Source organism: Sebastes fasciatus, chromosome 6, assembly GCF_043250625.1.
Source record: "Sebastes fasciatus isolate fSebFas1 chromosome 6, fSebFas1.pri, whole genome shotgun sequence".
Classification (NCBI taxonomy): Eukaryota; Metazoa; Chordata; class Actinopteri; order Perciformes; family Sebastidae; genus Sebastes; species Sebastes fasciatus.
In genome coordinates this window covers 29,227,070-29,344,730 of record NC_133800.1, presented here as the reverse complement: position 1 = coordinate 29,344,730, position 117,661 = coordinate 29,227,070, and the positions used below count along the sequence as shown (strand labels likewise).

The 117,661-nt window shown below is 39.5% G+C and overlaps 6 protein-coding genes across 13 annotated transcripts; 4 read left to right on the top strand and 2 right to left on the bottom strand.

The window, feature by feature from the left end:
• The first annotated feature begins 16,841 nt into the window (after window positions 1–16,841).
• On the top strand, window positions 16,842–27,848 carry LOC141769710 (prostaglandin G/H synthase 1-like). The gene is made up of 11 exons (XM_074639070.1): window positions 16,842–16,979; window positions 17,083–17,160; window positions 19,242–19,358; window positions 19,906–20,046; window positions 21,265–21,408; window positions 21,481–21,662; window positions 21,789–21,872; window positions 22,735–22,981; window positions 23,687–23,973; window positions 25,000–25,147; window positions 26,802–27,848. Exons 1-11 carry the CDS (start codon window positions 16,973–16,975, stop codon window positions 27,149–27,151), a joined length of 1,785 nt encoding a protein of 594 aa, XP_074495171.1. The 5' UTR covers window positions 16,842–16,972; the 3' UTR covers window positions 27,152–27,848.
• A 2,632-nt stretch (window positions 27,849–30,480) lies between these two features.
• Window positions 30,481–41,060, top strand: LOC141769706 (prostaglandin G/H synthase 1-like). 3 transcript variants are annotated; one of them, XM_074639060.1, is made up of 12 exons: window positions 30,481–30,559; window positions 32,503–32,598; window positions 33,069–33,149; window positions 34,515–34,631; window positions 35,513–35,653; window positions 36,159–36,302; window positions 36,740–36,921; window positions 37,915–37,998; window positions 38,463–38,709; window positions 38,798–39,084; window positions 40,083–40,230; window positions 40,353–41,060. In XM_074639060.1, exons 2-12 carry the CDS (start codon window positions 32,592–32,594, stop codon window positions 40,700–40,702), a joined length of 1,788 nt encoding a protein of 595 aa, XP_074495161.1. In that variant the 5' UTR covers window positions 30,481–30,559; window positions 32,503–32,591; the 3' UTR covers window positions 40,703–41,060. The 3 variants fall into 3 exon arrangements, with proteins under 3 accessions (XP_074495161.1, XP_074495163.1, XP_074495162.1); XM_074639061.1 differs by having other exon boundaries at window positions 30,501–30,559; window positions 32,500–32,598; XM_074639062.1 differs by lacking the exon at window positions 32,503–32,598 and having other exon boundaries at window positions 30,490–30,559.
• A 2,191-nt stretch (window positions 41,061–43,251) lies between these two features.
• LOC141769707 (uncharacterized) lies at window positions 43,252–55,526 on the bottom strand. Of its 5 annotated transcripts, none has more exons than XM_074639063.1 (19): window positions 55,205–55,526; window positions 52,359–52,515; window positions 52,074–52,225; window positions 51,806–51,959; window positions 51,203–51,395; window positions 50,892–51,001; window positions 49,613–49,802; window positions 49,338–49,435; window positions 49,104–49,257; window positions 48,593–48,711; window positions 47,828–47,995; window positions 47,580–47,693; window positions 47,301–47,353; window positions 46,927–47,041; window positions 45,596–46,841; window positions 45,295–45,506; window positions 45,016–45,085; window positions 44,731–44,929; window positions 43,252–43,887 (listed from the first exon to the last, which is right to left on the bottom strand). In XM_074639063.1, the coding sequence occupies exons 1-19, from the start codon at window positions 55,400–55,402 to the stop codon at window positions 43,393–43,395; spliced, it is 4,197 nt and encodes a 1,398-aa protein (XP_074495164.1). In that variant the 5' UTR covers window positions 55,403–55,526; the 3' UTR covers window positions 43,252–43,392. The 5 variants fall into 5 exon arrangements, with proteins under 5 accessions (XP_074495164.1, XP_074495166.1, XP_074495165.1 ...); XM_074639065.1 differs by having other exon boundaries at window positions 45,352–45,506; XM_074639064.1 differs by having other exon boundaries at window positions 43,253–43,887; window positions 50,907–51,001.
• Window positions 55,527–59,134: 3,608 nt separating this feature from the next.
• Window positions 59,135–67,581, top strand: pmpca (peptidase, mitochondrial processing subunit alpha). The gene is made up of 13 exons (XM_074639071.1): window positions 59,135–59,489; window positions 62,243–62,445; window positions 62,547–62,626; window positions 62,710–62,792; window positions 62,934–63,028; window positions 63,120–63,220; window positions 63,925–64,188; window positions 64,640–64,732; window positions 64,815–64,933; window positions 65,372–65,462; window positions 65,707–65,769; window positions 65,885–66,029; window positions 66,628–67,581. Exons 1-13 carry the CDS (start codon window positions 59,434–59,436, stop codon window positions 66,795–66,797), a joined length of 1,563 nt encoding a protein of 520 aa, XP_074495172.1. The 5' UTR covers window positions 59,135–59,433; the 3' UTR covers window positions 66,798–67,581.
• A 1,055-nt stretch (window positions 67,582–68,636) lies between these two features.
• inpp5e (inositol polyphosphate-5-phosphatase E) lies at window positions 68,637–76,366 on the bottom strand. Of its 2 annotated transcripts, none has more exons than XM_074639068.1 (11): window positions 76,236–76,366; window positions 74,151–75,007; window positions 73,024–73,147; window positions 72,828–72,925; window positions 72,616–72,740; window positions 72,338–72,457; window positions 71,980–72,087; window positions 70,960–71,121; window positions 70,725–70,840; window positions 70,507–70,643; window positions 68,637–69,819 (listed from the first exon to the last, which is right to left on the bottom strand). In XM_074639068.1, exons 2-11 carry the CDS (start codon window positions 74,936–74,938, stop codon window positions 69,684–69,686), a joined length of 1,914 nt encoding a protein of 637 aa, XP_074495169.1. In that variant the 5' UTR covers window positions 74,939–75,007; window positions 76,236–76,366; the 3' UTR covers window positions 68,637–69,683. The 2 variants fall into 2 exon arrangements, with proteins under 2 accessions (XP_074495169.1, XP_074495170.1); XM_074639069.1 differs by lacking the exon at window positions 76,236–76,366 and adding an exon at window positions 76,004–76,120.
• Window positions 76,367–78,974: 2,608 nt separating this feature from the next.
• Window positions 78,975–80,484, top strand: LOC141770215 (gamma-crystallin M2-like). Its single transcript, XM_074639851.1, has 3 exons — window positions 78,975–79,089; window positions 79,814–80,056; window positions 80,169–80,484. Exons 1-3 carry the CDS (start codon window positions 79,057–79,059, stop codon window positions 80,445–80,447), a joined length of 555 nt encoding a protein of 184 aa, XP_074495952.1. The 5' UTR covers window positions 78,975–79,056; the 3' UTR covers window positions 80,448–80,484.
• The last annotated feature ends 37,177 nt before the right edge of the window (window positions 80,485–117,661 follow it).

The window sequence follows — 117,661 nt, the reverse complement described above, 5'->3', positions numbered from 1 at the left end:
TTGTCAAGAACTCTTAAAATGATATGCATTTATTCTACCGTATTACCAGGATCTATGAATATGCAAATATTCTTCACACAAGACGTCTACGCCTACTTTGTGTAGTTATTTATGTCCTGAAGTTTTGTGTTTATGCCAAAATGGCAATAAAGCATTTCATCTTGAACCTTAAAGGGCGATTGAAGGGGGAAAAAAGGATGCGTTTTTGGATGAAATAACTTGAAATTTAATCTTAAATTTCATTTCAACACCCCTTTAATAACTTGTCCATACTGCACATACACAAAGAGAGACAGCATTGTTTATTGTGTGATTGCTATATTGAAGATGAAGTCCCTTTCATGTTTTATTGGTCATTATATGGTGATTTAAGGGCCGTATATTAGTAAAAATCATTCTTCTTCAGGTTGAGCTTTTCTGGTTGTGACAGATTTTTTTATAGAGCCTGATAGAGGATAAAGTTCTTTGCTTGCATATTAAGTTATGTTCTTAACTAACAAATGTTTCACCACTGGAATTGTATTTTTGGTGTCCATCTAACTAAATAACTAACTCACATATACAGGATAACTATCAGACAAGCTGTGAATTCTTTGTGTGTTAAAGTGAACTGAAAGAGAACAAGGCAATCTGTCTTCTTGATAAGTTGACATTTTAGAGATTTCACTCTTTTCCTTTGTGTTGAAGGTCTGATACACTGAAGCCACAAGCTTTACGTTTATGTCATGATAATCATTAAACTCCCCATCTACAGAGAGAGAATAAAAATACTTAAAGTAAAGGTTTCCATGAAATCAATGACACTTTAATTCTTATTGATCACTTAAAAAGCATCACATTGTCTCAGACTGGTTGTATTGTCAGTGTAACGCAGCTCTGTGCATTAACTGCAATTACCAGATGGAGCAGGTCAACTGGAAGTGGGCTGGTCAAGATGAAGGAGGACTTAAAGTGTTATTTCACCTCCATTATCATCACTCTTTAGTGATGATGTGCAAGAGTGAAGGTTTTTGACCAGTTTGGTGAGTTGTTTTGGACCAGCGTAGAGTTACATTAACACCTACAAGGTGGAGATTTCTGAGGTTTGATCATGATTGAGGTAGATATAAATTAAGAAAGATGTTTTGGACCAAAAAAGACAAGTAGCAAATACATTTTCACCTTCTGAAGCATTTTACCTGAAATTGTATTGTTGTTAAAGCGCAAAAAAGTGCAATATTTAGTAGCATAAAATGGAAATATAGTACTAAAGTACAGTATAAATGTACTTGGTTACGTTCATTGTGATCAAAAGCTCCAGAACAAGCAAGTAAGGTGGACTTTGAGTGGAGATAATGATAGTCAACTTATTAATTTAATGAATAAAACATTGATGAGATGCTGCATGGAAACTGAACAGCACCTTTTGTAAAGGTTATCTAGAAGAACTGTGCATCATGTGACAGGCGTTTTAACTGTTTCCTGTACCTCACCCTTACAGAGTTTCCTCTTTGAAGATCTGGCAACGTGAAATGCGCAACGACCTCCTGACAATGGTAATATGTGATGATGGGTCACCTGTTGCATCCTGTATCCTACAGCTCTGTGGATGTGTGGATATCACATGTACTGTACGTGTTTATGTGTGTGTGTGGGTGTGTGACTGCTCTGCCCTGCAGCCCCTGCCCTTTCCACACAAACAATAAGCAACCAGCACAATAAAAACAAACTGTGCCGCATGCTAAAGCTATTAGACTCATCCAATGAGCCCCAGTGGACAGCTTGATGGCTGGTATGTCAACAAAGTATGACGTGTGTCGTCGTCCGCTCGCTGTGGCGGTGCAGAGGGGTTCAGATGAGGGCAAAATCTTTATTTACTGAACGTTGGGAAACAACCAGCATTAAAGGTGGGGCCCTTTTGGTCATAACTGAATAACAATGCTTGTATAACACACTGGCCTTCACTCAGAGCTAAAAGCCTAAAATCATACAATTCTTGGAGGTAATACAGTGTAATATAAGCTACTGCTGTAAGTAATTTTCAGTGCGTTGACTTGGAATATCCTGTGAAGTTGAGCAGCCAAAAGACGTCATCTGACAGCTAAATAATCTGAGGATTTTGTTTTTTGCCAGAAGCAACAATCTCCTCCTCTTGTCACTGGGGTTTGACTCCTATTTCTGAAGCAGTTTCAACAGTTTATAGTTATTACTTCTCATGGGTAATAGCCAATAATCTGTGCAAGATTGACATCTTAATAAAAATACAGAAATTAATCAATAAAAAAACAGGTAACCTCACTCAAAAAATGAGTCTTAATGCACTTATAGCTATTGGTCTTTGAGCATCAGGTTGCAGAGATGGGGACTTAAATCACACACAGTGACTTCAGACTTGACTTGGACTTGCAAAAAATGACTTGTTAGCATCTCTGGGTTTGAGAGGCTACGAGAGGACGTGTACAGTAGATCATAAAATGCCATTAGTTGGTGACCCTGTGTAATTATATAATACAGTTGTACTCTTAACTGTTAAAATAGGTCAAATATGTTACGGTTATTATTGCATGCCTAATAATGTTACCTGTTACCCTGAAAAATGTTAGTCTATATCCATTTTTATACAGTTATTTACTCTAAAGGAAAGCTTTCATGGTGTTTTTTTTCATATTGCATTACAATAGCCTGTTTAAAATGATCATGTACCAAACAACTAATCAATGCTGATGGATAAAGGGGTGATGTTACAGTACATGCTTTGAATTCCTTAGATATAGCTATTGTTCTAAGCAGACCGGATAGCATGCAGCAGATGACAGAACGCTCGTTACAACCAGAAGAGACTTCATACTTGACTTGGACTTGCAAAAAATGACTTGTGAGCATGTCTGTCAGGTTGTGCACAAAGACTCTATTAATCAAAATATGCTCTCAACTGGGTTTGTTGATAAATCATCACTACTATGCTGCAGCATTTTCAGTACAACAGCCAAGAGCTGCTGTGGTGGCAATTACCCCTTTGTCTTGAAATCCCACAATAATTAAGCTTTTATGTTGAAATATCTGACTCTGAGTAAAGGCCATGCAAACCTGATGACCGTGAGATTAGCTGAGTTTTTTAGTGTTAAACTCTTAATAAACAATACACAGTAATGTTTTTTAACCCGAAACTTTAACATTGCTTGATGCTTATTGAGATGTGTACGATTTGGAACTAAGTTTTCAGGGATTTTAAGACTTTGTTGATGACTTTGTTATCGTGATATGATTCATGATTCTTCTCAAGACCATTCATTATGTCTGTACAGTAACTGACTATTAGCCCAATTTATGCTTTTTTTATCCTCCATATATTTCATGCAGTAAAATTGGATGCATTCAGTGAATCAAACATAATTTTTCTTTCTGTCAATAATGCAATGTCCAAAATGGCGAGCAGTCACAGCTAAACACAAACAAAATGAAACAATAACTTAAACAACAACAAAGACGTGAACATTGAATGATCCACTGGTCTCATACATGCACAGTATGTCTAAATACTCACATAATCTCTTAAATGTCAATGCATGCATACACATATACACATGCATATACACACAGTCCGTTTTATTCTGTTGCTTTTATCCATTTGTTTAGTTGTTTAACCCCAATTTAAAAGCCTAAACAGGCTGCAAATTAGCTTCAGCTCGATGCCCTACATTACATTACATCCATATCTGTATTGTCCTTGTGTATAGATAAAAAAAATAGATACATTTCATGAATTTAAACATGAACAACAATGTCTTTTCTTCAGGTTGATTCCCTGTCGTTAATAATTTTCTCCACCCAATTCTTTTGGATGAGCTGCAGACAAAATACAATGCGCATGATTCATAGCTCTTTCTTTCTGTGGTTGCATGTTACGCAAAGCTGGCACAAAACCACATAACAAGGAAGGCTGGTCTCATGCACAGGGATGACTGATGCCCTGCTTTGCATGTTGGCTGAAAGAAAATGTTTAGAGAAGGGTGGAGCGAGCCCCAAACGCAACACCAAGGGCTTATCTTGTTTCTGTAGAACTTCTGCCACTGAAGTCCGTGTGAATATTGTTAGATGTTGGAGATAAGAGTCGGATCTGAGGCCAGTCTGTGTGAGAACACGGCTTGAAAATATTCATTGCTGCAACTGTGGTTTACCTCATTTGTAAACCTGCATTCCCAAATGATTCCCTGCCAGGAATAACCCCAGAGGGTAGCTACTTCTGCAGTTGCCAGGCAGTATGTGGAAATCCCAACTAAAGTTCTATATTACCAAATTTACGAATAGCTGCTCGTCAACCAGAGTCAACTGTAACACATGAACCCTCTGTGTCCCCCTCAGGTTAACAATGTTAGCTCTGTCAGCACCATAGACTGTATATACAGTATAGATGGACGACGCGTCTCCACTTCCTCCCACTGTACAAAAGTGAAGCCAAAATATCCCGGATACGGGAGCTGCCATCTAGAGATTTTGACGTCATTTGGAGCCAGAGTTTGCACAGTAGTGATCAGGGGCTGGAGCTGCAGGAATCGAGGTCCCGCCCACACACCCGCGTGAGCCAATCATGAGCTGAGTACGGCTGCAGCTTGGTAGCGCGAGCCACCTACCTGCTACATTAGCACCACTGTAGCTGTTTGGCTAGAAAGACACAACAATTAAACATAAATGTTTCTAGAAATACATGATGATCAAATTAAAACATGTTCTATTAGTGGCAGTTATGGAGAGTTAAAGTTACATCTCCTCTCTCGTACAATTCCTGAGCCTCCGGCTGCGACTACTTTACTCAGAGCAGCTGTCAATCATGACATCACGTCTCACCCCCTTTTTATAACATCAAATAACTAATTAAAACCAAACATCAGAAAAATGAACACTTGAACATACATCAGCATGTTAAGAACTACCTAAAATGACGGAAACAAAAATGTATTTTACATGTACTTTGTCTTTTTAGTTTGGCACATGTCCCATCTGCTAACATGGTGGAGGCAGGATTTATGACCTATACTGCAGCCAGCCACCAGGGGGCGATAAAGATGTTTTGGCTTCACTTTTAGAGGCTATCATGTCGACCATCTTTATATACAGTATATGGTTAGCACTGTTGCTGTTGTTTGCACTGTTCAGCCGTCGCCATGTTGAGAGCCGTGTGGAGGCGATCCCTCAATCATAGATATGCTCTGAATTTTAAATTTAGCAAAATTAAAGTGATAAATGTTGAAACAAAAGTGGTAGTAGTCGTACGCATGAAAACATGACAGAGGCAACAAACAATTACAATTTAGTTGTATGAAAAAAATATTGTGAAAACACTTTTGCATAATAAATAGTGTTAAATAGCATCTGGTTTATAATCTATTATAAGAACACATTTGTAAGATGATGGATGGTACAGATGAATGGGGTATTTGAGCTCATCTGACAGGGCTGTAGGGGTATGTCAGACAAAAAAAAGGTTGGGAAACACTGCGGAAAGGCACTTTGGATAGATGTGTCCACCAAATGTTTATGTTAAACCTTCTTTGTGATGTGTGCTTGAAAAATAAAGATTTTTCAGAGGGAGTAACTGCTGAGCATGTGAAGACGCACATGAATAATACAAGAACACTGAGACAGCCAGTGGATGTTTGCCTATGGGAGCTTGTTGCAGAATCAGTTTGACGTTTGAAGACTCCCCATCCAGCAGCGTCCAACATTCAACAGGCTGCATCTACTCTGAGATCAAACCCATCTAGATTACAGTCCTGCAGCCAAGCTTTCAACAAACAAAGGAAATGGCACATTACACCATCCCACTCCTCTGAGAAGTTGCATTGGAGAGAAAAAAAAACCCCACTCTCCAGTTATTTAACAAATACAAGTTTATTTGAAGTACAGACAAGGAAAAATGAAGGGCTTTTTTCAGGGCTTGCACTCCATATGACAGCAATTTGGGGGTATTGTGTATTTTGGCCCGAGCGTGTGGTCTATGATAGATGACAGGAGAGAAAATCACGAGCCGCTGGCTTGAGCACAGACACGCAAATTGCTTTCAGCTGATTGCCGTATTCTGCTTGATATTTATCAATTACAGTATGCCTCTTTATTTACAGCCAGGAAGCAGCTGATCAATTCCACTAACGGAGGGGAAGAAAGAGAGCTGATGTTTTTCCTCTGCTGGGTGAAAGTACAAACCCCTCAAGTGGTCAGTGAGCACTGTGAAATTAAGTGTATCCTCTATATTGCATCTTGTTTTACCACACCAAAAAGACACAACATCCAGAAATACAGATGTCTCACGATAATCCCCAAAACCCACACTGATATTGGTTTGTGCTGAAACTGAATTTGCAAATAAAGTAAGGTGTTAAAACAAGTTATTTCCTAATAAAGTTGGATGAAAATAATTCAGTAAGGCAATTAAACTGAAAGTAATTTCAGGATTCAAGATGTTTATTGTCACAGCGGTTAAACAAGTACAATCGTGTGAAATGCTTTTTGCTGGGAAGCTCCATTAAAAATAATACGTTATATTACAATTATAAAATGAAATACTTTTTACAAGGCATATTAATAACATATACAGGCATATTAAGAACATTTACATTAAGAACATATACAGTATAAGATATATTTTTGTGAGAGAAGGTGTCGTATGAATTATCTAATGAAAAGTGATTGCCTGGGGGAAAAAACTGAGAGACTAAGATAATTTTGTCATAAACAAGATAGGATGTAAATAGTTGAATAAGTGGTTTAAATAAACAGTTCTAAACAATATTGAAGGCAAACAGTGGTAAAGGAAATAATAAAAACACAGATTGTGCCTTTAGTTTCAGCTATTATGTTTGATTGGCTACTGTAGGTATCAGTTAGTGCCATCTGTGGTGATTTCCTGCTACAATGTAGCACATATGAAGAAATTAGGAAAAAAATTCTTTACAAAAATTAAATGTAAACTCCAAGATTTTGATTCCCTCTCTGACCAAAATAAAACAAAATATTCTTGGAGAAAATAGTGTCATTGCCATAGAAGCTGCAGGATATGTACTCCTCTACTTCATGTTTTTTTTTTTTTTTTTTTACATTTATCCTTTGATATTGCAATATATTGTTATTAATTGTTTTTTATTTGTTTGTTTGGTTTATTGACACAACAAACATTAATTACTTCTTTATTGTTTTCTTCCATTAACATGCATGTTCTTTTTAAATATCTATATATTGTAATTTGCTTAATAAATTGTATATATATATATATATGTTTTTGTTTTTATTTTGTTCTTTTTTTTGTTTTTATTTATTATTGAATTGACGCTTTGGCAATATTGTTCACCTGACAATCATGCCAATAAAGCAAATTGTATTGAATTGAAATTGATTGATTGGTCAAGGCAGGTGTCAGTCAGTGTCACCTGCGCTGATTGGTCGTAGGACAGGAAGTGGGCGGGACAAAGAAAATGCACAGGAGAGACTCAACACCAGGGAAGAAAGAACTATAGACATGCAGAGCGAAGGAAAAAGGTCAAGTTCATAAATGGAGGAAAGTTATAGCAGCAGGTTATGACTCAAACACTCACTTTTCTGTATTTAATCTCGGTTAATTAGCCTGAATATTAGTTGGTGTGCGTTCTGACTACCAGTGTGTTCCAATCCACGTACTTACATACTTACACCTACTATTTTGAGTGCATAAGTGCATTCAGACTGTGAAGTATGGCAAAATGCAGTGCACTCGAAGTACCGGGGATGTTGTACTCAAAACGGTCAAATCATTGAGTGTGGAACGCTGGACACTTTTCACACTCAATTGTCGCCATCTTGGCTACGTAGTGGAAAGGGCGGGACCACGATAACTATTTAAACGTGAAAATGGTGGCAGATGATGAAGGAGCTTTTTGCGGTGCTGAACAACGTGCCTTATAGACGTCTATGGGCTACGTAGATAACAGAATAAAACAATACGTAAACATACCGGTGCATTTTCAGCCAACAGGAGGACACATCGTAGGCATAGGCGATGACGTTGGAAACCTAATTTCCACTTTGATTTCATTTTCTGTGTAGCCTATTGTTGATCAACAAAGCAGGCAGATATTTTGGCGGTAGTGGACGGGTAAAACCTGAAGGAGGCAGCAATGCAACACAAAGGATGCCAGCTGCCGTAAAACCTCGAAGAAGAAGAAGATATTTTGGCGGGTAGCGAGCCGCGGTCAAATGTTGCGATCGTCATTTCCGGTAAGTGCGCCTTAGAGTATTTGATTTGAGACGACCCTACCACGCACTACTCAAGTAAGTACAGAGTGCACATAGTGCACTACATTGAAGTGTACTTCCGGAAGTATGTGGATTGGAACACACTGCATGATTTCACTTCCACTGCTGCCTGGCTTCATCTTTCGGACCACGAACTGTTTCTTCAAGACTGACACCAAACTGTGAGTTGGACTTTTATGTGTTTTTGCTAGTGGACAATCGCCAATGCTGAAGTGCCTTAAACTTGCATTCTTTCTAACAGCCAGCAGGGGGCGACTCCTCTGATTGTAAAAAGAAGTCTGATTATATAGAAGTCTATGAGAAAATGATCCTACTTCTCACTTGATTTATTACCGAGGTAAACATTTTAAACATGAGTTTATGGTCTCAATCGCTAGTTTCAAGTCTTCTTCAATACAGCATGATGTTCATTTAGTAAATTATAATCCCATTTAAAACATTAAAGCAGGGTATGCTTTAGGGCGTGGCTACCTTGTGATTGACAGGTTGCTGGTCTCCAAATACGTGACTTTTGTCATGAAAACATGCGAGTTGAGTGACAGGGGCGTAGTCATGCTTGTTGATGTTTTTGTTTGCACATGTGTTCACATAATAGCCTGTTTCCACACATCTGTACTATTTCCCCTATGTAGATCAGTCACTGTGTTATGTGTTAGATTAGACATCTTTATTGTCCACTCGTGGAAACTTATCTTTGGCTTCACAGACATGCATACACTTAAAAGCTTCCTTTGCCATCGGTTTAAAAAACATGACATAAACAAAAACAAAACAAATAAAAAGTAAGTAATAGCCTATAAGTGGGCCAAACAGTTGGGATGAAAGTGCATTTTTTTGGTCACTTGGTGACACTGGAAACAACCTTTTAAGATGATTGGCAAACTTGTAAGCAAATAGTTGCTTATTTACACATCAAGTCACCACAGAGCAACATTATCATTCATTTGGAGTCGTGTCTCTGGTCACCTGATGAATATAAGTCAAATATTCACTCTCTTTCATTGGTTTACCAAATCCTGAGGGAAATATTTGGCTTTTTAATCATTTAAATGCTTCACTATGTTCACCCGCTAGTCTCTGTGTCTCTCTGCTGTTTGTTTTTTTAATTCGTTTCTACTTGCCATCTTGGTCTCGAGCTCATGTTTCTATTTCTGAAAGCTTTAAAGGGGCAGTCCACTGATTTTACACATGGAGTTCAGTTTACTCGTCATGACGTGAGGAGGGCTACTCACTACTCAGCCTCTGAAAACAGTTGTATAATGTCTTCTATTAGAGCAAGATGGTGCCGTGTTAGGTGGCAGCCTGTTGTAGCAGCTCTTGTTGTGTGTTTTCGTCTATTTGTCACTTTATTTTCTTGTTTGTGTGTGTTTTTGTTTCAGTGACTGAGCGGCAATGGCTCAAGTTTTGTTTTGCAACTTTTCTCGTGGTTCTTCTGTTACTTTCTACAGTCTTTGTAATGGAGAGTCACGCAGAGCGGACTGAGAGCATTGTTTACTCACACAACCAGCTGATTGCATTGTGGAAACCGGTGCTACTGCCCGGAGCGAGAACAGAAATCTCAATTTTGGCTTCAAATTCAAACAGAAAAGCCTGTCTTAGGGGTGTGGAGTTCAGGGCTTAAAGTCTTTGATTTTGTCAATCTTGGAGAATCCAATGTGAGCAAAAAAAGTTGTACTATCCATAGTAAGATGCTGAACCTCTCCCAGCTTCAGGATCTCTGATCTGTTGCTGAATCTGACCTCTAACCTCCTTTAATACAGCAAATTTGACCCCTCAACCTCCTAGACGAGAATCTCTTTGAGCAGCACATTATTTGTTTGTAGGAGATGGCAAGCACATGTATCTGTGTGAGGGGAGTTGAGAGAGAAGTTTATTTTTCTCATTGGCAATTAGTTGTGAAACTAAATAAGCAATGACAGAAGGAGATGTAGAAAGTTAGTATGTAATTATAATATTGTTCAATCAGGTTCCTGTAGGCACAATAATTCCACAGCAACAATATGACAATTATAGACACAAGGTTCAATTTCATGAACACATTATGTGATTTCATTTAGCCCCGGTCTTGCCTCTGATCAGGATCCAGCTCTTTACCTCAGCTCTAGATACGTTTGAGGACTCGGGTCCATGTCAAAGATCAGCTACTTACCCAATCAGGTAACCAGCTCCAGAAGGAAAATTACCTCCTTCCGACCACTTGCACTCACCTGCAGTGACCCGGAGCAATCAGAGGTGAACGGGGCTCCTAATCACGGAAAACCCTTTAGGTCAGTACACACACCACACACGGCACCACCCAACCTCCTTACAGGCCAACTCTGAGTTCAAGTGTTTAAACTGTCACTTCAAATAGGCTCAAACGTGGAGATTACTTGTGCAGGACGCACTGCGTGTTTAGTTTGATGCCGACTGCAATATCCTGCCGCTCTGTTGATCCTAGCAACTCCGGGTGTAGAGCGGCGGAGTCGAGCTGTGTCAAGTAGAGGTGGCTGGTGCCGGGCACGCTCGCACTCTTGATCGGCCAGGAGGAAGTGTGGAAGGTGGGACAGGAAACACAGGGGTGTTTTAGCAAAGAGTGCTGGAAAGGATCTATAACCTGGAGCACAACCAGGACTCTCTCACTGTTTGTTTTGATAAGAGTAACCCTGGTCATTCAGCAGGAGTGTGTGTGTGATAAAGCAGAGAGCGAACATGGTGGCATAAGACGTATGGTAGCTTCTGATCAAATGACACGTGGATGGATACTCAGCTACGACTGTTTGTGTTTCATGCACTCTTAACTTTTGCGGGCCGGACCCTGCGCGCTTGAAACCGTGAACACTTAAGATGTGGTGTGTGTGTAGAGTGACTACATTACAGTGAGGGGACTCTGTGTTTTTCTATGGTTAACTGTGCCAGCTCTCTGACAGCTGATGAAAGAGTCCAAGTCCCGCTCCTCCCACAGATCTCAGATCAGATTTGTAGCATGTAGCCTAGTATAAAGGTCTGTGAACACCTGAACCAGGCTCACAGTACAACATGTGGATCCAGTGACTTGTACTTTACTCGATTATTTCCATTTTATTACTTTATACTTCTACTCCACTACATTTTGGAGGCAAATATTGAACTTTTTACAGCTTTAAATTATTATGGGCCTTAAGGTCTGCCACCAGTCATGTAAAATGCATTTATCAGCTGTTTTTGATTCATTACATTTGGTGTCCCCTTTGTTTAGATAAGATATCGACCAGGCCTGTATTTATTTATTCATTCTCTATAAATTCACTTTAAACTGTTATGTTCATTTTGCACTAAAGTATTTTTTATTGAATTACCAGAAAACATGCTTTATCGTGATATATATCGTTATCGAGATATGAAAAATAACCCATATTTTGATAGAAGATTTTGGCCATATCGCCCAGCCCTAAATCAGATTATTAATACATAATGTAATCAACTAATTATGATGTATTTGTATGGATTAAGCCACCCGGCAGTACATAAAGTAGGTAAAAGTAGCTCCACCTCTACCAGTTTGCCATTAATTTATCAGTAATTATAATCCAATAATATAATATACATTACTCTGAAATGGGCCATTCTGCGTAATGAGTACTTTTACTTTTGGTATACTTAAAGTATATTTTAATGCTAATACTTTTGTACTTTTACTTAAGTAAAGTTTTGAATGCAGGACTTTAACTTGTAACAGAGTATTTTCACACTGTGGTATTTCTACTTTTACTTAACCAAAAGGTCTGAGTACTTCTTCCACCACTGACTCTTAACTGTTAAGGAGGTATTTTAAGAAGGAGATATTTTTTTTACCACATGTGCTGTTAGTAAGCCATCCTGATGATAAGCTGCTGCATGCAGATAAGAGAAGTTTTTTATGCCAGACAGCAAAACAGTGATCTAAATGTGCATGCTCCATACAGCTTAGGGGGACTGTAGAGTCAGAAGATAATTGTCTGTGGGTTTGTCACTATGAGAGACACCTTTCACATTACATATTATGGCTGGGGTGATGTGTCGATGTCATCAACGTCGTTGTTTACAAAAATACGTCAATTTGCATAACATGCGTCACAAGGCTGCGCCCGAAAGCATGCACTCCCCCAGAGAACAAGCTGCAGCTAAAAAACCTCACCCACAGCCCTCTAAAGTGTGGAAGTATTTTAGGCAGAGACCCAATAATGTGGTGCTCTGTAAACTCTGCAATTTGGAAATGGCTTATCACAGCAGTACAACTGTGATGCACGAACACTGCCGAAAGCAAAAGCATCCTGGAGCGATTTGTCAAGCAAGACAGCACCATATCCTATGTCTACTTTTTGTCCCGACCGAAGCATGATATATTAGAATTATCAACACACGGAATGTGTTTATAGTAGTCACTTATAATAGATTTTCTAAATGTTTCTTCATCGCTCCCATGTTAATTTCTGCACTGCTACTGTTTGGTAACATAATGTTACACCATGTCATGTGATCTAACGTTGTTATTCAGCCGTTTTATATTTCTGTTTACTTTAGTGGCCTTGCATGAGTGACAAATTGGCTTTAACGAACATTACAACAGTCTGTAAATTGTCGTTTCAGTTGTTTCCCTTGCCTCACACTTATGCAAAATACATTTGCCAGTGATTATCTTAACTGCATATTACACCATTTTACGTACTTCACTAAAAGTATTGATTCTCCAGTTCAGGGAAAGGGTTGCACTGACAAACAGTGATTCAATTAATCTGTGTCACAGCAATCCTTTTGAATTTGAGGTCCAGTATTTTTCTAATCAGGCATCTGAAAAATTGGGTTTAATATCTTGTTGCATTTGTTTGTTTTTAAGAGATGATTGAATAGAATATAGAAATGTTGATCTCTTAAATTCATATTTATTTGGGGTAAATTTAAATAAGTTATTTTAATCAGGAATTTAATAAATAACTAATCTAACAATTATTTTTTTGACTAGTCGATTAATTTAAGAATTAATTTATTGATAAATTCGTGGGATGGAATTCCTTTAGAATTATCAATAAATTAATTCTTAAATTAATCGACTAGTCAAAAAAATAATTGTTAGATTAGTTGATATAAAAATAATTGTTAGGAGCAGCCCTATTAATGCATTGTTTATGTACAGAATATTGACTAGTGTATAGCTTTAAGTACAGTTGAGTAAATGCTCGACTACTTTCCACCGCTGCCTATAAGTGGACCACCAGCTGACTCCAGAGGAGGTCTGCCCTCCTCTACAATCAGCTGCTTCTTCTAACCAGTTTAACAAATGAAACCTGGTTGGCTGTTTAAGGACCCACCGCTGTGTGGCTCTGTCAGAAACCCCATCTGAGATAACCCATGATGCCCTCGCCTGTACGCCTATCGTACTCCTCGTCAGTTGGGTCGGCTTGTTCCACCACTGGACAGGAAGTCTGCTAATCTGTAACCCGATCCGGGGGGAAGCAAGAAGTCAGGAACCAGCCTTCAGTGCTTTCACCAATCGTATTCATCACCAGAGCCGGACCGAGGCTCATTTAGAGCGGGAGCACGGCTTAACTAAACATCTTCTCCATAAAATAAATGCTTCCAGGTTACTCCCAGTCCAGGTTCCACTCAGAGGAGCATCTGATCTCAATTACCAGGAGTGCTATAGGAAGCAGCGAGCCTCGGTCTGCAGCCCGAGCCAACGGCACCATGGCAACCAGCAGCACGTCGACGAGCCCCGCGCAGATACGAGTTCTTTTCAGGCACTTGTAAGGCGGGAAATGATGATTTGATAATTAGTTCCTGATGCCTCTCATTCTTTTTCATATCAATCATGTCTAGGAAACAGAATATAATTCAAATACAGTTTGAAGCTGCAGAGGTTGGTTGGTACACTGAACGTCCGTTGAAGAGTGATGTATGGATGCCCTACAGTCAGTCCACTAGGTTTTCCACTGTGAAACTTCAACACTAAACACCAGGAAAAATGCAAAGCGCTGAAAAGGAAATAAATCACCGCAGACTGATAGTCATGTTTCTAAATGTATTCAGAGTGAAAATATAACAATTATGATGCAGTTTCTAAGATGGATGGGTTTTAAACAGAGTCTTTTGGAGAAAAATGACAAGATGTCCAGTATAGTTTTGGGAGCAAATAGGACCAGCTGGATTGTGTCTTTGTCCTAAAGCCTCGGGGCTGCACACAAACACACCCTATAACACATACTGACCTAACTTGGCAGACAATACAATGCGTTCTCAAAGTGACAAGAAGCTGAGCTCATGCAGTTTGTATGTGGACAACGACACAAACTCCTCCAAGATGACAGCATGTGGAAAGGAGACGTTTTCACTGCTATTGTGTCTTTTATTTCAGCACCACAGATCAGCTGCTGATGTTTAATCAGGAATGACATTTGTATGCTTTTCATTAGACCTGTATTCCTAGAAGAAGTTTTTTGAAAGCCTATGTGAACAAAGTGAATTATTTTTCTAAATTTGTTGGAAAAAAACATATTCAGTAATGTAAGGTGTGTCTTCAGAGAGAGCTAAGGTGAGGTATGCAAAGTTTAAAAGAATTAGCTGAATGTGTTTTTGGTCAAGATTTGACTCATCTCCATGTGGACAAGCTAGTCCTAAAATTGCTACAGTATGCAGGAAATTACTTCAACAGGCAAAAATCTCACATAGGTTTGGCTCAGATAATGTCTCCGTGGGAAGGTATCAAAGATCAGAACCTGGCAACTCAACTCGCATTGTTTGGTTAATTTTTAAAAGAAGACGACGTCCTCCATGTGTCAGCGTCTCTGTGTTATAATTCCTGTGATGGACTGCCGGCCACAGCAGGTGTGCATTTAACAAAGAGGACCTTCATCGATTTCCAGAAAGCTTTTGACAGTTTACATTGTGACACCCTGTGGAAGATCGTGCAATCCTATGGAGTTCCTCCCAAAATTACTGCACTGATAAGGATGTGTTACCAGCAATTTGAGTGTAGTGTCATCGTAAATGGCAACCTCACTGTCCAAGTGGAATCTGTTGTACGCCAGCGATGTATCATTTCCCCCACTCTCTTCATGATTGCTATCGACTGGACCATGCAAAAAAAAACACCTCAGTCCTCTTCACCCAGCTAGAAGATCTTGATTATGCTGATGACATGGCTATCCTCTCAACAAATCATACTCAAACGCAAGTAGGGCTGCCCCATCTTAGTCGAATAGTCGACTAATCGGTTTCGGTCTTAGCCGACTAAGATTTCTTTAGTCTATTGGCAATTTTTTATGCTTTTTTCTTGCCGAATGACTTATTTCCAAGAAACGTATGAGCACATCTCTGGTAAACACAAGATTTAAAGTGGTGCTTCTGTGTGATTCTTTGTGGAGAAACTCAGTTTCACAGATCTGACGATTAAATCAACTCGATTAGTCGACAAAATTGCAGTCGAGGACAGCCCTAATCTGAGTAAATGTGCTTTATGTTACTTTTCACCACTGGTGAAAGGTTGAGGTTTTGTTCCCTGGACCAGCAGGATAAATCGGCCTGGGTAATGTGAAAGAGAGAGAGAAAGTGGTTGCTCCTCCCTCAATACCAAACAAAAACATTCAAGGAACTGGAGTAAAATTTGTACATTTTAGATTTTACAAGTTCATTCACGACAACTTCTTCAAGTGTTGTAAACAGTTACTGTTTCCATGGTCAAGAATGAACTCTCAATCTAAACTAAGTTAAGTTAGCTTGGATGAGAAGTCCTTGAACTGCTCAGTAAAAGAACATCTACAATACCGTGACAATTAGGAAAAACTCCATCAACAGAAGAAGATTGTTTGATATTATCAAATGCTCCAGAACAGCTACTAAATGGACCTTGTGGTGCTTATTGTATTCTCAATATCTGTTCATGGAATAGTATACCTTGATAAATGATCCTATATCTCTATACCTCTGTGTGTTTAGATCGGTGCTGCTTTTTCTACATCGAATTATACTGTTAGGTCAACAAATATTCAATCTTTCACACACTAAAAGTTAGTAGAAGCAAATTGATTTTTTATGTCTTCAAAACCAAGAACGCATTGATCAGTTTTACAGGACGACACTCCAAAAATCCATTGTATTTATTATCTTGCGCTCAGACAGAAATTGTAATGAGGGTGTCCAGTGCACGAGACCATTTAGGGGCACTGGGATATTTAGTAAGGAAATATTTGATGGTCAGTTTTGTAAAACGCCCTTGCTTTTAATTAACTAAAGTTGAAATTGAATGGGCTTATTCTAACAAGTAAAGCCTTGGATGTTATATTAATTTGCCAGCAGGTGGAGATAGAGCACTTTGAAATCTTCCTTAAGCATCCTTTCTTGTTTCCTTTCACTGCAATGACAATTATTAAAACCAATATTGATGAATAATGTTCATCATTTGAAGACAGAACTTTTTACACACTAGATATAATCCTGAGAACAATTTAACCACCAGTTCTGGTTAAAATGATCAAATCGTTATTATTTGGTGCCAATTGCATGCAGACTAAATAGAGGAAGTAGAGGAAACAGTCACCGCCCAGTTTCATAGCTGATGATATAAGGCCAGTTTGACCATATTATCAGGTATGCAGAGAGTAGCTAACCCATGTCTCTCAAATTACCTTCTAGAAACAGAATAACACTGTGAACCACAATTTTTAAACAACTCTAATTTTATTTTGAGCCCTCGGAGAACGATCTACGTGTGGGAATCATGAAAGGTGAGTCCTCAAATTATTAAATTAAATCAATTTAAATACTTGCAGACTGAATTTGATGTTTTTACACCCAGATAATATTCACCTGTTTTTTAATTTTTTACAGAGTTTAACATCTTCTCCGTCTGGTTCATCAACCTGTTGCTGCTGGAGAGCTCATCGTGTGCTGGTGACTCAAGTGTTGGTAAGCAGCTTTTTTCCCCTATCATAACATGTCTTCATGGTTTACACTGATCATTTGAGAATTTGGTTTGAGGTTGTAGTAATTATAATAACACTGTATTTCATGATGACACTTTTTTTATTTAATTCTTATAAAGCTTATAGTACAAAACTGAGATATTGTAAATGTTTGCTGGTGTTGCACCATATTCTGTGACCGTGCATGCGCTGTTGCATGGATGTAAGTCAGTATAAGTGGTCAGTGCTATTAACTTTTCTCAGTTTTAAAACGGATAGATGCGGTATATACAGTATTTGTCAAATTTCCAGGCCCAGTGAGGTCACAATTTCTGATGGCCTGAATTGTGACCTTCACTCTGCTGTGCTTCTGTTGACTGCTGATACATTTTTTGGTGTTATTCAATCTTAAACGAAGGTGTCAGGCGGGTGGGTTAGTAGGGAAAAGAGCAAAATGCAGACAATACAGATCAACAAGAACAGTTCAGTAATTTATTGAAGAAGTGAAGACACATGAGCTACAGACAAGTTGGCAGGTAGAAAAATAAATTTGCATATAGTAGGCTAATTTATGCAAATCAGGGGCGACTCGCACGACTCGCGTTTCTCTGGAAATTCCCGAGAAACTTTTAAACTAACCGTAGTTGATCTAAAATGACGACAGGTTCAGCAACTGCATGGCTTATTTCTCTCATAAAATTCTTTCAGAAACACATTTCGGTGAACTATTTTCGTAATATAAGAGAAAAAAGTTCCCAAACGAGCCACCATGTTGGTTCTGGTTTGAAAGCTGGGAGCAGCAGCCCACACGGGAAAGCTTTCGTCCAATCAGGTGCCTCGTGTCTAGTGGCAGCCAATCAAGCATCTAATGCTGGGAAATGAGGCGATCCCGCTCGTCCAAAAACGCTCCTGTGGACATGTATCATAAGACTTTAGCAGCAATGGTGGAGGAAGGATTTTGATCTTTCATTTAAGTAAATGTAGCAATCAAGAACAGTCCAGCATTCATAATTGTACTTACTGTAAGTAAATGTAAGCATTAGCAGCAAAATATACTTAAAGTATCACAAGTAAAAGTTATATAGTGCAATAAATAATAAATATGCATCTGCTTCCTGGGCCTCCCTGGTAAAGATGTATACCTACATTTGCAATGTGCAAGTATTCTTGGCACTTTATTCTATTCTAATTATTTATTTATTCCTTTATTCTTTTATCTCGTCTTGTTTTTATTCTTGTATTTATTGTTTTTATTGCGAATATTTTTAATCTTGTACTTTTATTGATCTGCACCTCCCCATATGCCACCTACTGTGTTCCCTCTGTCATTGATGATTGTGCAGTATGAATGTGTGTATATGTCTCGGTAGACTGCAGAAACTTAATTGCCCTTCGGGGATAAATAAAGCTCTCTGTATCTGTATCTGTATCTGTATCTGTATCTGTACATAACATCAATAAATTAGTACTATTTTAATTAACATGCATGCATCCAAACATGCTCATTTTGGAAACCTAAACGTATTCATTGGTCATGTAGGGTGGGCATGCTTATTTGTCCTCTCATGCACAGCTTATGAGGAAGAAAAAGCTGCAGTTTCTTATTATCTCATTGAACTTCTGCAAGTGTGAAGGGAGGACAGGAAGCCATATTACAATGGCAGAGAGTGTTAAAGATATGGGGGAGGTGGTTGGGTTTCGTCGATACACAGCAGCAATTTACAGCAGCTGCTTTTTTTACCCAGAAGCTGTGAAATCCTAATTTAGCAAGCAGTTCCTGTGAAGAGACCGTATTCTCTGTTGGTGGTGGTAATAAGGGAGGTTGTAGCAGTAGACTTCTCTAACCCTTAGGCCACTGCTGGTTACATTTTTAGGGTAGCAGTAATGTGAGTTAATATAAGTTTAAGGTTGTTTAACCCACACAATTATATGTGAATAAATTCAACACTTTCAGGTTGTATATGTTTGTCTTTGGCTTCAGTGTCGTTCTGAGTTATTACACCATCTGTACTATCTATCGTTTAGTTCAGCAGTGACCACTTATTCATTCATAGAAAGTAAAATGATCTTTTTCCTCATTTGCAGTGAATCCCTGTTGTTACTACCCTTGTCAGAACTCAGGAGTGTGTGTGAGATTTGGTACAGATCGCTACGAATGTGACTGCACTCGCACCGGCTTCTACGGAGTCAATTGCACTGTTCGTAAGTACAGAAAGATATGCATTTTGGATATAAATCTGCGTGTCGACGTGAGGTTAATTTAAAAGTCACAGCCCGAGTGCCCTCCAAGTGAAAGTGTGATCAACCTCCCAAGCACTTGTTAGCTCAAGTGCTACTTTAATGTGACATTGGAGCAAATTAACCCTAAATCTAAACAGCATGCAAACCCTAACCTTGTGCATAATGCTCCTTCTATTTTATTTAAAAAATGTATAGTTAAAAAACATAAATACATTTTTAGTCTACAGTTGTAAATGTTTATAGTTAATAAATACATTGTGCTCTAGATGCCCTGCAGCTCTTCTTCAGAAGGTCAGAGGTCAAACAGTCTATTGGACCTATCCTAATCCTAACCCTTTACCACCGTATAAACTACAGAACTAAAAACATAAAGCAAGTCTCATTTTGGAGGAGGATAAACACCAGCCGAAGGGATGTTTCACAACCTGACATCACAAAGTCACAACCCCTTATCAGTGATGATTTATGTGATACAAAGTTCTTCAAACTTCTTGATCTTTGTGTGCAGCGGAGCTCTGGAGCAGAGTTCGTCTCATGCTGAAGCCGAGCCCTACTTCAGTTCACTACATCCTCACCCACTTCCACTGGATCTGGGACCTCGTCAACAGCTCCTTCCTACGAGACACATTCATGAGATTAGTGCTGACAGGTAGGCCAAAAGGTTCAAGATAAAAAAAAACTGCAACCCCCAAACATGTCTCTCAATAAGCCGAATCACACAGACCACCGCAGAAAATATTTTCCCACCTTTTGCTTCAGTTCTTCTCACTTATTTATGGTCACCATATGTATATATTTGGATACACGATATTGGCAGGGGTTTTGGTTTTATCAGCCTTGATGTATTTAAAGGTGGAGACACATTTGGATAAATACATTGCTGAGTTGCCTCATCTATAGACACAAAACTGTTGGTGTGTATAGACAAAAAAACTGTTGAGTCAAAACAAAAGTAACTTGAACAGTGATTAATCTGAAAATCAAAAGGGCATCTAGAGTGGTTTCCCTTGATACAGAACATGCTTTGAGAGCCTGCAAGACCAGATTTGTGACTACAAAAGATTATTTGAACCCCAAAAAAAAAGGAACTGAATATCTACACTAAAATGAGCATTACGATTTCCTTTGCTTAATATTCCCAAAGCTGCATGCTCTCACTTTGGGGTTTTGTATTCTTTGCAAGCAACTGAGAGCAGAGTTCAAGGTGAAGTCTAGTGTTATTCTATACTTTACTTATTGTAAACTAATCCCATGAAAAGTACACATGTGTTCATCTCTCAGTAGTGTCGGACTTTCCTACCCTGTCTGTCAAACCATTGGTGCCTACTGAAGATGTTTATCTTTAACAACATATCACAAATAGCTTCATTAAAAACAAGCTAAATCATTTGCTTAATTAGCTGGACATTGTAGATTTAGCAGACATCACTCAAACAGGAGTAAACAGTGCATTTGTTAGGGACTATTTTCAGCTGCGGATTAATACACATTTGCTGTGCTAGTATGTAGTACAGCTACAGGACAGTGTATTTGGGCTGAGTAAAAATAAACTACAGTACCCAAAGTGTGGCTAATTGATGTGTTTTATTGGATTTTGGGCAACAATGGAGCTCTATAGAACAGCAAAATAAGCTATATCAGGCTTTGCAGCTAGTAGTATGCTAGTAGGATCAATGCATTGTTGGTTTTGGTCTTTTCATGGGATATATAGTATATCACCAGCCTTATCCCTTAAATCCATATGTAGATTTGGAAATAAATTATGTGTCTAAACATGGTTCATTCATTCCAATGAGCCAGCAAACAGAGAAAAAATATACAAAAGAGAATTTTGTAGTCAACAACATATTGTCACCTTCTCCCAAAGCGAGAAGCGACCTTATTCCAAGCCCTCCGACCTACAATACCAAGTATGGCTACCTCAGCTGGGAGTCCTACTACAACATCTCCTACTACACCCGTCTCCTTCCTCCTGTACCTGAAGACTGCCCTCTGCCGATGGGAGCTAAAGGTAAGACTTGCACAACAGCACACCGATGACTGTGCTCCCGAAGGAAGTCGTTAAATGTTTGTTTCTCGACAGGTAAACCTGATCTTCCTGATCCCAAAGTGCTGGCTGAGAGGTTTTTTAAGAGAGAGACATTTAGGCCAGACCCTCAGGGATCCAATCTGATGTTTGCCTTCATGGCCCAACACTTCACCCACCAGTTCTTCAAGACAAACCATGAAGTTAATGGTGCTTTCACCAAGGCTTTAGGACACGGGGTGAGACGCATACTGACTATTATTAAACAATTAAACAATACATACCTGTTACCTTTTAAGAATTCATTCCTGGTTGTGAATGACTTTTGGTTTTATTGACCAATTTATGTATTTTTCCCTCACCAGGTAGATGCGAGCAATATCTATGGAGACAACCTCATGCGACAGCTTCAACTCCGGCTTCTGAAAGATGGAAAGCTGAAATATCAGGTGATAAAGAAATAGCTTTGAAATTATAAGAAATATTAAATTTGATTTATTTATTTATTGGCTTTTTTGGCGATAGTAAGATAAGAAGATTGATATCACTCACATGTCTGTACTGTATATATGTAGCAAGAGCCAGGAGCCGGTTATCTTAGCTCAGCATAAAGACAGGAAACAGGGGAAACAGCTTGCCTGACTGAGAGTGGTATCAATCTTCTCATCTAAGTCTCTACAAGAAAGCTAATTAGCATATTTCCCAAAATGTCAAACTATTAAGACTTTCAAGTTATATAGACACTTGCTTCCAAAAGTGCCAAATTGTACTTATCTCTCCTACTAAGTTATTAGCTCCATTAATCTTTGAAATATCAGTTATTGTGATAGTTTCTAAAGATTTGGTATTATGATATTTTATAAACCACCAAGAGCCGTATCTGGTATATATAAAGGATGTCAGACAGCCTTAACCAACTTTTACATCCTGTGTCACGCTAACTTCCGAGAATGTTAATTTCCAGATATCAGTGATAGTGAAATAGTGATTAAAGAGAGACCATCCTATCGTTCATTTTGACGGCACGCTATCGTGCCTTTGACATGCTTGTGATCAGGCTTTGAGAGGGAACTTCCTCAAACGATCTTTAGCTAAGTGACACTCTGCTTGAGGAGGTCTGTTCTGTAGTCGGCCTACTTTTACAACCAGCATGATATTCACTGCCATGACCTGTGAACAACAATGCTGATTATGGAAAATATTCAAGTTTATTGAGAAATAGTAAAGAAATGGATATTCAAAAGTTTAAATAGCTCAGAATCAAATCTTCAAAATTCTTCTTTTAGGATTACTATTATTGTTTGTTCACAGATAGTAAATGGTGAGATGTACCCTCCTACTGTAGCTGAAGTCCCTGTGCACATGGTTTATCCTGAAAACTTCCCTCCAGAGAAGCGTCTGGCCATCGGTCAGGAGGTATTTGGCCTCCTGCCGGGCCTCACCATGTACGCCACCATATGGTTGAGGGAGCATAACAGAGTCTGTGACATCCTGAAGGCAGAACATCCCACCTGGGACGATGAGCAGCTCTTCCAGACCGCCAGACTCATCATCATTGGTGAGGATCTCAGGAGCATACGTTTACAGTTTTAGTCTTAAATTTCTGTCAGTATCTGCAAATCTTCTTTCTCTGTGACGTAATGATGGGAACAAATATATATGAAATTATTCAAATAATAAATAACTTATTGGTTTTGACCATTAATAGGTTTGTAAAGAAGTCAAGTTTAAAAATGGATGTTTTCTTCAGTGCAGAACTGACTGATTTTTTTTCAGTAGAATCCACATAGTAAGTAAGTAGTTTATGCTTTTTAGGGTTACATCTAATTATTTTTTCGTTATTGATTAATCTGCTGATTATTTTCTCAATTAATCATTTCATATTTTGGTGTTTAAAACATTAGAAAAATGCCCAAAGTGACTTCATCCACGTCTTGTTCGTCCGACCAACAGTCCATCTCCCAATAATATTCCAATTACTATAATTTAAGACCAAGAAAATCAGCAAATTCTCCCACTTAAGAACCTACAACTATATAATTTTTGGCATTTTTGCTTGCAAAATGACTTGCACGCTTAGTCAATTATCAACATAGTTGGCCTTCAGTTTTCTATCAATCAACTAAGAATCGGCTAATCGTTTCAGCTCTAATTATTTGAACAATTAAACAGTTCAAATTTTCCATCTTCAAGCTTCTTTAAATGTTTTTTATTTTGATAAAGTTTGGTTCAGTGTGTGACATTGTTATTTTTTGTCCCTCAGGAGAGATCATTAATATTATAATAGAAGAGTACGTGCAGCATCTGAGCGGTTACCTGCTGGACCTGAAGTTTGATCCCACTCTGCTCTTCAACTCACGTTTCCAGTACAGCAACCGCATCGCTCTGGAGTTCAGCCACCTCTACCACTGGCACCCGCTGATGCCTGACAGCTTCCTCATCGATGGAGATGAAATCCCGTACTCCCAGTTTATTCACAACACCTCCCTCCTCCTGCACTACGGGGTGGAGAAAATGGTGGATGCGTTCTCTCGGCAGCCTGCAGGACAGGTAGATAAGGACCAACTGTGTACATGAATCCAGTCTACAAATGCAGCTACTGTTTTGATGCAGTTTTATTTTTAGATATGAAGTTCACAGTGGTGGAAAGTAGCTAAGTACATTTACTCAAGTACTGTAATTAAGTGCACTTTTCAGGTACTTGTACTTTACTTGTGTATTTACATTTAATGTTACTTTATACTTCTACTTCACTACATTTCAGAGGCAAATATTGTGCTTTTTACTCCACTGCATTTATCCCTCAGCTATAGTTATTAGTTACTTTTCAAATTCTTTGCTTTTGAGCCCTTACAAAAGAGGCAGTTTGGGCCCCTTATTACTTCAGATATTTACGAGTTGATAGAGAGATTTCAACTCTAAACTACTGAGATGGTTTCATTTAAATAACTGTTTAAGTCCCAAAGAGTTAGAAAAAAAAGTTGGAAAAATCAAAAATTGACTCCTAATGGGAATTAAAAGAAGTATCCTAGAACAAGTATAATACCACTCACTTGCTAAATGATGACATTTCAGAGTAGCTCATCCTAAAGATTACAGACATTTAGTGAGTACATACCATAAACCTCTAAGTAAAGACACAGCATACTTATACAAGGAAACACTTTTGCATGACTCGTCTGCTCACACACATGACTTTCTGCTCAGGAATATACGAAAGATCAAACAACAGATTGAGGATCTTTCATGCAGACCACATTGATTGTAAAACTTGTTGCAGCAGACACCTTTAACACTGATGCAAAGCACTAAACCACTGTGTTTCTTAATTCATCCACATTAAAGCTGACTTCCCCTCACAATCACTTCCTTAAAGCAAGAGAGAGATAATATTCTCAGCTATCCTCCAGCACCATCACATGCATGCAACGCTTTATTTCTGTTTGCTGATAATTAAGATGCAGTGTTGATCACTGAGTGTTGTTGACTGCCAAGCAACAAGTTTTGTTATCTGGCTCATGGTATTTTTATTATTAACAGTTCATTATTGCAGTAACCTCTTTGTTTGTGTTTCAGATCGGTGGAGGTCGCAACTCTCACGTGGTAGTGCTCAAAGTGGCAGAAATGGTCATCAAAGAGTCTCGAGCAACACGTGTGCAGCCCTTTAATGAATACAGGAAGAAGTTTAATCTAAAGCCGTACACCTCTTTTGATGAATTTACTGGTAAGCAGGAATAATGTTGTATCTAGAACTTGGTTCCGAAACTTTTATTTTAATCTATTTCATTTGTATATAGGGTAATACAGCATATATATTTTTGACTTCAATTTGACGTCTTTACCACAGTTGAATGCCAAATTAATTCAGGAAAAAATAACATAATCATTGCAGAGATTAAGTCAGTATTTTGCTTTTTCTTAAGAATATGGGTACAGCTATCACAAAGTCCACTTTCTTTGCCTGAACTGAATTTCTTCACATCAGTGGAAAAAAAGCATTGAACTGATATAACATACACAATTAAGTAAACTGTAATATCATTTTGTATCTGATGATCAGCGTTGGAGACCTGAGAATCACTTTTTGTTATCACGTCAAACAATTTAATGCACTGATTTTTTTCCCCAGAACTTAAAAAAAGCAAGTTGCTTCTTAGAATTTTTCTCATATTGGTTCATCGTTACATCCATTTTCTGTGCAGGTCACAGTAACAGCACGCTAAACAAGGTGGAATAAATGTCCTTTTACTCAGACACTTGCTACAAACTGCAAACCGCTTTAGGGGGAACTAGAGTGATTTGCAGTCCGAGATAGCAACTATTTCCTTTTATTTCAAATACAAGCTAGGGGCTCTGCAAAGTACTTTGACACAGGGGTGTTTGAGCTAAATGCTAACATGCACACATGCTCACAATGTGTGTTAACATGTTGATGTTTAGCATGTACTGTATAATGTTTACCATGTTTACCATCGTAGTTAAGCTTGTTAGCATGCTAACTTTTGATAATTAGTACTAAAAACAAAGTATGGCAGAGGCTGATTAGTTCTCATTAGTTTTGCAGGTATTTAGTCATAATGTAGTAGACATATTCAACTAATGGGATGAAAAATTAAGAGATCACCAACGTTATTACAATTCATCCTGAGGGGGACATGAATGTCAGCACCAAATGCCATGGAAATCCATTCTAGGGCTGTCCTCGTCCAAAGAAATTCTTAGTCGAATAACTCTCATACGATTTTGTCGACTAATCGATTAGTTTATTTAATCGACAGATCTGTGATAAAGAATCACACAAAAGCACCACTTTAAACCTTGTGTTTACCAAAGATGTGCTCATAAGTTTCTTGGAAATAAGTCATTCAGCGTGAAAAAGCATTACAAAATTAGACGAATCCACTAAAGAAATCATAGTTGACTAAGACTGAAACGACAGATTAGTCTACTAATCGACTAAGAGGGGGAAGCCCTCAATAGCTGTCAAGACATTTCACTCAGAACTACAAATATTAACCTCATAATGGCACTAGAAGAAAGGTCAGGGGATCACCAAAGTTAGAGGGCTTCATCCTCTGGGCGCCATGAATGTCTGAACCAGATTTCATGGCAATCCATTCAGTAGTTATTGACACTCTTGACCAAAGTGGCTGACTGACAGATATTGCCATCACTAGAGCTGTGATGGATCAAAACATAAAACAATAAGTATCCTTGAGATGACTGAGAATGGTCTAGCAAACTATGTTTTCGAAGTGGGTAAAGGAAAACCACATTTAATAAAAAATCTGTGTGTGACACATACAGTCTATGGTGTAACATGATAAGATAATAGTAAAGGTAAGTTAATTAACAGCTGTTCTCTCTTTTCCAAACAGATGATGAGGAAATGGCCAGAGGTTTAGAGGAGCTCTATGGTGACATAGATGCTTTGGAGTTCTACCCCGGCATCCTGCTGGAGAAAACACGTCCCAACAGACTGTTTGGTGAGAGTATGGTGGAGATGGGTGCTCCCTTCTCCCTGAAGGGCCTGCTGGGAAACCCCATCTGCTCCCCTGAGTACTGGAAGCCCAGCACCTTTGGGGGAGAGACGGGCTTCAATATCGTCAAAACTTCCACTTTGAAGAAACTGGTGTGCCTCAACACCAAGTGGTGTCCATACGTCGACTTCCATGTTCCACAAAATGAAGAGGAGGAAAAACCAAGGGAACCGTCCACTGAGCTTTAAAGAATATTTCATTAATTGCAATCAGTGGGCAATCCCTGGGGTCTGAGAAGTGAAGCCAATCCTGAAGTGCCTTCAACTTGCATTCTTTCTAATAGCCAGCAGGGGGCGACTCCTCTGGTTGCAAAAAGAAGTCTGGTTGTATAGAAGTCTATGAGTAATAACTCTACTTCTCACTTGATTTATTACCTCAGTAAACATTGTAAACATGAGTTTATGGTCTCAATCGCTAGTTTCAAGTCTTATTTAATACAGCATGATGTTCATTTAGTAAATTATGGTCCCATTTAGAGTCAAATAGACAATAAAGCAGGGTATGCTTTAGGGCGTAGCTACCACGTGATTGATGGGTTGCTACCATAGCGTTTTCCAGTCTGGGAGTTATCCGTCTTTCATCTTACAACTTTAACCTTTTTCAGTGTGTTTTCAGTTCATGAAAGTTAATTGTAACATTTCAGTCACCTAAATATCCAGCGTTCGGTTCTTAGCTCCACTCTCTCGTCACACTTATGGTTGGAAAAAAAAATCAAGATGGCGACGGCCAAAATACCGAACCTGAAGCTTCAAAACGGTGACTAGGTCAACTTCTTATATACAGTCTATGATCACAATCAGTTTATTACTATACTGACTGTGGGAGAAATTGTAGTTGTTGATGTGTTTTAAATTATTGTCATAATAAAGGGTGATTTTAATACTACATGTGCTAATTCAGTGGTTTTAATCGTGCCTGCAGTGAATGACATACTTTGCATTTAAACAGGTCTACTTCCTGAAAATACAGCTGAGAAATTCCATAGTTTCCGTAACAAGAAAATTCCTCTGGACCTCAGAAATGTATTTTAATTTAGCTGTTTTTCCTTTGTGTTTTTTCCCTTTCTTTTCAGAGTGAATGTATTATATCACTATATCTTGAAGACCAATAAATACGTAACATTACTGTATAAATTACCTGTTCTAAGAAGAAAGTGAATTCACTGTATGTTAAATTGCCAAAAAATAAAAAGTAAGAAATAGTTCATGAATTATAAGAAATGACATGAATCTTTATAATCTGTACGGGACAAAATCTTGCAATTTAAAAATAAAAGTTAATTGGCCACTCCACTGGGGTATTGGGGGTTTGAGTGCCTTGCTCAAGAGCGACTTCCCATGAGGGAGGGGTGCAGATTAATCCAGTCCGACTCTGTACTGCAAATTACTTTATCAAAATATATCAATGGAAGCCTGTAAATGCATTTAAACATTCGATCTGAGTTTGTGTCACAACATATATCAATCTATATGTAACAACGGCACAAAATAGTATTCCATAATACACAGTAATTACAGGTTTTCATTATTTTTAAATTCTGAAATACTAAAATATTTTTAACTATTAGATGGATTACTATTAATTTTTGTACAAACATTCATGATCTCTAGAGGATTAATCCTACTGACTATAGTGACATTTGCGTTTTTTCTGAAATGTCTCAAGTATTGGATCAGACGGATTTCCATTATATTTGTGCTAATTATCAAATGTTATGTTAAATGTTATGTTAATGCTAACACGCCAAACTAAGATGGTGAACGTTATAAACCTGCTTTGCTTCAGCATGTTAGCATTGTCATTGTGAGCACATCAGAATGCTGACATCAACATTTAGCTCATAGCAGTGCTGTGCCTACAGTAAGTACAGCCTCACACAGCTGCTCGCATTGCTGCAGACTCTAAGTCCTGTTGCATCTCTGTGCAGTTGTTGCATGAGTTTCTACATAATTTGAATTAAGAAAAACCTACAATCAATACTAAATGGCTAAATGTCTGTTTGAGTTCTCACACACAGGATGCAGGGAGTGGTGTATCACCTTGTATGTGTGAGAAAAAGGGATCCCACACTACAGAGGGTTACTTCTCTGTTTCATGTGTCAATTCAGTGGTTACAACTTTTCAGTAACGTGCACTGGGTAAAGCATGCGTGAACCCAAAAACTGCTGTGTCATGGGGACACCCATGCTGAACACACTGTATTGTACAGTATGTACTTCTGGTACAGTAAGGAATAACAGATAAAACCATTCATTAAATCAAGCTACATCAGTAACCATTCATGTGTTTAAGGTGAATTCATTCAAACAGTAGGATGCAAAAATAACTATATATGAGGAGTATAGAGTTTACTACTGTCCGTATGTTTTCGTAAAGACACATCTAACTTAAATATATATTTTGGGAAGTTACCGAAGCTATACTGATACATTTTTACTGTATGATTTACTGAAACACTGATGTCTTTAATGGCAGAAAAGTATGGTTGCACTGACCTCTGTAAGTTACATTTTTAAAACTGTTCCATGTCTACCAGTGTGAACGCTGCACTGGTTCACTAAGCAGATGAACATTTCAGCTGCTAGATGGCAGCAAAAACAATATTTTCAGCATGTGTTTCTAGGCCTCGTTCATTTTTGACATGTCACAGTTGGAGAAGCACAGATATAAACAATACAGTTATTAATGGCTGAATTTCATGTAGCTGCTTCAGTTACAGGGTCGTGGTATTGTGCATGCTGGTTCACTGTCATACTGTCAATGGCTTACACTTGAATAGAGCTGAAGTGAGCTGCTTAAAGTTCACAGCCCCCTCCAAAGGTAACCCCCGGCCAGACTTCAGCCCGCCTCAGTTCACAGTCAAACTGTAATTTTTCTGTACACACACAACATCTTTTTCCGTCCTGGAAGAGGGATCCCTCCTCTTTTTGTTAGGCGTGGCTAATTTAGTGAACCCAAATGCAGAACACAGAGACTGAGGCAGGTAATGGATGCAAAGAAATAATTTATTTACAATATTTAATTTTGTGATGGCGAGAACTGGGTAGAGCAAGGCAGGTGAGTTTGCTGGCAGAGGAGGGGGGAAGGAGAGCTGTGTCCCGAGATCCAGAGCTGTGTGCTGAGTCCCGAGATCCAGAGCTGTGTCCAGAGATCCAAAGATCCAGAGATCCAGAGATCCAGAGATCCAGAGATCCAGAGATCCAGAGATCCAGAGATCCAGAGCGGTGTGCTAGGCAGGAGTGGAATGGAGGCAGGAATTGGGCCGAGTGCTGCTGTAGGCAGAGGAAAACAGGTATGAGATAATCATACAAAAAACAGACGAGAGATATTCAGAGAAGCGGCTTGAACTAGACTGACTGTGGGAACAGAGTCTACGATCTGGCAGCGTGGTGACGTTGAAGACCAGTATTTGTAGAAGAGTAGATTGATGATGGTTTGCAGCTGCAGCACAACCCCTGCACACCTGAGTCCACTCCTGCAATCAAGCCACACACACACACACACACACACACACACACACACACACACACACACACACAGAGAGGGCCTGCTGGCTAGGATGAGGCAGAGGGCCTGACACTTTTGCTCTTACTGAGGTTTGTTCCATTTTTAAAAGGGTTATTTGGGATATTTTGTTTGTTAGCTTTTGTGTAGTGAACATTGTAAGCAATATCAATAAAATGCATAATCAAAATGCATACAAATTTTAAAAAAACATGTCGTTTCAAACAAAGTGCAGCAAGAACATTGTGAAAACAAGAAATGAGTGAACAATCTCCCCACAAAGTCCTTTTAGTAGCTTTTCTGGAGCTTTTACTCATATCACTTAAAAAATATTTCTCAACTGTTCGCAAGGTCAGGAATAAACTTTGAACCATGGTCATGGCTGGATTTACCTGCTAGACTCTGGGGTAAAAATAAAGTCTGTACACAAGGAAGTTCTGAGGCCTTCTACGGAATAAAAGAGGACAGCTCAAAAACATATACTTTGCCTTGGAGCCCAGAAATTTGCAGCACTGTGCTGTAAAGGTTCACATGGTGTCAGTTAACTTTGTTTGATTTGACTTAACATAACAGTTGAGAATCATGGATCATATGAGGGCAACATGGTAGATTGTGACTCGGGAATATATAATGTGGCAGGGTCGTCTTAAAGCTCCTAATATTTTAGTCAATATTATACTTGAATGGGCCTAAATGGCACTTAAAACCAAACAAAAAAGGTATTAATTAGTTCAACCGGAGACCTGTGTGACCCATTTTACCCACTTAGTTTAGTAATTTATCGAGACAAAGAGTCTTTTTGTTTCAACCAACCAACAATAAAGGAACATTGATCTCATTAAGTCCAAGTTGGGCAGGAACCAAACTCAATGCAACTTTTGTTAACTGTGGCTACGTTGGGCAACCCTTTCCCCAAAAGAAAGTTCTAGACTAACCATCCTGCAAAATCAGAAATTGCTTTTATGTCACCCAAACAGACAAATAATGGAAATACATAGTCTGATTAACTATCAGCATTTGGCCCTTCAAAGTAACATTTAACTTAGGGCCTCGAAAACTGTCCCTGAACCCAAACTGGGCAAAAGATGTGGATACTTTGAATGCTTGAAACATTTTCAATTTGCACTGGTAAAAGGATGGAAAACTGTGTTACCTCACAGTTTTGTTTTTATATATCCTAATATTAGTTTAATACCACACCATGCAAGTGTTCCTGGTTGAAACTGATTATTTTGTAATGAATAATAATTAATTAATTTAAATTAAATTTCTGTCTACAAGATTCGTTTAAATACATAATTAATTTTACCTTCAAATTATTCAGTGACAGCTAAATTTCAAAATTATTAGAAGATTATTGGAATTGGATGTGCTTCATCTTTTTATGATATCAAAGAATTACAAAAGAAATCAGATTTGGATCAATAAATGCTTGATCAATCAAAGTAAGGAAAGGGGTTAATAAATTGTATAAACAGGAGGTACACTGTTATAATAATACACCAATATTTTGAAAGGATTTGTTATGATTTGAAAATAAAACCATTCATTTCCCACCGTGGCAAATCTGAGGGATATATTACCTTTTGGATATTGTAGAGAATGTACTCTTTCAAGAAATAAACCTTATTTTATATATTTTTTCTATTTATAAGCATGCACTACCATGCGAGTTTATTGGTGACATTACATTCATATATATAGGTATTAATTCCTGAACAGTTTTTTGGCTTTGTTTTGAAAAATCAACCAATTAGACCTCTATAGCTCTATACATGTTCCCATTCAAAGACAACCATAACCCATTGGTCTATGTGGACAGCCAATGCCTCTTAGTGGCACTAGAAGACTAGTCAGGAGATCACCAAAGATATTAGGTGAGACCTTTGATCTAAATGCCGCTGTATTGCAGTCTGCGTGTTGGTGTTTCTGAGGCTGCAAGACTACTTTGAATATCGGAAACACTAGTAAAATTGCACGAACTGACAGGTGATTCAAAATTTGGCACCTCCCAATGTTTATGTTATATAAGCAGATGCCATGTGGGGTGTTAAGGCTATATCATGCAGAGAGTTCTCCTGATTCAAACAGACCAACTCTGAATCCCAAACTAGAATTCAAGCCATGAGAGGTGAGTTCTTCCTTTTATACGTTTTTTTTTAATTTTTATTTCAAATATACAGCAGATGTTTTTAATTCACCGATAATTATAAAAAAAATTGTTCCTGTGTCTTTATGGGTATTTAAGGTAAGAGGTTTGACTTAATGTATTGCAGTAAGCTTTTTATTGCTTCTGAGGCTGCTAGACTACCTTGAATGTCTGAAACACTAGTATTTGGCACCTCCCAATTTGTATTTTGCATAACCAGATGACATGCACAGAGTTCTCCAAACTATAAATTAAACTGGAGTATAGCACACCTATACACACACATATAGCACACCTATACACACACATATAGCACACCTATACACACACATCAAGGCTTTTGCTGAGCCATGAGAGGTGAGTTCTTGTTTTAGTTTTTTTTCAAATGTACAGCACTTGATGTTTTTAATTCACCGATAATTATAAAAAACATTGTTCTTGTTCTTATTCAGGGTTTAGCATGGTGTCCATCTGGGTGTTCACCTTCCTGTTGTTGCTGAAGATTTCCTCATGTGCCGGTGACTCCGGTGTTGGTGAGCAAGTCAACTTCTTCAACTTTACAACTGTAACAGGTTTATAGGTTGTAGTGTTTTGTAAAGGGATTTATTTATTTATTTATTGGCCAGGGGATATCCAGAACACAATTACAAATGCTTGACCATATATCGGTAAATTTATCTTGGTGTACTCTGAGGGAATATGTACATTTTTCCATTGTATATATTTCATTAACTATTCCAGTCCAGTCCTTTAGCCACTCAAGAGTTCTGACTTTTTTACATGCAGCCAGCAGAATCGTCATAAGGGCTTCTTTGGAGTTTATCTCTTGTGGGATATTGCATAGGTATAAAACATTGGATGGTTCTGATTACCTCTAAAGTGTGATGGATAAATACTTCCAGTAAGTAGCCAGGGCAGGTACAAAATGATGAAAAGAACTATTGTGAAGAACTATTAACTGCTCTTATGTGATGAGATGTGTAAGGGATTTTGTTTCCCCCGTTATGTTATTAATGCTTGTCTATAAATTAATAGACAAGTGTACAAGCTACACTCTAAACTGATGATTGATTTAAGCATTTATCAGGCACAGTTTAAAAAGAGAGAAAAGCTTTGCTTCTTTTTCAAAATAGCGGTTCTGTGTTATTTATTATTTTATGCTAAAACATTTAATTTATTCATTTTTATAACCAGGAAAAGGCCCCACTGACATTAAACAATCTCTTTTACTGGAAAGTCCAGGCCATAATAGCAGCACCGCACACAACATAAAACATAAATCTTAAGAAATTAACTTTGTCACTTAGAAATTACATTAAGCTACAGAAGGAACACTGGGAGTCGGTCAGAGTTGGGGATGCTGAGAGAAATTATATAATCACAAAATGATATGGTAACATTGTCCTGTAATTTACTGCAAGATGAGAGGTAATAGGGGGACTTCATCTTTCCCATGTTAAATGTGGTTTGTTGTGTGAAACTGTTTCCCATTTCAGTTTTTATTAATACTTCATTAAGTTAATCATAAGATCCTAAAACTACACATTGAAAAGATAGCATCAGATTAGTTCATTCATTTTTCATTTATTTATGTAGATATAAAAAAGTAGCTTTGTTTAGGGTGGCAATGGAATGAAAATTTATTAATTTATTTATGCAAAACGTCGCAAAATCTGAATGTTAAATTCTGCAATCAGTAAACAGTCTGTCTATTATTTAAATCTGACTCTTGGGCTGCCCTGAAGGAAAGTTATGCCGTGGGAAAGGCTTGTCTGTCTGTGTCGCACAGTAATTAAAACAAATGAATTATCAATGACGTCAATGGTACACTGATGGTGCTAGAGAAACGTATACTTTACATGCACACAAATAATGATGTACTTTTTCCTTGTTTGCAGTGAATCCCTGTTGCTACTACCCTTGTCAGAACTCAGGAGTCTGTGTGAGATTTGGTACAGATCGCTACGAATGTGACTGCACTCGCACCGGCTTCTATGGGGAAAACTGCACTGTTCGTAAGTTAATCTATTCTGTAGTGTTTGTGTAAAGTTGGCTCATAATGTGTTTAGATATTAGCTAGGAGCCGGCTGGCTTGGACCCATACAATGGGTCCACCTACTAATAGGGGTCAGTCATTTTCTTTATATCAAAACTATCCTTAAATCTCACTTAAAGGGACTATTTGTAACTTTCAGAAATGCTTCTTAACAGCGACACCTGTGGCCGTGAAATCAACGAAAGTCAGCGTCGGGCTCGCGCTTGCTCGCTCTACATAGACATGAACGAGCATCGCTCAAAACAGTGAGGCGACACACGTCAGCTAAAACCACAATATCACTCTATATTTCAGCTGCTTGGCAGTAATGTTAGCTGACCAGACGAAGGTCTCTCCATGAACATGATTTAGATCTGATCCTAGTGTTGGCTTTTCCTGCCTAAGTGCAGGCTGAAGCAGCGGGGCTCTGCAGCGTGTCTCCCTGCTCTCTCCACCCGCAGCCGGAGAGAGCAGAGGAGACGCCGGCACCCGGTCGGTAACGAGAAGACAACGTAACTCTCTGAAGAGCTCCGTCACTTCACAAGACACGGGAAAGCTCTGTTGGTCTGGAGGAGCTGCAGCAGTTATTTCTGCACAAACGTCCCCTGTGCATTCACTAGATATTCTCAGAGCTAAACTAACTCTTCTGCAGTGTGTAGTGAGCGCGCGTTCACGTCTAGAGGTGGAGGACGCTCGCGCTGTCTGAGTGAAGGAGAGCAGGCAGCAGAGACGAGGCTCCGGCCACACGCGAGCGTGCATATGCGAACGCGCATGTGTGCCGACCCGCTATATTTATACGCTTAAAAAGTTACAAATAGTCCCTTTAAATATGAATTGTTCTAACTCAATCTTTGTCCACAGCGGAGTTCTGGTCCAGAGTTCGCCTCACGCTGAAACCAAATACCGATGTCGCTCACTACATCCTCACCCACTTCCACTGGTTCTGGGACTTCGTCAACAACTCTTTCTTGCGAAGTACTTTCATGAAACTGGTGCTCACAGGTAGGCACTCTTCTTCTTTGTCATTTTACATTGTAGGAGGAAACTGAGCCGAAAGAAGAAAAAAAAAACACAAAAAAATGCGCTGTTGCTAACGGGAGGATTTTCTGCTTTTCTATGTTTTGTATCATTGTAAATTAAATATCTTTAATGATAATTTTGAAGACATTACCAACATTTGATAGACTCAATGATTAATCAATTGATAAGAAATATAACAAATAAATTAAACAATAATGAAAACTATTGTTAGCTGCAGCTCTACAGCCATGTTACAATTTAGAAGGGGACTGTAATACAACATAACATACTGTACATAGTTACTCCAAATGACTTGTATTTTGAGTACAAAATGCATGTGGTATACTCGTGGGAGAGCATAGATGGATACTGTAGTATTTATGTATTATATTCCACTCTTATGGAAAATGAATGCATTGCATTTACTCAACATTGACAGAAGTATGCAGTTAATACATAACTGGACTGTGTTTTTGTCATTTAAAAGTCAGAAGTTCCCTTATTCCAAGCCCTCCGACCTACAACAGCAAGTATGGATACCTGAACTGGGAGTCCTACTACAACCTCACTTATTACACCAGGATTTTGCCTCCTGTACCGGAAGACTGTCCTTTGCCCATGGGAACTAAAGGTAGATCTTTGACCTACACACGCCTACATACAGACAAGTATACCCTCTGATACTGTAGGTCAGGGGTTCCCAATCAGGGGTACTTCTGCATTTGCCATGGAGTAGGTGGACAACACTACATGTTGCAATTGAAAGTGCATGAAAGACATGTAGCTCTGCAGTGAACAGAGAAGTTTAAACAGTTTTTCTACAAGTGATTGATAAATGGTTGAAATAGTAGACAAGTAATGAATTAACAATTCAAACTGTTAGATCAAATTGACAGATAAACAGTTGAAACAGTTAGCAGGCTTAAATGCAATGGATAAATGATGAAACAGCTAGAAGACAGTTCAATTGCACGAACTTGAGTTCATCTGACAGGAAGTGTGCGCAGGTACATCATATAGAAAGGTTTAACTGCTTTAGGTAATTATAACGTACATTTCTGTCCACAGGTAAACCTGTTCTCCCTGATCCCAAAGTGTTGGCTGAGCGTTTCTTTAAGAGAACCAAATTTCGTCCAGACCCTCAGGGAGCCAGTCTGATGTTTGCTTTCATGGCGCAGCACTTCACTCACCAGTTTTTCAGGACAGACCATGAAGTTGGAAGGGGGTTCACCAAGGGTTTGGGACATGGGGTGAGACCCACTGTTCATTCTTTGTTCAAATCTTCACATGTAAAAGACAAAATACTGTTGATTTCCCACTTCTGTGGACCTCTTAAACCCCTGTATCTGTACCTGTATCTCTGCAACTACAAGGTCTATTTGAATAATCTTAATAATAATCTTGTAAGCATCAGTATATATGCTACTATATGTATGTAAATGAAGATCGAATACAGCATAAATGAAAGATTTAATTTCCGCCTAACAAAATTGTCCATTTTAGAGTGAATGTCCCTTTGGAATGATGCAGTTGCAGCCCAAAATCTCTAGCAAACCATATCACAACATCTAAATATTACCTGTGCACAGACAAATGCTAATAAAGTGAAGCAGAGCAAAGCTGGAGAGGTTTTAGTAGATGCATGTTAAGGTGGAATCTTCATATTGGCCATTTTGGTACCATCTGTGCCATTTAACATTTTCTTAGGTAACTGTAAAACTCATTCAATTTCATCATAATTTTCTTTGAAAAATCAATCAATCAGACCTCTATACATGTTCCCATAAAAAAAAAAACCCATAATCTATTGGTCCATTTGACCAGCTCAGGCCTGTATTGAGGGCCAATGCCTTAAGGATGAGTGCAGTACCACGATTCATCCACCTATGGAGACATAGACCGTGTTTTCACATGGAAGGCTGAGGATAGGCTGTTTGATGCTGGAGGAAGGCAGAGTGCAAATGCTCCTCCATGTCATGCAGAGGATTATAGACAGCTTTAGCAAATAGCAGCGTTGATATGCCCTCCAACAGAACTTTTTAACACAAAGCAGCAAAGGTAAGGCTGTCTAAGTGAAGTTTATTTTTTCTCTTCTGCTGCTGGTTCAGTGAGTTTTGGTTGTAGAGTTATAAGACTTATATCGTTGCAATCTGTGTAGTCTCAGCTTTCAATATGATGATATTAATGATTCATATCCTTTGTGCGGGTAGCATGAATCGATATTCCCTCTTTTCTTCTCTCAGGTAGATGCTGGCAATATTTATGGAGACAAACTCATGCGACAGCTTCAACTCCGACTTCACAAAGATGGAAAGCTGAAATATCAGGTGTTAAACCAGCACTTATATTTTCTGTATATTTCTTGCATTCAGATGACATGGAATACTTTCACTTTCCTGCTAAATGACTGACTGCATTTTTTTCTTGGAAAAATTAACAAGGTAATGGAGGTAGTCAGATTATCAGATGTACTTGTTAAAGGTACCCTGTGGAGTTTTTGACCATTGGTAGCACTATGTCTTTACAAGCGGGTCTCTGTTTTGTTTGGCTGCACATAGTATGGTTTATGGGACTTCATGTTATATCACTATGGGATGAGTCAGACATGTCCGGCACAGAGTCACAACAAAGCAGACTCAGAGAAGACTTAGTTAACACTTACGAAAGAATAAAAAGGTTTAGAAAACAGTTTAGAAATCAAATACAACATCCCAGCATCCGAGGAAATGCAGTGACTAATTCAAGAGTATGCTTTATGTAAAATACTTTGCTTGCACATGTTTGTTCACAGATAGTAAATGGTGAGATGTACCCTCCTACAGTAGCTGAAGTCCCTGTGTTCATGGCTTATCCTGAAGACTTCTCTCCAGAGAAGCGTCTGGCCATCGGTCATGAGTTATTTGGCCTCCTGCCGGGCCTCACCATGTATTCCACCATATGGTTGAGGGAGCATAACAGAGTCTGTGACATCCTGAAGGCAGAACATCCCACCTGGGATGATGAGCAGCTCTTCCAGACCACCAGACTCATCATCATTGGTGAGTTTAGTTTGACATCAACTGACAACATTGAAGACCACAACCAGAAGTGAAAAAACAAGCTCTTCTGTTTATCTCCATCCTTCAGGGGAGATAATCCGCATTATTATGGAAGAGTACGTGCAGCAGCTGAGTGGTTACCTGCTGAGCCTGAAGTTCGATCCCACAATGCTCTTCGAGGAACGTTTTCAGTACAGCAACCGCATCGCTCTGGAGTTCAGCCACCTCTACCATTGGCACTCTCTGATGCCTGACAGCTTCCTCATTGATGGAGATGAAATCCCGTACTCCCAGTTTCTGTACAACACCTCCCTCTTCCTGCACTACGGGGTGGAGAAACTGGTGGATGCCTTCTCTCGACAGCCTGCAGGACAGGTAGATAAGGACCATCCACTAACTGTGTACATGAATCTTGTGTTAGAGCTACAAGTGTAGCTACAGTTTTGGGTCTGCCGTTTTTTTTTGTAACATTTAGCTTCCCCTTTGTAAGAAGGACATAGCCAGCTAAGGTTGGTCATTGTGTTCATAATGTTACGATTGTAATCCTGACATAACTATTTATGTTATCATAACATATCAAACTATTTATGTGCAATCAAGACTTGCTTGTCTTATTATTCCCATATGGTTTAACTTTTTTCAACCTATTTAGGGTAGGTTGGCTGACAATATAAGCTCCTTTTCATCAACACCCTGTTTACTGGTATACTGAGAAATAAATGGAATACTGTAAAAATAGCAGACACAAAAAATAAACAAAGACAACACGCAGGCCTTACAGTATGGAAAAATTGAGCGTTTTAATTTTTAGATTGCTTTTTATATCCATATTCTGTAAACCTCTCAGTATAAAGAGTGGGGATACAAAATTTAGTTTGAGAACAGCGTAAACACCACAAATAGTTTATTTATTTGCATTAAACACAGTTACAACAGCAATTAGAGCATATTGCTGTGCAGTAAAGGAGGATTTAGATTTTTCAATTGTTAACTGAACAAAATTAACAGCAAAGTATAAAACTGTATCATCTGCATAAAATTGTACTTGAAAATCCCATAAAGAAGAGATGATATAATTTATATGAAAGGTATGTAGGTAAGTTAGGTTGTACTTAATGCTAAACAGTCGTCAGAGCCATATCAGGAAAATGGGCTTAAAATCTTTAAAGAAAGTCCATTTGGGTTTAATCAAAATGAAGATCTCTTCTTGATTAAACATAACTGCAAACCTGAATAAAAATTCTTTTGAATTAACATTTTTGCTCCGATAATCAAAGCGTCATCGACAAGGTGCCAGGATGCCAAAATTCAAGTGTCTTACAGAGTTTTCAGTCTATCACTGGACATTGGTGTAACATTTTTCTGTCTTTCAGATCGGTGGTGGCCGTAATTCTCATGAAAGCCTCCTCACAGTCTCAGAAAGGGTCATCAAAGAGTCTCGAACAACACGTGTGCGGCCCTTCAATGAATACAGGAAGAAGTTTAACCTCAAGCCATACAGCTCTTTTGAGGAATTCACTGGTAAGCTGGAGGGATATTATTATCTGTTATTGTTTAGGTAATATTCTCAATAGAACTTTCTTTCAGTTCCCTAAAAGTAAAATTACATAAGAAATTCATCTAGTGTTTCTTTTCCAAAATAGATGACGAGGAAATGGCCAGAGGTTTACAGGAACTCTACGGTGACATAGATGCTTTGGAGTTTTACCCCGGCCTTTTACTAGAAAAAGCACGCCCTACTGGTATCTTTGGTGAGAGTATGGTGGAGATGGGTGCTCCCTTCTCCCTGAAAGGCCTGCTGGCAAACCCCATCTGCTCCCCTGAGTACTGGAAGCCCAGCACCTTTGGGGGAGAGACGGGCTTCAATATCGTCAAAACTGCCACTTTGAAGAAACTGGTGTGCCTCAACACCAAGTGGTGTCCATACGTGAACTTCCATGTTCCACGAAATGAGGAGGAGGCAAAACCAAGGAAACCCTCCACTGAGCTTTAAATTATCAATTGGCCTAATTAGTTTTTCAAGAGTTTATCGCCTTTCTTTGGTAGATAAGAGTCTGTTCAAATGCGTCCTAAATTATTGTTGCATTGAATGACTTCTGTAATTCCTGCATGCGTTCACCAGTGGTGGATTGAAACAACTTTGAAGCAAAGCATCTGAATACTTCTTTCTACACTGGCATTCACCTTATACCTGTATCTGTTCAAATAGGATATTGAATTAAAATTACTTTCAACTGCCAAAAGGTGTGTAAAAAAAATAGCCCAACTATTCTATGGTGGAACTGTTGTGTCTCAACTGTGAGAAATGTCTCTTTTTTTCAAAAATTAAAGATATATCCATCAATACGAAACATTAGTAGCCTGTTTGTGTACCATGTTAACTGATTACTGAGTAGACACTGATACAGGATCTGGAGTGATGAGGTTTGGAGAATGGTTATAGTTAGAGCTTTTAATAAGATGCTACAACTTTATTGCATATTTCATGTCAAAAATAAGGTTCACAGGCCATGTCTGAGTTAAATGCAAAAATATGACTAAAGACTTTGGTTGTATTGTCTAAATGTTTATTGATACAGCCCCTCTTACCCTCCTTTGGTTTAAAAAAAAGGTGTTAACAGTCAAATAGCTTAATATAAGAGAATGAGCAAATCACTGAAACAAAGAAATATTCAGTATTCTGTGACAAAGTAGAGTATCCTTGGCTGTTTCACTAAAGAAGTCAGAACTGTACAACACATTTAAGTCCTACTACACTTGAAATAACCCAGAACCAATACCACAATATGAATCAGTGAAACATGTGATTCCTATATAACTAATAATACAGTTAATACTACACATTTTCTCTTTCATGTTTCAGTAGTAAAATAAAAGTAGAAAGCAAGACTAGTTTCAGAAGTAGCCTGTACTACAGTCAAACTGTAACATGACAGTAATTAACGTAACCACAGGGAGTAATACAGAAAGTGCTGTGCTAAAGCTATGAAATACATTCATATTCATATAAAGATGTGGATGATAATACAGAATATGTTAGCCCCATATTTTCACCTTTTTTTTTTAAGGAATATTTCCACATTTTGGGAAACATGCACATTTGAGTTAGATGAGAATATCGATAACACTCTCGTGTCTGTGTGTTTGGTACAGAGTTGAAGCCAGGAGGCGGTTAGCCTAGCTGACCATGACAACTGAAAGCAGCTAGCCTGGCTGTGTTTAAAGTTTCAAAAATAAGCTTACCAGCACCTCTGAAGCTCAGTATAGTTTTATGGGGAGTTTCGCAATTTTTTTGTGAACAGTCGAGAGTAGTAGAGATGCTGCATAGATGTATGGACGACGGAATCTTACAAAATAAAAAATAAATGAATAAATGACTCAATAAATTAATAAATATGTCATTAAATGTAACAAAAATAATATTAAAAATAAGTAATAAATACATTTAAAAATGAATACAAATAAACAAATAAATAAATACATGACTCGATAAATAAATTAAATGTAGCAAAAAAATATAAAAAATAAATGTAGCCATTAATTAATTGTTAAAATTTGACATAAATTTATATTTCTGTTTTAATTTGCTTCTTTTTTTATTTATCTTTATATTTATTCCCTTATTTATTTCCTTTTATGTTTAATATTCCCTTTTACTTATTTATGTATTTATTTGTAATATTTTTTCAATTTTATTTATTTTTGCATTTATTGTTTAATCTATATTTATTTTTAAATGTATGTATTTATGCATTTACGCATACGCGTTGAGTGACATCCCCTTTGTTTACATAATGAGGCAGAAATGCATAAAGAAATATAAAAAGAAATGTGTAAAGAAATTTATAAAGAAAAGAATACAGAAATATATAAGTTTGGGGAAATAAATAATTGGTGAAATGCAAATGGAAAACTGTGCATAAATAAATAAATAAATGCATAAATACATAAATAAATACGTACATTTAAAAATAAATGTAAAATAAATACAAAAAATAAGTGCAAAAATGAATGAATAACATAAAAAAATGAATAAAAATAAATAAATAAAAGGGAAATTAAACAGAAGAGTAAATAGATAAGTGAACTGATACAAAAATAAATAAATAAAGAAGCAAATTAAAACAGTAATATCAATTTATGTCACATTTAATCAATGAATTAATGGCTACATTTTTTACATTATTTGATATTATTTTTGTTTCATTTAATGATTTATTTATTTATTTATTCATATATTTTTGATTTTGGCAGGTTCCGTCCTCAATACAGATGTGCTAGGTGAATGGATAAACTGTTGTTTGCACAAGAAATTGTTTTGCTACGACTCCTTCTGAAACCACATAATGACAGTTTTTACATTTCTGTTTGTGTACAGATTCAACAAAGAAGATTATGTTTTAAGATGAGGTGTATTTTGAACTTTAACAGTTGTTATAGTTGTTTCCCACTGCCTCCAATCTTTATGCTAAGCTAAGCTAATCGCCTCCAGGCTCTAACTCCTCATCCTTAAAGACACAGTAAAATAAAAAATACATTTTCCAAGTTATAATCCTGAGGCCCTGTGCTAATTGTTCAGATATTAAATTCCAAATATATGTCCAAAAATATATATTTTTTTCATATCAAAATCCCTCCTTTAAAATATTTTTGATGACTTATCTTATATGAGGATGTCTGTTGTTACTTACTCTGATTAAATCTGGCAGTCGATTGGTCATTCTCCTGACTGTTGACTAACGGGGGACTGAAGAGAGGTGTCTCCACCGAAGTGGAATTGGAGACTGAATTGATATGAGTGCTAGTGCCTACTGCCATCGAAGCAGTGGCTGCTGGGTAAAAATGGACATCCACTGCGACGGTAGTGAGGCCCAAGGAGACGTGGTGAGAAAGGAGCAGGGGAGGGTTGCCATGTGAGATGCTGAGGCTGTGGTGGATGGGTGCTCCACATGCCTCAGCACTTTGCAGGGTTAACGAGGAGCGCAGGCCCTCCTCACGTCTGGATGGTGGCGAGGGGGAAGGTGAACGGGAGGGTAAGGGTGATGGGGGAGGCAAGGCATCCTGGCATGGGCTGCAGCGGTTGTCTCCTCTGTTACTGGTCCAGTCCTCAGCACACTGCAGCTGGATGCTGGGCTGGGACAAACTGCAGCCCTTCTCCTCCTCAAGAGAGGGATCGATCTGAAATAGTATAATGATAATAATGATCATTTAACAGGTTCGATAAAATAAACCGTAACAAGTCTGATGGCACCATGAGGTTTGCAATTCTAACTACACATCAACACTAATGTTAGATAGCTTTGCTGTTCTTGTGAGTAAGGCGAAGGGTGGCACTAGAGGACAAGTCACAGACATTTTCTTTTTATCTTAGAAGATTTAGCATTTAAAATGCTGCGGTGGCCTTTTTTTCCGAATTGTTTCTAAAAGACGAGGCCTTAACGCTACTAAAACAACACTCCAAGTGTATTTTGTCCAAATAATGTTTGTTTGGAAATGATTTCAATATTTTAGTTACAATATCAACGCAACAGAAATTGTATTTTTACTTTATAATATTTTTCACCGTTTTTATATTGAATGTACATCCTTGACTTTGGATTCTTTTTTGTTATCGTATTTACATTGCTAGTGAAGTTTTACTTGATCATATTTCATTATTATAATAAAACTACTCCATTTGGATTCAAAATTATACAATTTAGTTATTTTTTATTGATTTTATATTGTGCACAATGGTAGAATCTGATAATGCATGGGGTAAATGTCATGCACATGGCCTCCTGAAGTGGATATCTGCAGTATTTTATAGCCAGATTCCCTTTCAAGAGGTAGAAAACCTATTTGGCACACTTTGGGTATCCAAGTCTCTTACCTAAGACCTTATTTCAGGCATCTAACAAAAAAAAACATTGACTTCCAGATGAGTGAACCGGAAGTGCTAAAATGCTAACTCATTTCCGGGTTTTAGGACTCATTCCTGCACCACTCTATTTCCATTCATGTTTTTCTTTGTTGTCAAACCTTTGTGTCAAGAAGGGGCTCAGGATAAGTCTCTACGGTGACTGAGTGATCGTCCAGAGCGGGTTGTGTGTCCTCCTGATCCTCAAACGTGGGCTCCATCTGCACCGTGACCAGGCTCGGTCCTGGAGGTCGGGCGCGGGTGTCTGATGTGTTGGGGCTCTGCTCAATCACTGCCACACAGTCATCGTCTTCAAAAGCTCTGTGCAAGAAACACAAACAGGTAAAAAGATCACTTTCAAGGCCTCGTCTCGTGCATTTCTCTGTCCTGTGCAATAGTGTATTTACCTGTTTTCGTATGTACGTCCTGCAGCTCGACTTCCAGTGTGTCGAATGGGGACGCCTAGATTCCTCTGAGCTGTCAAGGACATTTAGATTTTAAAGGAATAGTTTGACATTTTGGTAAATGTGCTTTAATCGCTTTCTGGTGGAGAGAAGAATGACACCACTCTCATATATGAGAGTGGTGTCATTCTTCTTATCTAACTCTCCGCCCTAAAGCGAATAAGCACATTACCCAAAATGTCAAACTATTCCTTGAAGAATAAGTGTTTTGTCCAAGTTTACCATGCTCAGAATGTGAAATAGGTGTGCTGACATTTGATGCGGCTGAAGATCTCTGACCTGCTCGGCTTGTTGGTGCGGTTTCGTTCTTCTGGACCACAGCATAGAAGGTAACAGTGATGAAAATGAAGGCCAGAGACACACCCACTCCCACCACGATGGGGATGTCATGTTTCTCCAGCACGGGCAGCCATGAGGGAGACTGCTGCGTTACTCTGGAGCGTAAAAACACAAAACTAAAGTGAAATCTTGCTGCTTTTTTTCCGACAATCCATCAAGTCCACCATATTTTATTTTGACCTACCGTTGATCATTGCTGGTCATCGGTGATTGGGAGGTGTTCCTCTTCAGCCACTCTGTCAGCTCTGTGTCATTGGCTGGTTTAGCTGTCTGAACTGGGTCACCTTTCTGGCTGGTATTTAGCTGTACCTGATCGGATATGTTGACCTGATGGACAACAGGAGTCTCAGAGTCCTGCGTTGAAGGATTGGACGTCTGATGGATGGTTGAGATTGAAGGCTGGATTTTAGGCGGGTTTATGTGTTGGAGTGGAAATGTTTCTGTCTGTGGTGGTTGTGAGTGGAGCAGTGGATGTTGTGTTGGAGATGATTGAGGAAGTGTAGACGTGGTTGAAGTTGCGGGCGAAAGTTGACTGTGATTTTGGGATTGTTGAGGCTTCGTAACTGAAGACGGTGGAGGTTGCGTGGAGGGCAGATGATTCGGGATTGTCGATAGCTCGAGGTGGAACTTCGGAAAAAGATTTTGAGTGAAAGATTGTTGAGATATCTGTGAGATGGTTGGTGAAGGCCGCTGTAGACGTTGACCTTGGTGCTCGAGTTTGGTGTGAGAAATCTGGATTGAGGTTGGCTCATGGTAGGATTGGTCAAATTGACTTTTTGTAACCAGCTGGTGCGTTTGTTGCAATTCAGCTTGTAAAGCAAAAGACTGGGTGACTGAACCAGAGTGGCTCGTCTTAGTTTGGGTTACAGGACTCTGTGTTGGAGTCGGCGAATACGAATCCAAGTTAAGAAAGCCGAAGGGTTCACCCACTGGAGGGTTTGCCGTCTCAGTGAAGGGCTCTGTGATTGGATTGGCTACAGACACAGCACGGATGTTAGAGCCCTGAGAATCAGGCTCTATCAACAATTCATCACTGACTTGATGCTGAAATTGTGTACGTGATGATGTCAAATGGGATCGACTTTCAGTGAGCAGATACTGAAGGGTTGTACCCAAAACTTCCTTGGTATCTACTGATGCCTGGCTGTGTATTACTGTTGGTTCACTATATGAAATCAAAAGAGGATCACCGGTCAGTTGGGTGTGGAGATCTACTGCCTGGAAGTGTGGATGTGGAGGAGGTGGTAACATGGGAGGCTGCATCTGTGTGACTAACGGCTGGGTCGGATTGGTTGTTGGCTGATTCAGGCGGTGCTGTAAAAGATGGCCAAGTGATCGCGGTGGCATCTTTAGCTCAGCCACTGCTCTCCTTGAAAATGTCGACAATGCGGTGGCTCTGTTTGTCGTAGCATCACAGTGTGATAAGGAGCCTGTGGAAATAGTAGGAAAAATGTTTTTATTTTACAGGAATATACATATTTTATAACATATAGAAGTTTTTCTTTAAGTACATACATGTGACGTCCTTATGCTGTGCCTGTACATGTGGATGATGTGTTGTCTCGATGTGTTGCTCAGCCACAGAGTCACTGGATTGGGAAACAGGCAGGTCTTTGCTAGTGTCGGTGCCCTAGACAATATGACAGACTCTTAGTTTCAGGACGGGCGTAATGTTTCAATCAGAAATGAACTAGGCCACAAAACAAGTACAGTAATAAGCAGGCAATAGGCCACAAATATCAGAGCAGTGATGTTACACACTGACAATGGAAAGTCACCACATGTAAAGTTGTTAAGAGCACACACATTCAAGAATAATTCACAGCTTCATACAGTGCCACCACATAAGCCACAGCAGAGATTTTTAAATTTTTCACGTCATTACTCACAGCAGACAAAACCAGTCTTGTCTGCTTGCCTCTATCAGCTGGACGGTGTTCAGCTTAGGACAGAGGACAGCATGAAAGATAGTCAAAAATAAACTTGTGGATATGGGCTCAAGGAAGCATCTTGTCGTATAACTATGTACTGTAAGTGTACGCCTCGAAGTACCCCATGTAATGACAGCACACCACACACCCTCTTTAAATTTACTGTGATAATAAGACAATATACAGTATGTGCATGGATGTTTGTAATAATATGTGTTATATGTAATGTCAACATACCTGCGACGGTGAGAATGCTACGTCTCTGGTGTCGTCCTGCTCGGTTCTCAGCTGTACAGTAATATTCCCCGACGTCAGAATACTGCACACTGGAAATGTGCAGAGCTCCATCTACTGCATAAGATAACAATTCATAAACCACATCCAGTTTAGGTATCGTAGATTAAAGTTCATGTTTGCTGCTTCCAGTGAGAACCTGGTGAAAAACCTGATGAAAATATACAACTCCAATGACACTTTGGACTCACCATCAATGTGTCTGTCTTCAGTGGGACTGATGGGGGACTGTCTCTCTGCTCTGCCCCTGGTCCAGGTGTACGTGATGGGCAGAATCCCTACAGCCCTGCAGGGCAGGACCGCTGAAGCACCGATCCTGCAGCTCACCTGACCTACAAAGGTCACTATGATGGGACTCACTGGAACGAGGAAAGAGGTAAATATAGTCATATTCTACCTTTGTTATGCAAAATAGGCACCCTCACTGTACTGAATTATGTGCCATAAGATGAAGAAGATGTAACGTTTGTGACATATGGCTAGCATTTTGTGCAAGGAAATACAATTTTGTGCCACTTGACCATTGTTTTGTGAACAAAATGCACTCTTGTACATGTCACATTGTCTTTTTAAGACCAGTAAAATATGCACAATCCCAGTTCTCACTTCAAGTTTGTTGGTAAATATTTGAAGTATATGGTTATATATGGATATCATGGTTAGGTCCATGTGCTCTGCTTTGAAGCCAATATAGCTACGTCAGCACAGTTTGTATTTGTATACAGACTGTACTGAGTAGCAATGAGCTTTATAAATGACTTGTGCCTTAAACAGTGAATATTTCTCACAATGAAAGTGATCACTACAAGATTTAAAGTGAGAATTGTAATGGTGTCTCACTAGTGTTTGTGCCAGAAAAGTCAGTTTCACATGTTCCTGACTTCTCCTCTGACTCAACTATTGATTTGAGGAGGAGTTGGTGCATTATGTTTCAGTTAAATTTGTATAAAAATTACCAGCAACTCTCAGCATTGCTGTGTTGCGGCTGTGGCCCAGAGTGTTGGAGGCCTCGCACACATACACTCCCTCATCGTAGCTCCGGGCGGACTGGATGTAGAGAGTGGCGTTCTTCAATCTGTATGAGAGAAAGATCAACATCTTCATATACTGTAAGGCAGTTGTCGTACTGCTTCATGCAGTTTTGCTGGTGAGCAACAGAGGTTGAAGTAAATACTGCATTGTATTACTGTATTTTGGTCGTCTCAAAATGTCTTATTCAGCGTTAGGTTTGTACTTAGCTCCACCTTCTTGTGTCACTTCTGGTTGCAAAAACTAAGATGGTGACGGCCAAACTGCTGAACTCGAGGCTTCAAAACAGCAGTCCACAAACCAATGGGTGACGTCACGGTGACTACGTCCAATTCTTATGTACAGTCTATGGCTTGTATGAGTATTTTTGCACTGTGGTATTACTTAAGTAAATGATCTGCGGTTACAAGACGGAACATATCCTCAACCTTAACGTACCCCAGAGTGATCTTGCCTCCAGTCTGCTTGGAGTGGCCTCTCTTCACCCAGCTGATGGAGGGTAGAGGGTGACCGGACACCTGACAGTCCAGCACCACCCGAGCACCCACAGGCACCGTCAACACCTGAGGCCACAGCTTCACAGATGGAGGGGCTGCCAGGAAGAGAAAAGAATGACTGTTATTACACACGTAGATGAAGCAACAGTATGGTGGGTCTATTATAACGTCATACCCAGCACGGTCAGAGTTGCTCTTCTAGAGGTGAGAAATCTCTGAAGGTGGATGTTGGAGGCTCTGCAGAAGTAGCTCCCGTTGTCGTACTCCTGCACACTGCACAGAATAAAGTCAAGACAAGATTGTAGAAACCTTGAAAGCATGAAATTGGTGATGATCTAATGAATTTACCGAACGCTAATGTTATATATTATTAGCTGTAATATTGGATATTGTCATGTTCTCAACTACAGTACGCCAATGTACAAATACAAACCAAACACACATACACACCTGTGGAAAAAGAGGTCTCCACTGGGCAGCACAGTCTCGTGATCTGTGGGAGTTGAGAGAAGTTGGTTGTTTTTGAACCAGGACACCTGAGCTGCTGGTCGGCTGTACGGAGGCCTGCAGGTGACTGTAACATTTTCTCCTCTCTTCACCGTCAGGTTTACGGGCTGCTGGACGAAATCCCAGTCCATATCTGGAAACACAACATGTGCATCACTTAAATATACGTTTGTACTTTTCATAGTTTCACCACTGAACCACAAGCATCAAGAGTCATGTCATGTGAATAAAAGTTTCTGTCTTTTGAGCTATTTGACTTTAAAAGTCCCCAAATCTTTCTCATTCATTGAAGTTACTATCTGTGATTCAGTTTGTGTTTCTTTCCCTGTTTGAGTAAGAGAATGTTGCAAACTGTTATTTCTGATATTTAACTGTACAAAATAAAAATATACATATACTTACACATAATGTACATATTTGTTTGCAAAAGTCACACATTCAAAACAAAAGCTATATTATAAAATAAGTAAAACAATCAACAAAAAGTTAAAACATGGACTAAATAATACTACAAATGTGCTTATTCCTTTTTAAAAATGTGATTGTTTCTGTTGTTTTTCATTTTTCTGCTTCTGCTTTTGTCAGAAGTAAAAGCGCAAAGAGCTCATGTTTATCCTCAGAAAACAAGAAGCTTTTTCAACAGGTGGAACAGGTATGTTAAACGTGGTCTGAGATAGAAACTACGAATTAAAGATGCTCTATACGATACCCATACTATGTAAAGATATAGTGGAGTAATGTCTACCTGAGCAGAGAATGAAGTCACTCTCTCTCTGTGTGTGTTGTAATCAGAGCTTCTCTGTGCTTTGTTGACATAGCCGGGCCGGCCGGGCATGCTTTTAGTGCATGTGAGCGTGCCCCACTGGCTAGCTTACAGCCGCCACTCTGCCCTGCTCTTATACGGCGGTTACAGCTGATGACTCCATCCCGACCAATAGCGCCATCGCAGAAGCGTAGCGCCCACCCTCCGGTTCCCCTTCAGGTAAACACTGTTAGCTCTCCCAGCAGTGTTGCCTTTGTTTTCACTGTTAGCGCTGTTAGCTACGAACCGCCGGCTCAGCTGTCGCCGTGAGAGCCGTGCAGAGGCAATAGAAATGCTGCCAATCTTGCATTTAGCACCTTTAAATTTGTCTTATTTGTTTTAACAAGGAATTTCACGCACTGTGAAAATTATTTAGTAGTGTTAAAAATGTGACATTAAACAGTTCAGTTTACTGCGGACGTTGGCACACAGTACCGGCTGGAAGCAGGAAGGCCGGCTCCGACTTGATGGACTCTTTCTGGTTGGATGCTTCACAGTGATACGAGCCCTCGTCCTCCCTGGTCACGTTCCTGGAGAACACGGCCAGAAATGAGACTTTAAATTCAGAGTATAAAACCTCCAGACAGAGTGGATAACAACTTGTTAGAAACTATATATATTAAACATATTCCTGAACAAACTCAATGCAAAATAAGCATTATTTTTTTTGGTTTATCATTACAATTTAACAATAAAGAATGAATATTCCTCTCGTCCTTGCAGTGTTGGACCTGAATGTGAGCAGCTGTCCATTGTTCTGGAGGCTAAACGAGGTTGAGCAGTTCGACAGGAGGCAGCCGTCTTTGAACCAGTGCACCATGGGAACAGGGAAGCCACGGACAGCACAGCGCATGGAGACCTCTGTTCCCATAGCAACAGTGATGTTGTCAGGGCCCTGGATGATCTGCAGCCTTCTAGGGACCCCTACAAGGTAGAGTGACAACGCTTTAAGATTCAACCACACTGCAGGAAATGTATTCAAATATGACATTTAATGAAAAGTCGAAATAAAAATCTTTCAATTGGGAATGCATCATTTGTCTTGCTCCAATTAGTTTTTAAGATATATTTTCAATTAAAGCAACATTTTTGGGATACTAGTGAAAAAAAGTGTAAAAAATACTGAAACTGCTTCCAAGAAAGAGGAATTATCAAGTTCAAGATTAAAGTTTTCACTTCACTTAAGAATAATAGAGTCTTATAACGAATTAGACTTGTAAAAAATATAATTTTTTTGGTGCCATTTGTGTTTATTTTTCATGAGTCAGACATAAAGTGATGATTTCTCGGTATGAATTGAAGTGTAAGAGTAAAAAACAAAAAGATGTACTCACCCTGCACAGTTAGTTTAGCTGCGTTGCTCTTCTTGCTGATGTTCAGTGAAGGATTGAGCGTAACACAAATGTACATCCCATCATCCTCTAATGTTACGTTGAAAAGATGAAGAGTGCCTGAAGTCTTCTTCTGGCTACCACCTCCATATTCACCCTGAACACGAAAACACATTTTGAAGCATACAGTAATAATACACGTGGGTCAAAATAAATATTTTTTTTGCTACAGGGAAGTGGTTCATCAATCTAAAGCTGCATCAGTGCTCACCTGAATGTGTCTTCCTCTTGTGACCAGAGTCCCGTCTTTGAGCCAGGTGATGCTCGCAGGAGGTGAACTTTCTCCCGACACACACTGGAAGAAAACCCCCTCTCCTTCTCTGACTGTCTGGTCCTGAGGACTGAAGAAAACACCCTCCAAACCTGGAGCACACAGTATAAACAGGAATTGGAAGTTAGCAGATGACCATGAATCCCTCTGTTGACACCGTGCATGATGTTTAGGGACAGCAAACATCTAGTGGTTGGACAGTAAAAAAAGTATACATGGACTCACCCAGTTCGGATGAGACTACCAAGCTGGACAGGATGAGTAAACCGAGGTGGAAAGTCATCTGTGGGAGCGTCCAGATGGAGACACAGACATGCATCCTACTGCAGAGCTCCCTGGGAGGCATGAGGAAACCACCATACAGCTTCATCCATGGCGTCAGCTGGGAAAACGTGCACAGGTAAGAGTTTCTTTTGGAAATGTGGTCAATTTCAACCCTTGCTGTCAAGAACTTTGATGCAGACTCTTTGCTTTTTGACAGCTCTGTAGTGTCTAGTCTTAATCAGGCAACTGGCATGCTAAAATTAACCCAAGAGCACATCTATGACAATGTAGTTACATGTAGTTACATGCGTTAAATGTCTCAGAGATATTCTTCAGTGATATAATATGACTTCAGCTCTTCTTTTTCTCATAAACACTCACTGTACCATTACCACACTGAAGCTGCCGTGTGCATAGATTCACTTTTGATCAGTTTCTAGTAAATGTATTCAGCAGATGAATTTAACACCTCTCTCTCTCTCTCTCTCTCTCTCTCTCTCTCTCTCTCTCTCTCTCTCTCTCTCTCTCTCTCTCTCTCTCTCTCTCTCTCTCTCTCTTCTTGCTGTTAATGCCCTCCCCTCCCTTTTCTCTTTGCTTCATTCCTATTTTGGTTGTGAGTCTATGGCAGCGCAGTGAGCTCAGCTTTGTCCTCTTTAGTCCCTTGAATGGGCCCAGCCACTTTATAGAGCTCGCACTGTGGCCCTCCACTCAATGAAAGTGACATGAAAAGAGGCTGCGGAGCTTTGTACTATGAAGATCAGTTATTGGTCCTCTGCAAGGAAAGCTACCCGTCTGATCGCATAGGCTTTCATGATCCTCACTATGGCCATTTAAGGGCTGATCCTTTAGTGTTTGAATGTGCCACAAATTTTGCTTATGCAATGCTGAATTTGAGCGAGTAAATATTAGGGGATGTTGAAGGGAAACACGCCAAAGATATATTCTGACCTCAAGAGACACAAACTGAATGTGTAATGATGAAGGTTAAAGGGTTCGGCGTGCTTTGCAATAATGTGAACGTTGCACAGAGAGAAACATGAAGATGTTTTGTATCAAATATATCCGTTTAGCAGGTTTAGCAAAAATTGTACCGTAGTTCTCCGACACGCTTGTGAAACTGCAGTAACGTGAGCCGCAGAGTGCAAAACCGTGTCACCGCCAGCCGCCGTCTGACCTCCGTTGCTCCTAATGTTGTGTTATTGTATGGATGGCCTCTGAGTGAGGTGAACGGCGTTACCACAGTTTTGTCCTCGGCGTCTCACGTTACCGCAGTCTTGGAAAGGGAGGAGTGAGCGGAGGGGTGCTCAGTTTGTTGCAATCTGCAACCACACCACTAGATGCCGCCAGATCCTACACACTGTACCTTTAAATATAGTTAGATGTTACAATTTTCTTATTTTTTTTTTAAAATATCAATGAATAAACAATTTATAGACAATATCATCCACCCCTAGATTAGATTATAATTGTATTGTATTACTAGCAATCATACCCACCGTAGCATGATATTATCAATATTGAGGTTTATGGTAAAAAATATCAAATATTCAAAGAAGAAAGAAAGAAAGAAAACATGTGGAAATAGTGAAACCAAATTCCCACCAGTGATGATTACATGCTTGAACCAATGAAAACACAAAACAAAACAAAGGCCCCTTGATTTCAGACATTAGTACATTAGTCATCACTGTTGAACTAAACGCATCAATGAATTGCTTGATTGGCTCAGCAGAGCTAGTGGCTGGTTCTACTCACATAATGCTGAGAGCCTGTGGGTGTGTATTTATTTGACTCACAACAGATCATTTACACTGTTTAGCATGTCATTACGGTGTTTTTTAGCCCACACACTGACTCATATGCTCTTTTTTTTTTCAATACAGACTGTCAAAGGAATACTACTGTTTGGTCAGTCACAGGTACTTATAAGGAAGTGGTTGCATCAACGGGACTAAAATGGGCTATAGCTGCAGTGAATGTGCTGGATGCATCACTTCAGATTAAGCGGTCAATAATCTGGAGATATAGTTTATAACCTGAACCTCATCCCCAGCACCTAACATGATTGTTAGTTAGTGATTAAATTTAGTTTTTGTCCGCATTAGAGTTTTGTTCAAATGAAAAAGCTGAAATTCTTCTATTTTTGTTCTTTAAAAGCAGATCTCTATTCATTTTTTCTTTCAGTGTGGAGGTCAAGTGACATAAAAACAATTCATTGAATGACTTGCTTTGGATTTTGGCTTCTTTTCAGAGCATCATTGATGAAAAGTAATGTTTAAATTGCATTTCATTATAATAATTTGCATTTAAATCTGGCACTTCTGCACTTATTCTCCAAAAGATTTTGGACATTTATACTGTTATTTATATTTGTTAATAGTACACAAGCTAGAATTTGAATCATCTTGTATTGCCTGTAATTGTTTTTTCCTTTGTTTAGTTTTATTGCCAGAGGGTACTCAGAAACAGCATTTGGAAACAATACAGCTTCTGTTGGTTTGCAGTCTCTTTCATCATCCTCCTGCTGAACATCCACAATATTAATACCAAATAAATGAAGCACTGTAAACCGCTTGCATGCATTCAACAGATAAACAAGAGAAACACAAATTCAGTGCTGGTTTAGTGCATGTTGTGTAATGAGAGCTGCATTTGCATATGAATGAAAACGAGAAATATTAACAGCTGAATAAACACAAAGCACACTACACTGAATGATCAGTGTAAAGGTAGTAAAAAAAAAAGACTAAATATAAGACAACATGGACGCTATTTTCACAAAAGCATTGAGAGGTAATGATACTTACTCTGTTGATGGATTGTTTCTGTGTTGGTTTGCAGTCAGCCCATTCGTCTTCAGTCTGGTTTCTGTCTGTCTGCAGTCTGTGCACAACCTCTGTTCTCCTGATGCATTTGCAGAGCTTACAGCTGGGAGAGAACAACAAGCAACAGCCGCACGCATGTGCTAGACAACCTCCCCCTCTCCTAATGAAGCACAAAACCATTAATTGTATACTCTGTATTTTAGGCAGTTAACAGAAGCAAAAATGATAAAACACTCTCCTTACAAAACAATAAATCAAAATGTGAAGCCAAAAGTCCACTGTGAGGAAGCATGATATTAGGAAATGTGTATCTACTGTATATATACTACTAAGATTACACCCATATGTGTTTGTTAAACAACTCATTCTACCACTATAAGCATGTATCTGCTGCTCTAACAACCTCCACTGTTCTAAGAAGCTTTTCCACAAGATTTTGGCTGTAGGGATTTATTATGCTCCCATTCAGCCACATGAGCATTCGTGAGGTCCAACACTGATATTGGGCAATATCAAATTTCAGTCACATTCTTCCGTACCTAACTCTGGAAAACCATTTCTTTATGGGCAGCAACAGGAAAGAGCCCACATGGTTGCTACAAAGTTGAAAGCACACTATAAAAATATGTACAGCATCATTGTGTGCTGCAGCATTAAGATTTACATTAATTTGAACTAAGCAAACAAACACTAAACACATCTAATTGTGTGGTCTACACTTGATTTAGAGCAACATTATGCGTGTTGGTATTGTCATTGTGAGACAATTGTGATGTTAGCATTTAGCTCAAAGTGCCACTAGTACAGCCTCACAGAGCTGCTAGGATGACTGAAGACTCTTAGTCTTGTTTCAACCACAAATTGACCTCTTTTTAAGTTAAAAGGGGAGAAGAGTACATAAAAAAGACGAATGCATGCAGTGGCTTCTGTCTCAGCTCACACACACTGTAGTCTCATCACATGTCGTCTACTGGGGCCAGATGAAGCTCTTGCAAATGTAAATTGACGATCCATTCAGCATAATCAAATGGAAATGAAAGTACAAATGCACCGATTTATAATCTATGCAGGAAGGGTCATTTTAATTAAGCAGACAAAGACTGATTTAGCAGGCGAAATGCAACAATGTTGGATTCAGGACAACATCAAACACACAAATCCACCAAAGGAGGTGTAGCATCCCAGTTCTCCAAACATAATCTGTGAGAGAGCACAGTTTAATAGATAATTCTTTGTGGTAAAGACCCATTTACTATAGAATGAACTGTTGATATACTGACATATGTATTTAACTTTTACATGTTTAAAAAAAAATGTGTCTTGACTTTTTATCCTTTATATTACTTTTTTCTAATCCTTAAAGTCTTTCAGCACAACCTGAGTATGTCACGTTGCATTCCACTACACATGTTACTTTTATAAAGCTTTGAATCTTTGAATTGTCGTACATTGATTAATTTATTACTTCACTATAAGAGCAAACAAAGACAAGATAGGATGAACATTTTTGATCCCAGGTGAGAAATTGTGTTTCGCCGAATTCACACCAGGCAGCGGCGAAGTGCGGCTCGCCGGCCAGGAGGCATATTCATGTGTTTCAGGCGGGAAGAAATTCTTTGCAACATAGGTAAACATGTCACAGGATCTGTTTACTGATTGGCTACGGGTTCTCGCTGGTCGCACTTTCACACTAAAAGTTAAACTTTTCCCAACTTTTGTTTGGCTGCACTTCGTCGCAGAATCAAACAGCCGCAGCTCGCTGAGCTCGAGAGCGGCCGCAGCAGCTTTTCTTAGACATTGCATGGCCGCTCGCCACAGGCCGCACTTCGCCGGTCCTCTGCTGTGAATACGGCGTTAGATCTTCTCTGATACCGGCTGTCATCTCGAAGTTGGATAATAAACAATGGATAGAAGCAGTGCAGAAATATCATTTCAGATATGTGAATTGTCAGAAGAAAAGAAAAAAAAATATTTAAATGAAAAGAATAACACATACAGCATTGGGGTCTGTGGGACCCCAAACAATGAGGAAGTAAAGCCAATCTTAACAAAAGACAAGGGTTAAAGAGATTTATTGTCCACCAGAATTACAGTTTAGAAAAACAACATTGAGACCATAATGTATGGGGAAAACATTTACAGCAGAAAAAAGTTCAAATGAATAAATTAAATGTGATTCTTTACATTTTTCCAGAGATGTTTTGTTGGTAGTCAAAAAATTACATGACCTCAGTAGCCTATTTTGATGGTCGTGCTTTATAATTATTAAATATAAGATAATAATCACATTAACTTTCTTAATCCTATAATCATAAGGACTCGTGGAGTTGAAAGACGTTGATGATGATGAGATGAGGTTTTTTGGAGGTGAGTCAGGACAGCAGCAGCAGATTTATTGAGATGAAAGGTGAGAGGAGGAGGAGGTCCGGAGTGATGAAGATGGGCTGGGCAGCTCCGTGGAGCTCGGATAAACAGAGGGCCTGCTCCAACGTTTGTTGAGTCTCAGCACTAATGCCTGCAAAACACGAGACTGTTGGTGGAACAAAGACATAAAAACAGGATGTGCTTCATAATGTCAAACTTACCGTGTTGGGACCATTCCTTCCAGACGTGCAGAAACTCAGTGTCATGTTCTCCCCCAGAAACTGTGTTAAATGTGAAACAAATGGCTATTAATTTACTAATTTACAATCCAATAATGAGACAGCTCTCCGCTCGTACCTTTCAGAAGGTGTTTCAAGTCTCTGAGAGCCCGGGTGAGGTTCTCCAGTCGGTGCTGCAGGTGGAGGTTCTCCTCTTTCAGAAGGTGGATGGTGTCCTGGAGCTCATAGGCTGAAAGCTGAGATATGAACCATAAAACTGTGGTGGCTTGCAAGATTGAGAACATTGTAGTACTAATTGGATATTATTCACTCAGTTAGTTTAATCTGCTGCTGGTTAAATCCTCCTGTAGCTCTTGAATGTTTAAAATCAGGTGGAAGTGGTGACGTTATTTAAGAGCTGGCCTTTTTCTGTGTCAGAATTGATTCAGTGATGTGGAGCTAAATGGCCTGCGGACCACTCTAAAGGATCAATTGTTCTGTTTAGAGCCCAAATTAGAGCGACACAGACAGTTGTTTTAGCCTTAATAAACCTTCATCTTTCAGTAAGCAAACTATCGGCTCCAGACTCATGAGCCAATCATAAAATGACACAAAGCATGATGAAGACAAAGGGGATGAAAAGCACCTGCAGATCAGTGCACTAGAGAATAATGTGGTTATAATAATAATAATCAATCATTTTATTATTTTATTTTATTCTATTCCTATCTAACAATTATTTAACCAAGTCCCATATTGAGGTTGGAAATCTCTATTCCAAGATGGCAGCATAAAAACTTGTAGAAAGAAAACAGAGACAATTGGCAGAGGAATCATTTACCATAGCATTTTTTATAGTCTCGAATAATAATAATAATAATTATTATTATTATTATTAAAAACAGCAAAAATAAAATAAAGTTAAATTAAATTAAATTAAATAGTTAAGGTTAGGTTTGTATGACACTATTTCATACAAATACAGTTGAAAGTGCTCCAAAGTACTCAGCTATTTAATTTAATTTAACTTGATTTTATTTTGGCTGTTTTTTATAATAATAATAATAACAATAATAATATTAATAATAATAATAATAACAAAAGTTTGTAAAAATAAATAAAGCAGTTTGTTTTTTTTCCATGCTTTATTTCGAAAGTTCAATACAGTAGTTACATAAACATGTACAGATTACAATAATAAAAACAATATAAAAAATTAAATAAATTATACAATAAATAAAATCTAAGGAAAGGAAAATGGTCTAGATCAATTCAATCAATTTGAAATATCTAATCAGTGTAATAGTTTTTGCCAATTTTGAATTTTTGAGTTGTAAGTTTTCAATCATAGTCAATGTGTTTTAAAATCAGTATCTTTAAAAGTATAAAAAGAGGGTATTCTTTTAAGCCATATAATTCTATGGATATAATATTTTACTAAGATATTAATCAAATTAATTATGTAAATTTCTGCTGAAAAACTGGGATTGTTAAAAGTGGGTAATAATATGTCAATCTTTGTTAGTATGTCATCTTTTTGTTTTACAGTAGTAGAGTTTCTGCACCGGAAGTGCTTCAGGAACCGTTTCATCATCATCCGGGTCACTTTCTGGTCACAGAGGATCGAAGATGTCGGCTCACATGTCGCGGTGTAGAAGCTGGAGAAGCTGGAGTCGTGTTCAAAGGTAAGAAACCTTTTAATATAACTGCCAGACTCGAGTTAAATACAGAGAAACAACACTACCGGCACGGTAAGTGTCTTCTGTGTCACGTTTCTCTCTGACGTCCGCAGCTTCATAACTTTCTTCGTCCTCATCAGATTAGCTTCCTCTGTTAGCACCATGCTAACTGCTAGCCTTCAAACAAGCTGTGGTCCTCTTGCTGTCAGGTTGGCTGATGTTACATCATGACGTCATAAAGTCACCAGTATTAGTGAGGTTAGATTTAGAGATGAACACATATGTTTGGTGATTTGAGGGCTTTTCCAGTTTGTTGAAGAGCTGAATGTTTGATAGTTTAAATATTAAGGGATATATTTGGATCAAAGTTTGAGAAGTGCAAAGTCAGCTGTACTAAATATGTGTTATGTTAAGTTATGTTATATATCTGTACTGTGGCGGTACTGAGTTCCCCAGACTTTAGTTGTTCAGTCAGAAGACTGAAAAACAGTTCCCATCCACATAATATAAAATGCCTCCTTAATAATGATAATGAACAAATGCCTCTATAATAACAAACAATTTAAGGAAACTGAAAGATTGGTTTGGCTTTTCCTCTTACCTTCCTTTTAAAGTTTTCCCAAATAAAATACACTAAAAGAAATGGGTATAAAGGGTTTCATTGAAAATCAACAAATGAATAGAATACAAAAATACAGCCTGCAGGCGTTAGACTATCGTAAGGCAAGCCAGCTGTTGCACAAATAGCACCTAATCGTCCCAGTGCAGGTAACCCAATTGGTTGGCACTTAACTTGTTTCCCCAACTAGGAGTCAACACTCTCAACAAACAAAACCACAAAGATCACAGAATCCCAAAAGGGCCCAAAACAGACCAGAGTTTCTGGTAAAGCTGGTAACACATGTTGCATTGAGTGAAGGAGAGATCAGAATGACCCTGGGTGTGCAGTTTCCCTCCTCTTTTAAGCCCTACAGAAAGGGCGTCGTTACACCCTGATTGGCCAAGAGGGGAATGCACCAAGCTGCTCTCAACTATCATTTAAGAGCCAGTCCCCACACCCTGCGCAACAGGTGAACTGAATAACCCTCTAATCACTCAGCAACTCAACCAAAAAAACACTAGGGAAAAGGGAAACAACAGCAAGCACCAGAGAATTGGCAGCTGCCACACTACTATATATTATGTTATGCTACTACATTTCACCTTATACTGTATCACATCCCATACTATATAATAATCTACCAGTTAATACTATATAGGTTCTTCCTTCCTGCAGCTGTCAGACTCCTCAACCAGCACTGCTCCCAGTAGACCACTTACACTTACACACCAAAAACTAACAATAACTTGATATTTTCAGGTGGAGTTTCATTTCATTCTCACTGTGCAATATAATTTTCCACTTGTGCAATTTTGTTAATAGTCTGTTTATTGTCAATACTGTATATACTGCTCCTATTTTTATACTTCCTTCTATTTAAATGGTTCATATTTTGTTTCACTTTGTTCAGCTCTTTTTTACTGTGTTAGCTGGTGCATCTTGTTTTTTGCACTATCCCCTTTGCTGCTGTACACTGCAAATGTCCCCACTGCAGGACTAATGAAGGAATATCTTATCTATATTATGTTAATATGTTGCACTTATTTTTGCATCATTAATCACACTAGTGTAACTTTATCTCGTAATGTTTGTCTCCAAATGCTCTTGTATATTTCATATTTTATTTTTAGTGTTATAGAAGCCTTCCTCTTATCATTTATTTGCTGCTTTTTCTATTTATCTATGTATTGCTGTCTTTGTGCTGCTACAATAACTGAATCAATAAAGGTTTAAATAGATAAAACAGAGTACTTTATTTATCCCAGCAGGAATTTGTACCTTTGCAGCAGCTTAACAACAGAATAAAGATAATGATAAAAAAAAAACAGTACAAAACGTAGCAATAGACAATACTTGTTTTAATTTATCATCATGGTATGCGCATGTCCGTTGTAAATACACTTTCAACATAAACTGAACATTATATCCGTCGTGAAGGTAGGATTTATTGCAGGACTTTTGTATTAAGACTGCATTAGTTTTAGCTAAAGTTTACTTAATAAACTGGCACTTGAGTGTAATTGCTACACCGTTCCTTTGACGTTACATTTTTGACTGCAATGCATAAAACAACTTAATGCGTAACAATGTAGAAAGTACAGATGGGTGACAAGTTAAAGGTAAAACCTAATTAATGAGTGCACATAATAGACATAAAACATAATAGAGGCTTCTACGAGGCACAAGGGGTTTCATACAGTATGCATGAAACCCCTAGCTACCAGTTCTCAACCTGATTTAACAGGTCACCTATGGGAGATTTTGGAGCAACATCACCAAAACACATATTTGAGATTAATGGTGTTCAGTGTTGGAAATTAACTTTTTTGTCTACCTGCCACAAGAATCTACAAAATCTTATGAAATAAAACATTAAACTTCAGGAACAAAGACTGGAGACGTTATTTCAAACAGCAGATGTCATATATTTAATGTGTGGCAATTGATTAGACCATCGTTTAGTAGCTGGACTAGATTAGAAGAGATGTATATGGTTGATGGTGGCTTACCGCCTCAGTTTAACAATGTGCAGGGGAAACCCTGGTATACTTTGAGGTTTAGCAACTTATGCTCAAGTTAAGGATTTAAACACAGTTTTCATAATGGCCTAACATTGCTAAGAATAAGTTAAAGAAACATTTCTTTGTTGTTCTCAAAGGTTTGGGATCGCTGCGTACAGAAAGTACAGCAGTGGCGGCGGATACCCAAATATCTCCCTCTCGTCTCCGCTGCCTGGGATCCCCAAGCCCGTGTTTGCATCTGTGGATGGTCAGGAAAAATATGAGACCAAGATCACTACCCTAGAAAATGGCCTCAGAGTCGCTTCCCAAAACAAGTTTGGTCAATTCTGCACAGTTGGAAGTATGTTTCACCGCTGATATGCAAATTATAATATCCACTTTTCTTCAGGATCTGGCAGAAGTGAATGACATGTTTGTTTTCTTTTTCTTTTTTTTCTTTAGTTTTAGTAAATTCGGGATCCAGACATGAAGCAAAGTACCCGAGTGGGATCGCACACTTCGTAGAGAAACTCGCCTTTTCTGTAAGTAAAACAAACTAGTAAAGACCACAAAGTGAAAGGTCAGGCAGGCACGTGAAGTGATGCTGTAATTTTTGTATCTGTAGTCTACGGCTCAGTACGGGAGTAAAGATGAAATTCTCCTCACGTTGGAAAAACATGGAGGGATATGTGACTGCCAAACATCAAGGTGTGTAGCCTCTCAGCAGAATACCTTTCTCAGTGTTATAAAATGTAATGTTTGTGCATTTGTACCTTCCATATGTGAACTTTCTTGCATTGGAGAGTATGCAAACACAGCTGTTGATGCATCATTGATTTTGCTGTGCAGGGATACCACCATGTATGCAGTGTCTGCTGAAGTGAAGGGCCTGGACACGGTGGTCAGTCTTCTCTCTGATGCTGTTCTGCAGCCTCGCCTGCTGGGTAAGTCCTTTCTTATTTTAAATGACAAATCCATGCGAACGGGTCCAAAATGTCTGCCTGTCTGATATGATCTATGTTTGTTTACACGCAGATGAAGAGATCGAGATGACCAGAATGGCGGTACGCTTTGAGTTAGAAGATCTAAACATGAGGCCGGACCCTGAACCCTTACTCACTGAGATGATCCATGCTGTGAGTCACATCCTTTGTTTGGACCCTCTTACACCGGCTTTCTGTGAGAGAGGGAACCAAATAATCCTGTTATTAATATTTTTAAGTTTTCACCAGCAAAACTTTGGCATTTTTTTCAGGGATAATTTCCTAAAATTATGAATTAAGCAATTCTGAAAACCCAGATTGTGCTCTCACACATCTGCAGCACGGCAAGCAGCAAGTTTGCTCCAAGCTCTCTTTGCTTTTTTTTAAGTAATATAACAATAAATTAACAACTCTGTCACATGCCACAATCATAAATACCCAAGCAAAATAGCCATCACACAAGTACCTGTTGTGATTTCAGCTTGAATCGGCTTCTTCAGCTCAGTGGGTTAGTCTTTGTGCTACTGGGTTAGAGTTAACTTGTGGATTTAGCTGTCGGTCCATTTGTCTGTATTTTTTCACTTTTTTTTGTTACAAGCTGTTTGTGTTGCCTGTTGTTTACTCGGCTAAAAGGTTTTTAAAAATGTCAGTTGCTGCATTGGCTCATGTGTTCGACCAATCACGTACACGTACTCACAAAAAGAAGCTGCTAAAGTCCCTCAAAACAGCGTTCAAAGAACTAAGATCATTCCTAGTTCTTGCAGTGCAGACACAATAGAAATGGGGGTTCTTCTTAGAACTATGAAAAAGTTCCTCCGGTCCAAAAACGGCTATAATGGTTCACTGTTTGTTTCCAGGCCGCGTATCGAGGCAACACGGTCGGACTGCCTCGCTTTTGTCCCGGAGACAACGTGGACAAGATTGACAAGAACGTGCTCCACAGCTACCTGCGTAACTATTACTGTCCGGAGCGGATGGTGCTGGCTGGAGTGGGCATCGAGCACGAGCAGCTGGTTGAATGTGCCAGGAAATACCTGCTGGACGCCAAGCCGGTGTGGGGAACGAGTTCAGTGGCCAACGTGGACCTCTCTGTAGCACAGTACACCGGTGGCATCGTCAAGGTGATTCATTGTTTATAAGTTGTTTGTACCAGATTTGGTTCTAAATGTTGTCTTCAGGTAGCATTTATTTATCTGGTGGATTTTTTCAGATGTAGAAGACAAAAAGAACATCTGTTTGTAGTATCATGGGGGTCACTTAAACAGGATGACTACCATAGAAATGTTAAATGCATTTAGCTATTAACCAGAAATCACAATTTGTAAAAATGTCCACAAAGTGTCTTCTGTAGGTTAGCAGACTGTTTGTCTGTAGTTACAGATGAGAAATCTCTTTTGATATTTCACTAAATTGAACAAGCTCTTGGCTGAGGAATGATGTTAGATATGAAGCAACAGTTACTGCACTTAACAGTATTTTTGTGTTCATTGGGAACATTTCAGAGTTAAAAGGGGGAACACTGATACAAGCGTCTTGAAGGTAGGTTAATAACATCTTCTTATAATCTCTCAGATGGATAAGGATATGTCGGATGTGAGTCTCGGCCCCACCCCGATCCCAGAGCTCACTCACATCATGATCGGCCTGGAGAGCTGCTCCTTCCTGGTAGGTGTCTGCAGTGCCTGGCTATCTTGAATATGTTAGCTACAAGCTCCCAAATAAAACAAATCCTGTTTTCTCTTCACAGGAAGACGACTTCATCCCATTCGCGGTGCTCAACATGATGATGGGGGGAGGTGGTTCCTTTTCAGCAGGAGGACCTGGGAAAGGCATGTTCACCCGCCTTTACCTGAACGTGCTCAACAGGTGAACGTCTCAAAAACCTCAATTCAGCCTTGTTTCAGATAATTATAAGTCACTAGTATAATGGTACGTGTCCACAGGATCCGTCCTTTCCACGCTTCCCATTCATTGTCTATGTAAGCAGCCGTGCCATGCATTCTGTTAGTGGTGCGTTTCGAGAGACGGGGCATGACGTTGGGGGTTCCTCGTGCATAAAGTTGAGGTCTAGGCTACTTTATGCAATCAGGGACGTCCGGCTTTTAAACTAACCATTGTCGATCTAAAATAAAGAGGAAAGCGTTCATCCAATCAGGTGCCCAGTGCCTAGTGGCAGTCCATCAAGCGTCCAATGCTGGGAAGCGAGGCAATCCTTTGCGATAAAAAACACCCCTCTGGACACGCACCATACAACAACAATAGTCAGTTTCACTAATGTCTCGTGGTTTCCCTTGTCTGTTGTAGGCATCATTGGATGTACAATGCCACCTCCTACCACCATAGCTATGAGGACAGTGGTCTGCTGTGTATCCACGCCAGTGCAGACCCCAGACAGGTTGGTACAGGCTCATAACTGCAGGGTTCAAATGTCTTATTGTACATTTACATCCAAATAGCTTCTTTTTTTTTTACCAATCACAGCTTTTCTTAAATTTTGTCAGATATCCCTCTAAAACTTAGTTGCATAGTTATGTTCTGTTTTCAAAATGTGCATATGGCTTTCTCGTGTGAATGGCTCTTTATGTGGTCTCTGTTGATGTTTATGTAGAGTTCTCATCATTTCATACATTCATCTCCAGGTGCGGGAAATGGTGGAGATAATAACCAGAGAGTTCATTCAGATGGCTGGCAACGCAGGAGAGGTAATGGCTGTGTTTCACTATCAGGGCAACCCACCACAACTTATTGATTAAAGAAACAAAGGTGGTGTACCATTCTTGGAGCATTTCTCTAATTACTTTCCCCCTGTATACCCAGATGGAGCTGGAGAGGGCCAAAACTCAGCTCAAGTCCATGTTGATGATGAACCTCGAGTCGCGGCCGGTTATTTTTGAAGATGTTGGTCGCCAGGTTCTCTCCACAGGAAAGAGAAAGCTGCCACATGAACTGTGTGATCTAATAAGTGAGTACTGTCACAAAATAGCCATGTAAGAGGAAAAGTTGCATTAAAAATGAAAGGGTGGGTCCATTTGTTTTTTAGGTTATTAAATCATTCTGTAGCTTCCCAGTTGTGTTCCTTATGTATTCAAATCCCAACATTCAAATTTTGGTCAAAGTACGTATGTTTTAGCGTCAAAATGCTATTTTCCCAAGCCCTTCTAAAAACGTGTTCCTGTTTTCATGTGACCTGCTGAGGTTAGAGCAGCAACTCCTGTGTTCTGTGAGGTAAAATCACTGGTTTAGTGAATGCAGTCTGGTGGCTTTGAAGAGAGCGATATAATGGCTTCAGTTCCCCGTCAGAAACAGTTATCTGATGGCAAAGGAAAGCTGTGAAAATATTCTAAATATAGCCTACACTTTAACTGATCATTCATTTTTTAGGTGGCTAAAGTAAGTTTTTCTGCTGCTCCCGTCCACAGCCGCTTTACCTCGGCTGAGTGTGTTTCCATTTGAAAAAAAACAACAGAAAGCGGATGGACCCGCCCTTTAATAAGTAGAAATAGCCTTACTTCACCCTCCTTGTTTATTCATGTTTTGACTTGTCAACAAATAATTTCCAGGCAACGTGACAGCCAGTGACATTAAGAGAGTAACCACCAAGATGCTGCGCAGTAAGCCCGCAGTAGCAGCTCTGGGAGACCTGACGGAGCTGCCCTCGTACGAACACATCCAGGCCGCCCTCTCCAGCAAAGACGGACGTCTGCCCCGCATGTATCGCCTCTTCCGATAGACCCCCATCAAGCCGGTCCTCGGCTGGCAAACACCACTGTAAATAAACTGGACTGGAAGATTACACTAGTGTTCCCTCCCACCACCGAGCTGGACACAGCTCACTCTGGGAGGGGACTAATACCCGGGCTCTTGACTCAACCTCTGGGAGTGGGGATTTTAAAGAAAAGTTACATTTTACTCTACAGTAACAGTAGTCTACGTACAGTTGGAGTATCTGTATTTATTGTTTGTGGGCAGGAAAGCCATATTTCACTATTTACTGGGGTGGAGTTTGGTTTTAAAGGGACAATTTACTCCAAAGCCAAAATTACAGTGTTGGTTTCTCATTTCAAAACCTAAATACCAGCCTGTTATGTTTAAATTCATGAATGACTGACATTACGCTGTGAAAGTAAAGCAGCATATACGCAAGAGAAGGGGGCGGCTAACATCCCCAGCAGCATCTAAACTTTTATTATTTTCTCAGCTTGAAAACCCTCGGCTCTCTAAAACTCACCGAGCTCCACCTCCTATCTTCTTCCAGAACGGATGGATCCGAAAACAGTTTAAAATCTTACTATTTATACGACAGCACTTCATAATCTCCCTTCACAAGCACAGGAGACTTTACACAGTGATGGCAACTGTAGCCAATATGCCCTCGAGACTTAAATCATGGTTTCTGTCATTGTGTCTCAGTTTTACTGTAAAGAGATTGAAATCTAACGTGAAACCTGTTTTATTTTTTTGTATTTTTGTGGTTGTGTTTATGCCCTTGCATATTAAAAAAATTATATATATATTAACGGGATAAGTTAAAGGAATAATTTGATTTTGGGAAATACGCTTATTCACTTTCTGGCAGAGTTAGATGAGAAGAATGTATCTGTTAAAGGCTACAGCCAGTCGCCTCTTAGCTTAGAATAAAGACTAGAGAGGGAAATGACTCACCTGGCTCTGTAACAAAATTCATCCTGCAGCACAACTAAAGCTCACTAATTGCTCTTTTTTTTTTTGTCATATTTGTTTGATCTGTAAAAACCGAAGTATTAAAAATGACAATTATGGTGCCTTCAAATGAGGTCATGTTTACCGTGTTCACGAAAAGAGTCCATATGAACTCTTGTGGTATTCATGACCTCATAAGTGGAAAGTTTCACAGGCTGTGACGTGTTTGTCGACGTTGTCAGAAATGGCAGAGGCCATGGAAGTTAATTTTTCGCTGCATAATAAGTTAATATATTGTAATTCTTCGTAATTTTACAATATGTCTGAGGAAAATGTTGACATTCCCAACGCCGTCGTCTTTTTCCTTTGCCATTATGCCTTTGCATATCCTGCATTATGTTACCTGCTTGCTAAATTGTTAGCCTCTGTGGCTTCTAGATACCGACCGTAACGTTAATATAAATATATATTATATGAATATAATGTTGATATATATAATAAAATATCAGCAGCGTTCTCACGACTTAACTTGACCGCCGAGCATATCGTGTACTCGACTTCCCATGTTGTTCTCGCGAGTTTCATTTGAAGGCACCATTAGCCTCAGACTATTTCTTGGTTTTGAGCAGTTGCCAGGCAACCGGGTGAGACTCCATAAAGTTAAACAAGATATGACTGGATTTTGTTACCGTCGGACACAGTCAGGCGTTGGCGACTGAGACTCTTATTAGGGATGCTCAAGCACCTAAATTTCATCTCAGCACACGTCAAAACGAAACCTACGCCCTTGACCCTACACGTCACACTCACCATGTATTTAACTAGTATTTCAGTGGCTTCTGCTCCGACTACAGTGAGTATGTGAAACTCACGTTACAGCACAACAGACACAATTCAGCCAACAAACAAGTGTGTTTAAAAACCTTTATTACTGGATGTGACATATAAAAATATGCAGATAAAGTTAAGAGGTTTTGGGGGAAATGAAAACAAGGCCCACAGGCACTTTTATTTTGGAGCAGACTGCTTTTCATGCTGGGAATGCAAGTTGATTAATGTGGTACATACAGTACAGTACATGGACAGTTTGTTGTATATATATATATATATGGTTACACAGTAAGATGAGAGGTAAGGCATTGAGTTACAGTCTGTTGCAAAGGATCACTTGGCCTAATAAGAGAAAAGGTAGTGACAGGCGTTAACAGTGTAAATAATCTAGTTTTATATTAAGTGAGTTCCTGCAAAAACGGTTAAAAATAAGCTGTCAAATACATTTGATCTCCCTGAAATTCAACAGTAGCATGTAACAACCTCCTGACTAGCATTCTTGAAATGTCATGATCTTAAAATGATATATTTAATGTCCCTTCTTCAGTCATATCGTATCCCTCCTACAAAACATTCAGCTGAGAACAAAATTCAAGTTAAAATTGACCAATGGCAGACGCCATAATGTAAGGAAATGACATTGAAAAGTGCACCTTAATGCAATTATTCAATGACAAATTGACAAGGCATTTGAACACTGATATATTCCGAAAAAAAAAACATAACATTGTGGTTCACGGTGCTTTTTAAACACCTATAAAAAAATTTGTGAATGAATGCAGTTACACAGAGCCTTTAAGGTTAAATCACTTCACGATGCCAGCCCCTTGTTCCCACCCTGTCTCAGTCATGTTTGAGAAGAGGGGGCTGAATAAATAAAGGCCAGACTGCTGCTGTGTCTGCAAACCTCTCTCTGTGTGTCCGACCTCGAGGTCCCTGCCCTCGAGTACAGACGGTTCCCAACAACGCCCACTAGAGGGTGGACTCTGCTCAGTTACCACGACCAGCTCGGTGTAGTTAAGACAACTCTGGTGTCCTTTTGGTCCTTTTCTGCCCGCTGGTTTTACATCCCAGTTTCTGGCATGGTTCAGTCCAGTCTGGTCTGGAGAGTTTATTTTAAGTGTTTTTAGGAGATGGTGCAAATGCTGCTGCTGCTACTTCGGCTCTTCATGGCCTCCCTCCTCTTCAGCTCTCTGGTGATCCTCCTCCTGATACCCTCCAAGTACAAGCTTCGGTCAAACTGTCCCGCACCAAGGGGAATACTAAACAACACAAACAAACATATGTAGTACACCTGATGTAGGTCAAAATACAGGAAAGACAACTTTTAAATTCAGGATTTAAATATATAGAGCATTAAGAATCTGGTGTAAAAGGGCAGAAAGTAAGATTGAAAATGACCACAACTTATTTGCAGAAGTTTAACAAACTGTTATTTATAAATTCTTCTGACTAAAAGAGGACCTTCGCCAGGTGATGATTATTCATTTTGGCAAGAAAAAGTGTTTGGAATAGAGCTGCAATGATTAATCGATTTAATTAGTCGCCAACTATTTTGATAATCGATTTATCAGTTTGAGTCATTTTTAAAGAAAAAAATCAAAATTCTCTGATTCCAGCTTCTTAAATGTGAACATTTTCTGGTTTCTTTACTCCTCTATGACAGTAAACCGAATATCTTTGAGTTGTGGACAAAACAAGACATTTGAGAACGTCATCTTGGGCTTTGGGAAACACTGGTGGACATTTTTCACCATTTTATAGACCAAACTAATCGGTTAATCGAGAAAATAATCAACATTTAAAATAATCATTAGCTGCAGCCCTAGTCTAGAACATCATATAATATTCACTGATATAATTAAAATTACAATACTATATACATTGTGAATGCATCCTTAACATAATGACACTGAAACTGTTTTAAGATGTCTTCCAGTTGGACTCACTTGTCTCGGCCTGGCCGGAGTTTGACCTGGAAGACACTGATGACGGGCCGATGGTCGGAGGTCTTGATGCTGGAGCAGCTTGTGTACTTGAACACTTTTATGTCGTCAGCCTGCCGGCTCCTGAACAAGATCCTGTCCTGTGAACACAAACAAAGAGGTAAGTCTAAACCGCCCTCGCCAGTTTAGACTTTATAGCTGAAAAGTGTGTTTCTTCTTACTGTGTATGAAGGCGTTCTCTGTTTAGAGGTCGTGTCGTAGACATCACAGCCGATGTCAAACTTGTACGTGGGGAGGAAGTGTATCGGTGCCTCTTGGAAACCTTTAAAGATTGAACCTGGAGGGAAAGAGAAGCACATTGGCACAGTGAGAATCTATCAAACCCAACAATCTACTTCTGTAAACAACTTTAAGAAATGTTTTCACTGAGATTTAGCCTCCAATATGCTACCATACCGTCCTTCATTTCCTTGGAGAGCTGGTCGTGCTCCAGCAGAGGGCCCATGTCGCCGCCTGCTGTGCGTTTCATGATGGCCTCCACGTTGACCCGGTCTTTACTCAGCCGGAAGTTAAAATCTCCAAACCAGAAGACCTGGTCGAATCTTGTGGTGACGTCGGCTACAATTAAAAATGACATGCTGTGATTATCAAAGATTACTAGCCATTCGTCTTATTAACATCAAGGCTTTAATCTGAACTAAAAACATGTTATTCTGCTCTCCACAACAGGACCAAAGCCAGGACAAAAGCGGGAGCAATTTGTCTGAACGTCTGAACATGTTTTAATCTAATTCTGTTACAATCAAACCTTGTTTTGTTTTTTTTTAAACTCTGAATGTGTACAAATAAGGTGAGGTTTCAACATAAATTTGTGAATTGTCAAGAATCCAGTGAAGGAAAACCTTTTTTCAGATACATGTGTCTTTTGATAATTACTTAAAGACGTAAAATATAATTTATCCCATTGTCAGAATGTTACATGTTTGAGAAAGATGATATTTTAACATAAAATATGAGGCTAACTGCTAGGGCTGCAACTAATGATTATTTTAAAATTAAGAGTAATCAATTAATCATTTGGTCTCAGAAAATGGTGAAAAACGTCCATCCCAGTTCCTCAAAGTCCAAGGTGATGTCTTTAAATGTCTTGTTTTGTCCAAAACCCAAAGATATTCAGTTTGATATGATATAAAAACAAAGAAAAGCAGAAAATCGACATATTTGAGGGGCTAAAAACAGCATTTTCTGACATTTTTGCATGAAAAATTACTTTAACGATTAACCGATTATCAAAATAGTTGCCAATTATTTTTCTGTCGATCGACTAGTCGACTAATAGTTGTAGCTCTACTAACTGCAGCGGGTTAATCTGTGTAAGTTTGATCATGTTGATCAGCTCTGAGTGCAGAAACACCATCGTCCTAATTGTTTTGATTTTTCACATCTCTCTCACAAGGTAGCTTAAAAGAGTCTTACACGGTGTGGAGCGGTACGGGTTGGTGTCTGGAAGGCCTTTCGGTAGAGATAGAGCCTCGATGATCTTGTTGTAATCTAGTACTCTCTCGTAAACTTTGGCATCTCCAGCTGGAAGAAGACCAGAATCAGAAATTAGAAACACATAAGAGTGCCTAGCTGTCAATGCTGCAAAGTTTAAATACAAATATGTAATACTTAGGGAAGATGTAAAAGCAGTTATGGTGAGTGTTTTAAAGAAGCAAAAACGCTACTATTACTGTTTCTTCCCTAGGCGTGGAACCAAGCAGTCCTATCTACAACCGCCCTGCTATAATAAATCACTGCTACAGCCTGCAGCCTCCCTGACCCTCCTACTCACAGGTAAAGTGGGATGTGATGAAGAGGAAGGAAGTGCCAAAAAAGGTAAAGGCGATTCCCACAGCCCCTTTGGTCTTGATCTGAGAGATGATCCTGGTTGTGACTGTGGCATGCTCCACCTCTGCATGGGTCAAAAACATGCTGTGGTCAGTGTCAGAGCCTTAACAGTGTAATCAGTTAGATTCAAACACAAAATCAAAAGTATTCATATCATCTTCCAAAAATCTGCACTACACACAAGTTATATAAGCAGGGAGCGATACAGGAGGAGTTCATTACCTGAGCAGAACCAGATGAGGTCTCGTCTGACAAAAACAGTGAGATATAAAACACCATGTGATGCTGCGTACAGCATGACGTAGTAAGGTCCCAGAGTCTCCTGAAGACGGGTCTCCCATTCCCTCCTGCACACACACACAGTCACATATAACCGACTTTGCAGCCCTTTTATTCCGTGACGATGATTAAATATCAAACAAAACACAACATACCTGTCAGGACAGCCCTCCTGGACCCCAATAATATAAAAGTCTTGTGCAAATTCCGAGTCTGTTGGAAGGAGGAGATCATCCAAGTTGGCTGGAAGCCCCTGAAAATTATATAAACTCCGTTACAACTCAGTTGGTGCCTGAACTTGTGTAATAGTTCTTGGTCAGTGAGATGCTGCTGAGTCATGTTTCCTCCTACCTTCTCTCCCTGCATGTTCCAAGTAGCTACGTAAATGCCCACTCTCCTGTCGGGGAAGTGGCGGTCCAGCTCCTCGGCCCCGAGCAGGGCGCCGCTTCCCAGCACGCTGCCCTCCAGAAAGCTCCTGAAAAACACACATTGGAAAGCAAAATTTTCACTTTTAATGTGCAGCTGTGTTGGAAAAATACAAATATGTGCACATTCCTAAGGTCATGACAGGTGACACTCATTGCCCTTAAGGCCTATTTCTGTTTCGGTGTCGGTCACCTAGTCAACGAACTTGTAGAGCCTATTTGAGGACAAGTAACCCTGAAAAGGACAGAAGTGTCAGTCAGAAAGACAATGTGAGATATACGACTGTGAGCCTGCACGCAAGGGTATAAATGTCACGAAACGGAGAGCTTCAGGGCTCTCAGCCCTGAACATTTATGTTGATGGTTGTTTGCCCACTTGCAAGTGTTTATTAAACCTTTAAAAGACTTTCTCTTGATTTTCGAGTCCTTCTTTACAGAAATTGCATCCACAGCAGCCCACTTGCCTTGCAGGATTTAGGGGAAAAAAGCAAGGCTGTTGTCTCAGATGTTACGTCAATAATTTAAAAGTAAAAATTCCCTGCTGTGTATTGAGACTACAGACTAAGACCCATTTCTTTGCCGCTCCTACTGTCAAAAACTGTACTGAACAAGCATCTCCTCTGATCTCGTGTTAATCCCCCTCCTCTCTGCCACCTTCTCGTTTTCTCTTAAAGATGTGCACACACACAATGTAAAAATGTGTGGAGCCTTGGTTTCAGGACAAATTAACAGTCTGTCGGTGTTGCTTTAGCACTCACTCCTGATGGGGAACCAAGCTCCAGATGCTAATCAGCTCCAATCAGAGGGCACAATCAATACTACAAGGCTTGTAGAGGATATAAGATACTGTACCTAATTCTTGTGCAGTGCCTGGGAATAGTACCTTTCTTTTGAGCAATTATTCTTTTGGATAAGGTAGTTAAATTATGACAGACCGGCTTCTAGTAACCTTCTCTCTGACACCGTAAAGAGTAAGCCTTAAAAGAGTCTCCACATCCAGCCTGAGGATGACTCCAGGTGCATCATCTACATGCTCTGCTGTGCCTACTGTACCTGTTCCTCACATCCTGGGGTCTGATGGGGCTGAGCACGCTGTAGGTGGACCTCAGGGAGTTGACAGAGGCACTGTCCGACCCCATGTTCTCCAGAAGCCGGCTGTCGCTCAGGTTCCTGTGGAGTCTCTCCCCGAGTTTCTCCCTGGCCAGCGCGGCATAATCCAAACAATCCCTGTCAATCCTATTAGCTGCCCTTAACGTGGCTGACGCAAAGCCCTGCTCCAGAGCAGGCAGCGTCCCCGCGGGTTGCACCGGAGACAGACGCAGCTTGGTGGGCCTCGCTCGGTGGTCTGTGGGGTCGCTCTGCTGGCTGGGGGGCCTCCTTTCATACTCGGAGAGACTGCACGCAGAGACTGGGGATCCTGACCTAACAGCAGAGCGGGGTCTCACATTGGAGTCCTGGTTATTCCTGATGGTGGCAGCATCGCTGAGACCAAACCCACCTGTAGCTGTTTGGTCCTCTTTAAGGGACTCTGTGGAGGAGCCAGTCCCAGCTAGGTCACTCAGGCTCTCCTGGCTGTTTCTCAGCCTCCTGGTTCTCACGGTCTCGTCCACTGAGACACTTTTGCTGGACAGCCTGGGTAGTGGAGGTGGCCGAGGTTGGTACGGACTGATCTCTCCCTCTGCATTTCTAGCAGTGACTTTAGGGGCATCATTGTGTTCCCTACAGGATTTGGCATCCACTAAGGAGGTCTTGAGTGTCCTGCGGTCATTGACAACTGAATCTCCTTTAGCAGGAGCTTCACAGGACTGCTGGAGGGGGCTGTCCTGTCCATTCTCGGTCATCCTCTCGTCATGTCTGGGACCAGCTGTTGTCAGGTGGATGGAGCTCGCTCATTGCTAACTGACATACACCTGAACATATAAGGGCAGAAAATGAGTCAGTGAAATGTTCGCATTAAAACGAGCTAGTTTAGCCACGTACAAGGAAAGTTTGTTGTATAACTTGTTGCTTATAAGCCACTGAAGACACTGTTAACACTTGTTAAACATGCACCATTGGTTAGGGCAGGGGTCGGCAACCTTTACTATCAAAAGAGCCATTTTAGGCAAAAAAAACAAAAAAATCTGTCTGGAGCCACAACACATTTGCAGTGATGTATGGGGCCACATTCAGGGGAAAAATTTGAGATTTTGAGAATAAAGTTACAACTTTACAAGAAAAAAAGAAAATTACACGTAAAATTACTACTACTATACTACTATACATATATATATATACTAATATTATGACTTTATTCTCATAATACTACAACTTTTTTCTCTTAAACTTCTGACTTTATTCTCATAATATTAAGACTTTTTTCTCTTAAACGTCTGACTTTATTCTCATAATATTATGAATTTATTCTCATAATATTACAACTTTTTTCTCCTAAACTTCTGACTTTATTCTCATAATATTAAGACATTTTTCTCTTAAACGTCTGACTTTATTCTCATAATATTAAGACTTTTTTCTCCTAAACTTCTGACTTTATTCTCATAATATTAAGACATTTTTCTCTTAAACTTCTGACTTTATTCTCATAATATTAAGACTTTTTTCTCTTAAACTTCTGACTTTATTCTCGTTATACTACGACTTTTTTCTCTTAAACTTCTGACTTTATTCTCATATTATTATGACTTTAATCTCGAAATCTCAGATAATTTTTTTCCCTCAATGCGGCCCTAATACTGGGTCGTATTGTTGTACCATAGACCTACAACAATGATGAATAAAAATGAAAATGTAAACAGAAAACAGTTATTCATGTCGGTCTAAGCCAGCTACACTGAAAGTCTTAAGTCCTGTTATTTTACCAATTTCTTAACTAAACAAAACATCCGCAATTTCTGCTTACTAACCTCTCATCCAGCCAACAGGTATATATCTATATAACCTACTCTGTTAACTTCACTAAACCAGCCTGCAGCAGTCAGAACAGCTAACGTACTGTTATAGTAGCTACATAGTTAGCTACATGCTAGCTCAGCTGAAGCACACGTTTATAAGCTCGTATTAACAAACAGGTAACGTTGGTAGTTTCCGACATATGTAACTAGTTATTTCAGTGTTATAACATCGAAGTAAAGTTACCTCTCTGGTGTAAATGTTTGGTTTCAGAGCGGCTAATTGAAGAGTAGCTCAGTTACTTCCTTAGCAACGCTTGACAACAGATGTTGTTACCAGGACAAGAGAGTCACGTCAGAGAGACGAGCTGACGTCACAGCGCCCCCCTCTGGTGAGAATTGGAAGTACATGCAACCCAAATGACTGTAATCTACCTGTATTGTACTGCCATCTTCTCATTATAGTACATGTATCCTACTACTTGGATTACTTAATGTGACTGTTTTGTTTTTTTGCCTCTCTGATTTATAAAATTTAATTTATTTAACAGTGCAACTACCTTTGTTTACATTTTATTTATTACATCTACCCTACCTATTTTACAAGTGCAATTACCTCTGTTTACATTATACCTCTAGTGTAACACTTCTATTTATATTTATTTATTTATTACATCTACTTTACCTGTTTTATTTGCTTTATAACTGTGTGTGTTTTACCTGTTAGATGTTTTATCTGCCTCGTTTAGTCTTGTCAAGTATTTGTTTTAAAGCACTGACCAGAAGTGGCAACTGTGAATCTCGTTGTATTTAATACGATGACAATAAAGCTTTCTATTCTATTCTATTCTATTCTATGATTTAAAATACTATAGTTATGACTTTATTCTCGTGATATTCCGACTTTTTTTCTCGTAATGTTATGACTTTATTCTCGTAATGTTACAACTTTTTTTCTTGAAATAGTATGACTTTATTCTCATTAAATTACGACTTTTTTTCTTGTAATATTATGATTTTATTTTCGAAATCTCAGATTTTTTTCCCCTTATGTGGCCCTAATACTCTGTCGTAAAATACAGTTTGATGTCATGTGTTTTTTGTACATTAATAGAGGAGAAATAACATTTGCAAAGTATTTCAGCATATCATATCGTACATTGCATCCACCTTAAAAAATTATATATATCTGGCAACAAAAGTGCTGTAATGTTTAGCTGAAACATGCACGTCAGTATCACATTTATCAAGGCATTGTTATTATCAGTATGAAGTGTAATATACAGTATAGGATAATTGTTACCCGGTTTGTATGTTAATACTACACATTACATTTTTTATGCTTTTCTATTATCCCTTTCTTATGCATGCAAATCCTGGATCATTGAGTGATTACTGTATAAAACAATCTATTATGGAAATGTCCAATAAACTATTGTAAATATGAGGTTATAATTATGTACAAAACTGAACAGGACAATGTTTGTCCCTGTCTGTAACCATGTCTCTGGCATCCAACTAGTTTCCTACGTGACTGTTTAAATAAATTAAATAAACGTTGGCTGTTAAAAGTTTTGTTAATAGATGTTATTAGACAAAAGGTGTATATGTACCAATATCTTGAGAAGAAAGGCAGTTAGGTTTTATAAATTATGTTTATAATAAGTGACTTGAGCGGTCAGGTTTCTTTATAGATCAACATATCATCCTTCATTATCTTCATCTAAAAACAAAGAAAATATAAAGACAAAAATTTAAAAGTTGAGTGATGTTGATTCCTACAATAAACAAAAGGTACCTAGAAACTGAACTGTAAAATAATAATAATAATAATACATTTAAAAAAGCATGTAAAAAGGGTCTGATACATATTTTGTATATTAAAAACACATAGAAACTAAGGTAGTATATTATCTGCTATACCCCTATCTAATTAGATCTAAAGTTCATTTCCACAAAATAAAACATTAAAAAAATGTTTTACCTAACTTATTCTTAATATTTGTTTTCTCATTTAATGTTTAATATTGTCACATGCTTTGACAGGCACAGTGGGATTTTTACAATGGACATATTTCTAAATAAATCAGGAACATTGTGACATCTACTGAAACATCAGCCTAGTACTTAAATAATTATATTAAATAATATCTTTTGTAACTTACATTTTAGTTTTGCAAAATGCATATTAATATAAGTGACAAAAGTTTAGCCTTTTTAGCAAAAAATAAATATTTATGTTTCTTAAGTAGTCTGAGTAATGTTAGGAGATGTAAGCAGCATGATATAAAAATACAGACGTCTATTATTTTTGAGTAAACATTTTAATTTCCTTTTTTTTCCATTTTTTAATTTCCATTTCTTCGTTCTCTCACTTTTTCAATTATGTTTTTATATATTTAAATATCACCTCATTACTGTTTTATTTACATATATCACTGGTGTAATACAATCAACCTCAAAATAACTTACAACACAACATTTTTTTGTGCACTAAAATACATATTTATCATATAAAGGTGTTGCTGTTTGTCATATATAACTCTTTTTGCCATGTTTAACTTAAAGAATATTATTATTACTATGCTTTTATATGTCTGTCACTGGCTGTTACCATTACAAAACTGAACATAAAAAAACTTTCCACATGCACTACGAGCTAAATTCTGTGACTTTGCAAATGACACACAATGTGTCAGGAACAAAAAAAACAACAGGAAAAAAAAAATTGCTGTTGCTGACAAAACAACATGTCACAATGAATAAACAATGTCAAGGTTTGACCTCTGATTGTTGAGCTCTTCACCCTTTCTGTGACCCCCGCGCTGTGCGAGAAAGCATTTCTGAACCCGCCAGCCCCTGGAAATGTGGACAATCCCTCCATATTCTGTGCATTTCTATGGCGCTGTTTGGCACCCATGCTTGCTCAGGGCTTTTAGACAAAAGGGCCAGTCAGTGGGTCAGATATAAAAGCTAAGGGTTAAATGAAGTAGGGTACAGTTCGGTGCAAGAGCAGCAGCAGCAGTACCACCACCAGCAGCAGCAGCAGCAGCCCTCTGACCAGCAAAATGACTTCCACTGGAATGAACATGATGAGCAAGGTAAGCTCTCTCTGGTAGTTTTCATTTTCATAATGTCACTAAAGTGCTGTTTTTGTCAGGGATACTTTAAAGCTGCTATAATCAATGTTTATTTTTAATTAATATTATTAATTGTATTAATGATTTACCAAACTGTGCAGTTCCCCTCAGCTCTACGAAGCTTTTTAGTGTCTTCGAGCTCATTGTTTTAGTTTTCAGGCCTAAACTTTACTGTTTTGGTTCACTCTCACAGCTCTTATAGGGTCATTTTTGGCCGCAGCAGGCAGCTGTTTTCACTGAAAATGCTCAAAAAACACTACCTGCCCAGCACTAAAGGGCAGACAGAGAAAGTTAGCAACCAGCTGATATAATATATTGAAGGATTTAGCAGGTTAAGAGCCAAATATTTCCCTCAAAAAGCTGTTGAAGACCATAAACAAAGATACAATAAGAGTAAATGTTGGACTTAGATTCACCAGATGGACCGAAACACAGCTCCAAATAAATGCTAATGTTGCTCCATATCTTTTGCATGTGTAAATAGGCAACTGGGTTGAGTTTACAGCTTATTTCTGCTGCCCCCAAGTGGCCAAAAAAACAGCACTACATCCAAACAAAGCTTGATTCACATTGAAAGTTTTTCCCATTTTCCCCTAAAAAAAAATAAACATGCAGCTTTAAACTTGAACACTGTGCCTCTCATAAACGTAACATGTGCTAACCAAAGACTTTCTCTCTCCCTCAGATCACCTTCTACGAGGATAGGAACTTCCAGGGTCGCAATTATGAGTGCATGAGCGACTGCCCCGACATGTCCTCCTACCTGAGCAGGTGCCACTCCTGCAGGGTGGAGAGAGGGTGCTTCATGGTGTACGACCGCAACAACTACATGGGCAACCAGTACTTCATGAGGAGGGGCGAGTACTCCGACTTCCAGAGCATGTTCAACATGAGCGAGACCATCAGGTCCTGCCGCATGATCCCCATGGTAAGATCTCACACCTGGCTACATTTACTGTAGATGACATCAGCCTCAAGCCTTACAGAGCTCATGCTGACAATATGAAATGAGTTAAACCCGCTCCTCTTCTGCACCACAGTACAGAGGAAACTACAGGATGAAGATCTACGAGAAGGAGAACTTCGGTGGTCAGATGCATGAGCTGATGGACGACTGCGACAACATCATGGACCGTTACCGCATGAACAACTGCATGTCCTGCAACGTGATGGACGGCCACTGGCTGATGTACGAGCAGGCCCAGTACAGAGGCAAGATGATGTACCTGAGGCCCGGCGAGTACAGGAACTTCATGAACATGGGCCAAAGCGGCATGAGGTTCATGAGCATGAAGCGCATCACCGACTCCTGCTATTAGACTCTCTTAGCACTGAATAAAACTGTCACAACCTAAACTGCTGGTGTGTTCAAGTCATTGTTTGTTCAGAGTACCCATACTTCACACAGTTTACATTACATCAGAGGCTGTAACTCACAGGGAATTCACAAAGAAAATGTCTGTAGACAAAGAAGAGAAGGTTTCTCATTTTCCACATTTATATTCAACAACTTCACAATCTCAAATCTCTTGGCAGATTTGTGCTGAATTGTGGAATTGAACACAAAAACCTGCTCAATCTATAGCAATCTAATACACTAGCAATGCACTATTTTATATTGAAGTGACACATTTCTTTTAATTTTTTTTTTATCATGCACTGGCCTGGTCTTATTCTTGACTCGGTCTCGCCAGTGGGCTACGTCCGGGTCTGTAAAGTGAAGCCAATGCTGTAGTGCCTTAAACTTGCATTCTTCCTAATAGCCAGCAGGGGGCGACTCCTCATGATACGCGGAATGTCCTTGTAATGTCATGCTATTTATACGCCTTCTTGTGAGATCGAGTTAGCTGGTGACAGCGGCTCCCAGTGCAATACAGAATCAATTTAAACATTCTTCTTTTATCCTTTAAAGCACTTAAAGTGGCAGTAGGCAGTACATTTTTGGCATCATTGGGCAAAAATTCCATAATAACCTTTCAGTATATTGTAATTCAAGTGTTCTGAGAGAAAACTAGACTTCTGCACCTCCTCATGGCTCTGTTTTCAGGCTTTAGAAAATCTAGCCCGTGACCGGAGACTTTGACCAATCACAGGTCATTTCATTGAGAGAGCGTTCCTATTTGCTGTGCTCCGGTCATGTGACCAGACCTTGGCGTTCCTTCACCAATGGTGGCAGCGTCACAAACTTTCTCATTTTACAGCTAAACAGTGCACTACAAGATGATTCTGAAAACATTTGAGGTGAGAAATAGACATTAATATTGAATCATATTTGATCAGCGCCCAGAGTTTGCGCTCAGAGTTTGCGAGTGAGTGACAGTCGTCTCTCATAGACAGCAGATGGACAGCAGACCTCAGATCAGCTCTTAATGCTTGTTTTCCACCGGTATGGGAAATCTTGCAGATGCCTTTAGGAGCACCGGAGACCACAGAGGCACATGATTTTTTTCAGGTTACCTGTTTCATGCACTACTGTCACAATATAGCCACTGTTATATAGAAATAACTTTTTTTAATCATATTTGCTCCAATCTCACCTACTTCAGCTCTAATGGTTTGGAAGCCTTGTATATTTGTAACATGCTCACTGACTTAAGTCCAATAAGAGCTGTCAGGTGATCAGGTGGTGTCATGAGGACTTTCTACCTGGTTGGTGGTTTTGCCCGGTCTGGCTGTCTCCAGGCTTTGCTCCAGTACTCTCCACACTCCCCAGACCTGCCATCCTCGAACCATCCACTAGATGTCCTCAAACTTTCTTACTCGCCCTGGTCACCTGACATCCCTTCCCATCTACACACCTGTTCCCACTTTCCCCTCACCAGTTTTTAATCCGCCCTTTTTCCATACACTCCTTGTCAGTTCGTTGAAATCTGTGTGTTGTAAAGTTGCTATGTGCTTATGTCTAATTCAGTGAGTGTTCCAGCTACTTTACCTGCATGTCTGTTACCTGCATCACCTCACACACAGGTGGTAGTTTTCTAACTGTGCGTAGATCTTCTTCTTCTTCTTCTTAGATCAGATGCAGTAAAAATAAGGACTGTACATTTAGAGCGAGTGTCAGAAGTGTGAAGGTAGATTTCCACGTGTTTTGTGAAGTCTTTTGATTTGCAGCTGAGAAGTAGTGATGCATACTGCTGCCTCCGTGCTATAAAATAAGACTTAATTGTGTCAGCTGAAATGGTTGCACTGAGCTGGAGGAAGTTTAGTCTAACTCTGATTGGAATTCAAACCGTTGTGTCTACAGTCTCGCATAGTAAACTTGGACATTGTCCCATAAATACTGGACCAGCTGAGATTCTCTGATTATATTAACGCTGCTCCAGTTTGGCTTCAGAGTTGTGATGAGATGTAAATATTGTCTTTGGAGCGTCTGGGTTTGTTTCTGCTCGACTGCATGTTTCCTTCAGTCCTGTTTCTATTAGGAAGACAATAACAAAGCGGTGACACGGTTAAACACAACCAGAGTCTGGTCGTTTTTCACTGAAATTAAATATTACACATGGTAACAATATGCAAATGGAAAAAAAATGTTAAGGTAAGATTTCTGTTTTTTTCAAATGAAAATTTAGCCATACTAGCGATGTAGCTCTAGGGATGGCAATGTCTGTCTGTAAATCAGTCCACCACTTTGGTCCAGACTGAAATATTGGATGGATTGAAACTATATGTACAGATATTCATGGTGCCCTGAGGATGAATCCTACTGACATTAGTGGTCTAATGACTTTTCCTCTGGTGCCACCAGCAGGTTGACATTCATGGTTTTGAGTGACATGTCTCAACAACTATATAACAGATTGCTCTGAAATTTGGTACACACATTCGTGTTCAATGCAGGATGAATTGAAATAACTTTCATCAAAGTTTTCAATCAAATCAGTGAAATATCTCAACGTTTACCAGATGGATTGGCACAAAACTTTGTGAAATATTGAATGAATTGTCCAGAAATTTGGTTCACACGTTCATTTCCACCTCAGGATGGATTGTAATACCTTTGGTGATTCTGTGACTCTCCATCCTAGCGCTATCATCAGGTCAAAATTTTAATTTGTCTAATACTTTGGTTTATGGCTAAATACCTGCAAAGCTAATGGCATTCCCATCAGCCTCAGCTGTACTTTGTTTTCAAGGGACAGTGTGTAGGATTTGGCAGCATCTAGTGGTTGCAGATTACAACCAACTGAGTACTCCTCTGATCACTCATCCCTTTCCAAGATGGCAGTAACGTGTTAGTAACACTGTTCGCCTTGCTCAGTGGCCATCTTTACCATTATAACACTACTACGGAAGTCAGATGGCGGCTGGCGGTACCACGGTTTTGCACTCTGCAGCTACGGCAGTTTCACAAGCGTGTCACAGAACTACGGTGGCCTTCAGGTAACGTATAAACGCAAAAGGCTCTCTCTAGAGCCAGTGTTTGGTTTGTCCGTTCTGGGTAGAAACATGGTGGACTCTGTGAAGAGGACCCGCTCCCTATGTAGATATGAAGGGCTCATTCTAAGCTAACGAAAACACAACGATTCTTAGTTTCAGGTGATTAAACACTAATGAAAACATAGTTATGAATATTATATTACATTACTGCTCCCCCCAAATGTTACACACTGTTCTAAACTTTTATTAAAAAATATATATAAATAGAAAAGATATATGTATAAATCACTGCTTATCTCCAACAAGATTGGGACACATACTTAGACGTATAGTTTTTTGTTACACGCCTCAGAGGAGGATATTAGAGACACATGCCTCTCTATCTTTCTTTCTTTCTCACTCTTTCTTTCTCTTCTTCCTCCAGAGAACGGCCAATCCAGCGAGCGAGCGGGGAATCGATGCCCTGATACGAGATTCAGCCTACTGAGGATCAGAAACATCTTAATAAAGACCCATAATCCACCACTTAATCCCTCATTACAGAATCATCTGCATTCACTGGTCCTGCTCCATACCGCCGCAGTGCCGGCACATTTAGGCCCATTGTTCTACCTCGCCTCATCTTTCACCCAGAGCTACGTCTCCCTTTGTCTCCCCTCGGTGTCAGTTATATTTGATCCGCTCTCATTAGACTTTCAGACGAGATGAGCAGAAGGGCCTGAAAATAGTGCTTTTGTGTGCACTTCTATGCTATCTCCTGACTGAAATGGAAAATGAGACATATGCTTAATGAGGAGGAGATGGACTGGGACCTGCCGTCCGACAGGGAGAGATAGGGAGCATATTGTGTGACCGATACTGTGGAAGGGCACACTTTCCAGGCAACGTCCCTGTCAGTGATTACAGACTTATTATAGAGTGTGGAAATTACTAAAAAATAAAAGTGGGACAGATGGATTAAAGTTTAATGCTGAGCGTCAAAGATTCAGAGTCTGTGTTTTAGTTTAGTGCAGCATTAACACAAAAGTTGGGGAAGTTTACCCAAGTTTAAAAAAAAAGTATTATCTGACCATATATCCTTGATGGGCCAGAGATTAATCTACCAACCCTCTTGTCATAAATCTATTTCTCTGGTCTTTGTATTATGTTTGCTCACAATCCCTTAAAGGAACAGTTTGTTCGGGGATCTATTAGCAGAAATGGAATATAATATTCATAATTATGTTTTCATTAATGTATAATCACCTGAAACTAATAATCGGTGTGTTTTCGTAAGCTTAGAATGAACCCTTCATATCTACATACGGAGAAGGTCCTCTTCACTGAGTCCGCCATGTTGCCTCACCATGTTTCTACCAAGAATGGACAAACCAAACACTAGCTTGAGAGAAAGCCTTTCACGTTTTTACATTTGAACGCCACCGTAGTTCTCTGGCACGCTTGTGAAGCTGCGGTAACGTGAGCTGCAGAGTGTAAAACCGTGGTACCAACACATTCTCACTCCCAACTCATGAAATACTTGGTCAGTGTCCTTCTACATCGGAGACCGATGCACGGGGTACCCCTCTTGCGTTACTTTTGGACGTGGCATGTCAATATATGCTCGTTACATGCAAAGTGTCTTTCAAAATAAACTTTTCGTTTTTACAGGAAGTTAAGTTTAGGCAACACAACCACTTCGGTAGGGTTAGGAAACGGTCGGGGTTGACGTTAACTTCAACGACTCACTCGACTCACGTGGCTGACGATATTAACGAGTCAAGTATCTAACGACTCACGTTACAAAACAAGTCAACATTACTTACCTCCCCTCCCGCACGCTCTTAGCAGACTCTCACTCTATTAATACTATGTCACTTGCTCCGCCTACTTAACACCGCGGGTGGGTTTATGTTGGAGTTAGTTGAAAGCCCGGTTTTGTCACATACTGTTGGTAAAGGGGGCCTCTGTGCGTCGGTTTCCAACGCTGGTATTTGACGAGTTGGGAGTACCACCGGGTTGGTGGTACCGCCAGCCGTCGTCTGACTTCCGTTGCTCCTAAAGTAGTGTTATTATGGTAAGAATGGCCTCTGAGCGAGGCGAACGGCGTTACCACGGTTTTGCACTCAGCGGCTCATGTTACCGCAGTCTTGGGAGGAGTGAGCTGAGGGGTACTCAGTTGGTTGCAATCTGCAACCCCACCTCTAGATGTCACCAAACCCTACACACTGTAGCTTTAATTTCTTGAGCTTCTACCTCATGTTCTTTTATATCCATCAGTAAAGCAGCATATGAGTCCTGTCGATGGGAATAACTAAAATCAAGATGCCAAGTGAAATTAGCCCCATCCAGACACACTCCAATTTAGACTAACAAAGGGGGTTGATATAGAATTATATGTGGAGAGAGAGGAGGGGAAATCTTTTTTCCTTTAGCTGTGAGATGATCCTCGTGAGGGTTGGATAATTAGCCCCATAAAGGTGTGGAGAAGGCGGATTCTTTAACCCACACTACCCCTCCCTCTTCATTACTCTGTGTGCTGAGGTGAGTAGGAGGTGGAGGGGGATAAAACAAAACAAATAAAACTCATTAAAGGTACCCGCGTGGCTACAAATCCCCCCTCTGCAGCATGCTAACACAACCACAGACATCATTAGCTCCGGTCAAAGCAGCCATCGTTATTCTGCCTGGATATGAACGCAGATCAAAGCCCGCTACAGTTCACCGTCTGTTAACCCGAGGCAGGATTCTCAAAATCAGAGCTCCCTTTTTGGCAGGTTTCCATTTTTTCCCTCCCTGATCTCGGCCAGCAGAGACCCAGAAAATCACTCTACATAGCACGAGCAAATCTTGAGATGAAAAAGCTTAAGTGATTTCTCCAATGATGCACCCTTGGCAGTTTTCTTGTTGTGAAGAATGAGAGTTAATATTTGATGCTGCAAAATAGATGAGGGTTCTTTTGTAGTTCTTGTAAAAGAAGTTGGGTAAATCCTAAAGGGAAGTTGTTTTTATGTACAATGACAACTTCAAGCATCAAGAGGCCGGATTTCTTAAGGGTGTTCCCAGCTGTCAAACATCAAGTATTGTAAAAATGAATTGCCTCTGCTGTGACAACCTTATCCACGATATTAAATGCTCAAATACTGTCGACCTTGTTATCATTTAAACTGCTGGACTGGACAAACATGTCCTAACAGTTTACCAGTTTAACGAGTGAAACAGTGAGTCACAGCGGCTGAATCCTCCCCAGAGGTGATGTTTTGCTCCAACATGCTGGGTGTAATCCACACCAATCTCATGCCTCATTTCACACACATTTGCATCAGTGATCCTCTGGGTCTCATCCCCCATGACCCCGCTGATCTCACATGTCTCATAAAGGCGGTGTTATTTTTCTCCTCAGATATGATGGCCCTTGACAACTTGATCTCATCTGTGCAAATTACCCCATTTACATCCCACGTTTCCCTCCTGCTCTCACACACAGACCTGTTTACATTAAGCAGAAACAGAGGCAGGTGCAGGGGTTTTCTCCTCGGGGCAGCTCACAGCTGTGTCGAGTGTAACTGCTATCAGACGGAGATGTGCATGTGCCAACAAACACAGTGTACTAATCACACATGATAGCATCTGCAGCCAACAGACAGCGAGCACACGTTACAGGCCTCAGGCACAAGACTGCAGCCAGCCGTGACCACAGCAGGCACATAAAAACACACACAGGTCAGGCCAAGCGCAACAAAAATGGGATTAAACATGCAGACATACCACTGTCAACCGCTTAGATTAAGGTTGCTCCATTTATTATGAAGAAGAGATTTAAGTACACAAACAGATGAGAGTTTGGCAACTGTGACAGTACTGAGATTATTTAAGTAAAATAGTGGCGGGGAGGTCATGTGGTTCAGTTTGGCAGCACCTGGAAGTTGCTCGACATCCTCTCAGATCTTCATATGTGTTTACAATTTATCCTGATTTTACGTATTGTAATTTAGCTATTTTGGTCTATTCTGCATTCACACAACATCTGGAGGAGAGATCCCTCCTCAGTTGCTTGTTTTTTCCATTTGTTTACCCACATTAAAGTATTTTTGGGGGAGATTTTCTTTGTCCGATCAAGGGTCTAAGGATTTAGAGTGTCATATGTTGTACAGATTGTAAAGCCCCTTGAGGCGTATTTGTGATTTGTGATGTTGGGCTTATACGTATATAAATAATATTGACTTGACTTCACTTAAAAGCGTGAGTGGAAGTAACAAATTACATCTTGTTAGTGTAACAGTCTTTCTTTTATTTGTAGGCCTACTTTTAAGTATTTAAAAAAAAAATAGTAATTTTACTTTATTTAATTTTTGTTTTTACTTAATTTGACATAGCTTACTTTATATCTAAAGTATTGTAGCTATATTTCAAGTGGCATCCCTTGCAGAATAAGAACAAAAGTCACATGGTAAAGTCCTGATAAACATGTGTGAGAATGGAACAAAATCATGGTTTCAATGCACCACCCAGGTCAGCACGCTAAGTGAACCAAATCAAACACACCAAGGATGTTTGTTACCTGAATAGGTGCATACTGTGTCTGGCTAACATGCTCATAATGGTGATCCTTCAGGTGACTTCTGCATTCACTGAGACAACTTTTACCTTCAGTGAGGTGAACTTTGAGGAGGGCAGTGGGACAGAGAGGCTGATTGGACTGTTAATGAATGAACAAACAGAGAAGTTGAACCGGGAGCAGATTGTTGAGGACTCACTGAAGGCCTCAGACAGGTGAGTACAACAATCAACTCATTTAAATCTGACAGGAACATCAACAGTCTGTGCAACATTGTGTAAAATCTGTGCAGCCTCCCCTTTGCTGTGTGGTTGCAGCTGCTGTTTTGTTTATGCATCTCAGTGTGTTGTTGGTTTTGCTGATATTTTATTCCGCTGTTGATTCTATGAGAAGTGTCAGAATATTTAATGTATGTGGATCCGCTTTGGTATTCATAGTTTTTATCTGTCACTTTTGTTTAATTGTCTGAGTTTTGTCTCTTTTGTAGTTAATTATTGTGAAGCTACACTGCATATTTTATAATTGATCAGTTGTATGCAAAGGATGATAAGTGCCCGTCTATAGAAATTGAATTTATTGTTGGTTTGTACAAACAGTAAGGGCTCATGTTGCTTGTTGTCCCCCAGGAAGGAATTTGCCCAAAAACATTTGGCCATTTATTGTTTTGTATTTGAAATCTTAATCTCCAAAACAACTTTAGTTATTGAATAAATTAGGGCATTATTATTATTATTATTATTATTATTATTATTATTATTATTATTATTATTATTATTATTATTATTATTATTATTTTAATTAAATATCTTTATGATTGATCAATTAATCCCTTGGTCAATGAAATTTCAGAAAATAGTGAAATAAATCACAATTTCTCACAATTACAATTTCATAAAGCCTCACATGATATCTTCAGATATTTTATTTTGTCCATAACCCACAACTATTCACTTTACTGTCACATAAGACAATGAAAAGCAGCAAAGTCTCACGTTTAAGAAGCTGAAACCAGAGAAGTTTGGGAATTTTTGATTGAAAAGTGACAAATGATGAATCAGTTATCAAAAACATTTGCCAATTAATTTTTTAATACTAATGGATTAATCAACGAATTGTTTCAGCTCTAGAAATAAATGTATTGGATAAGTATAAATTTGTATAAAATGAAAATACTGAAGTAACGTTCAGGTACCTACTGAAGTGAAGTACTTGTACTTAGTGTTATCACAATACTGGAATTTCTAACTTCGATACAATACCTTGAAAAATATCGATATTCAATACCATTTTCGATTCCTCGTGGAAAAATTGACATTGAGATCATAACATTTTAGATTTTTATTAAAAGATAAATAGTGGTGTGTGTGTCAACTGGCTGTCGAAGAGAAGAGAGAGCAGAAAGCTCAGTGGGTATCCGTGTATCGATACTGCGGAAAATACGTTTTGAAACCGTTTCAAATATTCATTTTTGATGAGTATTGATATTTTGACAACACTACTTGTACTGGAGTTTGGATAATATTTTGCTCTTTTCTTGGCTTTGATAGCAGTCTGACCTCGTAACTCTGCTCAGACTAACCTCAAGTTTTGGTTACAATCGCACCCCAACACCAGACGTACGGTCTCCTCCCTCCTGCTGCTTCCTGTGTTTCACTGAACTATCTCCTCCTCTTGTTTCCAGCCATCACTGATAATAACCCTGTATAGGAGGAATGTGGGCTCTGGCGCTGCGTGTTTCCCTCTGTGTGTTTTTCCTCGCCGGCTTCTCCCCCCGTGTTTGTTGCAGTTGGAAGTCTGGTGAAAAAGAAACAAAGACTGAAATGCAGGCGGCTCGTAGCACCAGATACCCAGGAAGTGGTGAACAGAGAGTGGATGTGGCAGTAATGGGAGAGAGTCGGGCCTTTTGTGTCCCATTGTCCCCCCAACACACACACACACACACACACACTGACCCTGCACTGGTCAGCGGTAGTGGGGTCAGACACTGACCTCTGACCTCTGACATTGTAATGGAGTGGCAGGTCAAGTGTGGTTATCAGCACCAACAGGGATAAACACTAACAACATAACACTGCTGGCTACGACAACATATGAGGAATGTTTTCTAAATACAGTTAGAGGTCAAATATTTAATTTCTCATGAATGAAATGAGTTTTCTGCTGAGATATTTCAGACTTTGTTCTGGACTTAGATAGATAGATAGGTAGGTAGGGAGGTAGGTAGAAAGGTAGCTAGATAGATAGATAGATAGATAGATAGATAGATAGAAAGATAGATAGATAGATAGATAGATAGATAGATAGATAGATAGATAGATAGATAGATAGATAGAAAGATAGATAGATAGATAGGTAGCTAGATAGATAGATAGATAGATAGATAGATAGATAGATAGATAGATAGATAGATAGATAGATAGATAGGTAGAAAGGTAGCTAGATAGATAGATAGATAGATAGATAGATAGATAGATAGAAAGATAGATAGATAGATAGATAGATAGATAGATAGATAGATAGATAGATAGATAGAAAGATAGATAGATAGATAGGTAGCTAGATAGATAGATAGATAGATAGATAGATAGATAGATAGATTGATAGATAGATAGATAGATAGATAGATAGATAGATAGGTAGGTAGGTAGATAGATAGATAGATTGATAGGTGGGTAGAGAGGTAGCTAGATAGGTAGGTGGATGGATGGATAGATGATAGATAGATATATTCTCATTATTGACATTATTTGAAAATTACTTTTGTGTTTTGCAGTATTTATTGTTCTGTCTGTTATCGTTCTATTACTGAACTTTATCACCTTTATTTCCGAGACGTATCAGTGTCCACTCAAATGAGGAACTGAAGTTGAGTGAACTCTTTATGACCTGTGAGTCTGCTTCAGTGGATTAACCTCTGACCTTTGCCACATTATCCACTTAGCAAGTTGAGAAGGTAAACACGTTGAACACCAGGAGCTGAGTTCACTCGCTGATAAAGCGTCTCTGTTTTAGAAATGTTTATCCACACATAGTGGAACCAGATATTCTCTTTATTTTCCATTGATACTAGGGGAATTTTCAAATCGCAGGAAGAACAATATTTGTTAACGGCAAAACGTGTGTCGAAATAGCATTTTAAATGACATATTGTGGTGCTGCAGAGATGTCCTGGCCTCCACATTATATTCTACAGACTTAAGAAAACATCTTTGTTATTGGTACCATAATCATTTTCACATGTTTTTCAATAAAAATTAATTAGATATTTTTTCAAAATCGTTCAGCCCTAATTAACACTGCATCTTTTTCACAATAGAGAGCCCAAACTAGGAGTTAAGTGTGCTTTAGTGTCCTGATATTCCCTTTAAGTGGCACTTTAGATATAGAAGGCCTTCTGTGCTCAGGCTCTTGATTTATATGTGAAAGATCCGCCTTAACCAATAAATCTACAGCCGGGCTCTGTGTCAGAGGCTGCTGATTCGTCCTCAGGCAGTTCTGGTGTGAAGGCGCTGATGAGGCCCTTATGACCCTTATGACCTCTGACCTCTGTCCTTAGCCTAGGCCTTTTAATATAACCCCAGCAGATCAGCTCCATATGGTGATCCAGAGAGGAGAGTAATTTAATTACACGTCCCCAAACGCCTGACTCAGTTGAACGTACCAAACTTTATGAAGATGAGCAAAGGAGTTATTAACTTTACTGTAAATTATAGAGTTCATGTGTAACATTGTCTTTTCTTTCTTTGAAGCTTGGTTAAATCCCTTTCTTATAGTGTTAAAGCACAGTAATCAAGTGGAAAGGAAGGCTTAAATTGTGGCTTTTGTGCCATTAAAAACATGTTATCCACTTTATCTGCGCCCTCAGTGATACACTGACAGATTATCAGTATCTGTGGAGGTGTGGTGGCGTGGGCCACGATGTTGACACAGCTGCAGTCTGGGTGTAAACGTCGTGTCCAGGATACACCTCGCTGCTGCCTGCCAGCCCAGCGGCTTCACGAAAACACAAAGACTGGAAAGATTTCATCCCACCCCGATGTGTGAAACCAGTCTGGGAAACGTTCTTTGACCTGAAAAGGAAAATGTCTTTATTATGAGTAAATATGATATTTTGTTATACTTGGAACGCTGTTCATATGATTTGAAAAACAACTTTTTATACTGCTGATATAAATCATTATATACTTCAGTTTTTATTGTAGATAAACAGCACAGGGGTGGAAAGTGCTGCACTCAAGTAGACTTTCTTTTTACGCTTCTTCATACTTGTACTCCACTACATTTCAGAGTGAATTATTGTACTTTTTATATCATTACATTCATCTGACAGCTGTAGTTACTACACACTAGAAATCCCTCAGTTTGAATTGATCCAATGTGGGCAATGGGGTTGTTTTGACCCAGTTTTAGTGTTTTTATTTTACTGCTATTTAGCCAAACTAAAATATGATATGTTATAAACAACTCTAGCTCTTAGAGGAGTTGTGATATACCTGTATTGACAATAACCGTGATATTTAAAAATGAGATATCATGTTGATGATACACATGATCATATTGTGTAAATGTTCCAGCACCTCTTAAATACTTTCTTTCCATTCTCATTTTGTCTCCCTCCCCCAACGCCCTACACACCAATGAGTGTAATCAATTTGTCAAAAAAAGAGACAAAATGCACAATTAACAAAGTTAAAGATTAATTTGACTGAGAGCATTATTATTATATATATATATATATATTTTTTTACAATTTTCTATAGATATTGCATTAATATGATAATCGTGTAGTGAAAATCTAGTATTGTGACAGCCATACTAGCTCTTTGTAAAGCTACAGTACATGTCACTATTTGTTACTGATTTTTAATAACATGTGTATCCTTTGCACTTAATTTTGTGACAGAACTTGAGCTTGTTTGGGTCCAAAAAAACACATTTTATTTTTGGTGAATAACCCAACAGTAATATGAGAAATAACACTAACAGTGGGGCAAAACAACCCATTGGTATAGTGGGTCAGGTTAATATTGCATTGGTGCTATATTAACCCAAACTGGGTTTATTTTAAACTTAAAATTAAAACATATTGCTATAGAAAAATCTCATGGCTCTCAATCTTTCTTTCAGAGACATTTCCCCTATGGACCTTAACTTTTGCGTTTGGAGCATGTTGCTGATCATTTCTACTCATATTTTGAATGCATGACTTGCATTGAAGTATTTCTATATTGTAGTACTTTAACTTAAGTAAAGCATCTGAGTACTTCTTCCGCCACTGACATCTGATGCAGAGAGAAAGTTTATCCCTGGTCAGTTCAGTACAGTATCTGTACCCGTCTGTGCCAGAAGGGGGCAGTGGTGCTGTTAATCTCACTCGTATCTCTGTTGATTCTCCAATTCTGCAGGGCACACTCACCAGATCTCTCTCACAAAGCCAAACATCTGAAACAAAACCTGACAAAGAAGACCAAACTCTGACCCTTTGTCGACAACAGATCTGAGAAGCCGCTGGGATCTTTCTCTCTGCTCTGGTATCACAGTTTCAGTGACTGGTGAAGCCCTGCCCCGTGGGCAGAGAGGAAGACACCGTGGTGCAGATACCATACCACCCTTTGTCTCGTCCCTTTACCTTGTCCTCGAACTGTGCTCAGAGAGTCAGCTTTGTGAGAGTGTGGGGTGTTAATGTACGCATGGACAATGGTATCAGATGGGCGCTCTGCGGGGACAAGTGTCCTGAGATCTATATTTAACACTGTATATCCCTGTGTTCTGTCTCTGAGGAGTGTAGGTTTTCTGTATTGTTGTGTGGGGGGCTGGTGAGGGAGAGGACATCCTCTCTTCTATAAAGTGTAACAGGTGCTGCAGGGACGGGGCGTCCCCAAGGACCAATAGGGAAGAGCTCTCTGGGTACGATGCACAGTTTACATGCCTGTGAATAGAAAATCTGAGAGAGGATGCCTCATGACAATACAGTGTGAGCAGTGAGGTCGTGCAGCGGCGAAATATAGGTTATGTCTGAAAACGACGCCCTGATGTGCTGCAAATAGAGATGCAGCATTTTTCATAGTCATTTATTAATTTATCAAGAAAGTGACAATTTCATCAAAGTTCTTGCAGAAACTTTTGATCTGTGAAGGAAAAACAATAATCCCACGCACTGTCGACCACATGTACCCTCTCTGTTAATTCTGTTAACAAGACTTTACCTGTTGAACGTTTGAGGACCAAAACGTCCTCAATAAAGTGAGTACAGGTGATGACTGTGTGCAGGAAACTTTGATTTATGAAGCAAAAATAGAAAACATTACCGGCTCCAAAGGCGTGAGTTCTCAGTTTTATAAAATGATGGGGTTTTGGACTGTTGGTTGGACTTCAAGACATCACCTTAAACTCTGGGAAATTGTGATTTTTCACAATTATTGTGAAACTGTTAGTTGCAGCCCTGTTACGGTTTGATGTGACAGGTCACACGCTTATGGTATATGAATGACACAATAATTTGCAAGGCAGTTAGCGTGCGATTAAGAACGCCGGTCTTGCTGTACTGACTACAATGTAAACGCATCCACGTAAATATGCTGTGCTCAGAGCTGGTGACGTAGGATAAAAAGTGAGAAAGACTGATTATGGTGGATGTGAGGGGAGATGGACCGGTGTTTTGTTTTGTACGTGACATTAGTGGCGATTGTGACATGTTTTTTAGTGACGTTTGTAACATCTTTTCCTGCAGTAGGCAGAATGTTTTTGGCATCATTGGTGAAAAAGTCCATAATAAGCTTTCAGCATATTGTAATTCAAGTGTTCTGACAGAAAACTAGACGTCTGCACCTCATCATGGCTCTGTTTTCAGGCTTTAAAAAATCTATGACTTTGACCAATCACAGATCATTTCAGAGAGAGAGCGTTCCTATAGGCTGTGCTCCGGCCGGTGGGCGGTGCTTGGTGTTTCCTCAACTGATCTCAACACGGGTGCTGGGTCACAAACTTTCTCATTTTACAGCTAAACAGTACACTACAAGATGTTTCTGAAAACATTTGAGGTGAGAAATAGGCATTACAGTAACAGAATATTGATTCATAATTGATCAGCGCTGCCTAGTTTGACCGTTTGATCGGAGTTCGCAAGTTTTGACAGCTGCTATAATAAGCTTTCCTCCGGTCTGTGAAATCTTGCAGATGACAACTACAAAGTTTTTCCTAAACCCAACTAAGTAGTTTTGTTGCCAAAACATAACTAAGGAAGCTTTTGCGTCGGCCATCGGAGTTCTCCTACATGCTTGGCAACCTCACTGCTAGATGCCGCCAGATCCTATACGCTGCACCTTTGACGAGGTTTTCTATCACTCAAATTTCAAGTCAGATTATTTTATTGCAATCAAAAGCATATCCCCAGGATTTCAAATCTAATTTCTTTGACTAAACCGTCTCTACTCGAGTTCCAATCACTCGCTTCTTTCAAAGGAATCACACAGTCTTCATAAGCAGATGATGTAAACTCCAGAACAAGTGAGTAAAGGGACCTTGAGTGGAGATTAGTTTGCCAACTGCTGTTTTCAAGGTCAAGAATGAACCGTCAAGTTAAATCCTCTCTCGATTACTGCAGTAGTAGCTATATTTGTAATAGTCGCAGAATTCCCTGATCTGTATAAAAATATCCATTCCCTAGCCCTTTATTACTCTAAATAGCATTGAAATCCATTTATATGTTTCTGAGACTTGTTGCCAGATAAACTAACAAACAAGTAAAGGGAGTAATCGTCGGCCAAGAATCTGAGATCAAAGAACGGGATTAAAAATGTCTTATTTATTCCATTCTTCCATCTCCTAGAAGCAGGACGTCTCTCCGGACCTGAAAGTATCCGTTTTACATGCCTTTGGCATTTTTCACAGAGGATCTGAAGTCACTTCCTGTTTGTTATTCCCGATTGCTATCATCCTGAATGGCCCGGCAGCTGTTTTCCAACAATCCAGGAAGTCCTTTCTTAATTTGTTTTGCCTCCATCACCTCCTCTCCTTTTTTTTCTAATTCCCAAAGAAAACCCGGCACAAAGCCATCAGGCACTTATCAGTCAGGGACTTTAAACATGTTTATTTACAGATCATCAGGGAGCTCGGGCAAGAGGCCTTAAAAGAAAGCTGCCTGCTGGTCTTCAAACCCGGAGATTTGGTCCCTCGGTGCGGCGTCAGGGGGGCCGCGCTCCCGCTGCCATGTTTGATGGCGTCGACAGCCACTCGCGGGGCTTCAAAGAGTACCGTGGCGGCTGCAGATGTGTGACTGCTCACAGGGTCCTAATCTGTTCAGAGGAGGGGGGATCCAATCCGGATCTTTTTCATCCAGCCGCACAGAGACGGGGCTTTTTCCAAGAGGCCTGCTGTAATACAGTGCATTAGTAAGATAAAGGCCGCTCCTCACAGCTGTCTCATGCTGACAGACTCTTGGAAAAACTGGCTCGGGGTGGATCTGGGAGGATCCTTTCCTCCTCTACGGCTGTATCTCTTCCACAGGTTTCTATCTTCGCAGCCTCACACTTCCTTTCAAACCCTTGAGCTTCTTTTTACCCATAAATCTCTCTTATCATTGTTATGATAAGGTCTCCTCATGGTGCTGGTTAATAACACTGTGCACTTAACTGCAAAGCCTCAGCCATTTTTTTCCCAATTTTTCTCAGGCACATGAATTACCAACCGCTACGAAACGTCACTCCCTTAAAACACCTCAACCTAAAGAAATGTGTTCAGTACGGCAGCCAGAGATGTCTTATCTGTTGACCTTGTTCCATCCAAAAATACATCCTTAAGTTTATATGAGGCTTCTGAGATAGACAAATCAAGTGCATATATATCAAAGTTAAAGTGATTTTAGTACAAAATTCCCTGTTTACATTATTTACTTTCCTCTTTAGAATGATTACAACCATAAAACCCCATTTCAGTGTTCATATGGACAACTGACCAGTCCTGACCATCTTAACCTATATCTTTTAATTTGAAATATTCTTTTTGGGGATACAAGAAGTCTCAAAAACTAAACTATGTTGCCCCCTCTTAGTCGACTAATCGGTCATTTTGCTCTTGGTCGTCTAAAGGCCCATACATCAGCGATGAAGGCCGAACGTTGAGTTGCCTCACGTTGCCTTTGCTAGTCTGTATTCATCATTCAAAAAGGGAAACCGGAAGATCGAGGACGGCGGATATAAAAGCCGTTGTTATGATTTGTATGTGAAACAAAGCAGCGTTTGCCGACCATTTTCACACCACTCTCACTCACCACTTGGCTTCATTCCAGATGGCCATGTAGTTGTGAAATATCCGTGTATTGGAATGATCAGATGAGATGAAGATGAAAAATGGGAAGAGCCTTCTGTGTTTTTCCTCTTGACTTTACTCGTTGGCTTGCTTTCCTCAATTCTGTTTCTCTTCTCGTGCACCGACTCATTTAAGCCGAACAGCCAATCAGAGTGATTTCTCTCACCAACGAGCTCCGCTGCCGATTCAACATGCTGAATCGGCTGAAAATAAAATTCCAACACGGGCAGACTAGAGCCGACGGTGCGGGACACAGCGCAAAAACTACGCCGACAGATGCTCACCGACGGCCCCGAATTGACGGCCGCCTTTAGTCGATCAGTGATTTTTTGAATGCTTTTTTTCATGCTGAATGACTTATTTCCAAGAAATGTACGAGCACATCTCTGGTAAACACAAGATTTAAAGTGGTGCTTTTCTGTGATTCTTTGTGGAGAAACTCAGTTTTACAGATCTGTCGATTAAATCAACTAATTGATTAGTCCAATTAATAATTTCTTAGGTCGAGCACCACCCTAAACTAAACCCCTTAAAAAAACTTTAATTCCATCTCTAATTAACACATTAAGTACATTTTAAGAGATCCGTGGCATCCCTCTTCATTCCTACGTTTATTTGAAATATATGGCAAATCCCTTAATTATGAATTTAGGTGTTATTAAGGTATATTTCAGGATGTCAAAGCCATTGAAAGCACCTTGATTATAATTAACTTAAATTGAATAATTTTATTTAACAAATTAAGTATATTTTAAGGTCTCATGACTTCCTCGTTAGTAATTAATTTACATTTTTATAAATCAGGAAATGAGCAGTGTATTCAGTCTTGAAGTGAAACAGAATCGGACCGATACCTTTGCAGGATCAATTCCTCAGAGACGAGGAGACAACATCTCTTCTAAGTGGCCATGAGAGTAGAGTACTTGCTCCTGTCCAATGAGAGTCAGCGCTGGCTCTTGCATGTTGTGTTTGTATTTATAGAGTGAGGAAGGCAGAGTGATGGATTGAAGAGAGTAGACAGGCAGCAGACGAGCCAGAACAGAGAGAGCAGGACACCAGACCAGGGAGGAAGGGAAGTAGTAGAGATGAAGAGAAGGAGGGAGGGAGGCCGAGCCCCAGACGTCACATCTGCCACCACAACTCCCAAGGGGCCTCCAGGGCATGGGAACTTCTCTCGTCTCCACCCAACCCCCCCCCTGTCCTCCACGCTCCGACCAGTCCCTCCACTGGCCTGGGACCTGCTCTGCCTGGCTGGGACCCAGTTCTCCCACTCGTTTCCCTGAGATTCACACAGTCACAATACTGTTATTGCTTTTTATAGTCTTTGTCTTTTGCTTCCTTTCGGGTCTTTGTCTCTACGTACCTCTACTTTTACAAGTCCTATCAACTACACTGGTGGTGATGATCTGCTCTAAGTATCATCTGTGCAGATGTCTGCTTCAGACGTGTGTTTTGATCCACACGTTCATGTGTATTTATGCATTTTCACACGTCTTTGCAACAGTTTTGATCTGACTCTGTACTCCACTGAACTGGATTTGAAATGAAACAAGGACAACGTTTAAGGTGCTCTATACGATATTCAGAGCATTAATATCAGAGCTGCAATGATAAATCAATTAGTCGTCAACTATTAAATTAATCGTTAACTATTTTGATAATTGATTAATCGGTTTGAAGAATTTTTTACCAAAAAAAAAGTCAAAATTCTCTGGTTACAGCTTCTTAAATGTGAATATTTTCTGTTTTTTTTACTCCTCTATGACAGAAAACTGAATATCTTTGAGTTGTGGACAAAACAAGACATTTGAGGACGTCATCTTGGGCTTTGGGAAACACTAATCAACATTTTTTTCAACATTTTCTGATATTATATAGACCAAACAACTAATTGATTAATTAATAATTGAAAATAATCAACAAATTAATGAAAATAATTGTTAGTTGCAGCCCTATTTAATATAGCAGCAAACAACTACCTAAATAAATGAATAAAATAAATTCACACACCAGATTGTCAAGAACAACACTGTTTTTATAATCATGCTTTTTATTGTTTACTTAAGAAAAAAGACAAAAACCTAAACCACAACAAATAAAATAATATGTACATATAACAGATAGTAACTGTAAATTGAAAAACAAACTATTCAAAAACAAAGTAGAAGAGAAAAAAATGGTAGTAGTAATAATAATAATAAAATAAATAAATAATTAAAAAATATGTTTTTAAGTTATGAATATAAATAAATAAATAGACATTCACACACCAGATTCTCAAGAACAACACTGTTCACCCGATAGGAATATGATCACCTTAAAACACCCTTTTAAACTGAGAGTCAGCACTTGAAAAATCGATTCAAATAACCCCATAGTCATTGAGAACCAAGACTATGAAAAACAAATACTAAGACTAAAACTAAAACTATTAATTTTACAACATGTTATCTATAAGAGACCTGAGCAGAACTCCTCACTGGGAGCTGCTGGTTGAGTCTTAGTCACTCGCTCCGTCCAGAGCCAGTCGTCAACGTTGAGCTCTTAAGAGGGTGAACTCACACCTACCGTTCACTTTCTTTGGTCCAAACCACAGTGGAAAAGTTTGTTCCTGCATTTTTTAGATGAAATTAACATCTTAAGGCTGCTTGTTTTATAGACAGTTTTGGTAAGCTGCCATCCTGCAGGGAAAAAGACTTTGGGTGGAGTTAAAGAGAGAAAAAGTCCCTGTGACTGTTGCTTTGCATTATAGACTTGTATGTGGTCTTAATTGTATAACCTACAGTTTCTCTGGTGTTCACACCACTTAAAATACATGTAGAAACAATTGAATATAACTAAAAAGACTGCTGCCAAACTTTGTTCATGGTTATCATAGAAATTCCACTTATCTTGACTCCAAGTGTTTGTTACGCAGTGCTTTCTTAAAGGCACAGTGTGTAGGATTTGGCGGCATCTAGTGGTGTGGTTGCAGATTGCAACCAACTGAGTACCCCTCCGCTCACTCCTCCCTTTCCAAGACTTTGGTAACGTGAGCCGCCGAATGCAAAACCGTGGTAACGCCGTTCGCCTTGCTCAGAGGCCATCCTTACCATAATAGCACTACTTTAGGAGCAACGGAGGTCAGACGGCAGCTGGCGGTACCACGGTTTTGCACTCTGCGGCTCACGTTACCGCAGTTTCACAATGGTATCGGAGAACTACGGTGGCCTTCAGGTAACGTTATAACGTGAACAGCTCTCTCTAGAGCCAGTGTTTGGTTTGTCCGTTCTGGGCTACTGTAGAAACATGGCGGAGCAACATGGTGGACTCTGTGAAGAGGACCTGCTCCCTATATAGATATGAAGGGCTCATTCTAAGCTAACAAAAACACAATGATTCTTAGTTTCAGGTGATTAATGAAAACATAGTTATGAATATTATATTCCATTTCTGCTAGTAGATCAACTGAAATATTACACATTGTTCCTTTAAGTTATGTCAGAGGACTGCATTGTGCCCTTGTACTTCAACATAAGAAGATTGTTTTCTATATTAAGTTCATGTTACAAACAAACTGGAAAGTACTTTTTTAGAGACTTATGTTTTAATTTCTTGGTGCCACCAAATGGCGTCTTTCCAACTAAATCCAACAAAGTGAATGAATGCTCTCCACTTTTATACACAAACACGCTTGGTATGAATGTGCTCTAACGCTGTTAAACACGGATTACACGGTTACACAAGATTTACATCAGTTGAAAACAAAGTGGTTATTTGTGTCACATTGTTGCGTTTACATCTCAGTTTTGACAGTCAAGGTTAACATGCCACATTATCTCCTCTCCCTTTGCGTGTCTGCAGTAATACAGCAGTTAAACCCCTGCCAGCTGTTAACAATGGCATGCTGTGTGTGTAAAGGACCTCTGTGAAGGCTGTGTTTGTGTGTGTGTGTGCATGCATGTGCAGCAGCTGTCTTACGTCTTGCAGCCAGTGGCCAAAACACAGCAGCCGGCTGCTCCCAAAAGCTCATAGCAGCACGGCCGCCTTCACACGTTTACAGCTAACTGCTGCCATTCTTGTGGACCGTGTCAATATTATTACAACAATACGCGTTCCAGACTTCCCACTTAGGCCAAAAATATCCCTGAGTGTAATGTGGGCTGGATTTATTGAACATTTTCTACTACACATGCAACATTTTTAACCTTTTATCTTTTAAGAGTGCGTTCATCATGGATAAATTATGAAAAAGTAGATATGATCAGCTTTCTGTACAGTCTTTGAATCTGTTAATCAAATACAATACCCGTGAGGAAATCAGTGAAAAGTGTCTATTGACATGCTAGCGACTTTATGAGACTGTTTATGAGGCTTTGAGCTAAATGGTAATGAATTACCTCCACTAAGTGTATTTCACCGATGTTTCCGACCACGGGTAACCACGACCTGATTTGGGTTCCCCAGGCAAACGGCGTCTTGCTTTACTTTTCGCCCTCTCTAACTGGGAATGTTGGTATTGTTAGTGGTAGAAGAATAGACTATTCAAAACCTTTTTTTTCCTGAAGTAAAACTATTTGCTATTAATAGTAAAAAATATTAATACCACACAGTAAAAGTCCTGCATTCAAATGTTTACTTCAAGTGCAGAGTGAAAGAGAGGCATTATCAGCACAATGTACTTACATTTACTTAAGGTCTGTTCAAGGTGGAGCTTTCAGTTCTAATAAGATGCTGAATGGTTTAATGAATAATAATTCATCATATTTTAATTGTTATATTTTGCAACCAGTAACATTTCTCTGTCAGGTAAATGTAGTACTAGCTAGAACGTTTTCCTCCGAAGTAGAAGTACACAGTAAGTAGTATACAGCTGAGTTGCATATTTTTTAAGTCCTTTGGGGGTCTTTTGTAACTTATTTCAGGGTACAATGACATATTTCAATATTTTTCATATCTATCCAAACATCTATCTATCTAACTTACAGTAAAGTCTGCCCCTGGTGTTGTTTCCCGTGCACCAGAGTGTACCTCACCGGTGTTTCTGACTGTGATTAGCCATGATTTGGCTGTGTGATGCAGCGATGTCATGGCAGATGTATTGCTGAGGACCCAAGGAAGTGCAGTGGCGAGTGTGAAGTTGTTTGTGAAGTTGTGAAGTGGTTCTCGAGAAAGCTGCAAGCAGCAACACCACAGGCCAGACATTCAACCCGTTCTGAACGGGCACTGCACTAGTTCGTTTTAAAGCAGGAAAAGTTATGCTGGTATTGGACAGATAAAACTTTGACCTTATGGTAGCTCATAGATGAAAAGTCAAGGGATCACCAAAGTCATTAGGATTAATCATCTGAGAACAATGAATGTCTCCACAAAGATTCACGTCAATCAGCTGACCTGCCGTCCCTTAAGCCACGACAGTAGCATTGCTAAAAATAGATAACAATGTGAAATCAATAAAAAAATTGATGCAATACAAAAATAAAAACTTTCTGTTCTTGTAAAAAACGCTCACTGAAGTTGTCACTTGGAGGGTTGTGTGAACGAGAAAAGGTCAACATGTCTGAGGTGTCGCTCACTCCTCCTCCTCCTCCTCCTCCTCCTCCTCCTCCTCCTCCTCCTCTTTACAGCTAACTTGGCAACAACAGCTGATTTCATAAAAGTATAACGTTACTTCTTGGACCCACAACAAATTAACATCAAACAGATGACACATACTCGTCTCTGCTCAGGTTTCACAAAGCAGTCTTGTGTGACAGTCGACAGGATAAACACGCAGCGCCTCACATGCCAAAGTGTGGTTTGTTACAGTCACTCAACACATGTCTGAGAGTGGTTCAGTCTGTCAAACTTAAATCAGCCACAAATAAAGCTTGACCTGTAAGTAGACACAGATTCATGGAGTTTACATGAAGTGGGCGAAAATTGACGAACGGACAAATGTTTTTTCTGTTTAGTCTGAAATTATTGGCTCTTGTCAACCTGTCCCACCCATCTGGCAGATATAAGGTAAACCAGGGGTTTGTCTCACAAAGCAGGCTTCACTGAGTTGTCTGGATAACGGCTGAGTAAACCGCCCCAAGAAGTTAGTTTTACAGTATGTTTTTTGGAACTGGACTATGAACAAGACACATTATTATTGTTAAAGTTACCAAATGTAAATTCAGGGTTCCAATCTTTCTGTTTTTAAGCACTAGAAAATTCTACACTACAGCACATTATCCCTTTAAAGGACCAGTATGAAACACAACGATTCTTAGTTTCAGGTGATTATACAAAACATAGTTATGAATATGATATTACATTTCTGCTAATAGATCCCCCAAAATGCTTCAGACTGTTCCTTTAAGTTTAGGAAAAATGAACTACTGAGATGAGACGGATTATAGTTGACAAAATTTCACCACGAGGCAAATTCAGTAGCCGTTCTGGAGCTTTCAATCGGATCGCATGATCTTCTTTCAGCATATTGTAATTCAAGTGTTCTGAGAGATAACTAGACTTCTGCACCTCCTCATGGCTCTGTTTTCAGGCTTTAAAAAATCGAGCCTGTGACGGAAGACTTTGACCAATCACAGGTCATTTCAGAGAGAGAGAGCGTTCCTATTGGCTGTGCTCCGGCTGGTGGGTGGTGCTTGGTGTTTCCTCAACTGATCTCAACATGGCTGCTGGGTCACAAACTTTCTCCTTTTACAGCTAAACAGTACACTACAAGATGTTTCTGAAAACATTTGAGGAGAGAAATAGGCATTACAGTAACAGAATATTGATTCATATTTGATCAGCGCTGCCTAGTTTGACCGTTTGATCGGAGTTCGCGAGTGATTGACAGCTGCTCAGAGACGGCAGGCTCCAGATCGGCTCTGATTGGTTGTTTTCCTCCGGTCTGTGAAATCTTGCAGATGCCATTAGGAACACCGGAGGACACAGAGGCACATCATTTTTTTCAGATTACCTGCCTCATGCACTACTGTCAGGATATAGAGACTGTTTTATAAAAATAATATGCTCCATTTCTACACACTGCTGCTTTCTTGTCCTCACAAGTACATTTATATTAGAACAGCTCTGTGTGTGTGTGTGTGTGTGTATGTGTGTGTGTGTGTGTGTGTGTGTGTGTGTGTGTGTGCCTGCTTGTTGTTGCTGGACCAGATCCTTGTATGTCGGGAGCCTGAATGAGGACATTGTTCCCGTGGTGATGATAAGGTGTAATTCAGGCTTGATTGTGTACGAGAGTAAGAATCTCCGGAAAGTGTTTAGTTTGTTCCCTCCATTCAGCTCCCGCCTGTCAGGAGGAAGCCGACGCTGATTTCACTGCAAACAGCTACGGTCGTCTGCACGAGGTTGCTTTTATGTGAAAGTTATAAAGAGTGCCGGGGAGTGACCAGTTGTTTTCCTTTTGCGATTTACTGTAGAAGTATGAGAATGAGATGATTACATAATATTTAAAGATTTACACAGAGCCAAAGCTAGGATTTAAAATAAATAAATACTGAGGTTGTGAGTTGAAATCCCCCAAAGAAAATCTCTAAAATGTTTTAACTACTTGGATTTACAGTTGCATTTTGCAGTTTTATTTAAATGGAGCAGTTCTTTCAAGAATATTTGAATCAACAAATGCTGCTAAATTCAACACAACAAAACTCAAACAACTGTGTCAGAATTTCTCTATTTTGCCCATAATTGGCACCAAAGTGTGAGATGCTAATGAAAGACAAAATAGACCTTGTGATGCAGTTTAGTTAAAGCTGCAAAAAAGGTAGTAAGTGAGATTATTTTGTTTCACATTAATTAAGCGTTACTATTTTATTCCCCAAGATGATGGTCTGAATATCGTTTCAAAACCTTCTTCACACTGCCAGGAATAAAAGTCTGACATAAGAAATCCTCAATCCTTTATTTGTTTATTGGCTGAAAAGTCAGCAAATACAAAAAATATGTATTTGTTTATTAATTTTATTGGCTGAAAGTAGAAAAAAATATTTGTTTATTCATTTTATTGGCTGAAAAGTAGACAAAAAATATGTATTTGTTTATTAATTTTATTTACTGAAAGTAGACAAAAAATATGTATTTGTTTATTAATTTTATTTGCTGAAATGTAGACAAAAAATATGTATTTGTTTATTCATTTTATTGGCTGAAAAGTAGACAAATACTATGTCTAAAACCCCCAATTTCCCAGAACAAAATGTCATGATCTCAGTGTCTTCAATGGTAGCTCCAGCCCTGGACTACGGTATGTAATACGCCACTATGGTTTGTCAAACAGCAACCCTTGATAACTGATGTCAGGTCAGATGTGTCGGGAGCGCTAAGACTCGGCTTAATATCCCCCTCAACACATCATCTGTCCGTTTCAGACTGGATGCCATGAATGGCGGCCGTCACTGACATAAAAGGGACCAGAGACCACATGTCAGTCCACAGACAAACGGACAGACGGACTTACACTGGGCCCCTGTTTGTTTCCTCATCTATTTTGAGGGATTGGTTTCATTGAGCTATACGTAAAGGTTTGAATGTGAACTTACATGTGACACCTTTAACCATTTCAGGTTGGAGAGTAGAAAGAGAGAGAAAATACTTTTGGCAATAAAGTTTTAAAAGTTAGTTTTTAAAGTCAAGCAAGTTTCAAGAGTCATTCAGAAATATGCTGCATTTGTAGTAAAGGACCTAAACTTTGCAAAAACCGGTGCAACAGTCATAAGCAATTCCTGTATGAAGTTCAATAATAAGAACACAATACAAAAAAGCCTTTTAGATTGAGCAGATAAGATGCTTTAGCAGAAGTAGAAAGGTTAATCCATCCACCCATCCATTAGCGGGCAGAAAGGTTAATCTAAAACAAAACTTCAACAGTTTCCATTCCGATAACATAAGATCAAATCTCAAAACTTCCTTAAAAAACCCTCCTGACCAACTGTTTCTCTCCATCTGTCACCGCCCGTCCTCCGGGGATCTCTCTGGATTTTATTAACTCCCCACATAATAAACCTCTCATTTGTCCCGAACTGTATCCTATAGCTTGTTAAAGTCCGGTACTTCCCATGAGCTTCCAGCTGAACGACATCTCCCATCAACCCTGCTGGGAATCAATGACGACCACGGGGAAGATGAAAATAGATGCTGCCTGGTTAATTGGCACGCTGCCGCAGATGGGCCTCGTGTTGATATCAGTAATGGCTGTTACAGGAGACGGTGTTGATCTCCGTCACGTGCACTCTCCTGCTCTTTGCCCACACGCCGGAGGAAGGGTGATGCTAATTGATAAAAGGGATAGAAAGCACGACGGGAGGAATCAGAGATCAAGAGAGACGGTGAAAAAGAGATTGCGAAGAAGAATAGAAACCGATGAAGAAACAGTAAGGATGAGAAATAGATAAGGAAAGGCCGGTGGAGAGAGTGAACCACATTTTCTGCCTCCTCAGTAAGCCCCGTGTTGAGCAGAGGCAGCTGGAAGCTTGGCAGCTGTTCAATCCCTAATGAGCGACCATCTCCCTGACCCTGCCTCGTCCCTCTCTTCATCCCTCAGTTCAATAAACCCCCTCAGTCCGAACCTCCAGCCTCTCCTCTCCTCTCCTCGCCTCACTCCAGCCAGCTCTCCGCAATTAGGAGAAGGACCAAACATAATTGCGATGAAAGGACGAGAGCCTGTGTGGCCCGCGTCGCTGTCGGCTTGACTGTGTCAGAGCCAGACGCCTCGTTGTGCTCGACATTGTCCGTCCGCGCACAGTAAAAGCCTTTGTTCCCAGAGGAGATCGGCTAGAGAGAGGCGATGACCAGTGAACCCGGACCAAGAGGAGGTCTGCCCCGCCGAAGTCTGCAGAGTTATTTAGGGCCTGTACGTGGGGACGCAAGGGGCCGATAGAACAATACGACAATATGTTGGTCAACAACACAGTCTCACAGTAGTTTGTGAAATAGTCACAAAATTAAATCTATTTGATTTGTGTACATACACACAAATTTCCAATTCTTTTCGTGATGCTCAGCACGACTTACAACTAGGTGTTTTTCATGCTTTTTCTGACGAATGTCCAGCAACACGTGACGCACGTGTCAATTTCTACTCCAGTCTTTTCAAAATAAAACTGCTTAGTTAGGTTTAGGAAAGGATCGACTTGGTTAGGATTAGGTAACAAAAACACTTAGTTAGGTTTAGGACATGATTGACTTGATTAGGTTTCGGCAACAAAACTAGTTATTTAGGTTTAAGAAAAGACTGACTTGGTTAGGTTTAGGTAACAAAACCACTTAGTTAGGTTTAAGAAAAGATCGCAGTTTGGGTTAAAATAACACCAGAAGTGGCGTAACTTAAGTATGGAAGTTACATGACAAATGACTTTGACTTGTGGTTTCACACGGGACACAAACAGCGGTCTCCTATAGGCGAAAGTCTTGTGTTTTTTGAGCCACCCATCCACCTCAACGTCCTCCCGCTTCTCGCTCTTTCTATTTCCCGGTTCACAATTACATTGATTAAATACGAATTGATTTCGTGCTGAACATCACGAAAAAAAATGTGTGTCTATGTACACGATTCAATTTTGTAACTATATTTCACAAACTGCTGTGTGACTGGAATGTGGTCAAACCATACTGTAGCTGTAAAATGTTTTCAGGAACTACAAAAAACTTTTTTGGTGCAAGAACTAACATTTCAGTGTGACATTAATGATACATAATAATGTCGTGAGTACAGATTGATTAGAAGAGTCTGCGCTGCATTACCTCACACTGATGATGTAAAAATGAATGCAGACTTGAGCTTCACTGTGATGGTGTGAAGTGCTTTTCAAAATTTACATACAGGGAGATTTGGCGCAAAATTTTGGCTATTGCCAGGTGAAATCCATAAATAAATATGAGCCTTCAACAACCCGTAAAGGGCTGATGGGACAATCCGTCGCTGTCGGACATTCCAGCTCCAGCTCAGTGACTCTGAATGGACGGACGGAGGACACAGAGAGGCTGTAAGACAATCAGCAGTGGGCTCATTACGTGTAAAAATAGCCTCTTTGTTTATGAGTGTTTAGCTACAGTTACAGGGCTGACTTACTCTAAATCTGACGAGTCGAGATATGACAGTACGTGGGACTGACTTTTTTTGATGAAAACATTCACACAGCGAAATATTTTTTTATAAAATACTGTTATGCAAAGTCTCGCTGCTCGTTCTGTTTGCAGTTTAAAGGATAAACATGGTCATGCAAAATGATACCGGCTGCTTGATGAGATCTTTATCATATCTTCTTCTTGCATGCAAATGTGTTTCTGGAGGGGAAAAGTTTGACTCAAAACACAGACTAACGTAAATCTCTATGAGGTAGCGGGGTAACTAGTGTGTGAATGTAAACATCAATATCATTTCCTCATTTAGGACTTTTTCCCAGGCTCTGAAGGAATTTTGTTCCTGCTTTAAAAAAAAAAAAGGAAAATCTCACCAATGATTGTGTGCAGGACGAGAAAAAGATACGGGGTTGGCTGGTAAACAATAGCCAATAACCTTCAGGCTTTTTCCTTTGTGCGGAGAGGGGAAACAAACGGTTAACTGAGATGAAACAGGATGACAGGTGTCAGATGAACCAAGCCGGAGTCTGACGGTCTCACAGATACTGGATGGCAGCAAGGTACCTGGACCGGCTCCATCACACAGCGTCAGCATTTACTAAACAATCCTAAACAGAGAGGCAACGTCATGTGCAGCGGACGCAGTGTGGGAAACTGATGAGAAGTTTGATAAGAGTTTGTGAGGCTGCTGTAGGTGAGAATCTCACAACCGCCTTTTCCTGGACCTGGAAGTCAATTGTTTCGATGTTAGATGTTTAGATGTTTAGATGTTAGATGTTAGAAGACAGCACTCAGTTTTCATCAGCGTCTGGAAACTTTTAAAAAGGACTTTAACAATATTAGTAGTTACATTGACAATGAATGCCAAATAAAAAACCCTAAATATTCTAATATGATATTCTAATATCAATAAATAGTTTCTATTTGTAACTCCAGACAGTCTATAGCCATGCACAGATTATGAGAAGTGTATTATGGACACTGACATGTGAAAGGCCTCCTACCCCTTCCTACATAGGAGCAAGACACCCACACTGAAAGAGACACAAAACTACCAGAGCCACAGGCTCTTTGTAGTCCCTTTGCAACTCTTTGTAGTCGTTTTGTGTCTCTTTGTAGTCATTTTGTGCCACTTTGTAGTGTTTTTGCATCATTTTGTCGGTTTGCAGCTCTTTGTAGTCTTTTAGTGTCTCTTTGTAGTAGTTTTGAGTTACTTTGTTGTCATTTGCGTCACTTTGCAGTCGCTTTGCAACTCTTTGTAGCTGTTTTGCGTCACTTTATGGTCATTTTGCGTCATTTGTGGTCATTTTGCAGGCCTTTTGTGACTCTTTGTAGTCATTTTGTGCAACTTTGTAGTGGCGTTGCAACTCTTTGTAGTTGTTTTTTGTTATTTTGTAGTCATTTTGCAGGTCTTTCGTGTCTCTTTGCAGTCGTTTTGTGCCACTTTGTAGTTGTTTTGTAGTCATTTAGTATCACTTTATGGTCATTTTATGGTCGTTTCGCAGTCGCTTTCCGACTATTTGTAGTCATTTTGCATCACTTGTGGTCATTTTGCGGTCCTGATATTTGTGGCATGAGGTGACTCCGACTCTCGTCAGTTACACTGGGAGCAGAGTCTCTCCTCCTCTGACAGTCAGCTCTGTCTATGCCGAGTTGCCGACCTTTCTCGACAGCTAGGCTGTGCTTGCTGAGTCACATAGTCAAGGCTTTTCTTTATTATAGAAGGTATCAATTTGAGTATTTAATGAATAATTCTTCCTTTATTGACAGTAGGATAATGTAGAAGTTTTGCATTTATGCACTTAGTCCCAAGATAAAAACGTTTAAGAACCCCTGGTCTAGAGGACAAACACTATCACAATGACACATATTGCGTATTTTTTTTAAATGTGGCCTTATTTTAACCAGGACATTTTGTAGAGACTAAGAGAGTCCTGGTGAAAACAGCAGCACAATAATGTTACATGAGCTCTAAGTTGAGTAATGTAGGTATGTTGGGGTCCATTCACCCACATGATTGCCAAAGTGTGTGTGGCGGGCGGCAGTAGTTTGGTGTTGTCATTTACCTTTTTTTGGCTTGAGAATGAGGCTTATTTTGCCTTTTTAACTAAAAATGTGATGCCAGGCGGTTAGTTTCTGTTCCAAAACAAAATATTAACTGTAATTTGTACCCCAGAAAGTGTAAGCACATGTTTAAGTAAACACTGACTCATATTTTCCAAGTCACATTTTGTATTATGGCAATAAAAATCGTATTTATTGCATCTTTAAGTACGCTCCAACCTTTTTGAGGACTGAATGCCTCCATCACCGTCTCTCTATATTAAACAAGAGAACAAACATCTCAGGGAATAATTACTGATGTGTTTGAACTCAAATTGCTGAGCATAAAGTGAACGATAATCTGAACACCTGTCAGTCAACAAAAGTACCTGTGACTTGATGTTGGGAAAATACTTGTTCCTTCTCAATGATGCATTGTTTGGTGTTTCATTCCTTGTTTGGCTGAAAGTGATTCACAGCTATTAGCAGTCAAAAGGTGCATTAAACCTTTTATTTCTTCAGAACTTTCTCACAGCTGCTGTTTAGGGATTAATGCCACTCAATTATGTAGCCCAGCTGCAATATACATTTCCCACAGTTGTAAGATTGTCTTGTCATGAGAGCCAGCCAGAGACAAACAGGTCTATATATGCAGACTGCTGTATTTGTCTCTGTTTAGACAGAGGGGATATTCAAGTACCCTGTGAACTGCATGGGAGCCGGAGCCTCAAATAGCTGTTTTCTTTTAAGAGCAGGATTAAGTACATAAACAAATAGTTACCGGCTCTGTAATTCATGTAAGGTCTTCTGATTTTTTGGACGTGAGAGGGGAATTCTGAACAAAAGTCAGGGATATCTTTCATCCCACAGACTTATAGGTGAGACCTGGAACAGAGAGCCTTTTTCTTTTTTAAATAAGAAGCTAAGGAGCTTAATTGCAGAAAACAAAACATTTACTTCCTCTGAACTGTGTGAGTGCTGCTGGGAAAAGCTGCACAGTAGGTGATTCTGTCGGTCGGGCACCGCTCAGGAGGAAGTATGCACTCCACAAGAGCCATTGTTGTGATTTCAGGTTCTCATGCTGCTGCCACGACAGATGCGAACTGGAACTTTTAGGGCAAATATTCATTTTTCACAGTGAACATTTTGACAAAAAAAATACACAGGTATGAATTAATCAAATGAATGATGGTTAGATTCCATTTAGCTGCTTCAGTTTCAGGGTCCTGGTATTATATACCGTCACAGCTTACTGGGACACTTGACTAGAACTGAGCCATTGTTAATGTTATTAGTAACTCCTGTACTTTTCCTACAGTGAAAAGTCAAAGTGTCTGCTGTGAAAAAGGCCTCCCTTACATTACAAGTTCATGCTCTGCAACCAAACTGTGTTCAAGCACAGAAACTTTATTTTAAATTCTATAGTGGAGATCCCAAAGTTTCCAAAAGTAAGAAATATGTCAGGCTGAATGTTGGGTTTGAGTTAGGGCTGTCAAAGTTAACGCAATAATAACATGTTAACGCAAATTCGTTTTAACCCCACTAATTTCTTACGTGTTCTTTTCGTCTGTCGGAGGTTGTAGTGGGCTCAGTTTAAAGGCTAGAGTGAAGATGCTTGCATTGTATGAAACTAGAAAAACCGAAGGAATCCGTTGGTACCAACCATGTTATACTAGCTTGTTGCGAAGGAGGTTAAATAACGCTCCAAACTTAAGCTAAATTTTGGCATGGAAAAACTGTCATGGCCATTTTCAAAGGGGTCCCTTGACCTCTGACCTCAAGATATGTGAATGAAAATGGGTTCTATGGGTTCTATGGGTACCCGCGAGTCTCCCCTTTACAGACATGCCCACTTTATGATAATCACATGCAGTTTGGGGCAAGTCATAGTCAAGTCAGCACACTGACACACTGACAGCTGTTGTTGCCTGTTGGGCTGCAGTTTGCCACGTTATGATTTGAGCATATTTTTTATGCTAAATGCAGTACCTGTGAGGGTTTCTCATTGTTTTGCATTGTTAATTAATTGCCAATAATAAATAAGTGCATACATTTGCATAAAGCAGCATACTTGTCCACTCCCATGTTGATAAGAGTATTAAAAAATGGGCAAAACTCTCTTTAAGGTACATTTTGAACGGATAAAAAAAATGATTAATTTGGGATTAACTATTTTAATCGAATGAGAATACGTTGAATATCTTGATCTGAAAATGTTGTTTTTTCTTTAGTTTATGTTTTTTCTTTCCTCTCGTTCTTAAATTCCTATAGTAAAATTTTTTGGACTGAGACTACACGGTGATTGGGTCACTTTTCATCTGCAAAAAAAAGAATAATGAAAATGTAAACTGACAATTTGGGCAACAATAAAAAGTTATTCATATCAAAAAGGAAAACAAACTATGCGCTTCCTGTATCCCAGGAGTAATTAATCTGATAATAATAATAATTAACTTTTTGAATGAATGAATAATGATAGGGCAAAACAGAAACGTATTAATATACAGGATGAGTGTTTACAGTAAACTGCTTAAAAAACCTCACATGCATTCAACTTAAATGAGCTCATATCTAACCATACCTCAGAACACTGTAATGTACAACAAAGGCCCCCCACTCAGCTGAAAAGTGAAGTCTCATATAAATAAACGATAAGTGTGTGAATATTTTCTTCCCATCACATCCTCCGTGGTGTCGAGCATCCAGCTTAAACCCCCTCAGGTGCTTCATTGTCCCACAGACGTCCTGGTTTCCTCGCTCTTTGTGTGGCACCGTGTCACGAGCTCCCACCCACATTACACAGCGACACACAGAGGAACACTAATCCTCACCCTTCCTTCCCTCGTCCAAACTACAATTATGAGATTACTCTCACAAATAAGCAGCGCACACACAAACACGCACATTATTAGGGCTTGCTTATATTGTCCAACCGTTAAGAGCTTCTTAAAATCCTAGAATAATAAACCGGAGAGCATCAAAGGCTCCAGTAAACAGTTATTTTCCAGCAAATATTTTCCATATAAAGATAAAGACAGTGAGATGTTTGTGTGTATTTTACAGAGACAGAAAAAGAAAAGAGATAAAGTCCCCTCGGAGGGAAAGACAGAAAGTCCCCCTCGGTCCGAGTGGTGACCTTGCACCGGTTTAAGTCCATATCAGTAACCCCGGCTCACAGACTTGACATGGAGCTATTTCATTCCCATGACTGGGCTGCAGATATTTACCCACAATCCCACAGGGTCATGGAGCCAGTCTGTCCCAGCTGCGCGGTGATACTTTCACATCATGTCTCCCTGTTTACCGCTACATCAGAGGAGAGAGCAGATATCACATTAGACATCTTTCAGTGTGTGTCAGCAGGTGATGACTCACCGTCAAGACAAGAAAATGTAAAAAAACTAAAAGATGTTTTAGTCATTTGTGTAATATATAGTGATACTCCAACTATTGAAGACATTTTTTTCATCTTTCAAATGAGGATGAAACAGTTTTTGGACATATTTGTGAAAACATAACAATGGTTGACTGACAGTGCTGCTAGCAGCCGAGTCGTCAGGAAAAAATGCTGGTATTGTACGTTTCTGCAAACACACAGATACGTTGAATGTCAATCTTTTTGCATTCGGTCAGAGCAACTGACGTAGTATATCAAGGGACCGTTATGTTACGTGGTTTAATAACGAGTATAAAGGGAAAGTCCACAAAGATCTCGTAAGAGGGGCAGTGGATCGGTCAAAGATGTACAGGACTTTCATGTATGAATGACATTATAATTTTTAAGTCATTTTACATGCAATAACAACACCTTTGTTGGTTTTGGAGTGTCATGTGTACGCCATGTAGTCTGTACTGACTGCAATGCAAATGCATCTGTGTGACTATGCTACACTCAGCGCTAGTGACGTAGAATAAAAAGTGAGTGAGACTGCTTACGGTGGGCGGGTCGGTAGGTGGAACGGTTAAACAAATACAGACTTTCAACCAGGAGACTGCATGGTGTTTGTGTCCCAAAGTGTAGAGTTATTTTGAAGTTAGGTTAGTGACGTTCGTAATGTGTTTTCCGTACTTCTGTTACGTTGTTTACTAACGTATTTTACATAACTTATGTACTTATTTTAAACCCAACCATGATGTTTTTCCTAAACGTAAGTGGTTTTGTTGCCTTAACATAACCGTGACCAGCAGGAGCTCAAACAGAGCGTTTCAGACGGAGGGTGAAAACAGGTTCTGCAGCACAGCTGGTATGAGGAAAGAAAATGTTTTTTGGTTATTAAAACATGTAAACATGTTCTAGTAGAAACCTGAAATACAAGTGCACCTGGAAATAAACATAATGTCCTCTTTAAAAAAAAAAAAGTCCCAAAGCTTGCCCTGTCTGCCAACTTATTTGTACTAATTAGCTTTTGCGTGTGAATATAATTGCTGCCTGGTTTATTTTCAGTGGCAACATTTTACATAAGAGTGAAGTACTGTATTTGTGGGGAGGTGTACAAAGTAAAAGACTGTTACACCAGAGACCGGGATCTGCAGTCTGAATCTGGTGTGTGGTCAGGTTTAGGCAACTAAAGAACTTTGGTTAAGATGGGAAAGATTGTGGTTTTGGTTCAAAATAAAACAGGTCGTCCCTGTTGACTTTTAATTGATTCAAGACCACCATCTTTCCGTAACTGTAACAAAGTGCTGTGAACGCCTATACATAACCATAAAAAGGATTACCTATGCTTTAGTTGCTAACTAAGTAAGTACACAAGTCAAAAAAGATTTCCCTACAGACGTGTACATAGATTTTAAAGGGTGGCTGTTACATTGAGAACAGATTTGTCCTCAAGTTACAGTAATGAACCACACCCAGACAGGTTTCAATGGCAGCTCATGTCTCACCTCTCTCTGCTCCATTTCCTGTCTCTGTCCACAATGTCTCAGAACATGTGTGTAAAGGAGGGTGTTGGGCTCCGTAACGATGTAAAAAAGAAAAGTAGGAATGGCAAAATTGGAGCAAAATGAGCTGTGAATGGGAAAAGGTGACGCACCTAACTATAATGTTAGGTGGTGGCCCTTATTCTGCAGGAAGTGATTCAATGGCGGAGAACATGGTGCCCTTCGGTGACATCATCGTGCAACATTTTGCATCGCTGAATGAGTTTTTGTGTGGCAGATGGAGCTGACTTCTAGGCAAATGATCAAAACTATATTAATCAAGATTAGACTCGTGATTGAGTTAGTCTGTATTTGACTGGGAACACAACAGGCCTTTCATGGCATGTGAATTAAGTCTATTTTTATGTTTCACTGGAAGTTTCTTGTTTCAATTTGGGGGGGAAAAAAGTGGAATTAGAGTTGCTAAAATTGCCTCTGGGAATTAAACAAGCCTGGGACCTCTGACACATGGCACGGCCACTGAGTGTGTGGGAGTGACGTACTGAAATACTGACTGGCAGCTAAAATATTAAAGAGAAAACAGCGAATGACAGACGGAAAGAGCGGCGAGGGTGTATATGGCAGCGGAGAGTGGATGACATCAAGATGGTAGAGGCAGAAAGAAAAAGGTAAAAGAGGTTATAAATGAGAAGAAGAAGCCCAGAATGAAAGATATTTGAAGGAGAAGTGGAATTACAGAGTCCCATGGGAAGTCCTAATAAGGGAAAGGCCACATAGTTCCCAAACGCAGCCTTTCTTTCCTGGCTGCACCTCAGGCAAAGTAGCGTCAGTGTAACGTTGGGAAGCTAACATTTTAAGTAACACATAATCCCCTTGAGATGCCTTTGCATCCTCATAAAACAGCCTCTGATATGACTTTTTCCATTAAACTGTGTTCTTACAAAAATAGCTTTTTTGCATAATGGCTGAGACTTCACACGACCCAGGGAGTTTTCACAGTGGATGGAGCACATAAAAGGGTGGTATGCAGTAGGAGTTCTCTCTGCAGTAATTATCAAATGTTTAAGGAACAAAGGAACGGTGTTCTCTGTCTGGGAACAGTAGCTCGGAGGTGTGTCACACTACGTCTTAAGCCACAACAAGCTGGATGCATTCCATTGAAAGGGAAACCTGCACTGTGGTACAGTAGCTATTCACACGTTTCTGGAGTGAGTGAGCCACATTTGATCATATACAAAATAAAAACTTTGCGATGAATGCAAACAATATTGCACCCGTAAAAGCAGCTTGGCAGTTTTTATCATTTCAACTGTAGATACAGTTGTTTTCTCCACTCAAAGGGTAACTTTGTTATTGTCTGTATTATGTCTAACTGACTAATGGGGACAACAATTTCTGAAATTGGTCCAGTATTGATGGAGAGTGCTGCAGACGGCTGCTGCTCACATGCTGCAATATGGTGCTATTGGGGCAAGCCGGCACCGTCATTTACAGCCACTAAAAGTGCTTGTTGTTGCCATGACAGGCTCTGATTGTTATTATAAGTGTCTGACAACATTATGGAAAAAGTCTCGCTCAAGGAGAAGTTTCGTCCTGAAATCTGGCGAGGTGACATGTTGCCTTGAGCGGGATTTGGACATAATAACAAACAGACCAATAGCTTTGTGGGTTGAGCAGGTCGTCCTTTAACCACAAAGTTGGCGGTTTGATCCCCAGCTCCTACTGTCTGCATGTCGAAGTGTCCTTGAGCGAGACACTGAACCCCAAGTTGCTGCTTTACACTGACGCTGCTCACTTGTCCAAGAAGCTCGTTTCGACAGCGTTCTCCTTCAACTCTGGGCCAATTTCAGAAATTGTTGTCCCTATTAGTCAGTTAGACACAAACACATGGAAAAATAGGGTTGAAAAATACCAAAGTTACCCTTTAAAGCCTCTCACATCCCTCCTCTGTTTATAATTCAATGTAAGATAAATGATAACCTAATTTTTACAATACCAGTGCAACATTACAAAAAGTAGTAATTTTCACCCCAAATATGCTGACATCCAAAACGAGCGTCCAGTGGCATTTGACAGGAAGCTGAAGTTTTGACAGCGCTAATTTCACTGTAGAAGAAGAATGGAGGGAAAGTTTAATTTTGTGTATCTCTGAAGTCCTCCAAACAAAATAAAAAATGTTTGTGTGACATTATATCCTTCCAAAACAGCCCCATATAAACATGTTTCTGATCTAAAGCCCTTATTGTCAGAACAACAAAAAAACTTTAGAATAAGATGATTGGATGAAGAAAGATTCACTGATAGATAGAAAGCAGATTGAGAAACAGAGTAACGGGGGCG

Bases quoted from the DNA above. Each gene is read 5' to 3' on its own strand.
- LOC141769710 (XM_074639070.1), top strand. The intron at 21,873-22,734 runs GTGATAAAGAAA...GTTTGTTCACAG, and splicing joins ATGGAAAGCTGAAATATCAG to ATAGTAAATGGTGAGATGTA. The intron at 25,148-26,801 runs GTAAGCAGGAAT...TTTTCCAAACAG, and splicing joins CTCTTTTGATGAATTTACTG to ATGATGAGGAAATGGCCAGA.
- LOC141769706 (XM_074639060.1), top strand. The intron at 37,999-38,462 runs GTGTTAAACCAG...GTTTGTTCACAG, and splicing joins ATGGAAAGCTGAAATATCAG to ATAGTAAATGGTGAGATGTA. The intron at 40,231-40,352 runs GTAAGCTGGAGG...TTTCCAAAATAG, and splicing joins CTCTTTTGAGGAATTCACTG to ATGACGAGGAAATGGCCAGA.
- LOC141769707 (XM_074639063.1), bottom strand. From the start codon at position 55,402: ATGGTTTTGTGCTTCATTAGGAGAGGGGGAGGTTGTCTAGCACATGCG. The intron at 49,436-49,612 runs GTGTGTATGTGT...TATTCTGTGCAG, and splicing joins GGAGACCTCTTTTTCCACAG to TGTGCAGGAGTACGACAACG. The intron at 46,842-46,926 runs GTATGTACTTAA...CTATTTCCACAG, and splicing joins ACAGCATAAGGACGTCACAT to GCTCCTTATCACACTGTGAT.
- pmpca (XM_074639071.1), top strand. From the start codon at position 59,434: ATGTCGGCTCACATGTCGCGGTGTAGAAGCTGGAGAAGCTGGAGTCGT. The intron at 63,029-63,119 runs GTAAGTCCTTTC...GTTTACACGCAG, and splicing joins TCTGCAGCCTCGCCTGCTGG to ATGAAGAGATCGAGATGACC. The intron at 63,221-63,924 runs GTGAGTCACATC...GTTTGTTTCCAG, and splicing joins TCACTGAGATGATCCATGCT to GCCGCGTATCGAGGCAACAC.
- inpp5e (XM_074639068.1), bottom strand. From the start codon at position 74,938: ATGACCGAGAATGGACAGGACAGCCCCCTCCAGCAGTCCTGTGAAGCT. The intron at 73,148-74,150 runs GTACAGTAGGCA...TGTGTTTTTCAG, and splicing joins CCCCAGGATGTGAGGAACAG to GAGCTTTCTGGAGGGCAGCG. The intron at 72,088-72,337 runs GTGAGTAGGAGG...GTCTTCTTCCAG, and splicing joins CATCACATCCCACTTTACCT to CTGGAGATGCCAAAGTTTAC.
- LOC141770215 (XM_074639851.1), top strand. From the start codon at position 79,057: ATGACTTCCACTGGAATGAACATGATGAGCAAG. The intron at 79,090-79,813 runs GTAAGCTCTCTC...TCTCTCCCTCAG, and splicing joins GAATGAACATGATGAGCAAG to ATCACCTTCTACGAGGATAG. The intron at 80,057-80,168 runs GTAAGATCTCAC...TCTGCACCACAG, and splicing joins CCTGCCGCATGATCCCCATG to TACAGAGGAAACTACAGGAT.